General features: G+C 35.6%; 1 protein-coding gene and 1 non-coding gene across 2 annotated transcripts; one reads left to right on the forward strand and one right to left on the reverse strand.

The window, feature by feature from the left end:
* Positions 1 to 45,426: 45,426 nt before the first annotated feature.
* Positions 45,427 to 117,290, reverse strand: ETNK1 (ethanolamine kinase 1). Its single transcript, XM_012785471.3, has 8 exons — positions 116,866 to 117,290; positions 94,340 to 94,599; positions 73,255 to 73,395; positions 71,933 to 72,075; positions 62,643 to 62,726; positions 60,801 to 60,961; positions 51,683 to 51,756; positions 45,427 to 51,358 (listed from the first exon to the last, which is right to left on the reverse strand). The coding sequence occupies exons 1-8, from the start codon at positions 117,019 to 117,021 to the stop codon at positions 51,286 to 51,288; spliced, it is 1,092 nt and encodes a 363-aa protein (XP_012640925.2). The 5' UTR covers positions 117,022 to 117,290; the 3' UTR covers positions 45,427 to 51,285.
* LOC142873590 (U7 small nuclear RNA) lies at positions 53,828 to 53,891 on the forward strand. Its single transcript, XR_012921588.1, has one exon. It is a non-coding gene; the product is annotated as a U7 small nuclear RNA (small nuclear RNA).
* Positions 117,291 to 144,179: the final 26,889 nt, after the last annotated feature.

Raw genomic sequence — 144,179 nt, forward strand, 5'->3', positions numbered from 1 at the left:
TCAAGGTCAGGAGTTCAAAACCAGCCTGAGCAAGAGCGAGACCCTGTCTCTACTATAAAAATACAAAGAAATTAATTGGCCAACTGATATATAGAGAAAAAATTAGCCGGGCATGGTGGCGCATGCCTGTAGTCCCAGCTACTCGGGAGGCTGAGGCAGCAGGATTGCTTGAGCCCAGGAGTTTGAGGTTGCTGTGAGCTAGGCTGACGCCATGGCACTCACTCTAGCCTGGGCAACAAAGTGAGAATTTGTCTCAAAAAAAAATTAGAGGCATTGCTACTGTAGAAAACAAAAATGACCGTAGCTCAGAAGGCCTTCATGCCATTTATATGCACTTAAACTATAGCATAGTTGGTTGTGAAAAATAAATATGTCAGGTTAACACATAAGCACATATTGAGGGTCTAAAAAATCATCTTTTCTCTTTTAAGCAATACTGACACTCATTAGCACCTTTGAATATAATTTCATGCAATTTAATTTTTTTATTTATAAAACTGTTTCCAGGTGTGATTATTATTCATCCATCACAAGATGTATTTTTAAAAACAAAAAATGACAGCATTCACTTCCAAAATGTATGTACACTGGTAGAATACTCTAATTCAGGGGTCTTCAAACTACAGCCCACGGGCCACATGGGGCCTGCAGAGGACATTTATCCTGCCTGCCAGGTGTTTTTGCCCCCGCTTCCTGTCCTGCTTAGCAGCCAACTTGTCCCAGGCCCACAGTGCGCATGTGTGGAATGTGCGCCGCACTCTCCAACGGCCCTCCGACGGTCTGAGGGACAGTGAACTAACCCCCTGTTTAAAAAGTTTGGGGACCCCTGCTCCAATTATACAACAAAGTAATTTTGTTCACATAATTTATTCATATTAGGTTACACCCTCTAAAGAGGTTTGCGAAGTTAAAGAAAAATTAAAACTCCAAAGTCTAGGTATTTTCCATTAGTACTATTCACCATTTCCTTGTGGATTATGACTACGTCGCCTAAGGTGATGTTCAGCAATTCTTTCTCTCAAGTTCTCTTTATTAATCTGCATAACCAGAAACCCCGAGGACAGGGGGAAATGTCATCTTTGCAGGCTTATTGTTACCATAGCCAACTGTGGTGGCAGAGTATGAAAGAGTTAATTCAGAAGTACAGTCCTACAGAGAGTGGAGTAATAGACACTGGAGATGTGGGAAAGTGGGAGGGTAGAGGGAGATGAGGGATGAGAAGTGACTTAATGTGTACAATGTACACTATTCAGGTGATGACTACACTTAAAAGCCCAGATTTCACCAATAACACTGGACTTGTGCCCCCTAAATCTATAAAAATTACACAAATAAATAAATGAAATAAAAGTCACATACACACAGAAGAAGTAGGGTCTTAGAGTCAAGAAAACTCAGGAAAATTGGAGATAGATTTCAAGTGTTTGTGATTCCTGGCAACAAAAATATAACAAATCACCTCCAGGACTAAAGAATTCCAGGAAAGTATTCTACTTTAGGAAGAGATACTATTGTCATCATTTATTCATTGGTTTATTGAATCAATTTATGGAGCACCTTCTAGAGGGCAGGTAATGTACCGGTGGTGTGGATCCAAGAATGAGAAAGATGGGGCTTTGCTGCAGCCTGGTGGGCTGGGGGGAGACAGACACAAACATTTGCCTGTGCTGATTAAGATTGAATGTGGAGGATGAGCTTCTCCTGGGAATGATGGTGATTCACAAAAAACCATCCATCGGGCCTGCTTCGTAGGGAGATGGTCATGTTAAAGAACAACAAAGAGCGAAATGCCTGTTCTCAGGGCGCTACAGCAGCATCCTAAGCATCAGAGTCTGCCAGCAAAACCCTGTGGTTTCCAGCTTAAGAATCTCCCCCAACCCCGCCTGTGCATTCTGAATACTCAGTGATAATGGGATCTTTAAGAGACTCCCTGACTATGGGGCATGGTGACACTTTTCTGCCTACTGCATTGTTTATTTTCCCTTTCTCATAATTAAACCTTTTTCTAATCCTATAAGGTAATAATATTTGCAAATGGAGAACACCTGGCTATCCAATGTGATGAATTTTCCAGGCTTCTGGGAAAAGAGTTGTTCAAGCCAAAAGAAATTTAACACACCCCCAGAAGTAACTTGAGCCCTTCATAATAGGAAGACACAAGCACAGAGGTTAAATGTATATTCAACACAGAGAAACCACGAATATTGTGTCTCCGTATGTGTGTGTGTGTGTGTGTGTGTGTGTGTGTGTGTGTGTACGTGCAATCATAGAATTCTAAGCTTGTAGGGTGTGCTTTATATCTATATCATATGTTATCCAGATACCAGTTGTATATTATAAGCTGCATATGCAATACCATATGGACACCATAAAATATCACATGTGTTGTCAAGATAATTTTATATTTAGTGCATGATTAAAAATGTCCTATATTATATACCTATCTTTTCTGTGTGTACATAGATTTGTCTAACAAATTGCCTTCATTATCAAATTCAGATATAAATCAAAGTTAAAGTCTCTTTACTTAAATTTAATAAAAAGCAATATGGAAACGTGAATACAGTTTGTTTTTTCTTCACTAGATTTTTCTGCCATGCAGCATTTAACACTGGTGCAGCTGTCAATACCCATTCATCTGCTATCGGGCAGCTTTTTCCTTTCACTCACTGTGACATTTTTAAAGTGGCAAAAAAAAAAAAGCTTAAAACAGCATATTTGTCACTTTTTTCTTTATGGTGACCTTTTAAGCACTAGGGAAAATTACTCTATATGTACTAAACCCTTTAATCATTACACATACATTTCACAATAGTGCTTTCTATAGGGGTATCATTTAATTAAATTTAAGAAATTTACATTGTACAGGCTGCTGTTCATTTAATTATTCAAAAATTTAAACATAAGAAAACCTCATAGCTCTTAGCTATGGCAACCATGTAATGCAACTGTAATTTATATTAAGACTCATTCTTATAAGTGGAATTTCAGAAATAACTTGTACACACCCTCAGCTTCCAGCTTTTAAATTCTGATAAATAGCTACGTGAAGTACATTTCTTCAGTAACTAAAAGATATGTTTATGGTAAGGCATGACAGGGAAGATTTTGAGAAAGAAGATGTATGATAGATTCTCAATTCTATTTTGTATCCGCTGTGTGACTTCGAAGGGGTTGCTGAGTATCTCTGATTTGCAACTGGAATCTCATCATGTGCAAAGTAAGAGACTGATAGCCACCTCTCTCCATTACACTGTGATTGTGAGGAACCAATTAGCAAATATTTGCATATGTGCTCTGAAATCTACAAAAAATGAAGAGTAATATGACTTTTAATTCAAAAACACAAATATTCTGTTTTCTAGAAATGGTGGAGAAATTAAAAATTCTTATAACATGCCAGAAAGAAATCAAATGTTTAAAACAAAATAACATAACAACATTAGCAACACATTATTTAAAGTTACTGTCCTTTCTAAAACTAGAAACAGAAATATTGCTGCACCTGCCATAGAATGGCTTTAAAAATTGCAAAAGGTAATAATTCTGGAGTACCCATTTCGTCTCATTTTTATTCTCATCACTTTTGATATAATTGTCATGTCTTGAAAAATAACCAGGTCTTTTACCTACTACTGCTCTGCAGCCTGGCATAGTGGAAAGAGAATGGGTTTTATATCAGCAGCCCTAGGACAGAATTATCTACTTCACCATTTAGGAGTTGGTCACCAAGAATAACTCAGCCTCTCAAAGCTCCCTCATCTCTACAAAAGGGAACATAATATCTACTACAGAAGGTTCTTTTGTGGGTTACACATAGTCTATATTCAGTGTCTAGTATACAATAAGCTCTTGATAAATGGTATTTATTTCTGTTGTTCTGGCAAGAAATCTGTCACCACACTTTGCTGTGACAAAAACTCAGTGACCTTATAGATTCTGAAGTTCAGCAAGAATCCAGGCAAGAATCAAGACACAGGTGTCCTCATTTTCCAAGTAGTCTTCTTGGAGACCTTGGAGCCTTTGACATCCTGGTGAAGCAGAGGCTAGAAAGGTTGGCCCTCCCCTCAAGGTCAAGGATAATAGTATCTTTCTCTCCTCCCACCCAATCTTCTAATATAGACAGGGTAGGGTGGGAATGGGCTTGGTTGGTACCTGGTGGTAATAGGATTATTCTAATAGAATATATCAAACATCATAATAAAGATAAGTATAAAATATAAAGGATCACTTGAAACCATGCACTTCAGGGAGGTTTGGAACAGGAACTTGGGCTGGGTCATAAAGAATGAAGGAGACCCCACTGAATCAACACCCCAAGACGTATTCATATTAATAAGTCTTTCCCTATGAAGCCTACTCCATAATATCAGAAGAGGTGAATTTTCCACAAAATGCATAGAAATCAACATAGAGACATATCAACCATGAAAAAGCAAGGAAACATGGCACCCCCAGTAATAGACCCCAATCATAAGGAAATATATGAAATGCCAGAAAAGAGAATTCAAACTAATAATCTTCAGGAAACTATGCGAGATACCAGAGAATACACATAGACAATTCAGTAAAGTCAGGAAAATAATTCATGATTTGAATAAAAATTCAACAAAGAGATAGATATCATTAAAAAAAAGAACCAAACAGAAATCCTAGAGCTGAGGAATTCAATGAATGAAATAAAAAATACAAATACAAAACTTCAACAGCATACTAGAAGACCAAGCAGAAAAAAAGAATAAGGAATAAATGAAATTCTCCAGGCCAGGGGGAGTGAGGAGAAAGATTCTTTAACAAACAAAATAGGATGTTCAAACCTCAGAGAAATGAAATGGTATGGTCGTTTGGTCTCTGTCACTGAAGCGTTGCTTGAAAGCACATGGAGACTGGCAGTGATTGACCTATGGTGCCATTCTGAGAAGTCTAGGTTTTATCCTCTATTCAGCTAGAACCCAATGAACCTCTCAGCAAAAAAATAACATTCCCAGATTTGTGTTTTAGGAAAATCACTTTAAGATTTTCGTGGAGAATGGGTTGCAGTGAAAAAAGCTTGCATAATGAGGGATTAATTTATAGACTTTGGAATAATCTAGGCAAAGATGAGTTTGAGCCTGAAATGAAGTAGTATTGGTGTGAGAGAAGGGGACAACCAGGAGGTAAAATCAACAAGACCTAAATGAATAATATGAGGAGTGGGGAGGAGAGAGGAGTTGAGTATTATTCCTAACTTCCTGGCTGGTTTGAGTGGATGGTAAATAGATTAAACATAATAAAATGATATGTATTTCAATATGAAAATGCTTAAACACAATTACACCAAAAGACATAAGGAAGCAATCATACACTTGCACTTACTTGCAATAAATGTTGTATTTAACTGACACCTTTTGCTTATATTTGACATTTTAAAATAAAGGGTAAATAATTGTATTCCTACATTTTTAAAATCACCTTGAATGCACAATAGCCACCAATACTAGGTCATCTTCTTGGCAATAATATGCTTTTCCAAACTGGGGGATAACTCTTTTTTTTTTATTTTAGTGTATTATGGGGGTACAAGTGCTAAGGTTACATATATTGCCCATGCCCCCCTCCCCCTGGGGGATAACTCTTAAATATTGTGTTATGCTCAATAATATTCTCAACAAAACTGTATAATTTCCCTTCATTTTAAATGACAGCTGCATTCTTAGAGAATTTTGCATATGTTTAAATGGTACAAACTTACTTCATATTCATAGGTAAAATGGAGTCACATGCCAGGCTTAGAAAATTGTAAATGGAGCAGCACAATTCATAATTGCAAGGCTGTGGAAACAGCCCAAATGCCCATCAATTCAAGAATGGATTAATAAAATGTGGTATATGTATACCATGGAGTACTATTCAGCTCTAAGAAACAACGGTGATATAGCAAATCTTATATTTTCCTGGTTAGAGCTGGAACCCATACTACTAAGTGAAGTATCCCAAGAATGGAAAAACAAACACCACATATACTCACCAGCAAACTGGTATTAACTGAGCAGCACCTAAGAGGACACATAGGAACTACAGTAATTGGATATCAAGCAGGTGGGAGGGGAGAGGGGGGCGGGTATATACATACATAATGAGTGAGATGTGCACCATCAGAAGATGGTCACACTGGAAGCTCAGACTTGTGGGGGGGAGGGGGAGGGGCACTTTTTGAAACCTTAAAATTTGTACCCCCATAATATGCCGAAATAAAAAAAAGAAAGAAAGAAAATTGTAAATAGCTTTTTTCACCCACATGAAGGGCTGGTGGGACCATTTGAAGTTATAGAAAATATAGGACAATTCTTTGCATGAGACTGTCTTGTGTACCATGAGATTTTTAGCATCCCATCCTCCCCATATGCTATTGTAATAGCCAAGTCCTTTTGACACCTAAATCACTAGAATGACTAAAACTCTTCACATCAAATTTTCAAAATAGGCTGGGCGCAGTGGCTCACACCTGTAATCCTAGCACTCTGGGAAGCTGAGCTGGGAGGATTGCTCAAGGTCAGGAGTTCGAGACCAGCCTAAGCAAGAGTGAGACCCCGTCCCTACTAAAAATAGAAAGAAATTAATTGGCCAACTAAAAATATATAGAAAAAATTAGCCAGGCATGGTGGTGCATGCCTGTAGTCCCAGCTACTTAGGAGGCTGAGGCAGGTGGATCACTTGAGCCCTTGAGTTTGAGGTTGCTGTGAGCTAGGCTGATGCCACGGCACTCTAGCCCAGGTAACAGAGTGAGCCTCTGTCTCAAAAAAAAAAAAAAAAAAAATCTTCACATCAAATTTCCAAAACATTCCCAGAGAATGGTATCACTCTGACCTCACTGAGAACTAGTATGCTTGGGGAATGTTCCAGAAAAAACACCACAGTTTCCTTTCTTTCTCAGCAGCTGTGGGGACCACTTCAGCTCAGAAATTTAAAAAAAGAAATCAGCTTCTTTAAAAGGAATTTTGATCCTGCTAATGGAGAAATCTTTGGTGTGACACAAACTGTACAAAACGCATTGGTGGCCAATCAGAAAAGATGAAGATGAAAATGAAAATGGCAGTATCATATCCCTACTTCAGTTTGCAATAAAAGTCTCATCTCTGTCTGTGAGTGCTTGTGTTACCTTAGGTCATTTCATGAACTGTAACAGGCATTTCTTCATGTCCTGCAAGTCTTGGGGTAGAGCTGGGGGCATGATACGGAGAATGGCTACATCTTTACTTAATGGGTGAGTCTCGTCCATTGGTTTGTTGGAGCCAGTGTTGTGCTGAGCCAGCTCTCATGGGCTTTTGAGAGCCAATCTAAATTTTTAGGAATTTTGTGAGTCCTTTGACGATACATAGAGACCTAGAATTGGCAATGGTGATAATATTTAAACTATGGAAATTGGCGGACACTAAAAATCAGGGCTCTCGCCACTCTCCAGAGCCAGATGTTAAACGTTGACCGTTATACCACCAGGTGAAGCTCTCCTCCATCCTGTAGGGAAAAGAGAGGTTGTCACTGGGGAGGCATGTCACAAGCACCCTAAATCTTCCACGTCCTATTGGCCTCACAGAATGCTCATTATAGCCATCATGCTTGGTAATGGTACTATAGTCATGTTGTTATTTATGGACATGTCAATGCCATTTTTCTGTAGCATCCACACAAGTGTCTCATGAGTGGGCAGCCCCTGTGCCGGGCACTAATATATACAGCTAAAATGGTTCACCCTAAATAGACACATCTAGAAAATCCTAGCACCCCCATCTGTCAAGGAATGCATTTCAGTCCTCCCCTAATCTTAGGGTAGCTAAATTTTACTCAAAGCTCGGCTTGGACATAAACACTAATCCACTCACTTTTCAATCAGTCTGCAACCCCTGCAAGACCAAGCTTCGGGAAAAAGCCACAGTAGCCTCAAAAGCAATTGAAACTGACAAATCCCTGTGCTTCAGTTTCTGGGCCAAAAAGAGTTAAGAGTTTGTCAGCTTCAAGTCACTAGAGGCTTTAGAAGTCAGTCAAATCTGCCGACTCAACACATTTTGCTTTAAATAGAAAAGATGCCAACTGAAGCTGAATGGTAAAAGAGATTTCTAGGGAGTGGTAAAACGAAGGAGAAGGGAATATGTAGTAATAGTCACAATTTCTACTTCAAACAATCTGACAGCACTTTTATCAGATATTCTGTCTTCTTTCTCCACCATGCCCTCTCAGTTAAGTATCATTTTGGCCATTTTTACAAGTGGCAAAATTAGAATGGTCAGATGAATAAGCCACTTCCAGGCATTTGGGGAAATCAGAACTAAAATCCTGGTCTTAGGATATCTTCCTCTCAATCATTCTTCCTCTAGATATATGTTTCCCATTTGGTAACATGAAGATAACATAATTAAAACATCCCTTGAGCCATATCTATGCTTGTGCTTTTATGCACATGAGTCTGTTTTAAAAATAGTTGAAAACAGTCAAACATCCATTTAGTTCAATTGAATTCTAGCATTAAAAAAAATAAATGTAGTCTACAATAACTCCATATGCTATTGGCTCTTTATATCTTTTTTTTCCTTTTTTTATAGCTTTACTGAGGTATAATAGGCCTACGATAAACACAGAGAGTGTACAATGTGTTAAGTTTTGATATATGCATAAACCCATGGAATCATTATCTCATTCAAGATAGTGAATACTACCAGGGTAGTCGTCCTTCAGTATCTTTGGGGCACTGGTTTCCAGCAGCTACCGAGATATCAAAATCCTCAAATTCTCAAATCCCTGATATAAAATGGCATAGTATTTGCATATAACTTACGTACCTCCTCCTGTATACTTTAAATCATCTCTAGATTACTTATAAAACTTAATACAGGCCGGGCGCTGTGGCTCACGCCTGTAATCCTAGCTCTTGGGAGGCCGAGGCGGGCGGATTGCTCAAGGTCAGGAGTTCAAAACCAGCCTGAGCAAGAGCGAGACCCTGTCTCTACTATAAATAGAAAGAAATCAATTGGCCAACTGATATATATATATAAAAAATTAGCCGGGCATGGTGGCGCATGCCTGTAGTCCCAGCTACTCAGGAGGCTGAGGCAGTAGGATTGCTTGAGCCCAGGAGTTTGAGGTTGCTGTGAGCTAGGCTGACGCCACGGCACTCACTCTAGCCTGGACAACAAAGCGAGACTCTGTCTCAAAAAAATAAAATAAAATAAAATAAAATAAAATAAAATAAAATAAAATAAAATAAAATAAAAACTTAATACAATGTAAAAGCTATGTACACAATTGTTATACTGTAATTTTTAGGAAATAATGACAAGAAAAAAAAAGTCTATACACGTTCAGGACACACACAAATTTTTTTCAAATATTTTCAATCCGTGGTTGGTTGAATCCACTGATGCAGAACTCATGGATTTGGAGGGCCAACTATACATCCGTCACAGCCAAAATTTCCTCATGCCCTTTGTAATTTCTCTCACCTACCCCTTCCTACCCACCCCAACCATAGGCAACACCATCTGCTTTCTGTTGACAAAGCAAGTTTTCATTTTCAAAGTTTTATAGAAATGAATTTGTACACGGCCGGGCACAGTGGCTCACGCCTGTAATCCTAGCACTCTGGGAGGCCGAGGTAAGAGGATTGCTCAAGGTCAGGAGTTCAAAACCAGCCTGAGCAAGAGCAAGACCCCCATCTCTACTAAAAAATAGAAAGAAATTAATTGGCCAACTAAAAATATATATAGAAAAAATTAGCCGGGCATGGTGGCTCATGCCTGTAGCCCCAGCTACTGGGGAGGCTGAGGCAGAAGGATTGCTTGAGCCCAGGAGTTTGAGGTTGCTGTGAGCTAGGCTGACGCCATGGCACTCTAGCCTAGGCAACAAAGTGAAACTCTGTCTAAAAAAAAAAAAAAAAAAAAAAAACCCTCCAGGAGATTCGGATTTGGATGCAGACTGCAAAGCATCATTTAGAACCTAGTTGGCTGGATATGTTCTTTGAGCAGAGTCACCCACTCTTCTAGAGCTGCCTGCCCATCTCCGCCCTCTCATAGGATAGAGAAATAAACTTTTCTTGCTTGAGACTTTGTAATTTCATTCTCTTTGTTACAACAGCTTAACCGATCTCTAACTATACCTCCTTTGTGCCTCTTTGGATATGCTAACCTCGTATAGAGAAGATTCTCTTTTACGACATATTGTTTTATCTCAAAGGTAGTATCAAAATTATCACTTCACGTTGAGGGTTGTATTCGCTTACACTGAGGGTATGTCATAATAATAAGTAGTACCTATCTTAAATAAATTTTGATATTTTGATAAGTTGGATAAATAATAAAGTTACATAATACACTATATTCATAGAGATAATTTTATAGATGACCATATATCAGTCTTAAAAATTATGAAGCATGTATTTTCTGCCATTTTTGCTTTTTGCATAATTTCTTTCCTTTTTCTCTAACTTTGAAGAGAAAATATGGGATTTTTTTTCCTCTCCAAACTATCTACTTTTTCCAGTCCTCTCCCATCATGTAGGTACTTTAGTTGTCAATAGCAGCAAGAATTACCCTGAAGACTTATTCAAGGGAATTGAAAAGGTATGAACAGCCCTAGTTGCTAAAAGTAAGAAAAGCAATGCTTTAAATCATATTCACAGTTGATCATTCTTCAAATAGGAAAAAAGAGAAAGAATTATGACCTGGAAAAAATATTTTATTATTTTACATATAATATAATACATTATTATCTAATATAAAAATATATATTATTTTATATTTCTTATATAATCTGATGTATATGGCCCAAAATACATTGTCTATATGTGTGTGTTTTACATATATATGTATTTTAAACTTATGTACAGTAAATACATAAATAGTAAAAGTACAGTCCATTAACTCTTGGTGGAAATTTTTCAATGGTTCATCACGAAGCACTTCTTACAATGCTTGAATAAGCCTGTCAAACTTAACTTGAGTACTTCCTGGTGACAGGAAGATTCAAGTGTTCACAGCTCATTCACTATTCTACTTATTTACGAAGTATCTACTCTGTTGCAGACAGCCTCTTCAATTTTTGAACAGCTGTAATTGTTTAAAAGTTCTAACTCATATTGAGATGAAATCCTCCTGTAAGTAGCTTTAACACGCCACTGCAGAAACACACTGTGCTAAGGGCTGGGGATATAGACACAACTAACATCAGGCAGCTCACAATGTCCTGGGGTTGGGGACAGGAGGTCTGACAACAGAATTAATAAACGCCAATGTGCAGATGTACAAAGTGCGTTGAGAAACTGGAGAAGGAAACCTCCAGTTAACTCTGTTAAGGGAATGGTCAGAGAAGGCTTCAGAGAGAACATGGCCTTAGAGAGACTCCTAATAGATAACTAGGCATCAAAAGAGAAAGAACATTCCAGGTACCAGGAAGAGTATGGATACAAGCATGGAAGCATAAAAAAAGCATGGCATATGTAGGAAACCGTGAGTAGCTCAGTATGGCCAAAATTAAAGGTTGTGGAGGAGGAGATAATACTGGCAAAAACCCATAAGCAGCAGTTTAGGATAAGATTTGTATATCATGATAAAGGGCTCATACTTCACTCTCCAAGCAATGAAGAACCAGTAAAGAATGTTATGTGAGCGAGTGACATGATTCGTTTTCTGATTCAAGAAACTATTCTGACTGACATATAAAGAATGAATTACAGAAAGGAGAAAACATTAAGAAAGAACAGAGAGGAGATCTGTGAATAGCCTGTAAGTTTCTTCCCTATTTTTTCTCCTACCCTCTCTCTGTCCCCTACTCTTTCAATAAAAAAATGTGTCTAAGCCAAGGTAGCAGAAGTGAGGATATAGAGGAATCAAGGGACTTGAGAGAAAAAGAAATAAGATTGTCATCAGTACTTAGTGATCTATTAAATATAGGGAGCGAAGGAGGAGCCTCTAGCTCTGCATGCTGGAGCTTCCCAAAATTCTTCCCTATGGCGACCCTTCAGTCATTTGCAAATAATTTCCACATTCTTTCCTTCACCTCTCAAGCAAACCAATTCTCACCTCTTCAACCTAAGCACAGTAAAAATGCCTTTCCCCAGTCCTCCTATCCTCCAGTGTGGAATTAGGTATAGAAGGTGCCTTATCTAAAATTTCTCAACTCAACAACCTACTCAAAACTCAACAAACAGATAAACACATTCCTCATCAGCCTATAGGACTTCACACCAGCCAAAAGATCTCCCTCACAGTTCAGTTGTCAAGAAAATATATTAATGTTTCTAAATCAAGAACAAAAATAAAATCACTCAGAAATAAAATTTAACATTTCATATTTTTGGCACTTAAAATATTCTTCTATTTGTGCTATCCCAACATGAGCATATGACTTGCAAAATAAAGTAGCCATAAATCAGGCTACTCTAACACCCTCCTCACAGACATTTGTCAGGAAAAATAATTAGTATACTGACTAAGAGTACACTAATAAAGCAGTGTATTTCATTTCATTTGGTTCTCATTCAAAAACTGCAATGAGTTCCAAAGAAAAAGACAAAGAGAATTAGAACTATCATTATCCTATACCCAGCTGTACTGGTGATGCACATTTCTTGATTCTGGCAAAACTCCTGGACTGAATCTTTATTTTTTAACCTATCGATCCTCTTCCATCAGTGACAGACTTGTTCGTCTATAAGAGATAGGTTTCCAAATTGGCCTGAGAGAGGCATGTGGGTTAGAAACAATATTGTCATTGGCCTAGTTTTGGCAGGATTGGTGGAAAGTCAGACAACTGTTATGTTCTGGAGTTGTGGGCTAATAGTGCCCTCTGTTTTCCATTTTTGCTCCCATCAACAGAATTACCAGATGGCCAAGAAGCCACTAGAACAGAAGTAATGTTCTAATACAGTGGAAAAAAGACCAATCCAGTAAATACTCTAACATCTATCTAGTAGTGACTTAAAATAGCAGTCTAAATGTTCTGAAGATGAAGGGAAAAAACAGAAAATGTAGCAGAAACATTTGAAGACTCACCCCTTTTACCTGAATGCCTGGTCTTTTTAGAACAATAAATTTACCACAGATTCCAACACTCTCAAAATACCCCACCCATCCACCCAAATGCCAAACTTTATAGCCCAGTCGACCACAATCGACCAAGAGATTTATACAACTCCTCCTAAAACTTCCCAGAGATTCTCAGTCAGTAGATCTAGGGTGGAGCAAGGGAATCTATAATTTTAAAAAATCTCTCCAGATGATTCTTGTGGTCACATTAGAGAAATCTTTTAAAGAAACCAGGGTCTATCTGGAGGAGGGATTTTCAAATGAGGTGTTGGGCATAGAGTAATCAATTGGGTAACTTTTTACATACATCCTCTACTCCTAACCCCAAGTTTCTTGCACACTTCCTAGGGGATAGGAAGTCTGGTACCCAGAATGAGTACGAGTAGAGAACCAACTCTCTTTGGAATGAAGAGTCAGGGAACCACCTATAGGAAAAACAAAACAAAACAAAAACAAAAACAAAAACCCTCCCTCTGGGTGATGCAAGGTTGCGTGGAGGGTACAAAGTGTGTTGCTTCGAGATGTATGCATGGAATGCCCTCGCTTTACCACAGTGCAATATACCAATGTAAAAATATTTCACTTATACCCCATGAGTATCTACAAACAAAAAATAATAGGAAACAAATCCTCCCTCTCTGATAGTGTGAACATGTAGAACCAGTTGGGTGCAATTATAAAACAACTGTCTTCTTCACCACCCACCTCAATCTTGGTTCGTTCAATGAGGCAAGTTCTTCCTCTGCTCCTGGAAGAAATGAAGGTGAAACTGGTTTTTCCTAGCATTCCCAGATATTAAGGTCATTTTATCTGAAACAGAGTTTCACATTACAATAAAAAGTCCAGTCAAAATTATAGAGTTTACAGTTAAAATTTCCCTTTATACCCTGTTGGGGATCTGTTCTCCCAGTTTGGGCCAGCACTTTCAACCTCGTCTCAGTTTCCTCTCTTTCTTCTCCTCCTCCTCCTCCTCCTTCTCTTCCTCCTCCACCTTCTCCTCCTCCTCCTCCACCTCACTCAATCACCTTCTTGTCCTCCACACAAGATCGAAGGTGGGACTGGGGCCCGGAGTTGGCAAGGGAGAGAAGTAAGATTACAAAGAGAAGGTCTTGCCTGACCAACACTGATGCAATCTGACATGGGTTCCCTCTGTCCAGCTGATGTACAAAGCCAACTCTTGCTCATGAGGTGCATTGGTGTTCTTTGAAGACCTCCTGTTATCACTGGAAACCTCTTCTGAAGAACCAGGTGGATTTATTTCCTCTAGTTGGTGGCTCACAATTCTTCCCACAGCTCCTCACTTCCAGCACGCATCTTCAGCCTTTTCTAATGAAGACTCCTTGCCCTCCCTACACCAGGCTCTTAGGATTTGAAGCAGTTCAAGAGCAAGATTCCCTCTTACATGTGGCCTATATTTAATCTATGAAGAAAATTCACATAGCATTTCCTGTCCCATCAACAAAGCAGGAAGCTTTAGCCAGAGCCTCTTATTTTTAGGTGCTTCAAGTATGTGTCAAATATCAGCCCATTTGTCTCCCAAACAATAGGGAACCATATCAAGGTCTCCAGTGCATCCTTTTGAAGCCCATTTTACCTGACTTGAGGTGAGGAGGAAGCCCCTCCTCTACTCTAGCCCCATAAGGGGAGCGTATGGGCAGCATATTAAAAACTCTAAAACATCCTTCCTTTAATCTCCAGCCAACATCTCTTTATCTCCCCAATCTCTTTCTTAGATTGAAGGCGGAAGGTCTGCAAAATCAGTTAATAGCTACCATCTTCTCAAAATGGTATGTGGTGCATCTATTAGCTTGAGCCTTAGATGAAACAGGGATTTAAAGAGTCTCATTTTATATTTTAGTGGCCAAAATCCTAGTCCTTTGGACTGCCACAGTGAGAAGAAGGTCAATGGATTTCCATTAGAGGATCTGAACATGCCCTGTGTTCAGTTGGCTCTTTGACATTCAAAGTCTGGGCAGACTGGCAGGTCCCATTTGCCAAGGAGCAATTACTTCTGTGGTAATTAGGTCTGGAATCATGTTGCCTGTTTGAATCAAAAGCAGTTATCTGCACAAGACAACATTCAACCAGTGCAGACACGGAAGAGTAAATAAACAACCCATGTTTCTTCAACCAGGCACAGCACTGAATTTCATAGCAGTTAAAGATTCTAAGGGTATTAAAGATTACAGGACTGTAATCACAACAATACTAAAGAGACTTGTTAATTAAAGCCAAAATCTGGAAACATAAGCTGAAGTTATTACTATTTATATTATAATAGAAAAGGAACAGAGGGGCAAACAGGGGAAAAGAGAAGGAATCTTTTTTTTTTTTTTCCTGTCTCCTTTTTTTTTTTTTTTTTTTGAGACAGAGTCTCACTCTTGCCCAGGCTAGAGTGAGTGAGTGCCATGGCATCAGCCTAGCTCACAGCAACCTCAAACTCCTGGGCTCAAGCGATCCTCCATGCCCGGCTAATTTTTTTTCTATACAGTTTTAGTTGACCAATTAATTTCTTTCTATTTTTAGTAGAGACAAGGTCTGGCTCTTGCTCAGGCTGGTTTCAAACTCCTGACCTTGAGCGATCTGCTCGCCTCGTCCTCCCAGAGTGCTATAGGATTACAGGCATGAGCCACTGCACCTGGCCACAAGAAGGAATCTTAAAGGGTAAACTGGAAAGCAAAATCATAAAAATTTAGCTATATCAAGGATTCTAAAACTCAATTCATTTAAAATCTTTATTTTACATAAAACGATAACAATAGTAATAAGCAACCCTAGTCAGTATTCACTGTTTTAAGCACCTTATATATGTTATTTCATGTCATCATCACATGGCTACAGAAGATTAGAATCGTGTTCTCGGTCCTCACTCACTCCCTTTCTCTGTTATGCAACCTTATACTGCACTGCAGTGGGCAGAATACATCTCTCCACCCCATTGTGGTCAGACCTGACCATGTGACTGGCTTTGACCAGGGGGATATAGCACATGTAACTCAAATAGAGGAGTTAAATCTGTTTTCTAATTTTGTAAATTGTGTAATTTGATGTGTCATCTTGCATTCTTGAGATTGGTGCTGGCCCAAGGAGAATGAGGAAACATATGGAGTAGACATAAATTCAACCTGGAGCCTGGAATCAAGCTAACCAGTGAGAATCCTGAAGCAGATATGCCTCAACAAACTTTCGGGCCCACGAGCTAGGAAAATTAATGCTTGAGAAGTTTGGTCTATGATATTATTTTAGCAACAGCTGAATAATACAGAGGCCTACACAGAGAGAAAAGATTTCTACTTATCATCAAGATTGAAATAAATTTCAAAATAATCATATTCTCTTTGTAGCGATCTTTCACCTTCTTTGTTAAGTACATTCCTAGGTATTTTATTTTCTTTGTAGTTATTGAAAATGGTATTGACTCTTTGATTGGCCTCTCGCCTTGACTGCTATTTGGTGAATAGGAATGCTACAGCTTTGTGTACATTGATTTTGTACCCTGAGACTTTGCTGTATTTATTTATCAATTCCAGGAGTCTCTTAGTGAATCTTTGGGGGTTTCTAGATACAAGATAATTGAGACTACTTATTTGTCTCAATTTAGATACCTCAGCTCTAACCTGTGCTTACTACTAGAAATTAAAGATTTTTAAAAATTTGAAAATATTGCAGGGGTACAAATATTTTGGGTTACATGGATCACTTTTATAATGTTTGAGTCATGGTTATAAGTGTGCCCATTACCCAGATTGTGTTCATTGTACCTGTTAGGTAGGTTTTCACCCATCCCCTCCTCCCGCCTTGCCCCTGCTTGATTTCTGTTGAGTTTCACTTCCCTCTTTGCACATGTGTGCTCATTGGTTAGTTCCCATTTAATAAGAAGTATATGATGTTTATTTTTCCATTCTTGGAATACTTCTCTTAGGATAATGGTCTCCAGTTCCATCCAAATTGTTACAAAAGGCATTAAATCATCCTTATTCATGGATGAGTGGTATTCCATGTTATACATATACCACATTTTGTTAATCCACTCATGAATTGATAGGCACTTGGGTTGATTCTACATCTCAGCAATTGTGAATTGTGCTGCAATAAGCATTCAAGTACAGGTGTTTTTTTGATGAAATGACTTCTTTTTTTTTTAATTTTATACAATATATATATTTTTTTATTTCGGCATATTATGGGGGTACAGATTTTAAGGTTTCAATAAATGCCCATTTCCCCCTCTCCCCCCCCCCAAGTCTGAGTCTCCATCATGACCATCCCCCAGATGGTGCACATCTCACTCATTATGTATGTATATACCCGCCCCCCTCCCCCCTCCCACCTGCCCAATATCCTATTACTGTAGTACCTATGTGACCACTTAGGTGCTGTTCAGTTAATACCAATTTGCTGGTGAGTATATGTGGTTTTCCTTTGCGTAAAGCCAGTAGAAGGATTGCTGGGTCAAAGGGTAGGTTCCTTGAAATATCTCCATATCATTTTCCATAGAGGCTGCACTAATTTATAGTCCCATGAGCAATGTAGAACCGTTTCTTTCTCTCTGCATCCAAACCAATATCTATTGTTTTTGGACTTTTTAATAAAAGCCATTCTAGCTATGGTAAGGTGATATTTCATTGTGGTTTTAATTTGCATTTCCCTGATGATTAATGACATTGAGCATTTTGTCATATGTTTATTGGCCATTTGTCTATCTTCTTTTGAAAAGCTTCTGTTCATGTCTTTTGCCCACTTTTTGATGGGGCTGTTTGATTTTCTTTCTTGCTGATTTGCTTGAGTTCTTTGTAGATTCTGGTTATTAGCCCTTTATAGGATGTATAGCTTGTGAATATTTTCTCCCATTCTGTAGGTGGTCTATTTTCTCTGTTGATTTTTTCCTTGGCTGTGAAAAAGCTTTTTAATTTAATCAAGTCCCATTAATTTATTTTTGTTGTTGCTCTGATTGTCATTGAGGACTTCTTCATAAATTATTTGCCTAGGCTGATGTCTAGAAGAGGTTTTCCGATATTTTCTTCTACTATTCTTATGGTTTCATGCCTTACATTTAAGTCTTTTATACATCTTGATTAATTTTTGTGAATGGTAAGAGATATAGATCCTGTTTCATTCTTCTGCATGTGGCTATCCAATTCTTCCAGCACCATTTATTGAATAGGGCTTCTTTTCCTCAGGGTATATTGCTGTCTGTGTTGTCAAAGATCAGTGGGCTGTATGTGGATGGTTTTATATCTGAGTTTTCTGTTTTGTTCTATTGGTCTATGTCTCTATTTTTGTACCAATACCAGGCTGTTTTGGTTGCTATAATCTTGTAGTATAGTTTGAAGTCTGATAGGTAATGTGATGCCTCCAGAATTGTTCTTTTTGCTTAAGATTGCTTTGGCTATTTGGGCTCTTTTCTGGTTCCAAATAAAGCATAGAATTATTTTTTCTAGGTCTGTGAAATATGATGTTGGTATTTTGATGATTTCATTGAATCTGTAAATCACTTTGGGTAGGATGGACATTTTAACAATGTTGATTCTACCGATCCATGAGCATTATGTGTTTTTCCATTTGTTTATAACATCTGTAAGTTCTTTCCTCAGTGTTTTATAGTTTTATAGAGATCTTTCACTACCTTGGTTAATTATATTCCTAGGTATTTTATTTTCTTTGTAGCTATTGTGAATGCTATTAAGTCTTTGATTTGACTCTCACCTTAACTTTTATTGATGTATAGGAATGCTACTGATTTGTGTATACCAATTTTGTACCCTGAGACTTTGCTTTATTTGTTTATCAATTCCAGGTGTCTCTTGGTGGAATCTTTGGAGTTTTCTAGATATAAAATCATATCATCAGCAAAAAACAATAGTTTGACCTCCTCTTTCCCAATTTGGATATCCTTAATTTCTTTCTCTTGTCTGATTGCTCTGGCTAGGACTTCTAGTATTATGTTGAATAGAAGTGGTGACAATGGGCATCCTCGTCTTGTGGGAATGCTTTCAACTTTTCCCCATTCAATATGATGTTGGCTGTGGTTTTATCATATATGGCTTTTATAATTTTGAGATATATTCCTTCTATGCTTAGTTTGTTGAGTATTTTTATCATTAAAGGGTATTGAATTTTGTTGAATGCTTTTTCATATAATCATCTATTGAGATGATTATATGATCTTTATTTTTGCTTCTGTTTATGTGGAGAATCACATTTATTGATTTACATATCTTGAACCATCCTTGCATCCCTGGAATGAAGCACACTTGGTCATGGTGGATTATTTTTTTGATGTGCTGTTGAATTCAGTTTGCTAGTATTTTATTGAGGATTTCTGCATGTATAGTCATAAAGGATATTAGTTCATAGTTCTCTTTTTTGTTGTTGTTGTCTTCTTTCCTGGCTTTGGTATCAGGTAATATTAGCTTCATAAAATGAGTTTAGGAGGATTCCTTCCTTTTTGATGTTATAGAATAATTTCTCCAGTATGGGCACCAACTCTTCTTTGTAGGTCTGATAAAATTTGGCTGTGAATTCATCTGGTTCAAGGCTTTTTTATGTTGGAAGATTTCTTTTTATTGTTGCTTCAATCTCATTACTCATTATTGGTCTTTTTTAGGAGTTCTATTTCTTCCTGATTGAGTCTTGGGAGATTGTGTGATTCCAGGAATTTGTCCATTTCCTCTACATTTTTGAGTTTATGTGCATAGATATTTTCATACTATTCACAAATTACATTATGTATTTCTGTGATAGCAGTTGTAATATCTCCTTTTTCATTTCTGATTGAGCTTAATATAGTCCTTTCTCTTCTGTTTCTGGTTAATCTAGAAAGAGATCTATCAATTTTGCTTATCTTTTCAAAGAACCAACTTTTTGTTTCATTGATTTTCTGTATTATTTTCTTGTTTTCAATTCATTTAGTTCTGCTCTGACCTTAGTTATTTCTTCTCTTCTGATAGCTTTGGTTTTGGTTTGCTCTTCTTTTCTAGTTCCTTGAGACATGTCATTAGATTGTTAATTTGTGATCTTTCTGTCTTTTTGTTGTAGGAACTTAAGGCTATGAATTTTCCCTTTAGGACTGCTTTTGCTGAATCCCATAGATTTTGATACCTTGTGTTCCCTTTGTCATTCAGTTTGAGGAATCTTTTGATTTCCATCCTAATTTCATCATTAATCCAATGATGTTCAGTAACAGGTTGTTTGATTTCTATAACTTAGTGTAAAATTGTGTGTTTCTCTTCTGTTGATTTCTAATTCTATTCCACTGTGATCTGAGAAGATATGTAGCATGATTTCTATTTTTTTTTAATTTGTTAAGACATGTTTTGTGACCTAAGATATGATGGATCTTGGAGAATGTTCCATGTGCTGATGAAAGAATGTATATTCAGTAGTTTTGGGGTAAAATGTTCTGTAGGTATCTGTTATGTCCATTTCTTCTAGAGTACTATTTAAGTCCAGTGTTCCTCTATTTATAATATTTTCTGTTTGGATGATCTGTCCAGTTCTGTCAGTGGGGTGTTGAAGTCCCCAGCAATTAAGATACTGCTGTTTCCTCTCTTTGTTTAGATCTAGTAGTGCTTGATTTATGAATCTTGGCACTAGAAGTTAAGAATTTTATTTGGAAAAGGGCTATATAAGAAACTCAAAGAAATCTTGAATTACTGAAAGAACTAAAAATTTACATACACTCCCTTTTTTGTTATTTGTTTTGTCTGAGATGTAAAAACAAACAAACGGACATTTATAGCTTAACTCAAGTAATATATCATCTTCAGGATGAACAACATTAAGCAGATTGGCAAGGGGTTTTCATGCAAAATGGATCATCACCTTCCAGTACTAAAAGCATGTAAAAACAGTGGCATTAATCAATAGGTATTTATTGAGTGCTTATGCAATATTAGCCTGAGGAAAACAGTGGCAGCTGGGAGTGGGGTCTTGAGGAGTGGCTAAAAATAAAAGTATGAGCAAAATACCTTCCCCTGAGAAAGTTTACTGCCATTCTAACAGAAACTAATAGTTTCAAATGCATTGTTTCAAACTTCAAAGCACTTAGAATCACATGAGAACTCATAATTTCTTTCCAAAATAAATATCAAATTTGCTAAAAAATAAAAACATCTACTCTCCCTCAAAATAAAACCTACAAAAAAACATCAATTCAATAGTTAAAAATTTAAAGTATTAACTTTAAATGAGAAACAAGACAAAAACAATTAATATAATCACTTATCTTCACATTATATAGGATATTAAAGCCAGTGAAATAAGAAAGAAAAAATAAGAAAAAGCATGAGAATTGAAAAAGAAAAAACAATTATTATTCACAGAATATATGATTGTATATATAAAAACTCAAAAGAATATATAAAGTATTAGAACTATGAAAATATTTTTATAAGATAACTGAATACAAGATTATTAGTGTGAGGATCAATATAAAAATACAATTGTACTTTTATATACAAGGAATATACCTATAGAATATATAACTTTTTAAAATACCACTTTAAAAACCAATAGTAGAAAAAAACGTGTGAACAAATTTAACAAACGCTTTGCAAGATTCCTATGAAGAAAATATAACACTTTACTGGAAGATATGAAAGATGACTTAAATAAACTAGAAACATACCATGTTCATGGACACTATGAACATGTAGACATTGTAACAATGTCAATCATGCTCAACTAATTACAGTCCAATAAAGTTTTTATGAGACATTAAAAGCAAACTTTTAAAAATCACATGTAGATTAATAGGTAGATAGAGAGATGGATGGTTATATGACAAAGAAATATAACAAAGTGTTAATTATAGAATCTAGGTGGTGGGGTCATGGGTACTTGTTTACTGTAAAAAAAAAATTCTTTCAACATTATTTCTGAATTTTCTTAATTAAATGTTGAGGGAAAATCATATGGAAAAGCCAAGAGCTAAGCATAGCCCAGATGCTCCTGAAAAAGAAGAATCAAGTGTTTTACCCCATGGAAATACTTTGAGTAAAAGTTATAATAATTAAGACAATGTGATATTGATGTAGAAACAAACAAATGAAACAATGTCATATAATAGGGAGCAGACATTTATGAAAACCTGATTTATGTCAGGTATGACATTATAAAAAAAGATAAACTATTCAGTAAATACTGTGAGGAAATTGGTTATCTGATGGAAAAGAATAAAAATGTTAAAGACAAAATGTTTAGAAGAAATGTATGAGAATATCTTTTAAACATCTTTATAAAATGAAAAGTTTTTAGAAAATATGACAAAAAATATAACCCATAAAGGAAAAGACTAATCAATTTTATTTCATTAAAATTAAAAACTGCAGTTCAACAAAAGATGGCATTAAGAGAGTAAAAGATTGTTCCACAATCTGGAAGGAGTTCTTTTCTTTTCATGTAACCAAGAACAGATTAATATCCATATTTTTAAAATACTCTTATAAATGCTTGAGAAAAAGACAAATAACCTTACAGAAAACACAGACAAAAGACACAAACAGGCATTTCACAGGAGGTGAAGCATAAATAGACCATAAATCTGTTAAAACATGTTCAAATCATTGGTTGGAGGTGAAATGCAAATTAAAAACACAATAATATTCTGTTTCATGCAGACTGGATCGGAAAACATTTATAACTTTCACACCATCATACGTTGGTGAGAATGTGGAGTATCAGGAATGCTTTTAGAGTAATTATTGGAAGTGTAAATTGGTACAACCATTTTGGAAAACAATATGACATTACCTAATAAAATAAATTTTGCAAATCCTTTTATGACTCAGCAAATCCATTCCTAAGCTTACATGCTAAAAAACCTCTTGCTTATGACAAATGTACATGAATTTCATAGCAGCATTGTTTGAGATAATAAAAACTTAAAAACAATCCAAATTTCTATTACAGTAGAATAGATAAAATAGTGGTTTATTTATATAATTGAATATTATATAACTGAAAATATATGAAGTATGACCACATATATCTAAAAAACATAATGTTGAGTGAACAAGGTACAAAAAATATATAGTAAAACCACTTGCAAAATGTTCATAACAGATAAGGTTAAATAATATACTATTTAGGAGGCTTATAGAAACTAAAAAGATAAAACATTATTATTATAAAATTTATGGGAGTAGAGAGATGAGGATACAATTTGTAATAAGCATACAGGATTAAAGATAATGACCTATTTTTTAATTGGGTGATACATGTATGAATGTTCATTTTATTAATATTTTTAGAACTGAATGCATACATACTACTTTATATTTGATATAATTTACAAATTAAAAAATTTAAGGCAAGTACAGAAGCATGAAGGGAAGTAAAAATCTAAAAGGCCTATCGAAGTGGAAGGAATAAGCAAACTCCTTTTTTAGTGGCCCTCAACTTTAAAAGAAATAAGCTAAAACAAAGGTGGCACTGGTTTACACTGCACTTTAGTAAATTTGCTAAACCTTCTATAAAGTATAATCTAGGAGCTTAAAAACCACGCAGGACTTCATGAAGACTTCTCTCCCAAAAATGTATAAATTATGGCTAAGTATATCTTTCTGCCCAGGAAAAAAGCCAGGAAATAGCAAGGGAGTAAAAATTATGACCAAATATCGTTTTTTCCTCACTCCCTTACTTTTTTCTTGTCTTGTTTTTCTTACTTTCTTCCTCCTTCCCGTCCTTCCATCCTTTTTCTTCCCTTCCATTTTTCTTCTCTCACTCCTTCCTTCCATCCTTTCTCTCTATCCTTCTGTATTAGCTTCCTATTACTGCATAACAAATTACAAAAACTTAATAGCTTAAAACAAAGCAAAACAAATTTATTATTTCACAATTTCTGTGGGTCAGAAACCCAGGAACAGATTAACTGAGTCTTCTGCTCGGGGTCTCACAAAACTACAAGCAAAGTGTCAGCTAGGAGTCTGATCTCATCTGTGACTCAGTATTCTTTCCCAAACTCATTCAGGGTGTTGGCAAAGTTTAGTTCCTTGTGGCTATAGGTGTGAGCTTCCAATGTTCTTGCTAGGTGTTGTCTCGGGGTAACTCTCAACTCCTGGAGCTTCCCTAAGGTCCTAGGTACCTGGCCCTCCTACAGCCTGCAGCTTACTTCTTCAAAGCCAGCAGGAGAATCTCTCTCATGTTTTAACTCATTAACTGTCATGTGAGTTGTATTTAACTCATGCTAGTTTTGAGCCCAGGGCCTCATGCAGAATATATAATGTCCACAAAATGGCACCATTGTTTCATCAGTACCTATTTCCTTATCTGAAACTAAAGCAACCTGAAACCTTTCAAGCAGACAATCAATCTTGAAGAGACAGTCACCAGGAAGACATTCTTCATTGCTACAGAAATGCCACATTCTCAAAAGCATTTCAAATCAGCTAATGATATAAGTTTTTTCAATGATTGTCATACAAAATGTTTTTTGACCAATAATCCACAAGTTTTGGCTTCTTGCTAAGGCCCATCCAAAACAATGCTCTCCAAAATAACAAATTTTTCATTAAATTAGAAAGGATTATTTTGTTTTCAAAGTTTTTATTCTATTTTTGTAATAAAACACTGTGGCCCCAAGGGGAAAGAATTTTTTTTTTCTAGTACAGTAGTCAATGTGTTAAATCTAACTTCATTTAAGAGTTCACTTGATTAGGTCAGGCCCTCCTAGGATAATCTCATCCTTATGGTTAACACAGATTCAACTGATTAGGAACCTCAATTACAGCCAGAAATCACAAATTATTTTAAATGCCTGCATCATAGAGTGACAGGTGGCATTGAACAGGAGAAAGCTAGAGAAATAAAGGCTGAGTCACAGATAATTTTGCAAACCACATATGGACTGTGGCCTTCATCCTTGCCACAGTTAGAAGCCATTGAAGGACTGAAGGTTTCTAAGAACAAAAATGGTAGAATCAAATGGTCAGATCTGGATTTTAGAAAGATGGCTCTAAGGGGCAGTAAGAAAGAGAAAGAGAGTGATTCACAAATAAGTATTTGTGAGATGAAAAGGGAGCATATGGCAAAAATAACTCTAGAAGCTATCCCCAAAATACTATGGCATGTTCTCAGAAATTCTTTAGTTTGAAAAACAATTACTGGACATCTATTCTATGCTCAGAAGGAAAATTTATAACCAGAAAAAAAGACACATGTCTCCCCTGATCTAGCCCACTACAAATGTACAAACATGGCTTTTGATAAAAATAGTTGAGAGAGAGCAAAAGTCAAAATGCCAAAGAGGATAACATTCCAGTTTAGCACACCAACCAAAATCTATACCACATCTTCACCCATAGTTTCCCGGTCAGATAAAAATGCCATTCCTAAACTTCCTTGAAGTCATAGGACACTTGGTCGTTTACAAAGCCCTTGTGTCCACAGAATAAATTGCTCAGGAGAAGAAGGAACTTCCAGAGAGTGAGGTTGAGCAAAACTTTTCACATGGATCCTCTGTGTTATTTTTAGTAGTACAGTAAGAGCCAGAAGAGGTCAGAACAGAGGAGTGACCTGTGGTGCCCAGTTGGGTTTGCTGGAAAATGTCTCCCAATGAAGGAAAACAGAAAATAGCCCTGCAGAGAGGAGGGGCAAATCCTAGTAATGAAATTATCTTTACATGAGGTGTTTGATTACTTCTCACTCAAGCTGTCAAAGGGTTTAGGGGTTATCTTGTGATTGGAGCATCCCACGTGTATAATAGATTGCTAACTTCATCTCTTAAGTGACTTGTAAATCTTGAACCTTTTCAGGGATTAATTACTCACTAAATTCATTTATCAAAATTAAAACTAGGTTTTCAGAACACTGCCCTCCAAATCCCAAGAAACTATGAAAGATTAACCTTTTGCCCATCTTTCCAGGCTGAACTACAGTGGGTAGCCTCAACACAAGTGATTAATAAGGGGTATCTAAGGTCTGGGGGAGATACTGACAGACATTTCCCTCATAAGATGGCATAAGTCAGCTACTAATCAACCCGAGAAAACAGAGACCCTGGTACCCTTCATAAATAATGAAATATTTTCAATTAATATTTAGAACCACCATGGGAATTCTGTTTTGCACTAATACCAGAGGTTTTCACAAGTGTATCAGACCCCCTCAATGTTGCAAAAGATCATTTACTAACTCTGCCTTTTTAAATCATACTAGAAGTGCCAATAGCAGCAGCAGAACAAAACCTCAAATCCAGAGTGAATTAGTCATAGCTTTTCTGCGATGCTGTTTTGTAAAAAGGACTTTAGCTGACATTTCTTATCCTGGGAACCCCTGCATCATTTGAGTTGTTTGCAGTCTATATGCAGTCTGTATGCAGTCTATATGCAGTCTGTATGCAGTCTATATGCAGTCTGTATGCAGTCTGTATGCAGTCTATATGCAGTCTGTATGCAGTCTGTATGCGGTTTATATGCAGTCTATATGCAGTCTATGTGTTCTGTATGCAGTCTATATGCAGTCTGTATGCAATCTATATGCAGTCCGTATGCAGTCTATATGTGCTCTGTATGCAGTCTATATGCAGTCTGTATGCAGTCTATATGCAGTCTATATGCGCTGTGTATGCAATCTATATGCAGTCTGTATGCAATCTATATGCTCGTCATAGAGAAACAGACTCCTCTCTATCTTCTTTCTGCCTTGTCTATTTACAGCTTGTGGTGCTATCGTGAGGCCTTGGAGGCATTTCATCCAAATATCCGCATTCACACAAAATGTTCCAACACCTTCCCAGTACAATCCTTGACATTTTCTCTTTCCTCCCTGAGTGGCACATACTGTGAACCTGCTTCTTCTTACATCTGAAATGGCAGCTGGGCTGGTTAATGGTCCCTCAGATTCTCTACCTCCATTTCTCCTCTAAAACAAACTCCTTGCCTCAGTTCCTACCAGGTCTGATGATGCCCTAAAGAAGGTGCCACCAAGACTTCGCTACCCACTGAAGGGTACGTGTTAGACCCAGATGGAGGTGTAAAATGGCATGTGCCCTATCACAGTATTCCCAGATTCCCTTAATTATACTTTATGGAATTATTCCCTTTTGAATTCTCTCAACCAGTGGTGAGCAATCTTTTCTTTTTCCCTTGGGGGCTACTAGCTTCCAGTACAATCATTTAACTTGGGATCATAAGAATACAGGCCATACTAATTCCATTCATTTTACAAGCATCTGGGAAGGCTAGCATTACTGAGCATTATGGGTACCATGCACTATATGAAACAATTTATATGCATAATTTCCACCAGTCTTTACAACAATTCTGTGAGATATGTTCAATTACCAATATTTATTTAAACAAGAGGAGACCAAGCCACTGGGAATGTCAGTAATGTGCCCAAAGCTAGTGTGTGGTAAGACCAGGAGTCAGCCCTTGGTCTGTCTGACCCCAAAGCCTGGGCCGTTCTCCTTCATGACTGCCTTCTCCTTCACCAGCCCAGTGGTAGGTCCTAGAGTCACATGGATGCAAAACCTGATATTTCTGTTCCACCCACACCTGGGCCTTAAATTGCAAGAAAAACATGTTAAATGCTATTGCAGAACTAAGAACAGAGTGGTGGTCCAGCATGGAGGATGGGGACAGCTAACGCAGCCTAGAGGATTGCAGAAATCCTCCCCGCAGGAGTGACATTCGAGCCGTGGACATGATGGAGAGTATTCAAAGCAGAGCAGGCAACGTACTAAATCTCAGTGTTAGAAAAGGGCACGTACCAGAAAAGGCAAGAAGCCTGACATGATGGCAGTAGAGTCTGGGAGAGTGGAGGGTGGAAGAGGAGGAGAGTGACAGAAGATGGAAAAGGTTAAGTTAGGCCCTACTTGCAATGCTTAGAAGTCCAGATATTATTTTTCAGGCAAAGGAGCCCCTCGCTTCTGAGCAAAAGTATTGCATTAGTAAGGCTCACTTTTGGGGAGTTTGTGTGTGTGTGTGTGTGTGTGTTTTTAGGAACACTAGCCAAATGGAAGTGTGGGGAATGGAGAGCACTAGAAAGAAAGACCAGGAGCAGAGGCACCTGTTTGGAAGCCAGGACAAAAGTGACAACAAGACAGCAGAGGGCCTGGGGCAGAACAGCAGCAGTGCAAGTGGGAAGGAAGGGACAGGCAAGATACGTGTCGAAATATCTCCACACCACTTACCACGATCTTCTATATCATACATTTGCTTATTGATTTATGTTCTGTCTCCCACTAGATTGTAAGTTCGACAAGAGCAGGGATTTTGGCTGAATCCCTGGTGCCAAGGACACTGCCTCATAGAACCTCAATAAACATATTTAAAAGAAATGAAGTCAACTCAAAGGAATTTAGGGACTGATTAAATTTAATAGATGAGAAAGTGAGATGCCTGAGGGACGACTACAGTATCTAGCCTGGGAAACTGAATGGACGGTGACGGAGGTCAAGAATACAAGACAGGCCGGGCGCGGTGGCTCACGCCTGTAATCCTAGCACTTTGGGAGGCCGAGGCGGGTGGATTGCTCAAGGTCAGGAGTTCGAAACCAGCCTGAGCGAGACCTCGTCTCTACCAAAAATAGAAAGAAATTAATTGACCAACTAAAAATATATATACAAAAAATTGGCCGGGCATGGTGGCGCATGCCTGTAGTCCCAGCTACTCGGGAGGCTGAGGCAGGAGGATTGCTTGAGCCCAGGAGTTTGAGGTTGCTGTGAGCGAGGCTGGCGCCATGGCACTCACTCTAGCCTGGGCAACAAAGTGAGACTCTGTCTCAAAAAAAAAAAAAAAAAAAAGAATACAAGACAGAACAGTTTTGAGGGATCTATAGGATTCCAGATTGACACATGTTGCAGAAAGGTTGACGTTTGGGACTGAAGCATGAGAGGGAAGACTGGTTTCAGAGACGCTGGCATCATCAATGCAGTGTCAGAGGTGGTGCTGAAGCCATGGACGTGAGTGAAACCAGGCAGGGCCTACAAGGAGAACAGCCGTGGGGAAGTGGGCGAGGGAAACCACAAGCAAACACAAAATTTAAGAGATAGGAGAAGCCAACAAAAGAAACAAGGAAGAGAAGGTGGGAAAGCTAAGAGAACTGGGAGAGAATGGTGCTCCTGGGAACACAAGAGAAGAGTCCTGAAAAGCAGAGCAGGATAAACTTGCACTGTAAGGGATAAATTCGCATTTGTATTTGGAAATTAGACGATCATTAGAATCTTTATAAAGAATATTCTAGGGGCGCAGAGAACATTTAGCTGAGGGCTAAATGCAAATTGTTGAAACTTACACAGGAAGTAGAAATAAGACTATCACCAGCTCTCCGCCTACTTTGTGCAAACTAGAAAAAGGTACCCCTTGCTGGCAGAGACAGCAGAGCACACCAAGTGGCAGTAGAGTGCCACCTCCCCTGAGCCCAGTACCTTCAGGCGGGGCACGACCTGCCCAACATCACGCCCTGGTCCTTGCTAAGAATTACGCTAGGAGTTTAGAATAGTGCGACCGGAATGCAAGGACCAGTGGAGAACTCAACCTAAGATACAGGAGAAAAAATAGCAAAAGGAGTACAGTGCAAGAGGAAATGGAAAAAAAAAAAAAATACACCTGGGAGTTTAAGGAACATGGTAAATGTTTGAAACAGAGGAAAATAAAATGTATTAGAGGAAAGAAAACCGATGACCCGATCCATATTGATAGTTCACCTGAGGCTGGAGACTGATGCTACAATCCACAGCTATATCATTTTTTTTCCTGCAATGTTCAGGAGCCCAGCAATAGGAACAAAGAAATTAAGTGGTTAGCTTCATCTTAACTTTTAAAAAAAAAAAATTTACCAAATGCTTCACCACCCTTTTTAAAAGTTGACAGCAATTAGGAAAATCCAGCCTGTGGGAAACTGCAGAAAAAAAGCTTAATTCCCTCAACAAATAACCTGCAAGTTGGAAAAAAAAAAAAAAGAGAGAGAGAGAGGAGAAAGTGGGAAACTATAGAATAAAAAATATGAAGAGAAAAATCAAGCAATCACAATACGTGGACTTTATTTGAATACTGATTCAATGGACAAATTATAAAGTAATTTTTCATTGATGTGAAAGGGCAATTTGAAATTTGAATATTAGCTAGATTTTGTAACATTAAGGGAGAATTGTGGATATTTTTAAGAACAATAAACCGGCATTGTGGTTATGTTTAAGAGTCCTCATGAATGAAAAATATATACAGATATATTTACAGATGAACCTGTTACAGAACTGGGATTTGCTTCCAAATAATGCGGGAAGCAGGAAAGTGAGTGTGATCCACGTGACATAAGAGAGGCCATGAACTGAAAACTTTGAAGCTGGGTGATTAGTGCGTAGCATTCATTCTACTATTCTGTGCATTTTCCTGTAAGTTTCAATCTTTCCGTAATAAATTTTGTTTAATTTAGTGACAAAACTAAATTCTACTCAGTGAATAATGGAAAATTTACATTAGTACTAATGATGGCCGGTTAAGGTGACAAGAAATGAAAGAGAGAAAAATAATTTAAAAGAAGGATACATAAATCTAAAAAAGACTGAAAAATTCAAAAGACTAAAACATAGAGAGCTAAAGGCATAAACATAAACAGAAAAAGAGGAGGCAACCAGAGCAAAAGCAAAGCAGATTCCAAGACAGACTTGTGAAATTACATTACCACCTTGTGGTCTTTTAGGATATTGCCCCTAAATCCTCAAACGATGATGTTTTTTCACACCTATAGGCATTTGTGGGGATAGCATGCCTAGACTTGGACCAGGTATAACTCAGTTAAAGGCCATACCTAAGCTGTAGTCTGGAGATTTCTTATTTGTGATATAAACTCTTTTGATTCTTCTAGTATTTTCAGACTCTGCTTCCACTCATCATCACAAGGTCTCAAGATTTACCAAGCCTTGTTGTCCCAAGTTTCCCATTTTCTATACTCTGGGTTAGCTCCTTAATTTGGTATTTTGGGACTTTATGAAAAAAAAAAAAAAAGTCCTTATTCACCTTGTGCAAATCCTTAGTGGTTTCTTGCCTTTGGTTTTATCATATGTTTTTCACCATTATATCTCCAGCCTGACAGATCTTAATTTCCAACTCCTTTATTTCCTTGAGCATACTACTTTAACCTTTCTCTTACCTTCTCCAACTCCATAGACGTTATTTTTCTTACAACATGTGAAAAAGCAGAATAATCTCTTCATGTAGTACAGCACCACCAGGCAGGGAAGGATTGAAACGTGGAACCAAAGGGAATCAATTTGTGGATAAAATAGCCCACCATTCAGCCAGATGACCCAAGCCAGAACATTCTACCTCTCTCATACTCAGCAGCCCACATGGCCCAAATACTGTTACTAAATCACCCCATATTATCTTTTAAATTCACCCTCCTGTGCATCCACTCTCCTCTTGCGGGTGCTCTAGCTGTCCTTGTCTCTGGTGCAGACCGATGCACTAGACTCCTAGCAAGCTCCCTGCTTCCAGTCCATAGCCCCCACCCCCACCCCCTCATGGACCCTCCACACGGTATGCAGTGACTTCTCCAAGATGCACATCTGGTCATGTGACTCTCCGCCTAATGTCTTCCAGCACTCCTTAACACCCACAGGAAAGAATTCGAAATGCTGACAGCCAGCCTCTTCATAACGTAACCCCTGCTGCTTTCTCGATTTCTTCCCTGCTGGTCCCCTGACTTACGGGCTCTGCTCCAGTCAAACCAGGCTACCTGCGGCTCCAGCGAGGTCACTGCAGGCTCCACACTTGCTTGTCTTGGTGCAGGCTGTTCTCCCTGTCTGAAAACCCACTTTTATGCCTAGTTAACTCCTAATCTTGGTTTGCCTTAATTCAGACTTATCACTCATGGCTGGCCTCACTCTCCAACTGAGTGTTCGTTCCCACAGCACTGTGACACTAACTCCCTGTCTTGCAATAATGTGTTTACCAGTCTCTCTCTAACCCCTGCCTCCAGCTCCCTTAAACTCAAATGTACAGCAGACTGGAACGTGCACTATGTATTTCAGCATTCCCAGAAGCTAGCATAGTGCCCGGCAAGGTGTGTGCATGTGATAGATTGGTTGCCTTCTGCTCTCCAGCTATTTGCTGGGCTCTGATCTCTGATAGACCGGGTGGCCAGAAGAAAAAGAGATACCATTGGGGCTTATTATATTGGGCAAGTATTTTTTTTTTAATGATAATTAGCCAGTGTTAGCAAAGATTCTCTCTTAAACTTCAGGTAAGAGTCAAAATTTGTTCAAGTCTCCTAGAAGTAAATACAACAAAATATATCCAAAATACGCGTATCATTACACCCAGAATTCCATTTGTAGGTGTTGAAATGGACAATGGGCACAAAGATTTTGATATAAGAATGTTTGTCACTACTGGTTTAATATGGTTTAAAAAAAAAAACTAGAAACCTAAAATATTCAGAACAGGAGTTTACCAAAGTAAATTGTGGTATAACTGATAATGGAATTCTAGGCAGCCATTAAAAATGAAATTGAAGGTTATTCTTCTGAAAAGCAAAAAAAAAAAAAAAAAAAGATGCTGGTATAAAAAAACTGTGGTCAATTTTAGTGTGCGTGTGTGTTTGTGTGTGTGTGTTCATTTCTATCATGGACTAATGCAATAGACTTATGTAAATGCATACACTCATACACAAACATAGATGCCCACGCAAAACAAAAGGCTGGAAAATATATATACTGAAATGAAAATAGGGTTATAAGTAATTTAATTTCTGACTTCTCTTTAGTTTCTGATTTTTCTCCAGTGAAGTGGTATTGCCTTTATAACAATAAGGAGGGGAAATTAGAGGTTTCAGTTTTTAGGAAAAGTGGAAGAAGAAAGGAAAGGAAGCTGAATCCCTGAAGCCATCAAGAAAGAAGAACAAGGGAAGCTGGCCTGAATTTAAAAGGGTGTCTGAATCTTAATAACAGAAAGACCTGTGGGGTTTTACAGAAGGTTAAGCCAATTGGTCGGATGTGACTTAGTGTCAAGTACTCAGATCAATATGTACTTGAGGTCAGTGTCGGTGAATGGAAATGATTTGGAGAGGACGGAGGTGGGGGACAGAGGTGATACCTGTCAATATTCTGGGTCATACGATTCACATAACCTTTTCTCCTTTGTTGCCACCCCCCACCCCCACCACTTGGCCTCTATGCTTACTATAGGGACCTGGAGAATACTAAAGACTTCCCTTACTCATGGAGAATAGGAAGGATATCTGTGAACATAGTACCAGAAGACTGTCTGTGCCATGTGCCTGTCTACTCTATCTGGCTCTGCGTCATTGCCCTGGGGCTTCCCTCCCCTAACCAGAAGACAGATTGACTCTTTCCAAGTGTTTAGAAATGTATCTGAGTTCATATTTCATCAAAAATTTTCCGTTGATTGATTTACGAAGAAAATCTTCAATACAAAGAATCTCTGATCTCGTTAGAATGAATATATATAAAATATATAAAATATTTGTGCGGAGAATTCTTTTGTTCAGACAAAAAGGACCCCACTAAAACCATAACAGACGAAAGAGGAAGTTGAAGGTGAACAAAATGAGATAGCAAGAGTATGCTAATTTTTCATGAACTTCAGGTATGAAGCGGAAATGGGAAGGGTGCAGGTAAAGGAAAATATTTACTTATTGTTATTTTGTTTCTTTGTTTTAAGGTAAGAAGAGACTTTAGCATTCTCATATCTTATGAGAAAAGTTATTAACAGGGAGCTATTTGACAAGAAAAAGAAGACACAACAAAGGGAGGGCCCAGTATTGAATTGGATAAAAAGCATCTCTGCTTCTGCAGTTGGAGAAAAATAGGTGATGAAGAGGATGGATAATATTTGTAGTTTTGAAGATGGAATGTGGTAGAAACTTTTACTTGATTCTTTGTGAAACTGGAGGCAAGATCAACTGCTAGAGAGAGAGAGGTCAGGTAGTGGTTTTAGAGGCATCACATTTTTGGAAGAGCCACAGTACATATATATTCCTCTTTGGAGAGATACATTGTCACAGTCTCTCTGGGAAGCAGAGACTGAGACAGAGTTGAGAGGACAAAAGTTCATCAGGGAATAACACCTGGAAAGAGGAATTATGTCTTATAAGGTGCTTAGTGTTGCTTTCTATGGTTGGCTGGTCAGACCTTGAGAGGCAGTAGATCAGACTTAGTAGGTAGGAATTTATGCTACTGAGCCCAGACTTAGTCTACACCTCTGCTAACGTGGCCACTTCATTCATGTGCCCATCAGGTTAGTCCTGGGGTGGCCACTGATAAAGCCACTGATAAAGCTAATGTCAAATGGCCATGCCATTTTGTCTACTTATTGTTCAGTGCCCCTTCCATGGTGGATTCTATTTGAGGTGTGTTAATGTACGATAGATCTTTAAGCTTTGTGCCACTCCCATATGTCCAACTATATGTCCCTATCCGAGATCTTGTCACTGATATTCAAATCTTTGTTCCTTCTGTCTCTGACCAGCTCAATGCTGCCCATGAGTTCTTATATAGTGTAATCTCCTTCCATACAAAGAAGATAACCTCATATAACACCCAAAACTCTCTTCACTGAGAATATTTTCCTTCAATATTACATCCACCTTACATGCATACAAAGTCAACCTATTTATAAACCAAGCTCAGGCCTTCTCTTTTTTTTTTCAGCTCGTCATGTAGGACCTCCCATCTGACCATAGGTGTGATTTGGGGGAGGGGCGATGGTGCAAATATGATGGACAGCATGAGGAGGTGGCTTAGCTGCTCATTCAGCCTGCTTGTATCTCCTGTTCCTGTTCATATTTAGTCTCAGACGTCCTATTTCCAACTTAAAATGAATTGCTACCTGACTTTATAACCTGACAGAACCAACAGGATCCAGATCGTGATGGCCAGTTCAAGAGATATGATTATTTGGGGTCCCATGATCAATTGTTCCATCTCTTGATTATTTGGGGTCCAGTAGCATACCAACAGCTATTTTTCAAAAGACAATTAGAATGGAAAAACAAGCACCACATATATTCACCAGCAAACTGGTATTAACTGAGTAGCACCTAAGTGGACACATAGGTACTACAGTAATAGGGTATTGGGCAGGGGGGAGGGGGATGGGGGCAGGTATATACAAACATAATGGGTGCGATGTGCACCATCTGGGGGATGGATGGTCATGCTGGAAACTCAGACTTGTCGGGAGAGGGGGGGAAAGGGCATTTATTGAAACCTTAAAATCTGTACCCCCATAATATGCTGAAATAAAAAAAAAATGAAGATGAAATGAACGCATTTTCAGATCATCAAACATTAGGGGAAAGTAGAAATAGTTACTTAATGCATAATGATTTTAGAACAAAATGATTTGGCTTATTAGAAAATAATTCCATTCTCATCTACTTTCATTACTACTACTGTTAATTAAAGAAGAGCTTGCTCAATTAAAAAAAAAAAAAAAGACAATTAAACCTATGCTGCAGATGGCCAGACTGCTCCAAAACCTCAAGGTACCTGATTTGAGATTCCTTCACTAGGAAAAACTCTGTATTGCATCTTTTTCCACCAGTGACATCTCCAACACCATAGGGTCTACCAACCATATAGCCCATGTGGCAGAGCTACTTACACCACAGGCTAGACTTATTACAGAGATTTTATCAGCTCCAAGCCCCACTCAAAGCTGGCAGTCTTCCTTATCATCTACTATATGGACTGAAGCAGTATTCCTAGGGGTAGAGTATGTTGCCTCTGGAATTGAAAGAGACCTACTGGACACTCTGGTTTCTTCTTTGTAGTCAAAGACGCACAGTACAACATTTTGTCATTTACTTTGGAGGGGATGTCCCAGAATGACCCTTACAACTGACCCCTAATTATTTAATTCATGGGTTCCTGAATCTTCTTAGGGATTATCACATCTGTGTTTTGCCAAAGCTTCTAGCATGTTAACTACCTCTTGTCATTGATGTAATGAATCAATATGTTTTGTGGGATGTCCAGATGGTCTAGATCTACTTGGATTACATATGGCAGAGCATGATGAAGTTAACAAAGCCTTGGAATAAAGTTGTAAATGTCTATTGTCATCCCTTCCATGTGGATGAATACAGTTTTGATCCTGTATTCAACAACTGGGATAGGAAAGTGTATATGTCCAACACATGGCTGCATGCCATGTACCTAAGTTTGCATTAATCTTCCCCAATGAGGGTACCACATCAGTGTGGCAGCTATAATCAAGGTCACTACTTAGTGAAGCTTGTGGGAGTCTATATTCTTTCTTCAGGATCCATCCCCTTTCTGCAGGGGCCAAACCAACAAATTAAATAGAGATACAAGCAGGTCTATCACCTCTGCATCCTTTAGATCTTTAAGATTGCAACTAATTTCCACCATCCTCTTCAGGATGCAATACCGTTTTTGATTATTTTATTGGCTTGAAAGGAGGCAGTGTCAGAGGTTTCCATGTGGTCTTCCTCACTGTGATTTCTGTAACCCCTTTGGCCAAGGACCTAATATGGGTCACTCCAACATCCAACTTTATCAATCCCAACTATTCATTTAAAGACTGAAAAATATGACCACCAAGGTTTGTGTATCCAGTGAACCCAATATAGCCAGAATTTGACCAGGACTCCACTTAAAGCCTGAGCCCCAAACACCCCCCAGCTCTAACTACACGGTGGGGGGTGGGTGGGAATGATAATACTTCTATCTCTAGTTATCAATGCCAACTTGGACCCTATGTCCGATGGACCTCAAAATTCCCAGATGTTCCTCTTTCTCTAGCATACAGACTCAATGGCTGTAGGTCCCTTTGAAAAGGGGGTTTTATTTGCTATGGTATTGCAGTGAACTTCCACCTGAGGACCTGACCAACTCTTTTGTAAATTGATTCCAGGCTTGAAAATGGGCTCATTTCTGAAAATTGGACAAGAGAGTGTGGCTTTTATTAGTAAGTCTACCTCAGCCTTCTGCTCATCCATTCTTGCTTTTGTTTACATATATATGTATGCTCATCTCTTTTGCCCCAAGGGATGCTGTGTATTATTAACCACCTTCACCTAAGGGCTCAAACCTTAGTTGTGCATGGCTTTGAGCAAATGATTTTTGTGGAGCCCTGTCTATATAATTTGGTTTAAAATCTGTTAAAAAAAATTCATGAACCCATGTACAGTGATTTATCAATGAAGATTTAGAATAATGAGAAGAGGTAATTACATATTATTTTCCTGTCCAATCAGTGCATGTGAAGATTCTTTGTAGTGTCCAGAAACCATCTTTTTGTGTTTAGGTCCAGGAATGATCTCTTAATATTCTGTATTCTCAAATGCACCATTGCTCATTAACTTTGTAAACTGGCACCACAAGAAAAAGGTCGTAACACTGTTATTAATCACAGTGCCATTGCTCTTCAGACTCCATTCATTAGCACTGAAACAACAAAGACCTTCTTGCTTTTGGCCTGCAGTTCCTTCATACCATTAATGCTGATTACATCATCACTTATTATCCTGCATCATCTTTTGTAGTTTCCATGAATACTGGCTTCCGATGACTCTTTTCAAAGTTGTTGCTATGCTTGATTGATGAGAACCGCAAACTCAAGTCTTACCCAGAATATGCAAGAAAATGTAAACAATAACTTGTTTTTTAGTCAACTTAATCATTGGAGTTTTATAGCAAAAATGTAGAATAACATATCTTCCAACCATGTATTCTTGAACTCTTTAGGCTGCATTCACTGCATTCCTATAATGTGATCTCTTTTAACATTGACTGTTACCACTGTCTCCCACACACTACCACTAGCAAGGAGGGTAGTGAGGGACCCATGGGTGGAGGGACTGTTGGGTAGAGTGAAAAGAATAGTCTTATTTGCACATGAAATGTCTGTCCTTCATCTGGCATGGCTTAAGTGTGACCCATGTCAACCTGAGGCAAAAGAGGACATCAATGAGAAGGAGCCATTGGCATCACAGACCAACAGTCTCAAAAGCCCTCAAAAGAGATAGGTGCAATCACCCCTGTAGAACTGCCTGAGTCTGAAAAGGGAGAATAACCACCCTGAAAGCAGACAAGAGGGCACACAGAGTAAAGGACGCCTGAAACCATATAACTGCCACTGAGTGCTGTCAACAGAGGCAGTACCATGGCCAAAACATACATAGATGAGAAACACCACATGGGCCCACATGTGGTTCAATCCCAAGAGTCAGCAGAAGACCACTTGTAGTGCAGAGCCCTGAACCTATTCTGTGTCCAACATGAGAAGAGTCATTCCAAAATCAGCATGTCAGAACAATTCAGGCAGTCAAGTCTTGAATGATCCATTGATGTGCTGGAGCTAAGTACCAGCTCATGACAGCCAATAGTCAGCATCTATCTATCCCTAACTCTGGATTCAGTGACATCATATTAGTATTTTGAAATTGGTAACAATGAGAGTATTTATAATACACCTGGGAATTGGCAAATGCTACATGTTTTTTGTATGAAACAGCTTGTTGACAAACATTTGCCAGCACACCACTGATATGATCCCATGAACTAAATACTGTGCTGACCAGGAGACACTTACCCCGCTGGCCTCCTGGAACTGGGGCATGGCCACAGGGCTCCAGAACAACCCCATGAGCATGAGTTCCTGAGCTTGTTGGGGCATCTATCTGGGTGATTCCACATGCAGGGTAGGGGGTCAGAGGTCTCTCCATGGGGAGAAATAAGAACTGGAACACATAAAGGCCCTGAACTAGGCTTGGGGCATCCCACTTGGAGGGAGACTTTTTAAATTACCAGGAAGGTACTCCAAAGCATGGGGACCATGACAGGGCCTCTGCTTGCTCACATCTAATGATGATAATAATCTCCGTAATTCTCAACTGGTCAGGCTCCCTAGGCTGTCGCTCCAGCTGGTTTGTTTTGATATACATGACCCCTGGTTTCTGGCAGTGAAGCACCGCCATCTGACCTCCACACTGCAGTGCACTGTCATCCCCATTGCTATCAATGAGACAAGTTCTGGGAGACAAATTCTCCCACCATCAGCCCTGGCTTACAGAGGAGTGTATCTGAACTTGGCTGGTGGCCCCTTCACCAGCGAATTCTTTATGGTCTTGGTGAATGATGCGTCCTCGGTAAAACATGATCTGATGAGTCTTCTGGCCTCGTATAATATATGCAATATTGTATGTCCAGCATGTCCACTTTTCCAACCCTTTATGTAATATCCTTTTCTAATGTATGTGCTGGCAACTCAGGCATCTCAACCTCAATCATGTGGGGCCATCCTTTTTTTTTTTTTTTTGCCAGTGTCTAGGAACCACCCTGGTAGTAAGTTTGCATCATCCCCTAGAGCCCTTCCTAGGATGTAAAATTGTATATCCCAAGAGAATGCCCTCAAGTCAATAAACTCACTGTAAGTTACCAAAGAGACTAGTTCTATTATAGTTTTCAATTGTTTGTTAACTGACTTTAGCTGTTCATTATCCATCTATAGGGTGTCAATGCAATTTAATAACAACAATCCAGTTCAATTATCTTTGTATTTATCATTCCCCCTGTTCATTCCAAACTCCTGAATAACTGCACTGCACCAATGGATTTCAATCCACCAGTACACTATCCAGTTCACTATCAGTGAAAGCATAGTCATGCATCACTTAATGACAGGGATGAGCTCTAAGAAATGTGTCATTAAGCAATTTAATCATTGTGTGAACCTCATAGAGTGTACTTTTATAAACCTAGAGGTACAGCCTCCAACATACCTGGGCTATATGGTGTAGCCGTAGCCTATTGCCCTTAGGCTACAAACCTGTACAGCATGTTACTGTACTGAATGCCATAGCAACTGTAACGCAATGGTATTTATGCATTTAAACATATCTAAACATAAAAAGATACAGTAAAAATATATCAAAGATAAAAAATGATAAACCTGTATGGGTCACTTATCATGAATGGAGCTTATAGGATTGGAAGTTGCTCTGAGTGAGTGAGTGGTGAGCAAATGTGAAGGCCTAGGACATGACTGCACTACTGTAGACTATAAACACTGGATACTTTGCTACACTAAATTTATACAAAAAAAATTTCTTTCTTCAATAAATTAGGCCGGGCACGGTGGCTCACGCCTGTAATCCTAGCACTCTGGGAGGCCGAAGTGGGTGTAGCGCTTTAAGTCAGGAGTTCAAAACCAGCCTGAGCAAGAGCGAGATCCCGTCTCTACTATAAATAGAAAGAAATTAATTAGACAATTAATATATATAGAAAATATTATCCAGCCATGGTGGCGCATGCCTATAGTCCCAGCTACTCAGGAGGCTAAGGCAATAGGATTGCTTGAGCCCAGGAGTTTGAGGTGGCTGTGAGCTAGGCTGATGCCTCCGCACTCACTCTAGCCTGGGCAACAAAGGGAGACTCTGGCTCAAAAATAAATAAATAAATAATAATAATAATAAATTAACCTTAGCTTACTATAACTTTTTTACTTTATAAACTTTTTAATTTTTTAAACTTTTTTACTCTTTTGTAATGACACCTTAAAACGCAAACACATTGTACAGCTGTACAAAAATATTTTCTTTATGTACTTATTCTGTAAGCTTTTTTCTATTTTTCATTTTTTTACTTTTAAAAATTTTTGTTACACCCGAATTTTACCACACTTACAAAGAAGAACTAGTACCTATCTTGCAGAAACTATTCCACAACATCGAGAAGAACGGAAACCTCCCAGACACCTTTTATGAAGCAAATATTACTCTGATACCAAAACCAGGAAAGGATGCAACAAAAAAAGAAAATTACAGACCAATATCCCTAATGAATATAGATGCAAAAATTTTCAACAAAATCTTAGCTAACCGAATCCATTTTTATATTAAATCTTTTCAACAGTATTTTACCTACTGTATCTTAGCATTTTAGAACTAGAAGAGACTCTAGAAGTAATCTTATCTACTTTGATCATGAGATCAAACTTTTCTCAAATTTTTCTCTTTACAAATGAGAAAATGAAGCCAACAGTACCCATGGTCATAACTGGGAGTTCTTGCCACTCAAACAGAACCTTCCACTATGCAAGACTATCTCTAATTTCTGTCTTCAAAGAGACACTCTTGAGTTGACAGGGAAAAACAGCAGAAACTAACCTCCATTCAACCTTTACAAAGACTGGTGCAATTAGCAGCACCCCTTTCATTTGTATTGCCATGGTAAATGAGCAGATGTCAATAGAGTATCAGGTAATGTAAGGCAAAGAATTCTGCTCCTCTGAGGAAGGAAACTCACTGGCAAATGTGGTCAAATGGTTACATTTTCTTTCTTGTTAATGATTTTTCTGTTTTAGAATATTTTGAAGCTGGAAGTTAAAAATCTTTTTTAGCAGCATTGCTTTAGGTTGTTAGGGATGTCACCAAGACAGCATTTTACAAGGCACCTACACAGCCTTCTGTTTCCATGTGGAAAAAAAAAAAACTGCAAGAAGCACAATAACATTTTAAATTCTTTCCAAGTGTTACAAAACTAGGAAAAAAGAGAACAGTTTTAGTTAGCTTCTTAAAATGTGGTGAGAAGATTAAAATGGCAACCCCTTTATCAACTAATTACTAAGTACATAGTTTAAATAATTTTTCACCTATTAAGATTCACAAGATGGTTGAGAAAACAACTAGAGAAATTGCGGTAGAAAACTAGGATGTTTGATTCATGATCTAGTATTGAATTAAAATAATACAGTAAAAATATCTGATATGTCAAAGAAGAGTTTTAGGTTGATTCCCCTTTTGTGATATTCTGGGTGAGTGAAGGGGCCAGAGGAGATAACTCAATGTAACTGCCAAATCTTAATGACAGCTACTTTAAAAAATAAAGTTCTAGTGTAAGTCAATAATGCTTGGCTTGGGTTTTATTGACTTTTACACAGTATTACAAGAAAAACAATTATGGGCTTTGGCTGAAACACATCTAGAGAGAAAAAAAGATCTTTTACTGCTTGTCTCAATGTTATGGACACACTTTTTAAGACTATATACTGGTGGGACTGCAAAAGCTGCTGGGATGCTAAGATTCTAAGAATACTGAATTCCAGTCAGCTCTGTAAAATCAATGGCAGTTTACAAAGTATTTACATACTTCCCTCAACAGAGCTCAACTAAACCACTTAAAACTAACTCATGTAGAAAGAAACTGTGGTAAAAAAAGTGGATGTCTAACTTCCAAAGTAATGAGGTGCAGGTGCTCCAATGTAGCAGCTTTGGGGGTGGATTAACTCAGGATAAGTTACTCTGCACAACTATTTCAAGTTTTTACCTTTCTCTAAGATCAAACCCTGTCTTACCTTTTTTTTTTTTTTTTGCTTGATTGGAAATATTTCCTAACTATTCAATACTTTTATCCATTTATTTAACAAACATATACTGAAGTTGATTATGTATCCAGTACTACGTAAGGTTCAGAGACTATAAAAATAAATATAGCTCATGTAGTTAAGGAGCATGATGTCTACTCAGTGAGACAATTTCATAAACAGAAAATTATGAGAAGTTTGTTGATAAGAAGTGTTCCCAGGCCGGGCGCGGTGGCTCACGCCTGTAATCCTAGCCCTCTGAGAGGCTGAGGCAGGAGGATTGCTCAAGGTCAGGAGTTTGAAACCAGCCTGAGCAAGAGCGAGACCCTGTCTCTACTAAAAATAGAAAAAAAGTAATTGGCCAACTAAAAATATATAGAAAATTATTAGCCAGGCATGGTGGCACATGCCTGTAGTCTCAGCTACTTGGGAGGCTGAGGCAGAAGGATTGCTTGAGGCCAGGAGTTTGAGGTTGCTGTGAGCTAGGCTGACGCCATAGCACTCTAGCCTGCAACAGAGTGAGACTCTGTCTCAAAAAAAAAAAAAAAAACCAACCCAAGCAGGATAGTAAATACAAAGCAAGTTACACTGAAGTACATCAAAATCAAAGTGCTGAAAATTAAAAAAAAAAAAACAAACTTTAAAGCAGTCACAAAAAAAAAAAAACACACTATACACAGAGTAACATTCATCTGAATGACCAACTGCTCATCAGAAACAATGGAGATCAGAACAATGTTTTTAGAAAATACAAGTATTGATAGGTAAAGGAGATTTGTGTGCAGTTACTCTCAAATAATTCACAAAAAGAATACACAGAAAGAAAATGATAATGTGAAGGAAGTAAAGTATTTATTAGAGGACATAGAAAAAAGATATATGGGAATTCATTGAACTACTCTTGTGACTTTTCTGTATGTTTGAAATGACTTCAATATAAAAAATTATAAAACAGATGAATATAGATACATGTGTTATTCTACACACAAATATTTTCTAACTGTCCAATGATGGAATCTAGAAGTAGCAACTCAGTAGCAAGGAACACACCTGGTACCCCAATCTTGGTTCCTAAATACCATTCCCTAGTAAATAGGGAAAAAAAATCAGTGCTCCTTGAAGAAATAGTTGAAGGTTGAAGTAGGGAAGGTACAAGATGAGCCTGGAACACCTCATGTTGTCAGAATAGGAAGTGCTCAAAAAATGATGTAGGCATGTTGAAAAGATACAGAAGCCAACTTAAAGGAGTTCCCAATTGCCAAACTCAAAACAACTTGAGCAACAAAATTACTGTAATGGATTATAGGCCAGAGAATTAAATATCTGAGTCCTTACTAATATAACTAACTAAATAAATAAATGTTTAAAAAAAGGTACAGCTCAGCCTTACAGTAAAATTCCAGTTTATAAATGTGGAAGAAAAGAGGGAAATAGAAAATCAATGTTAGGAAGACATAATAATTATTGCAGGCAAATCCCACCAATGGTTGGTAAGATTCTTGGCAAGAGATTTGCATAGTTTCAGAGTATCCCCCCCCCCAGGATATTTATTAATTAAAAGGAGGAAACTGGGAGGAACCTGGCACATACTGTTTAACTACTAATTTGCATAATAACGTCTTATACACCCTCATATGTCAAACTGAAAGGGCATACTGATTTTACAGTATTCTTAATATACACATGTGTACACAAGCATAGTAAGGAGAAAGGGAAAAACAAATACAAAATGGGAGTGGCAAGGAAAAACTCTGCAGTTGAACTAGAAACTGGAGGTATCAGTATGAACTTAACAATTTCTAAAATAATATTTATTATATATATATTTATATATAAATGTGTGTGTAGCCTTCTTTCTCTGCCAGCAAAAAGGACCTAGGACCTGTGATATCTCAGGAGCAATGAGCATATCTAGTTCTCAAATCTTTATTTCTAAATACCACTCCTTTTAAAAGGAACTAGGTTCCTCCAGGAGAAATGGCTGAGACAGAGAACGTACAAAATGAGTCTGAAATGTCTTTTTTGCTAGAAAGTAAAGTTCAAAAAGTGTTGGGGGGTATATCAAAAGGACACAAGAACCAGATTTTTCATTTGGCTCCCCCAAGCCAAATCTTAGATAATTTTAACATCAATATAAATACAGTTAACAGATAATCCTCTGAATAAAACAGAAATCTATGAGTCTATACTTAATTTTTTTTTAATCTGGCAAAATAGAGCTGTTAATTTAAATGACATTTGTAGGTAACACTTTATCAAGCAAGGCAATGATTTGAAAGGCAGACATAATTAAAATACAATCACATGGATGGTAGATGATAGATAACAACAAGAGGATGATTCCTTACAGTAAAATGCTGAGAAATGTGGAACATGTAGTGAAATTGAAAAATCATCATTTTGCAGCTATCATAACAAAAATTGGTTTGGGCAAGAATTATCAAGGGAGGGGAAAAGAAGATGTTTGTTAAGGAGCAAAATACTTCCATAATCTTAAAATACTTTTTCACACATTGCCTATTAGTTGCAAGTGAAAAAATAACTATACAGTGAGGACATACAGCAATACTTTAACCAAAGTACTGACTATTTTTGTTATGGAGAACTGATCTTCATGGTAAATAAATATCACCTGAAAGCAGAGATCTTATTTATCTTTGTATCTCCACCATCCATCTCAGTATCTGATAATTTTAAAGAATTTGTTGGTTGAATGGATACTACCTTCCTAAATTGTAAGATGCTAGGTCCTAGATAATGTCTTTATTCGTCTGTTTCCCATCTCCAACTCCAAGAATAGTGAAGACACAAAGTATAGTAGTTAAAAGAAAAATGAATTTTTACACTAGGTATACAGTATTTGTTCCTAAGTTATGTAATATTCCATATACTCGCCTCAACCAAATTTTCAAAAGTAAACATTTTCAAAACATTTTAACAGTATATTATAAAACCAGAAAAATTAGAATCTAAAGAATCATTCCAAATATATATTTAAATACTAACTTTGAAAAATCTTATATCTCCAGATATTCTACAAAAGGAAAACCTCGAAAATAAGTTGAATAATAAAATTTATGGATACACTGAGGTTAGAACCCAACTTTATTGTTACAATCAATTTTTATTTACAGAATATAAATCTCTTCAAAAAGATACATTCCTTCATTTAATCAATGGTAAAAAGCCTTATTAAACAGAAATAAAGCCCAAACATCACTTATATTTGAACAGAAATACAAACAGCTTCATTAAAAGTTTATGAACACATAACAAAAATGTATTTTTACTTAAGCAGTTACATGAATGACGCTGTTTTTAATTTTCTTCACTGGCAACCCCATTTTATCCACAGAACAAATTTTACTTAAATTAACAGCAGTAAAAATGTAAAAATTAAATTTTAAACATGAAAATATGAAACAAAAAAAACAGGAAGTATCTTCATTACCAAACAGATTAACAAATTCTCAGACACTCAGATACTTTCTGAGGCATATCAAAACACCTACATCAAAAGTTGCATTCATTTGAGAGGTATCAATATATTTTCAGTGCTGAGACTATCTGTAGCACTTACAGTATATACAAAGCAGCATCATACTACTATGGTTCACATTTGATAAACACAAATTTAAGCTTTATGCCACAATTTCCCAATTCAACATACAGCTAACGCAATGACAGTTACTCATTTCATTTTCTTCTTCTGAAAGTCAATAAGAACATTACTATTTAAACACATGGAATAATGCCATGTCTTCTTCCTTATAATCACAGTTTAGTTTAAAAATTAAATACTTGATATCATGGAAGCCTGACCTAGCTGTACAAAAGCTCTGAAATAGAGTACAGTCAAAAACTTTCCTCTTTGCAGATGCCATTAATTTATAGTCACTTTAGTACAGATAAATACAGGAAACTACTTCCGATTACTGGACAATAAAAATTTCAATGTGTCACTACCTGTAAGTAAGTAGCAAGCACACCACAACCACAACCATGGTAAGTTAACACTCTCATCTCCTCCACTGCCTTTTGGGGGTCTTTTCCAGGCCACAGGAGCTAGTTTACGTAGATACCATTGGGTTTCAACCTATCTCTGAAAGTTTCTTCATTATAAGTTTTGAAATTTAACTAATGGAATGCCTGCAATTCCAATCAGCCAGTTCTTTTCTTATTCTTCACTAATTAGTTCAAATACAATATGTAATGTTTCCAATTTTTATAAACATAGGTGTTGTATTAAAATGATTAATGATATTCTAAATACCATTAATGGGTAATAAGTTAACAAAAATCAAACTAAGAGTATTTTAGAGAGTAATTTTTTCATAACTAGAAAAGCATATGGTAGCGTGGCCAAGCAGTCTAAGGTGCTGGATTAAGAAAAACTACAGGATTCATAATGAACACAGATATGATATTTTAACCCTGCTATTTTATAACATCAGTAGTATAGTAAATGCATAAAGTACAGAAAAGAGAAAGAAAATTTCAGGAGAGAAACCTACTAAAAACTTGAATTTTAGATGCCTCAAACACAAGAGTTTACGGTGACTATAAGCACTATCGTCATTTTTTCCATGCCAATAGTTCAGATCCATTCCATTTCAAATTATAATCCATAGTTCATTCCATTTCAAATTATAATCCAGAAATGAAAATTTTCAGCATAAAAACTCTGTTCAGAAAAATCTAATTCATTTATGTAATATATCTTCTTAATTTCAGCTTTCAAATATTTAAGTAATACAAACCCAAGTATTTTCTTTTATAGCAACATATTTATAGATTGAGCTTCAAAGATGGAGGAAAATTCATTTAAAATAATTGATACACTTTTCTGTCCAAAGATATCACACCCAAGACATGACACTGTAATCACACAAGTGGGTATGAAAAAGAGAAATAAAAAGATGGCTCAATATAACTAATGTCTTCTTTTGAAAAAGAATCAAAAACAGATTGCCTTAATACATAACTAAATTCCCAGTAAAAGGACATTCTAAAATCTAATGAACTAAAGAAAAAAAGAACAAATCAATTTTGAAATAAAGATAAAGCTGCTTTACCACATACTTACAACTCTTTTTCCTCTGTGCATAATTACTAGCGTTTGCCTTCTGTGTAAAATAGGGCAAGTTGCTGCCCAAAACAAAACTCTCCTAGCATAGAGCACTGTTAACTTCATCTATCAACTGAATGACTGATTAGTATTAAAAGCCTAAGTTTATATCACTTTGGAATGCAGTATAAAATGCTTACTAAAAGCAATTTAAAGAAGAAAATAAAACTGATAGTATTTTCATTTATAATATGAAGAAAACAATTCATAAAATGGTATCAAAGGCTTCTGTATTATGTAAAAAAGAAGTACCTGTATCACCGGAAAAGTGAAGGTCTTTAATTTTTGACAGCGTGGGGGAAACTTTTTTTCTTTCAATCTGTAAACTTTAGTAACATACTTATGATGTTAAATATTTTTAGTTCAGCAAAAACTAAAAATAGTTGCCATTAAAAGATTACTTCTGTCTTTTACAATCTTATAATGAACAACTTTAAATTTAGAAAAGTCATCTGAGATATGCTTAAGATGAAGTAAGAGCTATTATTTGTCATATCTTTTGTATATATGGGATTTAGATTCACATCGAGATATATAAAATTTCAAGGTCTTTTTGGTAGAAAAATGTTAACAACTCTGAAAATAGGAAAAGGTAACACTTTAGTTTGCAACCATTAAATTATACCTTTAATTTCCTTTAGCATAGAATCATGACTCAAAGAATGGAGCTCTTATTAATGTAACAGTGTATAAATTCAATGTTTCCAGTAATATTACCTCACAAAAACTAATGGCTAACTAAAAATGAAGAAAAGTTTTATTAGGCACTGAGAGGCTAAATAAATAAGTACTCACATTAACCAAAGCTGATAAACCCTATTTCCAGTTCCTGTGATCTCACTGTGCAGCCAGAACTGTTGGCTATTTCCAGTCTAAAACCAACAAGCTGGATCATTTCCTTACAGAAAAATTTCTACAAAAGGGAAGAGAATGCAAAACAATACACAATCTCATATGCAAGATACAATTCACACTAATTTACAAATTTTTATTTACACTGTTTTATATACATTCCAGGCAGACCTAGTTGATGAGTTTTGTGCTCATACTGATCTCAGATGATCATGTGAACAATATGATTTACTACCACATCTCTTTGATTTTCCAGAAAATGGTGGCAGCACGGGGTTAGGAGGAAAAAAATCATCACTGGTCAGGTAAGATCATATAAGTATGAAAGGAACAAAAGGAAAGAAATTGTGGAATTTTGCTTGTTAAAGCATCCAGGCCACTATGGTCTACTGACTAACACTGAATATACATGAATGCCACTTCTAACAGCCATTTTAATATTTACAAAATGAGTTCTACCAGTTGAGTTATTAGGTAAGGCATTCAAGTTCCTTAGCTTAACACGAAAAAGGCAACAGATATCTCAGCAAGCCACAGGACAAATTTTAGAGGGCTGATTTTACAGTGCTGTTGAGATTTACCTTTCTTTAGAATCCCATAATTGATCATTAAAAAGGGAAGCAATTTTGAATCCTATTGCTAACCTACATGAAGATCCCAAAAACCTATACAGGAAGTAGGAGTATCACAACACTCAAAATCTAGCAAAGAGTGGGGGCCACAGATTAAATATCTTACTTTGTTCCCAAGATCCACTGCATACTTCTAGGGCTAAGTATGCACCACCTACTGGACACTTTTCTAGTAACAAGAGCACTTAGCTTATAGCAGATTTCTTCATAGGCCAATTACTAAATGCATGCAGCTTTTATTCCTGGTTACATTCACTTCTATATACCCTCTCTAAAACACGATAGCGTCAAAGCTGGCAGCTATGCACAGTCTACCAACAATGGTTCGGTGAATCTCTATTCAAAATAGTTTGAAGAATATGGAGTAAGGTAGAAGAATTATATTCTCTCCTCCCATAGTTCTACAGATATATACTGTTGCACTTTAGAAGGCAGAAAGCAAAAAAAAAAAAAAAAATTCATGAGTATTATGTATTCTTCATCGTTCTATGAAAATGTTCAACCATAGATGAAAATTCCACCAAAAATAAGTTTCCAAGTTCACTCTAACATTATAAAAAGCTACTAATTGTTTAATTGGTTCCATTCATTTAATCAACTAGGCAAACTATTGATCTTACAGTAATATAGTTTATAAACACAAAAGTGAACATTTATAACATTGGGGAGGTAGAAACTAAATCTTGGTCTAACACTGTTATAGATACAAACACATTTTAAGATTCTACTTATGTAACTAGAATTTACCATTTGAAATGGCCTTTAAATGTTTCTACTTACTTTATTAGCTTTAACTATCTTGAGATAATCCAAGTATTTTAAAGCACTTGTCTGAGAATAAAAGTCATTTGGAATAATACATCAGACTCCCCAGAAGATTTTTTAGAGAATAAATTTGTGGCTGCATATTTTGAATATGCAGATCCAGTAAGTCAACTTTGTACATGGGCACTTATGTGACCAAAGTGCAAAGCTTATCAGACTAATTTTCTAAGTTAACCATGACTGCTCAACTACACACAACAGACTTCAAACCTTGAAACCTACTAATCTACCCCAAAGATCTAATTTCTTTCCATATAATAATTGCCTCCCTCTCACCCCTAAACAAAATTAAAAATACACTTCAAAATAGGAAAAATCAAAACAAACAGAAGCCCTTCTACCATGGCTATTTCTGCTTAATTCACATTTGTCACATTTTAAGTGTACAAGATCAATGTCCTACATGTTCCTTATTCTTTTAATTGCCTCAACGTATTACTCTGAACTTCTATGTATCAAGTAATTATTTGCTATCACTCTTTAGACATGGAACCAACCTAAAACATAAAATTAAACCATAAGGAATGAGTCTGGACAGGTAAAAAAAAAAAGAATTAAATCTAAATGATATTTTTGTATTTCCAAGTATGATAAATTTTGTATTTTTTTCAAAAATTAACAATACTAGTGACCATTTAATAATCAAAAACATAGACTATCTCAGTAAGTAAAACAAAATTTTTGGTTAGAAACAATTTGATATAGTAAAATTTTAAAAACTAAAACTAGTTAACTATAGTGACCATATTTAGCATTTCAAACATTATTTAATACAGGTTTTGGTAGCATTAATTCATACTTATTCCAAGATTATACGGTAAATATTTATATTTATACTGCCAGACTATGTAGAGAGAGGGGGATTTAATTCTACGTCATATTCCCCCAAAAAGAAATGCTTTCTAATATTCAGTTCAACAAGATGTACCACCAACAGAGACAGTAGATGTATTTCACCCAGCTAAACAGATATTTTTATATGAACATCCTAAGTTATCTACATCAGTCAACAACTAGCATTTTGAGAGTAAATGATTCATTTTACTTACAGTGCATCAAGATAAAAAGGTTACACTGAACTAGAATGTTTACTAAAATTAATCCTGTTAAAGTAAAACATTTAAAAATTTCTCTGGAACATTTTCGTTGCTTACACTCAAAAATCAGGTGAAAGCAGTCACAGAATCACGTTGAATTTATAATAAATAATTCACATATAACAGAGATTAAATTATCAAAGAAAGGCTTAAACTGACATCTTTATACCTTTTGCAGATTTAACAAGTTTCTAACCCGCCACATACTGATAGCAATAGGTATATTTCTTGACATCACTCAGTCTATTTAAAAAACAGATCGATTGTTTAGAGGCATAATTTGTAAAGCAAGATAACCAATTAAATAACAGAATTTTAACAAATATTGGCTTTTTGGAGTTTCTTAAGAAAAGATTCACAAGTACTGCTCAGCTACTTGTGAATAATGAAATCTCTTCTTTACTCAGGCACTTTTAACGCAGTAACCTCAGGCTTCATTTTAAAGTATTGGTTAAAACGAACAATTGCATACCTAGTGACAAAAGAGAATAACAAAAATATTAGTCAAAGCTGAAAAACTTAATCCTTCCTTTATTTCCACTCACTCTGCTGGTTTCTTAAAAGTTGATTTTTAAGGGATGTATTTTTAGTTTATTGCACCACCTACTGGACACTTTTCTAGTAACAAGAGCACTTAGCTTATAGCAGATTTCTTCATAGGCCAATTACTAAATGCATGCAGCTTTTATAATATAATGTTTGACTAAAAACAACAGCAATGTTCCCTATAAGTTCTAAATGTTAATCCAAAAAAAAGTAAAGACAAATGTAATGTATATAATAAAATTTAACTTACCCAAGGAAATCAAACTCAATAGTGGAGTATTTGGCTTGAATCAAAGCCCATAATCCCCAAAAGAAATGAGAAGCCTTAAAAGAAGGAAAGAAAATCAAGAATTATGATGCTTTTCTTTACAAATGTCAATTTGTTAATTCTATCCTCTTCATCAACTCCATACACACTACTTTCTTGCTGCTCTCTTCATATAAAATATCTAAAACTCAGATCAAACTGAAATGTACAGTTACTACATGGCTCCAGATCACTTTTGTCCACACCAGAGAGCTATGGTAAATTATAAGCACTTAAAAATGGAGTCCCAGTTCCAGTGACCTGCTTTGTATAAAGAAGAGTTTAGCATCAGCACTCATAGGTATTGGCTAAGTGTTTTTCATGATTATGACTACTAACAGGCTTTCCTGTAACACATTATCAAAGGCCTTTGTTTTCTGACATAAAAATATAAGCGAAAAAGTGAATCTCAATCTCAGAAATAATATATTTAAAATGTAAAAAATGTTCTAGGAGTGACAAACATCTGAAAATAATTTTGTTGGTAACCAACCACATCATAAAGTAATACAACTTTACTTATGTCACAAAAATATAAGTCTTGGGACTTAAAGGGAAATTACTATGTAATTAGCAACCATAAAATAATTGTATGTGCTTTACAATCTACTTAACGGGAATTCTTTTCTTTTTTTTTTTTTTTTTTTGAGACAGTCTCGCTTTGTTGCCCAGGCTAGAGTGAGTGCCATGGCGTCAGCCTAGCTCACAGCAACGTCAAACTCCTGGGCTCAAGCAATCCTCCTGCCTCAGCCTCCCGAGTAGCTGGGACTACAGGCATGTGCCACCATGCCCGGCTAATTTTTTCTATATATATATTAGTTGGCCAATTAATTTCTTTCTATTTATAGTAGAGATGGGGTCTCGCTCTTGCTCAGGTTGGTCTTGAACTCCTGAGCTCAAACGATCTGCCCCCGCCTCGGCCTCCCAGAGAGCTAGGATTACAGGCGTGAGCCACCTCGCCCGGCCTACTTAACAGGAATTCTGATACCATTAATAAGTTTTCACTTCCCAAGAAATACTATTATAATTAGAAATATTGTCAATATAAAAAACAGTCTTAAAGGTAAGGTTTTTGTTTCAGTTAAATTCACTATAGAAATAGCAACAAAAGGTCTCTAAGAAAAAAGTACTCAATAGCTGTGACCTTAGCATTTTTAAAAAGCTAATTTGGTAGGTGAAGTAACACAGTGTACTAGAAAGAATTCTTAATATGAATTACAAGGTGCAGAAGTTCAAGTCCAGGCTCTATCACTAACTCCCTTTGTAATCTTTAATAAGTCACAAATTTTTAGTGTCACATCTATCATTTGTAAGATGGGAATAGTATTAGACGTTCAGTATTCTATGCTGAATATTTTTTCAAGATTAATGAAAATAATATATGTAAAAACAATTTCAATCTAAATATCTCTATTTTAAAAGTATGTTGCTATAAAGATCTCTACTTAAAAATACTACTGCACTTTGTTTTTGTCTTCCCCAAAAATATCACTGGGCCAGGCACGGTGGCTCACACCTGTAATCCCAGCACTCTGGGAGGCCGAGGTGGGTGGATCGTTTGAGCTCAGGAGTTCCAGACCAGCCTGAGCAAGAGACAGGCGCCATCTCTACTAAAAATAGAAAGAAATTACTTGGACAGCTAAAAATATGTAGAAAAAATTAGCCAGGCATGGTGGCGCATGCCTGTAGTTCCAGCTACTTGGGAGGCTGAGGCAGAAGGATTGTTTGAGCCCAGGAGTTTGAGGTTACTATGAGCTAAGCTGACGCCACGGCACTCTAGCCCAGGCAACAAAGTGAGACTCTGTCTCAAAAAAATAAATAAATAATTTTATACACACACACACACACACACACACACACACACACACACACACATCACTAACAGCTACTCTGGAGGCTGAGGTGGAAGGATGACTTGAGCTGAAGGAGTTCAAGGTCAGCCTGGGCAACATAGCAAGATTCTATCTCTTTAAAAGAAAAAAGAAAAATCACTAACAGGATATATAACTTCCTATGAAACAATATAGTAAAGACTGGATAGGTAAAGTCACATGCATGAAGCATAATGGTTTAAAAAAAATTGGCTTCTAGTGTTACAGCTCCTTTAGAGAATTTGTCCAGCAGGTTTTCCAGTCCTTACCAAAATACCCCACACACAGAGAAAATTTTAAAATAAACAAAAAACTGGGCTCTACAGTATGGATTTGAGCAACTTAACGTGTCTTTGTTTCCTCATCTGTAAAAATATATTAATAGGTAATAATAGTATCTACACATCACATATACCAAGTATTCAATACAATATTAGTTATTGGTATTATATGAAATTGGAATGATAAAAATAATAAAGAGTTTCAAAAATGGTCTTCTTTCTACCTAAGAAAGCAGCTTAGGTATTGAGAAATAAATTATGAGATTAGATGATTTTGTTCTTTTGAAAGTCTAAATCAGAAATTCTTAAAAGTAGTCCATGAACCCAGAGGTGGTTTCTGAAGCCCAAAACTATTTTCATAATAATACAAATAAGTCACCTCCAGTTTTTACTACGTTAACATATACATTGATGGTTCAAAAGCAATGGTGGGTGAAGCTACTGGTTCCTTAATGGAAGCCAAGGCAGTGGCAGCAACTATACTAGTATAATAATGGTCTTATTCTTCACCATCACCACACTCAAGAGTAAAAGCTAGTCTTACTAAAGAATGTCCTTTATGAAGCTATTAAAACTATTAATTTTATCAAATTTCTACCCTTGAGTACATGTTGTTATAATATTCTGTGGGACAAAAATAGGAAGTCTAATGTATACAATGGTTATCTCAAGAAAAGCATTTAGGTAATTGAGCTGTGAGTTGAATTAGCACATTTTTAATGGAATACCATTTTTACTCGGAAAAATGACTGATATACAAACTAGATTTATCAGACTTGGGTATTTGGCAGACATTTTCTTAAATATAAAAAAGATAACTTGTCATTTCAATGAAAATAACTGACAATATTTGTTGCCAATGATAAAATTCAAGTTTTCACCCTAAAATTAGAACTTGAGAAAAGTTGTATTTGATTCTGTGAGCTTAACAGCTTCTCAGTATAGTACTATAAGCTTTTCTGATGACACTGGTGGTGATATGAAATCTTTTGGTATCATATAGAGATGTGTCAACATTTGGGATATCTACACTACTCAATAAATCAGTATTTTCCAAATAACTAATAATGTTAAAATTATAAAATCAGGTACAGGCAATCATTCAAAGTATAAGATAAGCCAATATATTTTAATGTAATAGAGTAAAAAGTTAATTGGTATGTTTAGATTATACATTGCAACTAACCTTTAAGAAACTACCACTTGTTGAGTTTTGGTATAGTATCAAAAAAGAATATCCACAATTATCTGAAAAAGCAAAATACTTCTCTTTTCCAACATATGTGTGTGAAACTAATTTTTTCATGTATTTCAACCAAAACAATATATTGCAACAGTTGGAATGCAGAAGCAGATATGAGAATCCAGCTATCTTCTATTAAGCCAGACATTAAAGAAATTAGTAAAAGTGAAAATAATGCCATTCTCCTCAATAAATTGTTTTTTGTTTTGGAAAACAGTTATTCTTTTCATTCTAAAATATGGTGTTTATGTCAACATGTAATGAGATTATTTTAAATATATATATAATAAACATTTTGAGTTTTGTTTTAATTTCTAATATGATAAATATTGATAACTAACTCACATAAACAAAAGCTCATAGAGGTCTCAAAACTTTTTTAAAAAAGTATAAAGGGAAGATGGAAAACTTTGAGAACCACTAGTCTAAATCACCTTTACATATTTTAAGTGATACAAACTCATCTATGGATGATACTCTAATCTCTTCCTCCTACTAAGTTTGTTCTATAGTAGAAAAGACTAAGAAATTAGGGGCCACTGTGCCTTTTAAATACACATCAACCAAGCTCTTCTCGCCATTTTCTTTATTTCTGTTTTGTTTTGTTTTGTTTTGTTGTGTGTGTGTGTGAGAGAGAGAGAGAGAGAGAGAGAGAGAGAGAGAGAGAGAGAGAGAGAGAGAGAGAGAGAGAGAGAGAGAGACAGGGCCTTGCTCTGTTACCCAGGATAGAGTACTGTGGCATCATCATAGCCCACAGCAACCTCAAACTTCCAGGCTCAAGTAAGCCTCCTTCCTCAGCCTCTTGAGTAGTTGGGATTATAGGCATGTGCCACCACAGCCAGCTAAGTTTTCTATTTTTTATGGAGATGGGGTCTTGTTATGTTGCTCAGGCTGGTCTCAAACTCTTGATTTCAAGTGATCCTCCCACCTCAGCTTCCTAGAGTGCTAGGATTACAGGTGTGAGCCACTGCACCAGGCCTCTTCTCACCATTTCCAAGCAGAGTTGGTAAATGTATTTCTCAATCAATATTTATTCATATAGTGATATAAATTAACTAAGTGATTCTACACCAGAGAAGGATTATACATAAAACCTCACAAAAATCTCATTTTGGTAGGCAAAAATTTTTATAGGGTGAAAAGTGAAACATTTATTTATAACAATAGACTCTAAATAGATGAAGAGGAAAGGCAAGAAACAGCCCATTCATCATTTGCATTCCCAAAAAGGACAAGTAAGTCCAACTAAAATAATACATTCTGTGATTTACTTATACTATTTCTCTCACATTTGGAAGTTAGAGATATAAAAGCCTCTCTGTTAAAGGGCATTTTAATTTCTGGGCTACTCACCCCTGTTGCAAAGAAAAATTCAAAGCATCATATAAGTGAAACAAATAAATAAATCCCCAAACTGTTTTCAGAAAAATCCCTATGTAACTCTTAATATTTTACCAAAAAAGAACTCTAAATCTTCATACAACATGTCTAAATACTCCTCAAACCTTAACAAACCCAGTAGCAAAGAGCAAGACCCATCTCTATAAAAAAATAGAAAAAAATTAGCTGGGTGTGGTGGTGTGAGCCTATAGTACCAGCAACTCAAGAGGCTGAGGCAGTAGGATTACTTGAGCCCACGAGTTTGAGGTTGCAGTAAGCCATGATGATGCCACTGCACTCTACCCAGGACAACAGAGCGAGACCCTGTTTCCAAAAAAAAAAATTTAAAAATCCAAAACACTTAGTTTGCTACATGAATGATACGTTTTGGTGTAATAAGAACTTGGAAGTATATTCCCCCCTCCTTTTGAGAATGTGACATCATATCAGACCCCATATGTGAGAAATTGGGGTGAACTCCCCCTCTTCTCAGAAATGTTAAGTCACACCTTTTCAGAACCCATATACAAGTTACTGACCTCAACTAGTGGACTTCAAAGTACATATAAACTTAAGAGTTTGACATATTGAGAGCTTAGGCCATGACAGACTGCATTCTGTCATCCATTTTTTCAAACAGAAGAGTTCAGGCCTCAACAGGCCTTGGAGCTTTGAAGCCTCGCTCAACATGACCAGCACCACCCACTAGTGTTGAGGGACCTTAGGTGTCTTCATTCATCTACACTGTGTTGGTCAAGCCAGTTTCTCCCAAGAGACTGCTCATAAAAAGAGAGGCTTAATCTTTAATTAGACTTTATGTTCCACAGAGGCTGTTTCCATTGTAATTGAACTAGACTTTAATAATTTTGGAACTTACTTGCTATTTGGTTAAGGTACCTCCATTTATCAAGTGTATTCCCTGTGAGATTAGTTCAAATTATTCTTCCCTTCTTTAAGCACATGAATCTAAGGGAAAAATTTTTCTTTGTATGGCAATAATCTGTGTGAATTGCGAAGCCACACTTTGACCATCTCGTTATTTTCACCATACAACAGAATTGTATCACAAAAATCAATGAAAGAAAATTTAAAAACCAGTGGTAAATACTATCAAATGCTCTGGACAGATCAAGTAAGATAAGAACTAAAAAGTTTAAATTGGACTTAGCAGTTATGTCATTATTGGTAAGCGTTACCTGATATTTTTTTATAGCAGCAAGGGAAAAGACAGACTGCAATGATCTGAGAAGTGCATGAAAGATGATAAAGACTGAGGGTTTGCTGATATTTCACCCTGCATTCCCAATTATTTATTCATTCAAACACTTCAGATGTAGCAGCACATGCCGTGATTCCCCGAAAATAAGACCTACCCATAAAATAAGCCCTAGCAGGATTTATAAGCATTTGTGCAATATAAGCCCTACTCCGAAAATAAGACCTACTGATAGGCGAGGCTACGCATCGAATCTGCACAACCCATGCATTTCGTTGCGGAGTGGTAAAGACGATGAGCAGCCCTTCTCATCTGCCCCATCGTGACAGCTACTATCCCAGAGGTGACCAGAAAGGTGTGGGCAGCCCCACCCCACCAACAAGGTCAGCTCCCCCTGTCAGGTCCCGGCCATCCTGTGTGTGCTGCAAGCTGAGGCTTTGAGGGGAAAATAACACATCCCCTGAAAATAAGCCCTAGGGTGTCTTCTTCAGGAAAAATAAATATAAGACCCTGTCTTATTTTCGGGGAAACACGGTACTTAATATTATCGGGTGGGATGAAATTAAGAGTTGGTAAGAGCAGAAAGTAAACTTCCCACCTAAAAAAAAAGCTACAAAAAGGCCGGGCGCGGTGGCTCACGCCTGTAATCCTAGCTCTCTGGGAGGCCGAGGCGGGCGGATTGCTCGAGGTCAGGAGTTCGAAACCAGCCTGAGCAAGAGCGAGACCCCATCTCTACTATAAATAGAAAGAAATTAATTGGCCAACTAATATATATAGAAAAAATTAGCCGGGCATGGTGGCGCATGCCTGTAGTCCCAGCCACTTGGGAGGCTGAGGCAGAAGGATTGCTTGAGCCCAGGAGTTTGAGGTTGCTGTGAGCGAGGCTGACGCCACGGCACTCACTCTAGCCTAGGCAACAAAGCGAGACTCTGTCTCAAAAAAAAAAAAAAAAAAAAAGCTACAAAAAGTCTTGAAAAAGGAAGATAGAGCTAACAAAAGGAAAATTGGTAATCTTGGTGAGGGGGACTGGCGAATCCATGTGTGGGTAGTCTGCTAAATTCTGACATATTCTTTCTATTCTGAAGATAGCAAGAGGTCCTGATGCAAGAAATTTACACATCTTAGAAGAGAAAAGGCAAGAAAAGCACACTACAAAGGATCATCAGAATTTTGACAAAACAAAAAGAATTCAGACAAAAACTGGCTTAATAAACAAAGGATTTTTAATGGTTTCTTAACGAGGAAGAACTAAAAATTGGTATCAGAACTGAAGTGTATAATAAACTTACAATATACCCTTATGCAGAAACTAAGCATAATGTAAATTTAGAGGACATGCTAAATTATTTAGGAATATTATCAAAAAGGTCTTAAAGTTTTATGTCTCTATCAACTGTCCCTTATCCTTTTTCTATCTGACTTTCTATTGAATTTATGACATTTTATTAATATGAATATATTTATTACATATTTCATGGATATTCTTTTATTTTAAATCAGATTAAGTAAGTTTCCTTCCAATTCCAATTTGCTAAGAAACTTTCCATTGAAATGGGTGTTAAATTTTATCACAAAAAAGTTATTTTGTGATTTTATTTGCCATTTTATTTGCCATTCTAAATTATAAGCACTTTGAAAGAATGCATTGTTTTATTCCTTTTTTAAGCTACCCATCTACCTGACCTAGAGTAGCAATAAGTACTTAATATCTAATTAATGAATATTTATAAACGACTTGGTGATCAAACCAGAAACAACTATTGTTTCATACCACGTACAGATACAAACACAGTATCCAGAAAAAACTGTTAAAACATCAAAAGTTCGCACAGGAATCCAAGTCAGCTCTCTAAGAGCAAACAGTGCAACTGTTAACTAACAATCAAGGAAGTGTATGGTTTTATGTGGAAATTAATAAATCAATGCCTAAAGAACACGAGAAATTAAATAGGTATATGAAAGATACAAATTACAGCAATAATAATATTCCTCTTGTTAATGCAAAAACTGGCTAAATGATTCTGAAGTTCATTAAATGACCTAATGAGAAAGAAAATCCTTCAATTTCTCTACTTTAAGACCACGTTTAAATAGAATAAATAGAAACAGCAGGCATCCTAGGACCAGCTGGATAGCATGCCATTAATTGAACCAACAGTTCTACCAAAAATAGATATGAGAACAGCAGGTAAAGTCACATTTCAGCACACTCTATTACTTGAGATGTATTCTCAGTGACTCTGGGGATATGCTGCTCTCAAGACTATGAAAACAGTACACTTGTGAGCCACCATTAGGGTCTACTTATAAAGACAACATAGCAAATATTCCCCATGTCAATTGTATAAAAAATATGTTAAAACTAAAAAGTAGCAGCTAAAATAACTTTACCTATTATTCAATTTAATTGTCTAACACCTTAGTCAAAAGCTCATTCCAGTGCATCACGTTATTTTCAAAAGATAATTTAAATGAGATAGTTTCTTTAAAAAAATGCACATAAAGAGAAGTGAGTCTTAAAAATAAAAATAATAATAAACCATTAAAGCACCAAAGAAGCTGGAAGTAAATGCTTATGACAAGAAAGTAAAGAAGACAAAATATTGAATAAGCCATAAAAAACATAATTCTACTGGTCCTTCCAAGTTATTTTTATCATGATAACATTAGGATGTAATGATTAAATCTATGTGGAAAACCTCATTTCCCGTGAATCAGTCTTTGATTATATGTTTTTTTAATGTAAAGAACAAGGATACAGGAAATTGTTTCACACATTAATTCTAATCTTAACTACAATTCAGTCATTATTAAATAAGTAATTGTTGAATATCTACCAATGTCCAGATACTATTCTAAGGGTTGGGGATATAATAGTGGATGAAACAAAATTTTTGTCCTCAAAAGCAATGTAATAGAGTAACGTAAACTATAAGTAATCATGATTTTTCATTATTTTGAACAAAAATTCACAAAACTTAAAATGGGAAGTTGTTTTATAAGGTGATGAAAATTTAGAAACTTCTTAAATTATCCTAAGAATCTTTCACATTTTTACATTTAAACTTACCAATGCAAACTGATTGACTTGAATGAAGAGTATTTCTACCTCCTTTTCAGTAACTTCAGTCCCAAAGCCCTTATACTCTTTGTAGGCTTCAAGGTAAGAACGCAGCCACTGACTTTGTAGTTCTCTATCTGGATAGAGACTATAGTCCACATCACTCACACCTTTGGGGGAAAAAAATACACTGCAGATTTTAAAAACATACTATTCTGCATACCTTAATAATCTTTACCATCAACATTTTTTTCATTAAAAAATTAATCATTCTGTATTTCAGCTTAAATTCTAAGGCACATTACTATTGATCCCCATAATCAATTCTCATTCCTTCAATTTTTCCTCAAAAAAATATCTACATCAGCAGCTCTAAATCTGCATTTTAATAAGCACCTCAAGAAATTCTTAAACACACTCACATTTAGAGCATTACCTAAAACTGTGCCTCTAAAACTTTTTTTTGACTATGACTCATAGCAAGAAATACATTTTTACTGAGATCTTATATATACATAATTTTCACAAAACAGTATTTATCCCAACTATATCTTCCAACTCTGATATTTTCTATTTCTATTCTTTTCCATTCCTTGCTTTAAAAAAAAAAAAAAAAAACGTCATTACCCCACGAATTTGATTTCATAATCCACAGTTTGAAAAACCTAGAAGTCAAAGTTCATACTATTCTGCCTAGCATTGAAGGTTCTTCATAAGTTGGTCTAAATCTACCCCACTAGTCTTACAACCTTCTGTTCTTCCACATGTATTTTATATCTTGCGAAAATAAGTAACTCATCTTGAACTTTGTTCCCCTTTCCTGCAGTACCCTTCCTTCTCTTCTACTTGTATATCCAAATCCTACCTAACTTTGAAATTTTGGCTCACTTGAGTTTCCTTTCATATTCACAGCAGTGACCATCTACATTACTAACATATCTCATTACATGCACAGCTGGTTTTCCCTCCTGTAGATGAGATATATAAAAGTACATATAGCACATGTGTGGGGCTATGGTATATATTTATAATAATAAGCTTCATGGAAAATAATAATAGGAAACACTAATTAAAACATTTTTTGACTTATTTTCTAGTCCGGTAATCTGAAGTATATAAAAATACTCCAACACATAAACTCATGCAAATACAAATTCAACAATGAAAAATTCCTATTAGGTCTAAACCATCCAGGAAAATTTTCTAATCTTTAGTTTTAGAACGTTTCATGTTTCCAAATACACTCATATGGATTTTAAATTAACTCCCCTTACATCTAAAAAATAAAAAAACTAGTGATTTTAGATTGATTATAGACTAATAGGGCTAAAAATGACCAAGTTTTCAATATTCACAGCCAATGACACACACAAAAATTCTTGAGCTTTCTAGTGACCCAAAATTCCAAAAGCCTGAGTTTACAATGGAAGCAGCAAAGGCTTTTAAATCATAAAAAATTAGGTTCAAATTTTAGTTCTTTGTATTTTACTGTGCCTTTGGTGAATTACTTTCCATATCTGTAAACTAGGAATATTACCTGTGAGCTGAGGAGGAAAAAGAGATGAGATTTATGAAGCACCTTGCACTATGACAGATCTCAACAGAAGCCCCAATCATTCTTTTTCTCCTATGCATTATTTGCTGAGGGCAATTAAGGAATAAATTTTGGTCATCTCCTCTTTCTTCCAATAATTAACAAAAACAAAGAAAAAAGATCAGCAAGAAGGAAAAAATGTTGCTTCAGCTGATCTTCTTTAAAGAAAGAAAGAAGAAAAAAAAAAAAAAACCTCCAAAAATGTCATTTCAAAGTCAAATAAGTCACTCCATTAGTTAAGCCTTGGATTTTTTTACCTGCAAATTCATTGAAATGATTTCCAATATCATATGCCAGGTAGTTGTATCCAGAATATTCATAATCAATGAACTGTACATCACCTATGTGAGACACAAAAACAAAGACATTAAGAAATCACATACAAGATCAGAAAATCCCTATGCTATTTATAATTAAATAGCTTCCAATATTTTGTCTCATTGTACGTGCTTGGTTACATGCACTTCTGAGACGATACAGGGTAAGGCTGTGAATTTTATGGCAATGAGCTTTACAAAATTCAAATTATTGCTTTTGATCAACAGCTTCTTTGTGAACACTAATGTCCACTTTATTAAAGAAAAATGAAGGTATCGTCATTCTCAAATACAAACAAAAGCAAAATATGTCTCTCACCACAAGGGGGCATCAGTTACTTAAAAATTTAAGTGTAATTAGAAATGAAAACACTTATTGTTTGAAATTGTTAATAATCTATGTAATTTTTACAAAAACCTAATCTGTACTACACCAACAGTAAACTGACAAGCTTATCTACATGTGGAAATCAAATAAAAACTTTTAAAGACTTGAATTCCATAAATCTTGCAGTTATGCTATATAATACTATTTGCTGATCAACTTAATACCACTATTAGTTGCTATCACATTTTTACATTTTCCTTAAGTGCTCCATAACTAAAATTCCGTATCTGAGTAACATTAAGGTAGTGGTTTTATCTCTTAAAAACAGCAAAGGTATGGTTTCTTTTAACATTTATAAATTTGAGAAGTGTTTATATAAGTTAAATAGATTCCTATTCTAAATTATTACTACATACACATATGTATGTCATTATAATTCTCCAAAGGTAATCCTGTTCTCCCTATCCAAGAGATATACTCTTACTTGGGAACTTTTAATTTTTGAGTTCTGAATATTATGAAGGGTTTGGCTCAACAAAGATATAGGTTTTTACACAGACAAGAGAAAAAGTAAGAAAAATCAGAGAAAAAAGAGAGACAGATGTTTAAAAAAAAAAATCAACATAGGTCACTGTCTACACCAGGGATCACAAACTCAAAGGCTTACAGGGGCATGGAGTTAAAACAGATACATGAACTGAGATGGCTGTAAGAATAGTTTCTCAACTGCTTGTATTGAAAAAATGTGTAACACCTGTGTAGTTAACACTGACTTTTAAACATCAAGCTGAAGGAAAAAAAACAAACTCCTGGTCAATGGACATTGGCATTTCCCAAAACAGCTTCTGAACTATAATGTCTTGATATAAATTTGTAAGTTTAATTTGGGGAAGTATGTTAATAGTATTCAAACACAAAGAAAAATAAAATTATATGACAAAAAATGTCATGGCAAATGTGTTTCACATAAAAGCAAAATCTTTTCAAAAATATAATTGTATTTAATATATAATTCTAAACTTGTATAAATAACAGCCAAGTTTAGAGTAAAATAAATGAAAGTTTACAGTAAAATAAATGAGAATGATCAAAGTATCACATCCCAGTTTTCAAAATCAATGCATATTAGAAGAAATGTAAGTTTTAAATGTTGGTGACAATAAATCACAGCAATTCAACTACCACAATTATCATATTCTTGAATTCATAGGACACTATTCCAAAGAGTCTTACAGTTAACCAAATCACTATATTAAACTGCAGAATAGGAAGTAGAAACATGTTTTAAAATTCTTTTTATAAGAATCATAGGGAGTGAGAGAGTGAAGACCACCATCATGACTAAAACACTCGCAGCCATGAAAATAAAACATGAAAAAAATCTCATTTTCAAAATTAATGACTAGCAGAACTGCAAATGTCATATGAAAAGTACATACTAAATAGTAAACACTCTGATCTAAATGATTAAAAGGGGAAAATATATATATATATATATATATATAATGCATAGGAAAAAAAGATGAATGGAAATAAAGCAAAACAAAATGTTTCCACTGGTTTTATTACAGGTGATAGACAAGTGACTTTTTTCCTTTTATTTTTCTGTTGTTTTAAAAATTCTTTACAATAACTGTTACTTTTTGGAAGAAAAATGTCATTCTAAAAGAAATAAGATGAATTATCTACACAAAGCTGTCCATAAGAGACCAAGCATGACTTAGGAGATACCTACCCACCAGCCCTCAGAAAATCAGGATACAAGAATATTTACCAAGTTGTACAACTGAGCCAACCTAAACGTTTTAATATAATTTTTTAATTGCAGCTGTTGATTGCTTTAGCTCTTAAAACACAAATTCTTGTAGAGCTCATATTAACTGTTACATGCCAATAAAAATACACAGCCTAGTCCTGAAGTTTACTTTTGCCACATAAATAAAAGCTTCAATTTCAATTTTCAGAACTATATTTAGAATTTGGCAAATATAGTTAAAACTGCAGGTAAACATGCCTGCTTGTAAAGTAAATACAATTTAATTAAAACATAGCTCATTTTAACAAAAGTTAAAATATGTTTCAGTATGAATATTTTAGCAATGACTTTTTGTAGTAGCATTAATTCATTAAAACTAGCCTTTATTTTTAAATGCTATGTTGAGTTATAAATAATGAAATTTAAAAAATAAGAAAATGAAGCTAACAAGATACAGATGAGGCTGTTACCAGGCTCCGTGCATGTGAACAAGTGATGCGATAAACCTCCAGTCAGTGCGTTTAAGAAGCACGGGGTGCGCCGCCACATGGCAGCAACAATGGCATACCTAATCTGTAGCAGATGAAGAAAATTTGGCAAACTCACATTGTACAAGACACAAAGCTTAAAAGGAAAAAAATTTAAAAAAAAAAATCTGCATTAACTATTCTTTTTCAAACTATTGCAAACAAAGTGGAACTCAACCTTAAATTTAATCTTCTGCAACAAAGTAAAATTAAAGAGGCCTATTTCCTTCCCTTATTCAGGGTGCCAGAAAAATCAAATTACTGGAAAACGCCTTCCTAGCAACAGAAAATATACTATCTTTTTTTCTTTGATAAATTTAATTTCTGATCTCTAAAATTTCCCATTTTTTAGAGGAATGGCCACATCACTATTAATAATTAACTAGCTCAAATGACATGACCATCTCGTTAATTCTTTAAGACATAAATTTTTAATTGCAGTTTCAAGAATGGAAAGACAACGAGAATACTCCCTAAAATTTTATAGGTATGTGCATTTTCTAAGGATTCGGTAATTCTCAATTTTCCAAATTCTCAAGGAGTCCCTGACTTCTAAAAAGTAAAGAACCACTACTTTAACAAATAAGACTGTTATTTGTCTGTATATAATCAGCACAATGACAAACACATATTGGATAAAGTATATGATTAATGGATAAGACTATAATGTGAATTTCCAAAAGCTAAATTTTATTTTTTATTACTATATTTCTTATATATCTTCACCACAGTAATTAAATATACACACTACTGGGTTAAACCATTCAAATCTCAATATACTGAAAATAGTCTACCAATTTTAAAAGTACTTTGAATGCAAAAAATAATAATTTATTACCTAAAGCTACATAGTTATCACATGATACATATGTCTAGACAATTCCTTTATTTTGTTGTTGCTAGGAAAAAGGTATAAAAATAAAAAGCAAAATAGTCAATATGAGAACCTGAAGATCTTTGCAACTCACTTCCCTTGTTTTGTATTATTAGGCAAGTGGAAAGAGAACAATAAGAAAAGTAACCATAATCATACTAATGTTAGCAAATGTTTTCTCCCTTATACAGAAAAAAGGCCAGAAAGTATTATGGTCTGGGAAACGTTCCCTTCATTCCTCACTCTGGTGTCCAGTAGTTATCTGTGAACACCTTCACCATAGCACTCATCATTCTAAATTTAAGTAACTGTTTAGGGATCTGACTCTTCCAATGCTACATGGCCTTCTGGAGGGGCAGTAGGGTCCCTTTCATATTTCATCATGCAATCCACAAAGCAATACCTAGCACACAAAAAGTACTCAAATGCTAGTGGAATAAATGGAGGTTTTGCAGAGAATGCTGAGACACAATAACAACACGTTTGCGGGGGGAGGAGGGAACAAAGCAAGCATGAAATACCAAAAAAAAAGAAGTGTGGCATTTCTGACATTCTTATGATTGAACACACAAATAAGCCTGAATGCATGAGTTGAAAAACAAACAAAAAACCTAGTAACTATTTTAGGTCATTCCTCCTTAATAGTTCAGGTTTTTACAGTCCATTTAAGTTTTTTATTATCTGACTTAGGGATATTTTATTTTCTGTTAATTGGTGGTCCAAAATACAAATTAAAACAGAGTTAAAGATTATCCTTCATTAAAAAAAACCTCACTCTGGAAAATACAGGTTACCAAATACAAAATAAATTTGTATTTATTTAAATTTTAATGTAAAACCAATCTAAAAATATTCTTCTAAATCATTAAAACATAACTAAGACAACCACAACTATAACAATGCCATCTCATAATTATAACACAGTTGATAAGATTTGCAGTCAAGTGACTAAGAATTAGTCACACACCCACTTTCTATTCATAGTGTGTAAAACTCTAAAATAAAAACCTGGTTTACTCCTTATTCCCAGAAAAAGCTTTCCTTTTCTTCAATTCATCGTATTTCCTTAAAGAGCTATAACTTAGCTTCTTGTATTTTGTTGACAGAAAAACTAAACAGTGATTGCCATTACTGAAATTTAAAGTTCTATGTTAGATATTTTTGTGAGATTTTATGAAGAAATGTGGGACAAGGAGAGAAACAAAATAACCACCAAAAGTCATCAGACCAATAAACATTCTGACAGAGCATCAAGACATGAGAGAGCAATCTCAAAAGCTTTAGCAATTACTTGACATGTCAGTAGTTAAAGAATTAGTTGAAATATTAGATTTGAAATCTGTTAGTAAGTAGTATTACAATTTGTTCTACTTAGTATAAAGTCTAATGATTGATTAATTTAAAAGATGAATGGTAAGTCTTACCGTTTTGGAGCAAGAACCACTGCTTTTGATTTTCTTATTTCTTACTATGTATCAAATTCTATTGTCATATCATTTACGTATTCTTTTCTTACCTTTTAAGGATGTCATTTCCTGAAGAATAGGAATGGGCCGCTGTTTACCAATCACCTAATTCCTGGCACTAACTTTTCAAAAATCTTGACAGCTAGCATCAACTTCAGAAAGGAAGCTCACTCTTCTCTCATATTCCTGAGTCCTGTCAACTGACATCGTGAGAGCAAGTAGAGGCAGTATTTCTTCCTGTGATGCCTACCAGTTCCTGTAACATTCACATGTGAAAATGCCTACAAGCTGCAGGGTGCTCATAGTCTTTGTGTGCATGTATGTATGAATATGTATGTATGTATACACATATACATACCCACAGATACATTTTTAATTATAAATTAATCATTCAAATTATCACAAATTAGAAACTGTAGGTTGCGCTTAAAGACAGACTAAATTGTCATCTCATACCCATGAGCCCTCACTAATACTTATAGGACATAGTTAACCTTTCTGACCTACAGTAACCATTTTTCATTCTATTCAAACAGATACATTGTAAAATGCCTGCCATAAATATAATACAGGGGTTGGCAAACTATGTATATTCAGGCCAAATCCACCCCACCATCTGTTTGTGGAAAGTTTAATTAGAACACAGCCACACTCACTGATTTATGTATTGTGTATGGTTGTGTTCATGCTACAACACAGGGTTGAAGAATTGCAATGAAGACTATAGTATGGCCCACAAAGCCTAAAAGATGTTCTATCTAGCCCCTTATAAAAAAAGTTTGCCAATCCCTACCTTAGTATAATAGCTACAACTGAGAGCTGCTAATTACTTGGTCCAGTACTACATATTTTATATGCATGATCTAAAATCTTGTCAGCAACTATCTGAAGTAGATATTACCTCTAAGTTACAAAAAAAGCAAACTAGAGTTCTAAACATATCAATAGTACAAGAACTGCTTCAGAATCTGTTACATACACATATTTCTAAGCCTATCTTGTTCTTGTTCAGTTGGTCTTTATGGAGCCCAGCAATCTGCAGTTATTTTTTCCAAGTACCCTAGATGTTTCTGATGCAAAGTCAAGAATCAAATATAAGGCCAGTGTGGTGGCGTGTGTTTGTGATCCCAGCTACTCAAGAGGCTGAGGTGGAGGCATCACTTGAGCCCAGGAGTTCAAGACCAGCCTGGGCAACATAGTTGAGACCATCTCAATAAAAAAAATAAAACAAAATCAAATATAATCACGTGTAAAGAGATAAAAAGACTTGTCAACAGCACTTACTTCTTACTTCTATAACTGATTGTGTGGGGATTTGAACCCAAGTGTACTTGGTTCCAAAATCTATTTCTGTTTCTGACTTCTCTTGGGTATAACTAAGCTTTAAATATATCTGCTTTTAAGGGTTACTTAGAGATTTTCTAGTTAAAAAAATATAAAATCTAAGTTATTATGGTTTAAAAATATATGCAGAAATGTCAAGATGATCTAGTATAAATTTATGAAGTTTGCTTAGAATTTGTACATCTGAAAAATTAAGGGTCTGAAACATACTACTACAGATACTGAGCTTGATGATATCAAGGCCAGGTACACAGTAGTGAAGTCCTGAGATCAAGTCACATGACTGACTTAAATAACAAATCAAACATGTTTATGAATATAATATGCAGCTTACTCATTTATTATACGTGGAAATTATCTCAATCTTAAAAGACTCAACTTGGTTTTTATATGCTATAACAAAATAACTAGTTAAGAAGGTAAATAACTTTACAGTCATATATCTAGTTTTAATTAACCTTTTAAAATCACTATTATAAGTAAAATATTAATGCTATGCTACAGTCCCAAATTTATCATTTTTTGCATAGTAAATTTACTAAATCTTGCCTATTAAATTTACCAAATTTATAGAATTTACATTTTTAGGTATGAGACATGGTATGTTCCACTTATAACTTAAGATTCAAATATGTCATAGTTATATTACCTCAAAACCATTAGCTCCTAATTTTGAAACATAATACTAAAGACTAAAGTAAGCTTCCTCCTACAATTTAATGAGTTTTAGATTTTTATCTGAACATTCTAGTGATATTTTTCTTAATGCTTATATTTCAACTAATCACAGAGGAATTTTTTTTAAATAAATGCCACAGGGTATAAACTAGCCTTCTTAATAAACATTATAAAACCATTGATAAGGTGAGGGAAAAACTAGAACATTTCTATAACTAACACACATACATAACCACAAAGACAAGAAGAAACAAATGATACAAAACATATTTCTAAGAAAAAGGTCAAACTCTAAAAAATATATCAAAATAGTTACATCTGTGGAGCTGTAAAATTTGTTTTTCTGTGTAGGAAAGAAAAATTAAACACAGAAGTATGATTCAGGTAACTCTTGGCTAAAAAAAACAAATGACAACCTTGAACTCAAAGTCAAACTGAAGCATTTTATTTGAACTATGGGAACTTTTCATATGACTGATCTTTATGTAGGAACTTTTCATACAGCTGATCAATAATTTAGAAATAGGCAACTGTTTAAATAAAAGAGTAAAACTGTATTTTATAATACCAAAGACAAAGTAATCTGATTTTTTTGGTCCCTTATTTTTAGTTTTATAAACAAGTTTGTTCTATGAAATGAATATGCAAAAGAAACTTGTAAAAATAAAAGTATGAAAGTTTAAAATTATATCCAAAGAAAAGAATAGATTCTCTTTGATTAACTTGCAGTTAAAAATAAAGCTGAGTGTCCACTTCAAATGTAAGATGAAGTCCCTCACTTGAAATTCCATTATATAAAATGTGTTATTAGGTCTTGCACTGAACTTAAAAGCTAAAATACATTGCTATAATGCATAGTTAATGCTCGTCTCACAAATGGCATTGAGATTTGGTTACTAGTATATAATGTAGTACATATATACTATGGTAATTATACATAATAAATGGATAACAATATATTAAAGGACACTGTCAAGTACTTAATGTTTTAGGGTATACCTGAAGTTTAAAAAAAAATGATACCACCCAAAAATTCCAGGACAATTCAAAATAAAGATGTTAGTTAGCTCAGTATATTTTTGAAAAATAAAATCTCTAATCCACAATAAAATATCAAATATAAAAAATCTCAATCATGGTTTTAAAAATATGTGCTTAAGCCTACCACCCTTGACAGTGGTCCTTTGGTTGGTTTTCTTTAGCTATAATTCAGCTATAAATGTTAACAACCATTATATTAGAATAGTTCCAACTTACATTCTAAAAAGGGTCATAAACAGTAATTTAATATAATTATGACCATGTTAATGAGAATTCTTTGGCTATAGCATATTCACAACAGCACACTTTTGATTCAAAATCTGGTCTTCCAACTATAATGACTATCTTCAAAAGCAGGTTTCCTATAATGTAATAGCTTCATAGTTTCAAACATACTTTTTAAATTAAAACTAATCCTTCAACCAAAATTATATTTTTAGATTTCAATTTAACACTGAAAGGCATCTATCATTTAGCAACCAAACCTCAAACCACTTTACCTAATGACATAATACAACCAAGTGTTTCTTAAATACAAAAACAGAATTTGAATACAGAGCAAGATAAGAACACTCACAAACATTCCATCAAAAAGTATCACTGTCTACCTCAAAAAATGTTAAAACTATTAACCAAAGCTTCCTGATTATTACTTTAGTAGATATAAATTTGAACAACTACAAATAATATTTCCTCCATCTGTGCCTCTCTCCTTAGAATCAAACTATCTAATCAACATAGTCAACAAGTAATGGGAAACGTGGAGATACATTTATTTCTAATATCACTGTCCTTTCCAAAACTGAGAAAATTTTTCTGTATTTATAAAGTGGTGCGGTGGCAATTTGTTGATTTTCCATAACCTCCATTATAAGCAGGTATACTTTCAAACCAAGAATAATCAAATAGATTTTATAGTTAAACTTATAAACAAAATCAATTCATCATTTTATATTTAAAAATACAACAGGAACGACAAACTATTTCTAAAACACCCATTCTAAAAATCATATTTTATACAAATATACAGACTATATATTCCTAACTTACCACAGTTACCATGACTTTAAAGCCTAAAAGAAAATCTTTAAAGGCTTCATGCATGTTTTTAATCCCTGCATTTGAATTAAATTTATTTTTATTAATGCAAAGATAAAAGGATCATTAAGAACATAAAATAAATCAACTTTACTTACTGCTATGGTCAAATACCTACCTTGTTTCTCATTGTAGATTATATTCTTACACAATAGGTCATTATGGCAAAGCACAACAGGTGAGCCCAGGTTAGAAAGAATCTCTTTCATCCAAGTCATCTCTTCCTGAAGAATCTGAGGGCTTGGGATATCACTTAGGAACCTTTTCGTTTTAAAAGAAAAATTAAATCTTGTTCATCTTAATGATTTTTTCAAGTCTGATTAAGGATTAAAATACATTTTGAATAAGTTCTTTCCATTTAATTGTACATACTCCCCAATTAAAACAACAGACCAATTATTCCAAAAGTTAGGATAAAGAAAACCTGTCTAATCTTGCTTCACCCTCTTCATCCACCTAAATATTTTTAAATAGGTTTCCCCCAAATCTTCCAATAAAACGGCTACTTCAAAAGAGAATTCTCTATTTTTATACTGTAGCTTCCTGAATATCCAGCAAACTAGACACACTTCCAGAAGTTTGCCCATACTCATCATAGGTGTATAATATTCATATCTAATTTGAAGTCTGACAAACCATCTGCAAATACACACACATACACAGAGTGAATCAAATTAATTTTTGAAATAATCAAATTCAATAGCTATTTTTCCCAATGAATTATTTAAAAAAAGAAAAAGAAAAAATATATGTTGGTCATGCTCGCCTCTATTGTTCTTAAAACAAAGACTTCCTAAATACAAAGATGTAGCCTTCACATGTTTTAGATATAAAGGGCAAAATAAAATTTTTAAATTTTGTATTATTATATAAAAATATGATCATAAAATTTAGATTCTAAATACTAACCTATAAATTTTTATATAGAAAATAATGAAATATCATAGTTTAAACTTCGGGGAGTCAGTTTTATAAAAGCTGGTAAGACTTTGGTAAGTGAATTTTCAACCTCATTATCTGGGATTCCAAACTTTTTCATACTTCAATATTACTCACTATCCCAATGTAGATCCCTAGGTCTTTCAAAAACAGCTTTGAATAAAAAGAATTTAAAAAAAAAAGTCTCTCTGGCCAACTCATAGTATGCAAAAATGTACCCATTTATACTGATCTTTATATTATGATTATTTACAAATAAATGTTCTATATTTATTTCTTTCTCCCCTACTTCCACCCCCCTTGCTGTTGTAGGGGTTTTTGTTGGACAGGGGCGCTGATGGAGATAGAGGTAGTTATTTCTGCAGAGTTATCTAGAGTCAAAAAATCAAAACTTATTTTACTCTAATCCAAAGAGATAAACCAAACCCAATTTTACACACAAACCTTGTTTACCTTTGAAACTCTATTATAAAGCAAAGCAATGTAAAACATAAATTTTACCTTTTATTAATGTCTTCATCTGCAAATCCTGTGGGAATGAGAGAGAAATATTTTCCCATCTTTAGCCATAGATTAGATTTGGGAATCCAGCCATTGTGTGCATGGATAGCATGAATTTTAGCAAGCTGACGAGCTATTAACCTGTTGAAAACAAAATAGCATGAAAAGAAAAAGTTTAAGTATCATAAAGTTCATGTCTACTGACAAAGATTCAAAACAGCATAAAAAGAAGTTAAGCATCATAAAGTTCACATCTATTGACAAAGATTCTTCATTTGACCAAACTTTAGTCAAGCTCCTGAACCTTCTTATAGGCCTATCTGTGCATTTCCTTGTAAAATCCAGTTTTAGCAAGACCCTGCTAGGTCAGTTTAGCAAGAACACCCCATCCTCAATATTTGATCACCTAGATATTTGATCAGATTCCTTATCCTCCACTTTCACCCAGGCAATGTCTGATCACCGTAGCATGTCTTCAGCAAGAATCCTGTTAGGTCGATTTAGCCAGAATCCCTCAACTCATGATTCTATGAGTAGTTTTCCATCCATGAACCCCCACCCTGCTCTGTGGCTATAAATTCCCACTTGCCCATGCTGTATTTGGAGTAGAGCCTAATCTCTTTTCTCCCAATGCAAATTCCTACTGCCATGGTGCCTATACCTATCACGATGGTTCTGAATAAAGTTGGCCTTATAAAGCTTTAACAAGTATCACTGAATAATTTTTTCTTTAACAGTTATGGTGCCGTGACTCATAGAATTAGATTCATCACTGGACTCCTGGACTCTAAGTTGCCCCTTTGAAACCCTTGTCTTCACTTCTAACTGACTGAACCCCTGCTCCAGACAAACACCCAATGAATGAAGCTAACAAGGACTGATTTTGATTTGCAAGATTGAGTATTCTTAAATCTCTGAAACTAGGTTAGAGTCCCAGGCTTCTTTTGAAAGGTATCTCCTAGGCTGGAAGTCCTTCTTCCTGACTCTCCTCTGTGAGGCCCCTCTGTTCTCTCTTACTAGATTCTGCTTCTCCCACGGAACTTCTTTGTCACCTGAACCTCTTTCTTAAACCCTTGCTGATTATATGCCAACAACTCTGTCCACCTCATTCTTGTTGACATGATTTTGCTGAAGAACTTCAAAAAACTTATAGAGCCCTAGAAATTATGATGTAACTGTTGTGGGATGCAGCTAGGGCATGGAGATATTTAAAAGCCTCCTAGATAACTTTAACATGCAAAAACATTTGAGAACCACTCAACTAAGACACACAGGGAAACTAGCATTATATTTATCCTTCACCAACTGGTGATTAAATACGCAGCTTTATTAGATTTTACACTATCGTGAGTATTCTTATCTACCTAGTTTCTAGTGGAAAAAAGAAAGAGTGCTGATTTTTCTTTGGAGAAACTTCCATCCCCTTTACTTTTAGTTCATATGGTTCACAGAGAGCTGATGTCAATCCTAACTATATCCTATCTACACCACTACTTTCGGAATGAGTGAACATGTGAACCAGAGTTGCCCAGAGCATTCCATTGTTCAGGACACAGTGATTGGTTCAGGGCACATTAACCGAGCTAAGCCAAAGAGACTTGATCCTAGGTTCATTATTAATTAACTAGATTTGTTGATGCTAGGCTGGTTGAAGCTATTAAGAGGATCATTTCCCCCCTGAGGTGGCTCAACTGGTTAGATTATTAATTAATAATCTAACTGGTTAGATTATTAAGCCTGCTGATTATTATAATGCCCACTCTTAAAGAAAATTTGTCAGAAAAAGAAGCTAAGAGAATAAAACAGAATAAAGTGATATTCCTAATAACATTGTTGGAACCTCTAACCCACCTGTTTTAACTCAGTATAATCAGTTATATGTATCAACAAATTTCTTCTCCTTTAAGTCAGCATAAATTTTCAAATTATCATCCTCAATCAACAGTATCAGTCTCATCCTTATTCTGACTAATATATTACCAAAATATTAAAATTTGTAATCTTTTTATGTGCATGTACTTTGGTTCATACCCCTCAAACAAATGAATAAACATTTATTTACATAAATTAATTATTGACTGACCTTCCCCAATACCAGATACGTCTACACGATATAGAAAAATGAAATTTATTATTATGCCAGTCTCATACATGCATAGAAAGCTAAACCCAAACGAACTTACAGTACTTAAGCACCAGCTAATTCATGAAAAAGCCAGGCAGTGATAAAATCAAAACAAAGAGCCCAAATACATACAGACACACACACACACACACACACACACACGCTCACACACACACATTAAGCCAGTAAAAATTTTTTTTAGAACTTGAGGGGGGGGAAACAAGCGGCTTGAAGAAAGGCACAATTTGTGCTACATAAAATTCAAGGGGCAATCTATGTCAACAGAATATAATGTCCCACAAATGTTTACTGAAAAAAATGAGACAGGTATTACAGGGTTACATCAGAATATGTATTTAACGCCAACAAATTTATTGGCTGTGATTTTTAAAAATAAATGAATAGGCTGGGTGCAATGGCTCACACCTGTAATCCTAGCACTTGGGGAGGTTAAGATGGGAGTATTGCTTGAGGCTACAAGTTCAAGATTAGCCTGAACAATAAATAGAAAGACCCTGTCTCTACCCAAAAAAAGAAGAAGAAAATCCTAGCCAGGCATGGTGGCTCACACCTGAAATCCCAGCTACTCGGGAAACTGAGGCAGAAGATCTCCTAAGCCTAGGAGTTTGAGGTTGCAATGAGCTATGATGATATCACTGTACCCCACCCTGGGCAGCAGTGTTAGACCCTGTCTCCAAAAATAATAAGAATGTAATTTTAATAATTTTACATCAGGGATTATAGAAAACCCTGATTTGCAAATTACAAAAAGTAATCTTAGAAGTTGTCTAATTATCCAGCTGACAGGGACTGGGATGAAAAATCTATAGTAAATACTTAAAAATTTAATAAAAAAGTAGAGCCACAACTCCAAGGGGCATTTACGAATCAATGGAATCTGTTAAACATGAATAGCTGGAGAAGAAAAAGTATCAACTAATTTTGAGTGTCCTGTCTTTCCTGGCAGAAGGTGACAAAGCCAGGATTTGAAAAAGCCCAGCACTCTCCACTATAGAATATCCCCATAACGCTGCACAAAATTAGCTGGGTTTCCATTCTGATTTTGCCATTGAACCTGCAATCTGAACTTAAGCAAATCATTTAATTTTTCTGGTTCTTGGGTTTCTTACAAGGAAAATAAAATAACTGGCCTATTACATAGTTTTGAAGCTCTCCTTCAAATCTAATATCATATGTCCCTGAATATCAGGGAGAAAATGTACATATAAATTTAATCTATTTAACTTTTAAGTTCAATAACGACACGAACTTCATATTCATATCCACACACAAAAATCCTATAGAATAACTTTCTATTTCATACCAATATCCTATGAGTTACAAAATAGAAAGATTAAATGCACAAAAACCATGGAGTGACAAAAGAAAAATCTTTCAAATGATCGTGATTTTTATCAAAAATCTATCAAATACAATTATTCCTTTGAACAAATTTCAAATATTATACATGGAATTATGAGAATTACTTTTATATAAAATTTTAAAAACATTTTCTGCATAAGGTGATATATGCCTACTCTAATGTAAGCAAACCAAAATATCTGTTAATGATCATCATAATATAGCATAATTAATATTTGCAAAAATAAATATATCAAAACTTAAAAGAGGCTAGGCATGGTGGTGGTGGTACATAATTGAAGTCTCAGCTACTTGGGAGGCTAAGGCAGGAGGATCACTTGAACCCAGGAGTTCAAGGCCACCCTGAACAGCATAGCAAGACCTTAAATTTAAAAATTTTAAAAATTTAAAAAAAAAACTATTGATTGTGAAGAGAACTTTCAGAAATGCCTATGTCAAGAAAGAGTCTACAGGCCGGGTGTGGTGGCTCACACCTATAATCCTAATACTCTGGGAGGCCCAGGCAGGAGGATCACTCAAGGTCAGGAGTTCAAAACCAGCCTGAGCAAGAGCAAGACCCTATCTCTACCAAAATAGAAAGAAATTAATTGGACAACTAAAAATATATATAGAAAAATATATATAGAAAAAATTAGCCAGGCATGGTGGCGCATGCCTGTAGTCCCAGCTACTCAGGAGGCTGTGGCAGAAGATTTGCTTAAGTCCAGGAGTTTGAGGTTGCTGTGAGCTAGGTTGATGCCATGGCACTCTAGCCTGGGCAACACAAATCAGACTCTGTCTTAAAAAAAAAAAAGGAAGAGTCTACAGAAAATGTAACTTTCATCTTACAGAAACAATGCTTTGTTGATCTTCTGACAGTGAAGATGTGGCAGTATACAGCTAAAGCTTCTTCTGCATTCTGTAATGCACTGATTACTTTTTACAAAAGAAAATCCAAGTTACACTTGCCAGGCATGGTGGCATGAGCCTGTAGTCCCAGCTGTTTGAGAGGCTGAGGCAGGAGGGTCACTTGAGCCCAGGAGTTCAAGTCTACCCTGGGCTACACATTGCAACACTCTATCTTTTAAAAAAATCAAATTAAAACTAATGTTTAATATCTTCTATAAGTAAATTAGAGATATATTTGGCCCATCTACAGATACATTCTTAAAGTAAAATTAGAAAGGTAAAGGGCAAAGTTAATATCAAATAATAATATCATGTTTATATAACAGGTAAAAATATATCACAGTATTATTAAAATGCTATGTAGCATTTTCCTATATAATTCAAAATAGAATTGCAGCAAAATAATATTAATAATAACAGTTGAGAATGCTTTATCACTATGATTGACAAATACTACCACTCAGTTATCCTTCAACGGGCAAAGACCATGTTTCATTATCTATTCTAGCACTCAGAACTTAGGAGGCCGGGCACCGTGGCTCACACCTGTAATCCTAGCACTATGGGAGGCCGAGGCAGGCAGATAGCTCAAGGTCAGGAGTTCAAACCCAGCCTGAGCAAGAGCGAGACCCCCGTCTCTACTATAAATAGAAAGAAATTAATTGGCCAACTAATATATATAGAAAAAAATTAGCCAGGCATGGTGGCACATGCCTGTAGTCCCAGCTACTCAGGAGGGTGAGGCAGTAGGATCGCTTGAGCCCAGGAGTTTGAAGTTGCTGTGAGCTAGGCTGATGCCACAGCACTCACTCTAGCCTGGGCAACAAAGCAAGACTCTGTCTCAAAAAAAAAAAAATAAATAAATAAGAACTTATGAGGAGGTACTTAACAGATATTTGATAAGTTAGAATGAATTATCTTAGTGGGAAACTCAGAGTACATTTAGAAATTGACCATAAAGCTGATAATACTCTTACCGTAAGATTCTTAAGATTCTTTCACTATTAGGTTTTATTGTCAGGTGGATTAAAATCTATTATGGATTTTTTTAAATCACATGTAATAAAAATTATTAACAAAATTAATGTTTTCCTATACAAAACCAAAATAAGCATACATTTGAATTACTGCCTATTCTTTGATAAGAAAGTTATATCTTGTTTAAACCTCTTCCCAAAGTCTAAAATTCAAGCCAATTTCTATAGGTCTCAGAACTACTGGTCTTTTATCTCTTCTGCAGCAAAATTAACACATAAAACATCTTAGTCTTTTCAGTTGTTATAACAAAAATACCATAAATTGGGTGGCTTATAAATTGCAGAAATTTCTTTCTTACAGTTCCGGAGGCTGGGAAGTCTAAGATCAAAACACCAGTTGATTCGGTGTCTGGTGAGGGCTGTTCCTCATAAGTACCACCTTACTGCTGTATCTTCACATAGCAGAAAGGGCAAACGAGCTCCGTTGGGCCTCTGCCATTCTTGAGAGCTCCTCCCCTATTGCTAATGACCTCCAAAAGTCCCCACTTCATAATATCATCATGCTAGGATTACCGTGTTTCCCCAAAAATAAGACCTACCCATAAAATAAGCCCTAGCAGGATTTATAAGCGTGTGCGTAATATAAGCCCTACCCCGAAAATAAGACCTACTGATGGGCATGGCTACGCAGCGTATCTGCACAACCCATGCACTTCATCACGGAGTGGTAGAGAAGATGAGCAGTCTTTCTCATCTGCCCCATTGTGACAGCTACTACCCCATAGGTGACCAGAAAGGTGCCGAAAGCCCCACCAAGGTCGGCTCCCCGTCAGGTCCAGGGCAGCCATCTTGTGCGGGCTGAAAGCTGAGGCTTTGAGGGGAAAATAACACATCCCCTGAAAATAAGCCCTAGGGTGCCTTCTTCAGGAAAAATAAATATAAGACCCTGTCTTATTTTCGGGAAAACATGGTAGGTTTCAACAAAAGAATATTGAGGAGACACAAAGATGCAGACCACAGCAGAAAAATTTATTTACAATACAAATCTCCTCATGTAAATAACAAGTATAGTTCAATTGTAACCATATTCCCTATATACTTAAAAACTAGACTTTGCTAAGAGATTTAAAAAAGTAAATGCATCCTACTTACAGGTTCCATACTCATCTAAAATTTTTGATAAATTGGCTTGAACAAAACATGCAAGTTTTGAATGGCTTTAAGAAAAATAGTTTTTACTAAAAACAGAATTCAACAAAGTTGCAGAATACAAAATAAACACTGAAAAATCAGTTGCATTTCTACACTAATAATGAACAATCCAAAAAGAATTTTAAGAAAACAATTCCATTTGCAATAGCATCAAAAGGAATAAAATACTCAGGAATAAATTTAACCAAGGAGGTAAAAGACTTATACAGCAAAAACACAATGCTTCTGAAAACAATTAAATACACAAATAAATGAAAGACATCCCATGTTTATGGGAATGAAAAACTTAATATTGTTAAGATCTCAATAGAACCATAAGTGATCTCCACATTCAACATAATCCCTACAAAAATCCTAAAGCCATCTTCACAGACACAGAAAAATCCTTCCTAAAATTCATGTGGAATCTCAAGGAATCGCAAATAGCTTAACTAACACTGAACAAAAAGTAAAGTTGGAAGTCTTAAACTTCCTGACTTCAAAACTTAGAAATCAGAAAGCTACAGTAATCACAACAGTGTGACACAAAATCAGACATACAGACAAATGGAATGAAACCAAGAACCCAGAAATAAACTCATGCATACAAGTCAAATGGTATTCAACAAGGGTGCCATGATCATTCAATGGGGAAAGGACAACAATGGGAAAAGAACACCAGTGGGGAAAGGACAATAAATGCTGCTAGGAAAACTAGATATCCACATGCAAAAAAATGAAATTGGACCCTTTCCTTATACCATACACAAATATTAAGTCAAAAGGAATTAAAGATCTAAATGTAAGAGCTGGCTGGGTACAGTGGCTCACGCCTATAATCCTAGCACTCTGGGAGGCCGAGGCGGGCAGATTGCTCGAGGTCAGGAGTTCGAAACCAGCCTGAGCAAGAGCGAGACTCTGTCTCTACTATAAATAGAAGTAAATTAATTGGCCAACTAATATATATAGAAAAAATTAGCCAGGCATGGCGGCGCATGCCTGTAGTCCCAGCTACTCGGGAGGCTGAGGCAGTAGGATGGCTTGAGCCCAGGAGTTTGAGGTTGCTGTGAGCTAGGCTGATGCCACGGCACTCACTCTAGCCTAGGCAGCAAAGCGAGACTCTGTCTCAAAAAAAAAACAACAAAAAAACAAAAATAAATGTAAGAGCTAAAACTATAAAAACTCTTAAAAGAAAGAATAGGGGGAAAAGTTTCATGACACTGGACACTTGGCAATTATTTCTTAGATATGACACCAAAGCATAGACAATAAAAGTAAAAAACTATGCATCAAAAAATATAATCAACAAAGGTAAAAAAGCAAATCAAGAATGAGAGAAAATATTTGCAATTTATATATTAATATCCAGAAAATATAATGAACTCCTACAATCAATAAAAAACTAATCATATGAGAAAATAGGCAAAGGACTTGAATAGACATTTCTCCAAAAAGATAAACAAATGGTCGATAAGCATATGAAAAATATTCAACATCACTAATGATTAGGGAAATGCAAATCAAAAGCACAATGTGATACCACCTCATTCCCATCAGGATGGCTATCAAAAAACCCACAATATAACAATTTTTGTTGGCAAGAATGTGGAAAAAGTGGAGCCCTTGGGCACTGTTGGTGGGAATATAAAATGGTACAGCTACTACGGCAAACAGTATGGTGGTTCAGCAAAAAATTAAAAATAGAATTATCACATGATCCAGCAATTCCACATCTGGTTATTTATCCAAAAGAACTGAAAGCAGGGGGCCCAGCGCGGTGGCTCATACTTATAATCCTAGCACTCTGGGAGGCCAAGGGGGCAGATCGCTAAAGGACAGGAGTCCAAAACCAGCCTGAGCAAGAGCGAGACCCCGTCTCTACTATAAATAGAAAGAAATTCATTGGCCAACTAAAAATACATAGAAAAAATTAGCCGGGCATGGTGGCACATGCCTGTAGTCCCAGCTACTCGGGAGGCTGAGGCAGAAGGATTGCTTGAGCCCAGGAGCTAGGCTGATGCCAGGGCACTCTAGCCTGGGCAAAAGAGTGAGACTCTTGTCTCCAAAAACAAAAGAATTGAAAGCAGGATCTCAAAGAGATATATTTGCACACCCACATTCATAGCAACATTATTCACAATAGCCAAAAAGTGGAAACAGCCCAAGTGTCCATCCATAGATGAATAAACAAATGTGGCACATAAATAAACTGGAATATTATTAAGAATTAAGGAAATTCTGACACATGCTACATGGATGAAACTTGAGGACACCATGCTAAGTGAAATAAGCAAGTCACAAGAACACAAATACTGGATGACTCCACTTACATGATGTACTCAGAGTAGCTAAATTTCATGGGGATAGAAAATAGATGATGGATGCCAGAGGCTATAGGAAGGGGTAGAAGGAGAATTGTTGTTTAACACAAATTGTTTTAGTTTTGCAAGATGAAAAAATTCCTGGAAATTAGTTGTACAACCATGTCAATGTATTTAACACTACTGGGCTGTACACTTAAAAAAATTATTAAGATGATAAATTTTATGATATGTATATCGACCACAATTAAAATTAAAATTTTGTTTAATAACACAAGACAGACACTAGTAAATAAAAAAAATAAAAAAAAAAATTTTGTTTAATAAAATAATAGTGTTCCTGAAAAAAGAACAGTTCTTAAAAAGACCTGATTAGAGCACTTCAATTACTTTTTATTAGTAAATTTTATATACAATGGAAAAAAGCTATTTTTATATTTGTTATTTAATTTAAAAGTTTATTCATTTTTATAGGTTTCTACTTTTTATAATATATTTACTAACACAAAATATTAGCAAATCAAATCCAATCATGTATAAAAAAGAATTATACACCCTGACCAAGTGAGATTACCCCAGGAATGCAAGGCTGGTTCAACATTTCAAAATCAATTAATGTAATCCATTACATTAACAGATTAAGGAAGAAAAATCATACAAACCTATCAATAAATGCAGAAAAATCATTTCACAAAACCCAACACCTATTAATCATAAAAAAAACTCAGTAAGCTAGGAATAGAGGGAGAATGTCCTCAACTTAACAAACAGTATCTACCAAAAAACTTCAACTAATATTCTACTTAATAGTGAGAAACTTGAATCTTTCCCACAAAGATCAGGAATAAGGCAAGAACATCACCTTTCACCACTCCTTCTCAACACTGTACTGAAAGTCCTAGATAATGCAATAAGACAAGAAAGGGAAATAAGAGCTATACTGACTGGGGAGGAAAAACTGAAACTGTCTTTAATTGCTAATAACATGATTGTCAATCCAGAATATCCAAAAGAAGTAACCAAAAAACCTCCTGGAATAAGTGACTATAGCAAACTTGCAGGATACAAGTTTAGTACACAGAAGTCAATCACTTTCCTATATACCAATAATGTAGAAGTGAAATTTGAAAATAAAACACAATACCTTTTGCATTAGCACCCCCAAAAATGAAATACTGAGATATAAATCTAACAAAATATGTAAAAGATCTATATGAGGAGGATGACAAAACTCTGATGAAAGGAATCAAATAACTAAATAAATGAAGAAATATTCCATGTTCATGGATAAGAAGACAAGTGTCAAGATGTCGGTTCTTCCTAACTTGATCTACAGAGTCAATGCAAACTCAATCAAAATCCTAACAAGTTATTTTGTGGATACTGACAAACTGATTCTAAAGTTTATATGGACATTGTACCTCATAAGGATAAACAATTACTTGTCAATTCAAATACGTTAATAAAAAAAATTGTAAACGAATTTTATAGGAAGAGGCAAAAGACCCAGAATAACCAACACAACAGTGAAGGAGAAGAACAAAGTTGGAGGACTGACACTACCCATCTTCAAGACTTACTATAAAGCTACAGTAATCAAGAGAGTGTGGTATATGCCAAAGAACAGACAAACAGATCAAGGGACAGGACAGAAAGCCCCAATATAGACATAAACATAGTCAACTAATCTTTGACAAAAGAGCAAAGGCAATACAATGGAGAAAAGATAGTCTTTTCAACAAATGGTGATGAACAACTGGACATTCACATGCAAAAAATTAATTTAGACAGACCTTACACTCTTCACAAAAATTATCTCAAAATGGATCACATACCTAATTGTAAAATAAAAAAATTTTAAACTCTGAGAGATAACACAGGAGAAAATCTAAATGACTCTGGGTTTGATGATGATTTCTTAGACCAAAGGCATGATCCATGAAAGAAAAAAATCTATAAGCTGGACTTCATTAAAATTAAAAGTTTCTGCTCTGTGAAAGACACTATCAAGATAATGAAAAGAAGCCAAAGACTAGAAAAAAAGAAATACTTGCAAAACACATACCCAAAAAATGTTATCCAAAATATGCAAATAACTCTTAAAACTCAGCAATAAAAAAACAATCAACCCAACTAAAAAAATGAACCAAGGACCTTAAAACACACTTCACCAAAGAAAATATACAGATGGCAAATAAGCACATGAAAAGATACTCCCCATTATACACCATCAGGAAAATGCAAATTAAAATGATGAGATACCACTATGCATCTATGAGAGCGGCCAAAATCAAAAACACTGACAACAGCAATTCTCACTCATTGCTGGTGGGAATGTAAAAAAGCACAGCCACTTTGGGAAACAATTTAGTGGTTTATTACAAAACTACACATACTCTAACCATATGATCTAGCAATCACACTCCTTAGCATTTACCCAAAGGAGCTGAAAATTTATGTTCACACAAAAAAACTTCACAGAGATGTTTACAGAAGCTTTGTTCATAATTGCTAAAAGTTGGAAACAACCAAGATATCCTTCAGTAGGTGCATGGATAAACTTGATATCCAAGCAATGAAATATTATGCAGCACACTAAAAAAGAAATCAACTGGCTGGGCATGGTGGCTAGCATCTATAATCTTAGCACTCTGAGAGGCCAAGGTGGGATGATCGCTTGAGCTTAGGATTAGACACCAGCCTGAGCAAGAGCGAGACCCTCGTCTCTATGAAAAAATAGAAAAATCAGCCAGGCGTGGTGGCATGCACCTGCAGTCCCAGCTACTCAGGAGGCTGAGACAGGAGGATTGAAGCTTGAGCCCAGGAGTTTGAGGATACAATAAGCTATGATAATGCCACTGCACTTTACCTGGGGCTCTGTCTTCACATTAAAAAAAAAGAAAGAAAGAAAGAAATCAGCCATTAAGCCATGAAAAGATATGGAGGAAATTTAAATGTATATTACTAAGTCAAAGAAGCTAATCTAAAAAGCCTACATATTGTATGATTCCAACTATATGAAATGGAGAAAAGGCAAAACTACAGAAGCAGTGAAAAGATCAGTGATTGCCATGGGTTAAGGGGAAAGGGGGGATGAACAGGCAGAACACAGAATTTTCAGGGCAGTGAAAATACTCTGTATTCAAACTCATAGAATGTACAGCACCAAGAGTAAACCCTAATGTAAACTATTGATTTTGGGTGATAATAATGCATCAATGTAGGTTAATGAATTGTAACAAATGTACCACTCTCATGGGGGATATTGACAATGGGAGAGGCCATCTATGTGTGGGGTCATGGGAAATCTCTGTACCTTCTTCTCAATTTTGTTGTAAACCTAAAACTGCTCTTAAAAAATAAGAATCTTTAAAAGGAAAATCTCTTCATTAAGGTAACAGCATTGTTTAATAAACCATTAATTTATGTTTTATATATAAGATAATAAAAAGTACTTAAAGATTTCTGATTCACTGTCACAGAATTATCCTTCTACCTAGTCTCAATAAGTGAGGTTTTACTACAGTAACATCAAGGCAAATACTGCTTTAAAATCCCATACTCATTGAAGTCGAATGTTTGAAAATCTCAGTGCTTCAGAGAATTCCTCAAATGTCCACTAATACTAACTGCTCCCCTCTTAGAAGCTTTTTAAAATTAAAGATATCGTAACAATAAAAAAATTATTGAAATTGAAGAATAATCCCTAATCCTACCATTCCAATAGTATTTCATTTTTACATACCCCTTTTGAGCTTTCACATAAGCAAATTATTGTCCTATCGTAGCCACAGCTAAGCAGTTTTTACACTCATATTTTCCTCTTAGCCTTGCATCAGACATTTTGCATGAATTAGACTATATTCAAAATTATCATTTCAATAGTATCATATACTCGTTTGTGTTGATGTACCTTAATTGTACATGAATATGGGAGATCTCTAATTGTTGCTGCCAGGAACACAGCATATTATCTTCTTTTATGGATTATTATATATTATTCTATTGACTTCCAAGAGGGAACATTACCAATTTTTCATCCAACACAGTGTGCCAGTTCCACTACACCCTCAGCATGCTTTTTGATAAATATGCAACGATTAATTTGAAACTACATTTCTTCTACTATGTCTGTCACTAGGTGATTCTTAATTAAACTTCAGCTAGGATTCCCAAAACAAGGGGCAAGTTTTTGAGAAATACCTGATGAGAAATCTGAGAAAATTACTAAACACCTTTGATTTTTTAAAAATTTCTGAAGCTCTCAGCAACACCTGATTACTTTTAAAAAGTTCAAATAAAACACGTCATAATAAATTTCCATAAGTGAAATTACCAGTTAAGCATTAACTTAGTGCAACTCATTAACTTAGTGTAACTCATTGTCTTTATCTGCAACATTCCCTTCAACTCCTCCACCCTTTGCCTTGTTCTTTAAATTTCAGTTCAAATGTAATCTCAATGAAACACTGCCAAATTTCCCAAGTATACCCACAATCAACAACACTACCTTTCTGAAAACCTTTTCTGTGCTTTGTATACTATTTAGCTTATTTTTTCGCCTAAGATTACTGTCTGTCATAAATCATGAATTACTAGGACAGCAGGAACTGTTTGAATTCTTCTTCCTCCCTCAGACTAGATCAAACATAAACATATGCCTTTTATATTCAAAGCACATACTCTTGATCACAATCATAATACAGGCATATAACTATGGCTCATTGAGCCTAAACAAAAGAGTACTGTGGACTTTCATCTAAAGCTCAATCAACATTTACTGAAACTGTGATCAATCAGTCCAGATCAGTGGCTGTTTATTAGGCTGAACTAACAATCAACCATTTCTTCAAAGTTCATGACTATATTCAAACACTAAAGGTCATAACAATGGATGAAAATGTGACATCCAACTAACCCCGAATTGGGAATAAGCCCCTATTAATTAATAAATCAAAAATTATTTTGTATCATAGATAAATAAAAATAATTTTATAGAAGGAGAAAAGCTAAATAAGCATGTCATCCCAAGTTTATATCTCTAATCTCTTCTTGGGGCTCCAGAGCCATCATTTATTCACTTGGTTACTTGATATTTAAAAGGTATGTCACTATTTGATAACAATAAAACCATGTTCCTATTTAAAATCATTTATGATTCAGATATTTTATTAATTCAAAGTTGCCTTTCCCTCAACTGGCTTTTCTTTTTGTATTTTGTTTTATTTTATTTTTTTATTTTTGAGACAAGAGACTCACTCTGTTGCCCAGGCTACAGTGCTGTGGTGTCAGCCTAGTTCACAGCAACCTCAAACTCCTGGACTCAAGCAATTCTCCTGCCTCAGCCTCCTGAGTAGCTGGGACTACAGGCATTCGCCACCATGCCCAGCTAATTTTATATATATATATATATATATATATATATATATGGGCAATTAATTTCTTTCTATTTATAATAGAGATGAGGTCTCGCTCTTGCTCAGGCTGTTTTCCAACTTCTGACCTTGAGCGATCTGCCCGCCTCAGCCTCCTAGAGTACTAGGATTACAGGACTGAGCCACCATGCCGGCCGTATTTTGTTTTATAACGATTAACAAAATGTGCTCAGCTGAACACGTAAATATGCCATAAAAAATTATAATACAGGGGGGATGAGGGGCAACGGCAATATACATAACTTTAACATTTGTACCCCCATAATATGCTGAAATGAAAAAAAATTATAATATAATTTGAAATATATTTAATAGCAAATAAAGAGCAAATATTACCACTCATAATGTCAACTAATCATATCCTATCACACACCTTACTGTCATCTTTTATTGTTTCCTTTCTCAGCCTATACTTTGCTTCTTCTTTTCAAAATTGTACAGCAATTCAATATATCTTATTGATATATTGTTAGCCAACTTATTGTAAGCCAATTGTCATAAAATTTAATTGAAAGTATTGATGCTTGATTTCTAACAGTGTATATTCTTTTTATGAAGTGTGTATATGAGTTCATTAGTATCAACTTACACATATTCTAAATGAGTACTAAAAGTACAGAAAAGGGAACAATTACTACAAACATATTTATACAGCAGCATCCAGAAAAATTAAAGAAATAAAAAAAGAAAAAACCTAAAATATAAAAACTGAAAATTTAAATATTGAAAAAAACATATTTATGGCATCAATAACAAGTCAGTTTTAACAAACCTTTGGTGTTCCTGATTAAAAATTAAAATTATTCTATTTTTTTCTACTTGAGGTTACCTAAAAAAAAATCAACTATGAAAAGCTTTCCTGTTAAAAAGAAATCACATTGGCCGGGTGCGGTGGCTCACGCCTGTAATCCCAGCACTCTCGGAGGCCAAGGCAGGCGGACTGCTCAAGGTCAGGAGTTCGAAACCAGCCTGAGCGAGACCCCGATTCTACTAAAAATAGAAAGAAATTAATTGACCAACTAAAAATATATATACAAAAAATTAGCTGGGTATGGTGGTGCGTGACTGTAGTCCCAGCTACTCGGGAGGCTGAGGCAGTAGGATCGCTTGAGCCCAGGAGTTTGAGGTTGCTGTGAGCTAGGCTGATGCCACGGCACTCACTCTAGCCTGAGCAACAACGTGAGACTCTGTCTCAAAAAAAAAAAAAGAAAAGAAAAGAAAAAAAGAAGTCCTATAGTAGGCTTAATAACAATTATATAAAATGGTGAGAAATCAATATATAGAAAAAAGTCTACATTCACTTTCTTGCTTTTACTTCGTATCTACAAATTTTCACTTTTTATAAGTAGTATAACAAAGATCTATTTTTCTTTACATTTTTATTTTCTTTTCTCAATGAGAAAGCAAAACAGTTCAATTACTCATTATTAGTATTCTTTGAGAATGCATTTTTACTAGCCATGTGATCACAGGCAAATTAACTTTTTACACCTTAGTTTTCTCATCTATTGAAGTGGGATTATAATATTACCTATCTTTTATAGCTATTATAGGTTGAATTTATCAACATATGTAAGGTGTTTAGAACAGTTCCCAGCTTATTTTAAGAGCTATATCAGTATTTGTGACCATCATAATCATTTTACTATGTCATTTCTCAAATATTTCACATGTAAAATCCTTACAATTATTAACAGAATTAAAACATACTAATATTTTTAGTACTAGTAAAAAAAATAAAATCTTAAATTTTTAATATAAAATGGTCTCTTCAACATAGTTAAAAACACAAAAAAGACAAAATAAATCTGGACCATACAGAGTAAAGAGGTAGTGTAATTGCTTGGATAGGAAAGATTCTGAAGTTTCATCCCGGTTCAGCAGAAAAGAGTCCCAAAACTAGTTAGTATTCTCAGTTATGAACAAGGGGGGAGGGTTAGTGGCAATAAATATTTGCTGTGCCACATCCATATGCTGCTTTCCCATACCTTAAGGAACACAATATACCAAAGTAAGTAGTACCTAAAAGCAAAAAAAGTCTGTTTGAATTTTAAAATTCAAAAAATATGCTTCTAAAAGCATAATAAAGCAAATGGATTAGTAATATCCATGACAATTTGCCTAAGTAATATTTAATAGCTTTTTAGTTCATGTCCAATTTGTTAAAAGCTCTGTAGAAGTCTGATAAAGGGTGAAACGTCTTCTGAGAAAAGTAATTATCATTATCATAAAAACTAACTCATATTGCTTAACAGGTATTAGTCTAAGCTTTTTACATATATTAACAAATTTAATCCTACAACAACTGTAGAAGTAGGTGTTATTATCATGCCCATTTTTAAGATGAGGAAATTAAGACACAAAAATTTAAGTTTTATACCCAAATTCACACACCTCATAAAGCTGAGACAATCTGGCTTCATAATGTACTCTTAGCGAAAGAGCTATCCTGCATAATACAGAATTTCAATGTGGCACTTTCCACAACCATCAGTGAAAAAGAAAAAAAAAAGAAAAATGGCCCAGGTATCCAGTTTCCATCATGTGACTATACAGTAAAAGGAGATAAGAATAAGAATCACGTGAGTCTGAACTTCTGACTGGCAGATGGTACCCACTGCCACCAATTTAACTGTAAGTTTAATTGGGTATATTAAAGAGAGCTCAGGAACATCGATGTACAGCATAGGAAAGTATGGGATTTACAAAGTCCATAAAATTGTTACAAAGAAAATAAAATATCTAGGAATATATTAACTGAGGAGGTGAAAGATCTCTATAAGAAGAACTACAAAACTCTGAGGAATCGCAGTGGATACAAACAAATGGAAAAACATATCATGCCATGGAAAGGCAGAAGCAACATTGTTAACATGTCCATACTACCCAAAGTGCTTTACAAATTTCAACGCAATCCCTATTAACTTACCAAAGTCATATTTCATAGACTTCACAGATATTTCACAGAAAATATTATAATTCTACGCTTCATTTGGAATCGGAAAAGAGTCCAAATAGCCAAAGCGATCTTAAGCAAAAAGAACAAATCTGGAGGCATCACATTAGCAGACTTCAAACTATACTACAAGCCTATAGCAACTAAAACATCATGGTACTGGTACAAAAGACATAGAACAGAGAAAAGAACGGAGAACCCAGACATAAAACCAGCTACCTACAACCAACCAATCTTTGACAATACAGACAACAATGTACACCAGGGAAAAGATGCTCTATTCAAAAAATGGTGTTGGGAAAATTGGGACAGTCACATGCAGAAGAATGAAACAGGATCCCTACCTTTCACTACTCACAAAGATTAATTCAAGAGGGATAAAAGACTTAGATCTAAAGCATGAAAACATACAAATTCTAGATGAAAATGTAGGAAAAACTCTTCTAGATATTAGTCTAGGAAAAGAATTTATGATAAAGACCCCAATGTCAATCATGGCAACAACAAAAATTAATAAATGGCATGTGATTAAACTAAAAAGCTCTGCATAGCTAAGGAAATCAAGAAAGCAAATAGACAACCTACAGAATGGGAGAAAATATTCACAAACTACACATTCAATAAAAGCTAATAACCAGAATTTACAAAGGGAGAGGGGAGGAGGGGAGAAGAATAAACCAACTTAATGGGTACTATAAACACCATTTGGGCGACGGGCACACCTGTAGCCAGGACTCAAGCATTACAAAAACAATCCACATAACCTAAAACATTTCATAGCCCCTTAATATCTTAAAATAAAAATAAATAAATAAAATGTAAATTTAAAAATTACTAAACCAGTAAAAATGGTATTAGCCTTAAGCAACTTTTCTCTTAAATCTTTTGGACACTTTTTCTTTTGATTATCTCTAGGCAAGAACTTTAATAAATTGAATACTATTATTGACATCAAAAACTAGTGTAATATATACAAAATTATCATTTTATATCAAGAGAAAGTTTCTCATGTTGGCAACAGCATAAGTCCTGCCAACTTCTAAGTGGCTGATATATATTCACCCCTATAACCCCTGGGACTTTGGTGAACATGATTCTTTCTCAGTATAAGAATCATTCTTTCTCATGATTCTCTTTCCCTGAGAAAACATACATATGGAAAGAGGAAGAGAGAGTATCCAAAAGGAAGGGAGTGAGAGGCTGGGAATCTTGTTCAGAAAGCAATCCCAGGGGTCCTTGTGCTCAGGGCTTAGAACTTTAGGGGAATAACTGACCAGTACTTAGGCTGCTTTCTGTCACAGTGCTTATCAAGCACAGCTGCACTGTAGCTTCCATTGCCTGGATCTTGGTGGCACTGTTCCAGTTCAACCATTTCATCTCAGCCTGGTGCACCTTGCCAGTCCTCTAGGACAGGGGCTCCACTGACCAGGGGGTACTGCAGTACAGGTAGTGGTCGACATGCATGTAGTCATCCAGGTGCTTCATGACCAGCTGCTGCTGCTACTACTACCATCACTACTCTTCTCACTGCCTCTTGGTCTCTGCAAAGTACTCTAGGAGCTCCCCAATGATTTCCATACTGCTCATGGTACATTCCACCTCCCCATATGATTCAGTTTCTATCTCCTCCTCTTTAGACAAAGCTTGGTCTTCTCTTGCAGATGCCTTGATCCTATTGCTATCATGTAGATGCTGCACACACCTTCTATAATTTGAGTAACTTCAGTGGGAGTCCTGGGAGGCCACACGATACCCAATGAGGGACTTCATAACATAAGAGCTTTGGGAAGAGTACAGGAGGGAAGTACCATGGAGTACTGAAATAGGATTCCAAGGCTTTCCTGTAGGTGCTCTGGTGGCTTCACATTCACACACACACAAGCCATTAGTTGATGATAATGTTGCATTATCTTGCATCTACTGGATGAGAACACCAAGACTCAGTGGCTTTTTGTGTTGATGCCTTTGCTGCCATCTCTGATCATGAAAGTCCAAATGGGCATTAAATCTATGCATCTTGCAGATCCTGGTCACTGGGTGAGCAGGGGCCTATTTTTCAGTGGGAAGACAGGGGTACATGGGAAAGGCCTGAGGATACTGACTTTTTTTTTTTGAGACAAGATCTCACTGTCACCCAGCTGGAGTGCAGTGGAGTAATCACAGCTTACTTCAGCCTCAAAGTCCTGGGTTCTAGCAATCCTCCTGCAGCAGCCTCCTGAGTAGCTGGGACTACAAATGTGCACCACCACACCCAGCTGATTTTTCTATTGTTTGTAAAGATGGGGTCCCCCTCTTGCTCAGGCTGGTCTCAAACTCCTGGCTTCAAGCAATCCCCCTGCCTCAGCCTCCCAAAGTGCCAGCATTACAGGCATGAGTACCTGGCCTTGGATGCTAAGTTTTAAAACTAATTCTTTTCTTTCTTCTTTAGTTGTAAGAAAACTCCTGTGATGCTTCTCTAGCATCCTTATAGAACATATTTTTGTATCTGAATCTAACTCCAGCTTTTTCTTTGGTTTAATTTATGAATCTATTCATTTTTAATCCTGTTATATACGTATTTCTCAACTACTGTAAACAAGATTGAAGGTTTACAATATATGCAACCCTAAAGATGACAAAAAAAATCTGACACAAAAGCTCAAACAAATTTATTAATCAGGGCCCTTCAACACATCTATAAAGTATATTCACGTAAAAGAAGAGAATATACCTGATTTCTAAATAGTAGGGTTTGAACAGATTTCTATGCCAAAATATTTTAAAGCATTATTTGATACAGGCATACAATAGGTAAGTAATACCAGTACATTCCATTTTTATGTGTGTTTACTTAACAATTCTAAATGTATAATCCAAAGATTCAGAGACTAGTAGAGACCTTAAACCCTTTCAGGAGGTTTGTAAAGTTCAAACCATTTTCAGAAGATATTATTTACCTTTCTCACTCTTTCTTGTTCTCTCATGCATGTCCAGTATAATTTTCAAGAGGCTACATGATATGTGACAAGGTCATCACACTGATAGCTAATGGGATGTGTACTTGATTTCTTGTGTTCCAAAAAAATTGGTTTTGATATATAATATGGTAAGTATTGATAAATATAAATAAAATATTAAAGCAAAAGCTCTTTGGGTGCTCAATAACTAACTACAAAGAGTTGTAAAAAGGTCCTGAGACCAAAATAGTGAAGAACTGCTGGTTTAACCTATGAATTAATTTGCTGTTTTCAAATCAAGCCTATTTTCTAGTTTTCAAGAACAGAAAAAAAATTTTTAAAGTTGGCAATTCCAGAAAAATGATCAAGCATATATAAGTCATTATTCTTTAGAGACATATATATTGTCTCTATATTCTTTAGAGACATATATATTGTCTCAACATAATATAATGAATTAAATAATAAACAACTTAAAAAAACAAAGATATGTTAACAGAATTAATAGAAACCTAATAAGCAAGAACTCTGAAAATATGCACAATTAAGTAATAAGCAACTGGCAATAAGAAAATGTACAACATTTCAATTCAAACATTACTTTAAAAAATTAAGGGGAAACCTTGACTCTGCAGCAAGTTAATCCCAATGCCTGTCATAATCCTTTCTACTGCAAAAAGTCAGCAATGAGAACTACAGATTTAAAGGAATTTCTTTTTCTCTTTAGGAAACAAAATAAAATCCTAACTAAAGAAAGTTTCTAAGTTAACCGAATAGTTGTTCAAAGAATATTGCCTTTTCTTTCTTTTCCGTAGAACTTATGGAACTTAATATTCTTATTTTTCAGAAGAAAAAAAATTTGGTTAAATGTACCTGAAAATGGCAGGGTTGCAGACATGCTTTGGATCCAATGCTTCTCCTTGTATAAACTCATAGCACAGTCCATTATTGAAGGTACAGTAGAGTTGTGGTGCACAGCCATGAGCCTGCAACACTCGAAAACTCTTTACTTCCTCATCTCGATCGACTAACAACTCAGTCTTATTGCCATAAATTCTCACCAGGACTACATCCTCCATGGTATTACCCACATAACAGCCAATAAGTTTATTTGTGATTCCATCTGTGAAGAGCTGCCAGAAAAAGAAAGAAATGGGGGGAAAAGCAATTATATATTTTTAAGGAATGGGAGAGAATTTAAAAATAATGAGTTAAATACTAATTAAAAGAAAATACCTGCTTCTTAACATAAAAGAACCTTTGGATACCATTTTGTCTAACATGTCTAAAACTTTAATTCTAGATTTAAACAAAAAGGAATGCTAAAAAAGGAATATTTAACATGTTGCCCTTAATTACTGTAACATCATGATCCCAAAGTATTAATTATTCACTGTCTTCATTATGTCTAAATAACTTTTTTGATACCTGTTACATCTCACAGTCTGTCTTATACTGCAGTCATTGCATGTGTGTGTGTGTGTATGTATACACAGATGTCTATCCTATGTCTATATGTGTGTGTATACACACAGATAATCTCTCTCATGTCCAAAAGACTGATAAATCTCTAAGGATAGGAACATTGCCCTCTTTTCAGTATGATACATTACATATAAAAGTCCTTAATAATGTTCACAGGTTTAAATATACAAATATAATCTATCATAATTTACATTATGATAAATCCCCAATTTATAAAAAACTCAATTTTAAATATTAGCTTTAAAGATTATTTAACATGCATTAAGCACTGTGTTAAGCACTCAAGGCATAATAATTTAAACTTGATTCTATGTCTAAAAAAAGGAAGTGCAACCTTAAATAGAGGAAGATAAAAAGTAGCTATTTCCATGGTATTTTCTAAATGGGACTTTTGGGACTTTTCAAGAGCATTCAGTCAAGTACTTCAAATACTTTTTTAGATCTCAGCTCAGAAGGTATATTTAAAAAGCAAACGGGTGATTAGCAATACTAGTTCTCAAAGTCTATTCAAAAATTGTACTTGTATTTTCTCCATACTACTTTGACACTAAAACTAACTCTATTTACCCAATTATAATTCAGAGTTTTTAGAGGCTCTCAAGTGGGATAAAGGAAGAAAAGAAAAAGTGAAAGCAAGAGTTAAGAACATTTTTTTCAAGACAACTGGGTAAGAACAAGAAAGGACACAAGATAAGTTTTAAAGCGATGTATGTACATTTAACAAATGCCTGAGGAAAAAAGTAAACATTTCTATTTTAACTGGATTCTTGTGACAATAAATGATACAAGAAAAGCTTTAGATCTTCACATGAAGATTTGGAAGAAAGTATTCACAAAAATGAATATGTACCCAACAAGTGTTTATATAATGGTTTTTATTATTAAATATATACAGAGCTTAGCTATTAACCTGTTATCAGTTCACCTAATGCAGGCAAAACTGCATAAGCTAATGTAAAGAGAGTTGTTTTGAATATATATGTTTTTTAGGTATGCATAGACATACAAGCATTGCTTTCCACCTAGATTTCAAAAAGACTATATATGAAAGAAGACATTGCCAAGAAGTGTATGTACTTAAACTAAATGCTAATCATCATTTTATTAAACTCTGTGTTGAAAAGCATGTCATTTCTTATTGCAATGCCATATCAACTCATAAATGCTATTCTGTAACTTCTTCACATGTCATATATAGATATACTGATTCAATTACTATAATAAAGATGGAGAAACTACTTAACATTCTGAAATGCTTATAATGAATGACACTTTCGACTCCTCAAATTCCGGAAATCAGCATGTCCATTTTCTCTACCTTCACAGCAAATAGTAGGTACTTAAACATTACGACCCATATATTAATCTCTTCTTTATATAGCTTATAAAAAGTGTATTCTTTCATTATTGCCTATAACAATAAATTCCTAACTGAACATGCTACATGGTACATTTATGTGTACTTACAAAAACAAATATATAAAGATACAAGCACTTAGATGGCTAGAGAAAGATTACTGTATATGGGTTACTGACCACTACATAAACATTTATAAAGATAACACAAGGTCACAACTCCAATGACCCTAACCGTTAACTTTCTGAATAGTACAATAACCTCATACTTGGTAATGAAATGACAGTAAAATAAATCTCTAAAATAAAAAAAGAAATATATGAATACTATAACTCTATATTTATAAAAATATTTTATGTACAAATAAGGATTAAAATGTCTACAAAGTTATTTAATAAAATACTATGCAGTTTAAATCTTGTTTCTTATTTTCTTATTTCTCCATAAGTAGTTTAAACTTTTTTCTTCTGGCTTATGTATGTTCCTTCACTTGTTTTCTTCTGCAATGAACCTTGTTTACTTGTGAAAAAACTAGTGAGAAAGAGAAATACAGTCCAACAGGTAGGCACTGACCTGGCACTCACAGCTAGGCCCTGAACATAGGCTGTACAGAAGCAGAACATAAAACAATTTCACAGAACATCACCATCAAACAGATGAGGCCACTTGTGACCATAAAAGATCAAGACAAAGACAAAAATCACTCTGTAATCATGTTTAAATGCAGATAAAACTATAAACTTTGTCCAAACCACAAAATTACCAAACATCCCCAAACATCCCCCTATCCTGGCTAATATGAGTGACTGCTACTGCTTCTCCAGTCACAGCTTTGACCCTACTTCATTCCTCCAGCTTTCTAGGTAAGACTAAGATACAAGTCATAGACTTGTCCCATTTCCTTCCTGACAACACCGAATCCAGAGGAAAACCCTGCTACCTTGAACCCTCCTCCAAATCACCAGACAAATCATCCCTTGCTGTGATAAAACTTGCTGAGCTATAGATGTGTTTGTTTTGGTCTCTAGCTAAAGAACAATGACTTCAGTTTAAAGATGCATGGATAATGCTTCCTACCCTAGAATGGTCTCCCACCTCATACATATACCACAAGTAACTCAATGTGCTGAGCCATCCAAAATATACTATTAAAACATATTAGACATAATCTAGATATGTATGCTATACTAAATATATACTTAAAATATAAAATTCTACCTCAGTCAAGGTGGGATAAAATGTAAATCTTATGGCATTCCTTTTAAGGGGGTTTATGCTGCAGTTTGTCAAGTATTTCAGATAGTATTTTAGAGGATGAGCTACAGAACCAGACTACTTGAGTTTTCAATCCCAGTTATGCTACCCACAAACTGGGCAACTTTAAGGCAAGTCCATTAACCTCTATGTGCCTCAATCTTCTCATATATAAGATTAGTATATTAGAATCAACATTGTAGCCTTGTTATGAAGATAATGAGTTGTACATAAAAACACTTAAAATAGTGCTTAAAACAAAATAAGCTCTATATATTTAAATTTTAACACCAAACAGCAAAATAATTCATGATGAAATCATAAGACTAAAAAGAAGACAAAATCCATGTTAAAACAATATTTAAAAACAACAGTTCCACTATAGATGCAAGAAAAATGTTCTTGCACTTTCTGTCTGCCTGATCATGGCAGCCAAGATTGAATAGAGGAATATAGGAAAAACACATGGAGAATTTTCACAACTCAGGAATAGCCTTGTAAATAGTGAAGAACCTGTTTTACCCCAAAGAACCTAAAATCGAAGTTTACTTTAGAAGTGTTGGGAAATGTCCCTTGCCACCCTCACCTGGTTGGTTACACTTGTAAAAGCTTAAAGGTTACAACTAATGAAAAGCCAGTGACTTCTGGGACCATTTGGACATGAAATCCAGTGATTTAGCTATCTGGACTTTGCCCTGGTGACTTTAAAGTCCATAATGTCCAAAACCTAAGGCAGATACTAATCAGGTTATTAGTGTCCCCTGGTGACTGGAGAAAGCAAATTCAAATACGTGTTGGAAACCCTAAACTTGACAGTTTTAAGTCTTGATTGCTGATGTTAAAATGTAGGAAGAAGAGCCAGTCTCTGATCTAGAAGGCCAGTTGCCCTCTGAAACATACTAACACGAATTTTCGGGCAGTGGTCAGTGCTGTGGAAACCAGGATAACCTGGTAAGTGGGAGAAAGTCTTGAGGTAACATCTAAGCTGAAATCTAGTTGGGGAGCTAGCTTAGCTCCAGAGTCTGAAAGGGCATATAAAAATAGCAATGTGAAGGATGGGGGGAAGGGGGGCCTGGTGTGACCTGGTCCCCCTCCCCCAACTTCTTTTGAAATTTTTCAGATCTATAGTAGAGTCCCTACTTCCTGGCAATGTTCTTTATAACTGCATTCCCCCAACATCCAGATCCAATCAAGGTTGATACACTGCATTTTATTATGTCTAGTTTTGAATAAGGAAGTGATCAACCCCAGCTTTCATGAAGTTTTATGATTCTAGGTAGTTATCTTTTAGGCGGCCACTTATTTTCTGTCTTTTTCTGGTTTTTCCTAGAGTTAGGTTAAGGCATTCTGGGCAAAAATAATAGGTAATGTATACTTCTGTACACATCAGAGGCAAATGACATTTTGTCTCATTGATTCTAAGTTTGACACAGGTATGTTTCTAGTGGCCTTGGGCTTTGTTATATACATGGAGAACAAATGAATTAAGGAAGAGGACTAATGTCTAGGAAGGGCTTCTCGATGTGACATTTGAATGCAGATTTGAAGGTGTGGAAGTAGTGTGGGTATCAGGACAGATTGTTCCAGACCAAGGGAACAGCAGATGCAGTCAAGTGTGTTTGACGTGTTCTGGGAACAATGTCGCCACTGTGCTGACCCAAGAAGGCAAAAGGGAAGAGTTGAGGTAGAGAAGTTTGAGTGCACACGGGAAGAGGACCAAATCACACAGGAAACTATAGGAGGACTTTACGCAGAAGAGTTAGTTATGTTATCTGACAACTTTTCAAAGGATCACTTTAGCTGCTGGGTAGCAGGGTAAAAGTATATAAAGTATGTAAGCAAGGTGGTAGTGGATTAGTCTATGGTGGTAGTAGAAGTGGTGAAATGAAGGTAGAGACATCACAATATGCCAATGAGTTGAATAACAAGTGAGGATAAATATAAGGTTGATGACAAGAACTTTAGCCTTCATATGGTATTCATATGGACTTAAATCTCATATGGAGTTGAATCCACTGAGATAGAAAGACTATGAAGACTGGAAATCAAGAGTTTGGTTTTGAGGCCAGTAGCAGTGGCTCATGCTTGTAAACCTAGCACTTTGGGAGACCAAGAAGGGAGGATCTTTGTTTCGGATGGATTAAAAAAAAACACAATAATTCCAATATGTTTCTCTAAAAGAGAAATATCTTAAATCCAGATAGTAAAATGTTGAATTTCACCGATTCTGGGCAAATTCTCTTTTCACACCTAAGAAAAGTAAAAAGCCTTCAATTTAGTCAAAAATGCCATTCAACATTCTCAAGTTAGTACTACCCTGTATGTGTATTGGGTTTTTAATGACTAATTATATTCTGTTAAACTTTAATCCCTAAAATGCATACAACTAAAGTTAGTGAATTTAGCTCCTAATCATTTCTAATCTTTTTAAATATTAACAGCTTTTAAATACTAGGTAAATAAATAATAGATTCTAAATTTGTTTTCTCCTTTACCTCATCACATGGTTTTAAAAAACAACACATATAAGTTAAAAATAGGATTTAAACTCACCCTTTAACAAATTCCAACAATCGAAGATTTCTTTAAAATTGTTTTCATTGTTTAATATTAATGATATCACTCTACTCCAAAAATTGGCAATTAAACATTTATCCTGCATTTTCTATGAACTATATTTTATAATATCCAAACACCCCTAATTAATGAGAAAAAGTTATCTACAAAAGAATTCCAACTGATGAATGTGGAAGAAACAACAGAACGAGAAAATCAATATATCACAACCCCCAATAAAACAACTACTCTGGCAACAATTTTCAATGAATAAAACCATTAGATGAAAGATTGATGGGGAATTTTATAATGGTAGAAGTCACCTGTGACCGCATGAACTCACGACCAGACATGTCATGCATCTCCTGATGTGAGATATACAATGCCAACCATGACTTGGAATCTAATCAAGCTTCTAGATCTTTTTGTTTTTAGGAAAATATAGGGGTTCAAGAAACACTGCAAAGAAGTACAACAAAAAACATAAAATGTAAGTCTGTCTACATAAATGACTCACCAATAGTCAATGGCATGACATTCTATTAACAGTTTAAAGAGGTTTAAGAAACATAACAACCAATGCATGGACCTAGTTTGTATCCAGATTGAAGCAAAAAAGTATGAAAATATTTTTTGAGGTGACTGGAAAAAATTCAATTGTGGACTGGTTATTAAACTATACCTAGAAATTTACTGCTAATTTTGTTTGGTATGACAATAGTGTTGTGATTATTTAAGAAAATATATATATATTTTTACAAATACATACTGAAATAACTGAAAATAATGACTTGAAATATGCAATTTGCTTCAAAGTACTTCAAAGGGGTTTAAAAAAACACAAATGAAGCAAATGTGGATTCTGGATAATAGATATATGAATACTCATTTCATTTTCTGTACTTTGAGTATATTAGAAAATTGTATATATTTTTTTTTCTTTTCTTTTCTTTTTTTTCTTTTTATTTTTTTCTTTTTTAAGACAAGGTCTTGTTCTGTCACCCAGGCTACAGTGCTAGGGCATGATCATATCTCACTGCAGCTTTGAACTCATGGACTAAAGTAAGCCCCCTCTGCCTCAGCCTCCTGAGCAGGGAAACTACAGTTACAAACCACCATTCCTGGCTCATTTTTCTTAATTTTTGGGAGACAGGGTCTGGACATGTCACCCAAGCTGGTCTCAAACTCCTAGCCTCAAGTGATCCTCCCTCCTCTGCCTCCTGAGTCACTGGTATAACACACACATTATCTACTGCACCCACCAGAAAATTGTATTTTTTAACTTGCATGATACAACTAATTAAAGCATCAGTGAGGAACTTTCTAGAGCTTCTATTAGAGAATTACATAATACAATATACCACAAGTATGTAAGATTCATTTGTTAGCAGATTCCAAAACAGATTAATGATAAAACTTAAAGATAGGTTAAAAAAAGGGAAGGGTAAATTAAAAGGTCCAAGAGCTAGGAGACTGAAAAATAGATTAAGTAGTCACGTATACCACCCACTTCTAGAGGCCAACTTCTTTCTCTTTCCCTTCTCAGGCAAGTTTGTTGAAAGAGAATTTTGTATTCAGTATTTCCACTTCCAAAGTTACTATCTCTCCTTTGTAATTTTTATTTTTATCAAGCAATACTTGTGGCACATGGTTTAAAAAGTTAACTAGTACTAAAAGTTTAATAAGAAGGAACAGTAGCTCCCCCCCAAAAAACACTGCTTTTCAATTCTCATGCTATATAATTCCTTTTTTTAAAATACCATTCTTAAACTGTTTTGTAAAAAGTCTACACATTGCCTAAGGGCTTCTTATAAGACTGAGCCTTTCTATATCATCTCCTGCTACACACATGCACATGTAGGTATATTAAATGTTTTATCAATTTTCAATTACACTATTATGAATATATCCTTCCAAACCCCAACATGAAGTGTACTATAAATTTCCTTTCCCAGATGATTTGTTTCCTCTTTAACTAATAACGTTCTTATTTTCTCATTTGCTTACTATTTTATATACCTATTTGTATTCCCAATATTGGGCTGTAAAGGCCTGAAGCAATAGGAATAGGAATTCAAATGAGCAAAGCTCTGCTACCTCCCCAACATGCACAGAGACATTTGTACACACACTACACTACCATCATCTCACCTTCATCTATTTTACATATTGAACTTTGGCACAAGCTTTTATTTGAATAAAGGGTTCTAGCCCTAGGGAAAAGGTTGAAAATCATTGATCTAAATCATTTATTGGGCCACTTTCATTCCTGGCCAAGGAGGAGTGACAGGCACAGGATTTACTTTCCTACTTAAAACAACTTCCCCATCCCCCAAAAATCCCGGATGAAATAATAATTTTCAAGACACTGGGCTTTAGACAACAGAAAATAGCGATCCCCAAGAGATAGGAAACCAAAAAAAGTGAGCTCTACAACTGTCCCAGCTTAATGCCTTGAAAGAATTTTCAAGCTCCAGCACAGGCGAGGAAAGCTCAGAGGGAGCTGTGTGGACTTTCTGAGTTGACATAAAATGAGAATCAGAGGAAATCAAGACAGAATATGCAGGACAAGAGTACTGAAGCAGAAAGAGAGGCAGAGAGATACAGATACCAGAGACATGCAAATGGCCCCACTGAGTATTCAAAAGAGTACTGACTGGGACATATATGTGAGGAAACTACCTGTGAGGAAATTATCCAAAGCTGAAGAAAGCCATCCAAAAGGATTAAAGGAAAACAGAACCTAACATGCACACAGGGCTGGAAATGGTCCCTGTTTCTAACAGCCACACAGGAAAACCTCATAATTCATGGGTTAATGGATTGAGTACACAAATTGATCTTCTATCAGTAATGAGTAAAAATTAGTCAAAATGATGCACTGGTCCCACCTAATAAATCTTAAAAGCAAAATCTGAACAATTCAAACTATTTCAAATAACCACAAAACTATCCAGTGCCTAACAGAGTAAAATTCACTGTTTTATTTTATTTATTTTATACATACCTATTTGTACTTCCTATATTGAAGTATAAAATAAATAAAATTAAATACAAATATGAACATGATGATTAAAAATTATCAAAATGGTTCCACATTGCTTAAAAGGATGAAGTCCATTTCATCTCACTCCGGGGTTAAAAAAAAAAAAAAAAAGAAGAAGAAGAAAGATTTTAAAATTTTAAAAAGAAGCTTTTTTTCTTTAAAAAAAAAAAAAAAAAGCAAAGGATGAAGTCCAAGTTCATTATGGCATACAAGTTCCCTGACATCTCTCTAGCAATCCACCCAATAAACTTTTCCTTCTTTTTCTTCATCTCACTAACTTCCATAATAACTTCCTTGAAAATTGTAGCATTGGAGTTATCTCTTCTGAAACACAGTCCCTAATCTCATACAAAGCATAAATATTTCTTAGTGCCTGTTAGTATCCTATCCATAGCATTTACTAAAATGTGCTATAATTGCTTAACTATAACTTGCTACTCCATATTACACTGTGAGTTCCTCTGAGACTTGAAAAATATCAAAAGAAAACAAAGGGGCCAAATGAAAAAAAAAAAAAAATACTAAGATGGCAGAGAGAAAAACCCAACTATCTAAGTAGTTACATTAAATGTAAAAGAACTCAGTAAATAATCCAATTAAAAGACTAAGTATGAAAGAAACAACTACACTCATCCCTCAGCATCGACAGGGGGCTGGTTCCAGGACTCCAAGTACCAAAATCCACAGATCCTCGAGTCCATTATATAAAATGGTACAGCATTTTCATATAACATATGCATATTCTCCCATATAGTTTAAAACATCTCTAGATTACTTATAATACCTAATACAATTTAAATGCTATATAGTTGTTAAATTGTATTGTTTAGGAAATGACATGAAAAAAGGTCTGTACATGTTCAGAAGAGATACAACCAACCATCCATTTTTTCTTTTTTTTTTTAAATATTTTCAGTCCGCAGTTGGTTGAATCTATGGAGGCAGAACCCTCCGATACAGCCAGCCAACTGTGCTGCTTACAAGAGACATGCAACCAAAAGCTGATGTAGATGTCCTAATCGGACAAAATAGATCATAATGAAATATTCCTAGAGATAAAGGACATTTTATAATAACAAAGGGATTGATCCACCAAAAAGATACAACTCTAAATTTGTACGCATCTAATAACATAACTTCAAAATACACATAGAAAAACTGACAGAATTAAACAAACTTCATATTAATCATTAGCAACTTGAACACATCATTCAAGACCTGATTTTTTAAAAGCTGACAAAAATCATTATGTGATAAGAGATCCAAACAACAAAATTAAAAATCCAACTTAAGTGACATACCCAAAACACCCAGATCCAACAACAAAACATACCTTCTTTTTGAGGCCACAGATAAAACGTTACCAAAAGTGACTATAGGCTTGATTATAAAGCAACCCCAAATAATTATCAAAGGATCAAAATCAGCCAGAGTTATCTTCTCAAACTACAGTGGATATGAGCTAGACATCAATAGCACACACTTTACCTGATAAAAATAGTCAAGATGATAAGTTTTATGTTTTTAGCACAATTTTTTTAAATTAAAAATTCATCCAACTCATTGAAAATGAATCAAACACACCTAAATAATCTGTGAGGCAAAGAAAAAAACCACAATGAGAATCAGAAAACATTTTGAACTGAGTAATAATAAACACATATTGCCGAGCAAGTAGCACCTGTCACCTACTATCATCAGGAGAGGTCTGAGAACTTCTGTTCATTGTATCTTGGTATCATAGTCATGAAAGAAAACACAATGCACAGTCAAGCACTGTACAGAACACGCTTTATCACATAGAGTAAGGGAAAGAGCAAAATCAACTTCAGTAGTGGGCATCAGTCCCCGTGGCCAGTGGGTTCCTCCCAGCAGCTGATGCAAACAAATGGCCGGCACACACCAAATGGCCTGCAGTTGTGCTGCTGCAAAATAACCCAAGCCCTCCCCACAAAGGAAATATAGTAGTTAGGTTGGCCACATGGCATATGACACACATGCTTAAGCAGAACAAAGGAGTATACACTGAGTCTGAAACAGGAAAGGATATTGCCACGTTAGATAAAAGTCTAGCACAGGCTGTAAGGACCCTATCTCTTAGTAAGGAAGCATTCCAGGCCCAAGGCCCATTCTTACGTGGTAGGAGGGGGACTGCCTTTCCCAAGAACATATCAAAACTTATGGGTGTTTCCAGGACATGTAATAAATAAATATATTAGCAAGTTAAAAAGGCAAAAAAAAATTAGTGATCTAAGCTTCTAGCTCAAGAAGCTAGAAATATATGACTATAATGAACCCATAATAATTTAAAATAAAAAAGTTAAAAAAAAAAAGGAGCAGCTAGAAATTTAACAGCCTATTAACCTTTGAGGGAAAAAAGGATTAGAAAGGAAATAATAAAGGACAAAATCATCAATTGAACAGAAAAACTCGGGAATCAAAAATTATTCTTTGAAGAGATCAATAAAGCTGATAACTTCTGAGCACAATTTATCAACACAAATTATCAATAAAGAAAAGTACTTTGCTACAGATCCTACACAGTATTATTAAAAACTCTTCCAAAAATAGAAAAAGAAGAAACACCTCCCAACTTGGCAGCAAAACTTGTCAAAGACATTACAAGAAAGGAAAATTATAGACCAATCTCTCATGAATATAGTTGCAATATTAGCAACTGATACAATGATATATAAAAAGGAGAACATATCACAACCAAACAGGGTTTACTCCAGGAATGCAAAAGTTATTTAACATTCAATTTTTTTTAAATCAAAATTATTCATCTCAATAATAGAAAAAAGAAAAGTCACATAATCATAATGAGATGCAGAAACAACATTCAATACTCATTCAAAATGAAAATACTTACAAAACTAAGAATAAAAAGTAACTCCCTTAATCTGACAGAGTAATAACCAAAGTATACCTAGAGAAAATATACCTAACAATAAATTATTGTAAATGTTCTCCCTAAGACTGGGAACAAGACAAGGCTGCCCACTGTCACCTTTCACCTTTTATTTCAATAGTGTGCTGGAGGTCCTAGCCAGTGTACTAAGACAGACAGACAGCAAAGCAAGCAAGCAAGCAAGTATTATTTGCAGATTGTATATAGAGAAAATGCAAAGAGAAATCTCCATAAAAACCATTGGAATAAATATGTGAAAAAGTCAATATACAACAATCAATTGTATTTCTGTATACCAACAACAAATGAGAACAATTTTTAAAATGATACCCTGTACAGGAATACTCAAAAGCATCAATACCTAGGGACAAATCATATAAAACATGTAAACTCTCTACAGAAAACTTTAAACGTTTGAGAGAAGTTAAAGACCTCAATAAATGAGATATACATGTTTACGGACTTTAAGACTCAATATTGTTAAAGAATTCACTTCTCCCCAAATTTATCTATTGATGCCACAAAATACTAATCAAAATGCCATCCAGTTTCTTTTGTAGGAATTGAGAAGTTTAGTCTACAACTTATATGGCAATTTAAAAAGCCAAGAATAGTCAGGCAATCTTAAACAACAAAGCTGGAGTACTATACCATGGACTATAGTAACTATAACAGATACCAGGACCTATAGCAACAAATTAAGAGGAATCAAGACAGGGTGGTACTGTCACAGCAACAGACAAAATGATCAACAGAACAGAAAAGAATTCATAAACAGACCCACAAGGTGACACTGCAATGTTTAAAAGATGGTCTTTTCAATATGATAATCAACTGATAGCCATATGGGAAAAAAATGAATCATAATCCCCCTCCACCTCACACCATACATAACAATCAGTTCCAGATGGTTTGTCAATCAAAGCATAAAAGATGAAATAATAAAGCTTCTGGAAGAAAACACAGGGGAATATCTTCATAACTTTGGCATAGGAAAAGATCTCTTGTTCAAAACACAAAACATGCTATCCATAAAGGTAAACATTGAAAAGTTTGTCTTGATTATTTACCAAAAGACACTATTAAGGGTGAAAATGCAAACTACAAAATAGGAGAAAATGTTTATAATACATTTCTAAAAAAGGACTCATAGAATATATACAAAACAGTTACAAATCACTAACAAAAAAATTAGACAATCCAACAGAAAAAAAATCAGAAAAAGAATTGAGCAGGCATCTCAAAATAGAAGACACCCAAATAACCAACACACATAGAAAAAAAGATACACTCGTTATCAGGGGAATGCAAATTAAACTTGGAATAAGATGCCCTCCCAGAATAAGAAAAATAAAGACAAACAATACCAATTATTGGGGAAGATACAGCACAGCTGAAACTCTTATACTGCTGTTAGGAATATAAACTGAGACACTTTGGAAAACTCAAAGTATCTACTAAAGCTGGAAATATACATACCAGATAACTCAGAAAGTCTACTTCTAGGTATTTACTTAACAGATCTGGATATCCATATTTGCAAAAAGATAAATACAAGTATGTTTGTAGCAGCATAATTTGTGTTAGCCAAAAAGTAAAAACACAGACCAGGGTTGGTGAGGGAAAGAAAAGAAAAAAATTTAAATTAAATTAAAATTTTTTAAAAATAAAAATAAAGTAAAAACAATCCAAGTGTTCATAAATAATAGAAAATAAATAAACTGATTTATACAATTTATTTACAATGTATAGTCAGCTATGAGAAAGAACTATGACTATATACACATGAATAAATTTCTCAATATCTGGGCATACATCAACTCCCCCACACAAAAAACTGTACATTCCATACGATGCCATTAAAAAAAGAGGAGAAACTAATTAATTATAAGAGGGATGAATAATGACTGCAAGAGAGCACAAGAGTATTCTGGGCCAGGTGAGGTGGCTCATGCCTGTAATCCTAGCACTCTGGGAGGCCAAGGCAGGAGAATCGCTCAAGGTCAGGAGTTCAAAACCAGCCTGAGCAAGAGCGAGACCCTATCTCTACTATAAATAGAAAGAAATTAATTGGCCAACTAAAAAATATAGACAGAGAAAAGATTAGCTGGGCATGGTGGTGCATGCCTGCAGTCCAGACTACTTGGGAGGCTGAGGCAGAAGAATAGCTTGAGCCCAGGAGTTGCTGTGAGCTAGGTTGATGCCATGGCACTCTAGCCTGAGTAACACAGTGAGATTCTGTCTCAAAAAAAATAAAAAATAAAATAAAATAAAAAAGAATATTCTGGGGTGCTAGTCATGATGTATTTTCTGATTTGGATACCTGTTAAGTGGGTGTGGCCACTTCGTAGGAAAATTCATCAGGTTCTACACTTATGATTCGTGTACTTTTGATTATGTATGTCACACATCAACAAACTTATTTTTTTTAAAGTATTAATTTGATATTCATATCACAAACAATATACTTCTACTTAAATCTTTTCAATAACTTCCACTTTCAGTAACCCTAGAGAAAATTTCCCAAAGCTACTTGGTTTTTAAAACTGAAAAGAAATACTGTGGAACTTTGGCTTTAATTTCTATATTACTATTTTAAAGAGGGGATATATATATAAAACAAAATAAAATTTCTCAGTCTATTAATGCATTCTCAACAGAGACAATAATCACTGCCAAAGGGGCAAAATTTCATTATTGAGGGGCAAAAAAGATCTTAGATATTTCAATAGTTTGTAGCTCTCCAAAGCTACTACCTGATAAAATCTTATTCTTTAGTATTTAATTTGTCCTGTTCGATAGAAATTAGCTAATTTTAATTAAATTTAAATATTTTTCTTAGAGATTAGAAAAGAGAGTTGAAAATGGCCTAGAATGTAGAAAATATTTACTAAATGTTTGTTTATGTACAGACTGATAAAAAATACTTTGTAAATTACCAGTTTGTAGGATAAGGAAACCATGGCCTAAATAAGATCTCATCTTTATCCAAAGTCACACAGTAGTAAGACAGGTTAAAAACCTGGAGTCTTTACTCTTAATCTGTTTCAGGGGTATCAAGACCATCTTCAAATTTATGGATCACTAAAACAATCCTAGACTCATTATAATATGGCTAAAGCATTATCTGAGGAAAAGAATAAGGAAGGGGCAGTGGATGATAAATCCCTGATGCCTAAGTAGGTTGCCAAATCACCCATGGTATGAAACAGCAGGCATGCTGCCATCTGTTAACAAGACATAAAAGTGACTGAAACTTAGAAATGATAGAGCCAACCCCAGAACAGTTGGGTCACTATACACACAATAAAGTGCAAAATAATGAGAAAAGTAATCCACGATTCCCTGGCTACTGTTAGCCATACTGCCCAAAGGAAAAGACAGTACTGGGGTGGATCCTGATGTTATACTGACCCAGACCCTAGATTCCAGATGGTCCAATCCAACCTCTGGCTCCTAACCCTAGAATCATCCTAAAAGAGACAGATCATGCTGGAAGACCAGACAGTTCCCTGTTCACCAAGATAATTCAGGTACAGGCAAACACAATCAGGAAACTATTGAAACCAGGAGATAAAAGTGTAAAGGAGTTATCTCATTTCTTCAATGAATACAATGATTTTGTGGAACATTCTGGGGAATCAGTATTTTGTGGATCAAAAGGTTCCCTTAGGAAACTTTATTAAGATGGATCATAAGAATAGTTAAGTAAGAAGCAGTCTCCATGGTTTGAAGATAATGGCATGTGTGGGCTAATGTAGGACCCACGGTTCACTATTGAACAGTCCTGAATGGCTGTGACTAACCCCAACAGACAGCAACCTAATCCCAACAGGACTGCCAGCCCGATGGAATGAATAAAATTTGCCGGCTATACTAATCCAGGTGCTGATGTGAAGATATTTTGTAGTCCACTATTAATACAATCAGTTGACTTTAAAGAGATCATTTTCTATAATGTGGGTGGGCCTCAATGAATCAGTTGAAGGACTGTAAAAACAAAGCAAAAGCAGTTTTCCTAGAGAATAAATTCTGCTCCAAGACTACAATATCAACTCCTGCCTCAGAGTTTCCATCCTACTAGCTGTCCTACAAATTTCAATCTTGCGGACACCACAATCACATGAGCCAATTTCATATATAAACACACACACACATACACACACATGTGTATATGTGCATACATGATTTTGTTTCTCTAGAGAACCCTGACACACAGTTTGTAACCTTTAAATTCCACTAAGAATCTGCCTATGGATATACTTAAAAAATTTATCCACAATGTATGTACAAATGTGATCCACTGTAATACTGTTTATTTAATAGCCAAAAAATAGAAACAACTTCAATGATATTTTTAAAAATTAGATTTATATTGCCTTGAGAGAATATTTAAGATATATTATTTAAAAAGCAAGATATAGGCCGAGCACAGTGGCTCACGCCTGTAATCCTAGCACTCTAGGAACCTGAGGCAGGCGGATTGCTCAAGGTAAGGAGTTCAAAACCAGCCTGAGCAAGAGCGAAACCCCGTCTCTACTATAAATAGAAAGAAAATAATTGGCCAACTAATATATATATAGAAAAAATTAGCCAGGCATGGTGGCGCATGCCTGTAGTGTAGTCCCAGCTACTTGGGAGGCTGAAGCAGAAGGATAGCTTGAGCCCAGGAGTTTGAGGTTGCTGTGAACTAGGCTGACGCCACGGCACTCTCGCCAGGGCAACAGAGTGAGACTCTGTCTCAAAAAAATGAAATGAAATGAAATGAAATGAAATGAAATGAAATGAAATGAAATGAAATGAAATGAAATGAAATGAAATAAAATATATAGGAGGATATGCATTGGTTATATACAAATACTATGCCATTTTATATCAGGGACTAGAGCATCCTCAGATTTTGCTGTCAGCAAGGTCCTGGAACAAATCTGAGGATACCAAGAAACAACTGTATTTTATTAATGGCATATATAATTTGTATTTTTAAAACAAATTAAAAGGTTTAGTTAGAGTATGGGCCTAATTTTCTTCTTTATAATCCTTAGAATTTAAAATCTGATGTCATTTTAAAATAATTAAATCACATGATGTTTAATATGATTATCAAATATGTTTGTGGCTATCAAAAATTATAGTCAATACCATATAAACATGGAAAAATGTTTATGAAAGGCTAATAAAAAAGGAATACAAAATTGTACATAAGAGCCGGGCGTGGTGGCTCATGCCTGTAATCCTAGCACGCTGAGAGGCCTAGGCAAGCGGATCGTTTGAGCTCAGGAGGTCAAGATCAGCCTGAGCAAGACCAAGACCCCGTCTCTACTAAAAATAGAAAGAAATTAGCTGGACAACTAAAAATATATAGAAAATATTAGCTGGGCATGGTGGCGCATGCCTGTAGTCCCAGCTACTCAGGAGGCTGACGCAGGATTGCTTGGGTACAGGAGTTTGAGATTGCTGTGAGCTAGGATGATGCCACAGCACTCTAGCCCAGGCAAAAGAGACTGTCTCAAAAAATAAAAAAAAATAAATAAATAAAATTGTACATAGGATTGCAACCATGTAAAATATGTTTAGGAGAAGTAGAAGGTAATTAACAAAAATAAAACAGTTGTGAATAGAATAGAATATGAATGATGGGAAATGGGTATTTTCTATTCAAAGTTTCAATATTGTGGCTAGGTACTATGGCTCATGCCTATAATCCTAGTACTTTAGGAGGCTGAGGTAGGAGGATCATTTGAGACCAAAAGTTCAAGACCAGCCTGGGCAATATAGTGAGACCCCATCTCACATTTTGTCCCTTATTTCCATCTACAAAAAATTTTTAAAAATTAGCCAGGTGTGGTAGCATGCGCCTCACATCCCAACTATCTGGGAGACTGAGGCAGGAGGATTGCTTGAGTCCAAGAGCTCGAAGCTGCAGTGAGCTTTGACTGCACCACTGCACTCCAGCCTGGACAAAAGAGTGAGACCCTGTCTCTAAAATAAAATTTAAAAATAAGTTTCAATATTGTGATATATCTTTTTAGTAAACTATTTTGTGTTTATGTAGTCTTTTGTAAAAAGACATTCATGCCTTTAGCATATTATTTTCTCAGAGTATGTATTTTTCAAAAAGGATTAATTCTAAACATTCTATTTTAATTAGAAAACTTAAATCTGCTATTGTGATTACCACTAGGGGGAGGGAAAGGTTAGGACTAGAAAAGGGAAAACATACTCTAGATTGCTGGAGATATTTTCTTTCTCTGGGCGGGGGTTATACAAGTATATGTTTTATAACAATTTATGTTATGTTTATCTTTTTAAAAATAGAAAAGAAAATTACTTATTAAATTAAAACACCAAAAGAGACACACTTAAAAGAGCAACTGTATAGACCTGGTTTTTGATTCTTTATTTAAAACAAATAATATAAAATATTAAATATCAATATTAAAATAAAAGGGGCTGTGTTATTTTTAATAGACTATTCAGGTAACTACCTCTAACACAGTTAGAAAGAGGAAGGAAAACTGCTGTGTAGCTATACAACCTGACACGAGATTAGTTTCCAAGATAGTGTATGTGTGCTTAAAAAATAAATTGAAGAAATTTCAAAAACAAGCATCCAAAAACATGTAGAAACTTGTAGTACAGTAGAAAGTATACTTTTAAAATGTTCCTGTATAATTTTTACATGTGAACAAAATATGAATGTTCATTCCAAAAACACTATACTGTTATAATTTTTTTATGTGTTTTCCCCATCAGGGAATTTCAAAGAGCAGATATTTGGTTTTTGACTCAGGTATCCAATATATGGTAGATGCTCAGCAGCAATAATAATTACCATGAGAGATAGAATTTATTTCATCCTCACAATAACCCTTTAGGGTAGGAACTATTATTGAATTCATTTTACAGCTGAGGATACTGAGTCTTAGGAAGGTTAAGTAACTTGACTAGGGTAACAAAACTAGTAAAGTACAGAGCCTGGACTCAAACCCAGCACTGTGCTCATGCTTCATGCTCTTGAGCACTATAATACATTGTTACTGAAAAACTAAGTTTATGTAAGGTACCATATAGCAAGCAATCTCATTGAGACCCTATAATAAGAATAGATACATTTGTTTTATAATATTACATAATACCTATGGATTTACTACCCTACCTATCAAGCCTTTGCCATTACCTACTACAGGTCCTAAGTTATTGAAAAATTCACACAGTGACAAGTTAATGAGAAAAATAACATTGCTCAACACTGCAAACAGAAAGACCCTGAGATAATGTACTAGAATATTCCAAACATCAGCTCTTTTAGAAGGAAAAACAATTTTAAGAGTCTCTTGAGAATTATTGTTGGACCTGAGATCTGACTTGATTCCTTATTCCTTTATAAAATGACTATCCAAAGAAATGTAGTTAAATAAAAAATCCCAATCTTCAAATAAACTAGGAAGAGAGTTGTTACACGACCGAGGTCACTATCTTAAAGGAAAACTGAAACAATCCCTTTTTTCTAAAATAGTGTCACTTATGGAAAAAGTAATTCAAATTGTGTTCAAAGGAACTTAAACCCAAATCTTTTTATTAGCCAAAGCTTTTATTTTTAAGAAATTAATTTTAGACTGAAATGGGTTTTCTGTCTTAATCATAATATACAAACATAACCTTTTCTTGGTCAAAGAGCAATAATTCATAAGATAGGTTCTGCCATTTACAAACCACAAATTCAGTTTCATTAACTATAAAAATTCACTAACAGTACTTGTCTACATCTACCTCACAGGATAGTTGGGAGAATATATGTGAGAGTGCTTTATAAACAGTAACGTATTATGAAATACAAAGTACTGTGGCTGGTATTGTTGTTTTAAATCTACTAAATAATATAACCCAAAAAACTCACTACTCTTTTTATACTTTTTCCTTTTAATCTTATAAGGACAGGAACCCTATTCAAGTTGAGATATATTATTCCAAGTGCCCATAAGTTTTGAGCAAAGACTGGGCCCTCTATCATTTTGACTGTATCAAAGTCTTTTTTGCTTGTTTCTGGATTTTCCAATATGTTCCGGATAGCTCAGCTTGCAGGAATAATCACCAGGTAAGATAAGCATTACTATAGTAAGCTTCTAAAGTATATTTAAAACATACTTTAAACACATAAAAGTATTAGGAAAAAAATCTTTGAAAAAAACAAGCTATATTACTGATACCCAGCTGTCCTAAAATCACATTATAATCTGTTGACTATATGATACATACTTCCCCTTCTGAAATGTGATGTATGATTTTTATCTTTAAACTTTAAAGGAACTAAAATAAAATCTCAAAAGAAAATATTCCCATTGAGATTTATGAAAGAAATCCTAAAGCATCACAAAAATGGAGTCTGTAATAACCTAGAATGTGAGGATTCAGATCTATCGCGTTTAGAAATGAACCACCATCATCAGTTCAGCTTCGTAGATGCCCCAGCTTCTGGACCAAAAGCTTTGTTTGCACGTGGAGGGAATGTATTTCTAACTAATCATGATCCTTAGGGCAAAGTTAAATGGTAGCATTTACCTTCACTTACAAGTAAGTGTATTAGAAGTTTGGATTATAAACCCAAACATCTTAAAGTTAAAAGTTGCTACATAGAAGATTCAATCCCAAATAGTTACTTTCCAACAATCAAAAACAGTTCGATGCCACTACATTTTGTCCTTTTTACCTATATCCTGGCTTTACTTCACTGAGTTTCACCTAAAAAAGAGATAGTACCTACCTAATATGGTTGTTTGGGTGACTAAATGATAAAAAAAAAAAAAATACAGATCACCTAACACCACAGCTTGGCATATACTACCCCACGGTGGCTATTTCACAGACAAATACATCAAAGGAAATTTCAGTCCTTAAAGCTTCAAATTTTAAAGTCACTGCTTAAAAAGTAACATGATTTGCCAGCACTAGAGTTTACCAGTAAGTAGCACTGTCTTTAATTAATATGTTTAATGTATAATTGATGCCAAAAAACAAATTATTTTAATAAATTTTAGAACCTTCTATAATAAACTACAAATGAATTAATAAACAAGTACTGAGTTTTAACTTGGAAGACATTTCCTTTATTAAAGAAAATATATCAATTTTTTGGCTGGGCACGGTGGCTCACACCCGTAATCCTAGCATGTTCGGAGGCCGAGGTGGGCAGATTGTTCAATGTCAGGAGTTCGAAACCAGCCTAAGCAAGAGTGAGACCCCCGTCTCTACTAAAAATAGAAAAGAAATTAATTGGCCAACTAAAAATATATAGAAAAAATTAGCTGGGCATGGTGGCACATGCCTGTAGTCCCAGCTACTCAGGAGGCTGACGCAGAAAGATTGCTTGAGCCCAGGAGTTTGAGATTGCTGTGAGCTAGGCTGATGTCACAGCACTCTAGCCCAAGCAACAGAGTGAGACTCTGTCTCAAAAAAATTAAAAAGTTATAAAAAAGGAAATATATCAATTTTTTAAATTATGCATGAAGATCATTTTGGATTCACTATTTCCTATACACTTAGCTAATACTTCCTTAGCATTTTTTTTTGCATGAAATTTTTTGTCTAAAAACTTTCTTTTCCAAAATATATGGGTCCTTTTAATCTGCTCAAAACTCTTCTAAGCAATAAAAACTGAAACTAATACTCATGAAAACCCCAGTGTCAGGAACTTTTCTGGGCTCTAGGCACTGTTCATGTTTTATTCATCTCTGTATAGGTGGCTAGCTAGGTTAGCAAAGAATTTAGCAAAGAATTAAATAGATAAACATTGCTAATTAAATTAGTCATCAATGAGGCAGATGATTAGGCTAATTCAAATTAATGTTCTTACATCATTGCTCATATTTGAAACAAATCTCAAATATCCAGCCCTTTAAAAGTACTGACTTTGTTTTTTGTTTGCAAGGGAAAAGGAGAAAAGGAGGTTCGTTTTCCCATATAGTTCCTGAAACTATATACTGCAAAACCTAACAACAAATTAGTATTCAAAACGTCACATACATGAAATCATAACTTCCAAGTTTTTAGAAAACTCTTAGACTCTCAGGGATTTTTCTACCAATTTTTTGTCTATCTATGAATACAGTGGCTCAAGAAAAAGAAATATTCACAAGCCACTGCTCATTCTAACATCGGATATTAATTTTACTAAGACGACTATAACAATTCAGAAATTATCGATTCAAATAAAACAATGTGTGTAGTGCTAAGAACCCGATCATAGCAATGCATGGTCATGGTCATTACTTTGGAATACAGTATTCTGGCCAATCCGAGAATCAGGGAAGATAAAACGCAGCAGGGTGAGGCATGGATGGGAATACAACACCGGGGGAGGGGAGAGAAAGGAAAAGATCAGAGAGGATTAATTACTGCATTATTTGTGGAAGGGAAGGGAGATTACTTGCGCCAGCAGGCGAGGACCCCTAGGAAGGGGAGTGAAAACGGTTCATTTTGCAGTTAGCAAGTCTGGGGAGGAGGAGGAGGGGCAACTATCAACGGGGACTGTTCCCAGTCACTTACGTAGCCCCCTTCTAAAAAGAGAAAACTGCCCTCAGGTCAATCTCAATAAGCAACTGTGAAGCAAGGGGGAGTGACCTTCCTAGGTGTGACAGAAGAAATAGAGGGTCACCTCTCAAAGGACTGAGGGAAGCCACGGTTCCCCTAGGTCCTCCCCGGGCAAGGGGGAATAGAGGGGATTGTGGTAAAGGAGCCTCATGGCCGCAGCCGGGATGTGAGGAGACCTAGGGCTGAGGGGTGGGCGTTACCTGCAGGGTCACCTCCTGGGGGTCCCAGTGGGGCCGCAGGTGTTGCAGGAGGCTCAGGGCCCCCTCCCGGCAGCGCTGTTCCTCCTGATCCTGAACCGTGACGTCCAGCTTGGGCACCTCCGGGGAGCCGGGCGGGACGTGGATGTAATTGGCCATGGCCCAGGCGACGGCAGAGACTACCACCACGACGACGGCAACGGCGACCACGAGAACGGCGGGCGCCGACAGGCTGCTGGACCCTTCCGTCCCGGGGCGCCCTCGCGGGAGGGCTGGGGGCGCTCGGACGGGCGGGCGAGCGGCAGGAGAAGGGCTGGAGGCGGCACCACAGCCGACCCGGTCTGGACAGCAGCTGAATTGAGCCTGGGCCGCTCACGGGGAAAATTCCTCTTGTAGGCACTGGACCGCGGGCGGCCGCGGAGCATGCCGGGACTGGCCTGACGCTGGCGTCACGCGCGGGGCGGGGCCTCCGCCGGCGTCAGCGGCCTGGACTGGGTTCCCAGCCTCCCGGCACAATAGGCCCGCTGTTCCGCGGCGGGATCGTGTGCCGCGCTTTATTACACGTTCAGCCCTGTGAGCTGCCAGTCTGAGTAGCGCAGGCTTCCTTCTCGGGTATGAACCTGAGCCTTGCCAGGGCTCCCAAAGGCTTTAAAGCTCTAGTTCGCCTGATCAGGAAGGTTGTGGGGCTCTCTGGGCTTGGGTTACGGTGGAATTTTTCTGGGTAGCCAGGGACAGGTTCTGAAATAACCCCAGGGTCGTTCTGTGAACTCGGCCTGGGTCTGGCAGACTGGATTAACCTGGTCCCCTTGATCTTGGCGCTGCTGGGCACTGGCGACCATGTACTAGTTGGATTAGCAACTAAATTCCCGTTAGCTGTGTAACGTGTGCACAGCACTCAGGACATACTTAAAGTTACTTGAGGAAAACAGCTACAGCACTTCAAGAGTTGTCTGTAGTCAGATATTTGACCATGCTGACAGTTATTGAAAGCCAGAAGAACAGGTTACAGTCTGGAATGAAGATGAAAGGGAAGGAAAGGAAGATAGTTTTGCGGCTCAGCAGCTCATTGACTGTGCCAAGGTTACCCAAGTGGCCCCTTGAGGGCTCACCACTGCTATCTCGAAACTTTCCTTCTCCATGCCTTATGGCAGCCATTTCCCTTATAAAGTGAAAACTGGGAAATGGGTAATCCACGAGTAATTTATTGGGCCCTCCTAATTTTCCTTTTTGGTGGAGGAAAATGGGCTAGGATTTGACCTTTGTATCTTCCCTGCAGCACCTAGTACATGGTGAATACATTTGTTGATGGTACATTAAATCCTCAACTGGATTCAGTTTAATTAACATTCAAAATGTTTAATTACCTCATTAGCAGAAGTGTACATTCTGATTAGGCAGAAACAACTTACCTTTGTAAGTCACAAAATAAATACTTAATAGAAAACAGTAAACATCCTAAACTAAAAAGGGGGGTGGAAGGAAGTGGATTCAATTCTGCAAACTTAGGCATATTTTTTTAAATCATGTACTACAAGAAACATTAGATTATAAGTTCCTTCCAATTTGGGGAGAGATAATATGCTTTCACATTTTAGATAGCATCTTATATTTTTATATAAATTTGTATGTATTTTTTGTTGAACAGTTGACATTTTAAGAATTTTAAAACTATATTGTGTAACTGTAAAATAATTTAGCAAATTAGGAGAATTTATTTTGGAAACTGAACTAGTTTGTAATTTTAAATGAGTGCATTAACAGATAGAAAAAAATAACTATTAAGTACTTAAGAATAAAAGTAACAAAAAAGTATAAGATCTTTATGAATAAAACTATACCAATGGAGAAATGAACCACATTCATAAATAAAGGATAATTCTTATAAGAACCACAATTCTCTCTGCACTAATAAATACATATAAAGAAATTCCAGTTAAAATTGTAACAGTGTTTTTCATAGAATTTGTTGAAATGACATTGAAATTCATACCAAAGTTTAAGGTCCAAGAAAAGCTGCTTTAATTTGGAGGGTAAGGGTGGTAGATAATGTTGGAGAAGAAGTTGGGAGTCCCATGCTGCCAAGATTTACTATATATTGGTTTAAGAATGGGCTAATAGACCGACCATTAGAACATAATAAAGAACCCAGAACAAAGCCTATACACACATGAGAACTTTGTATATGACAAAAGTAGCATTAAAAATTAGTGAGAAAGTTTGAACTTGTCAATAAACAGTACTGGAACAAATGCTTCTGTATGGGAAAAAAAATGCTCCCTCCTCATGCATAAAAATCAATTCTGGGAAAATTAAAAACCTAAATGTTAAAAGCAAAACTGTAAAAATGTGCAAGAAACATTAGTTCTTAACAACTTGATATATAGATTCAATGCAATTCTAATCAAAATCCCAGAAAGTTATGTTGTGGATATCAACAAGCCAATTCTAATGTTGACATGCAAAGGCAAAAGACCCAAAATAGCCAACACAATGGTGAAGAAGAAGAAAGTCAGAAAACAGGCAGTATCTGACTTCAAAACTTGCTATATAAAGCTACAGCAATCGGGATAGTGTAGAATTGTCAAATGAATAGATAAATAGATCAATGAAACAGAATAGAGAGTCCAGAAATAGATCTAAACAAATATAGTCAACTGATATTTAACAAATGAACAAAGGCAATTCAATGGAAAGAGGATAGCCTGTTCAATAAATGATGCTGGAACAACTTGATATACATGTGCAAAAAAAAAAAAAAAAGAAAGAAAGAATCTGGACATAGATCTTGTCCCCTTCACAAGAAGACTTAAAATGGATCATAGACATAATGTAAAACACGAAGCTATAAAACTCTTAGAAGGTACCATATTAGAAAATTTAGGTGACTTTGGCTTTGACAGTGACTTTTTAGATGCAACACCAAAAGCACAATCAATGAAAGAAAAATTGATAAGTTGTACTTCATTAAAATGACAAATTTTTGCTCTGCAGAAGGCACTGTTAAACAAATGAAAGATAAACCAGGGAAAGATAAGACTGGGAAAGATTTTTATAAAGCATGTTGAACAAAAGACTTATATTCAAAATATGCAAAGATCTCTTAAAACTCAAGAATAGGGAAACAAACTCTATTTAAAAATGGGCAAAGGATCAGAACAGATACCTTATAAAGAAGATGTACTTGTCCTTAACTACTGCCCTGATAAAAAAATAAATAAAATTTTTAAAAAGATGTACATATGACAGAAAAGCATATGAAAACATTTTCAACATCATATGTCATTAGCAATTGCAATTTTATACAATAATGAAATACCACTATACATCTATTAGAATTGCTAAAATTCAAAATACCAATAACCAAAGGCTGATGAAGATGTGGAGAAACAAGAGCTCTTATTCATCATTAATAGAATGCAAAATTGTATATAGCAACTTTGGAAGACAGTCTGGCAGACTTTTACAGAGCTAAACATTTTACCATATAATCCAGCAATCATGCTTCTTGGTATTCACCCAAATGGGCTGAAAACTTACATGCACGCAGAAACCTTCACACAAATATTTATAGCAGCTTTATACATAACTGTCAAAAACTGGAAGCAACCAAGATGTCCTTCAATAGGTGAAAGGATAAAATTCATGTATGCTACATACACACAATGGAACATTATTCAGTGATACAGAGGAATGAGGGGTCAAGTCACAACAATTCATTGACATTCTGGAAAAGGCAAAACTATAGAGAACCAGTGGTTGCCAGGAGATCAGGTAAAGGGAGGGAGGAATAGAGCATAGGGGATTTTTTAGGGCAGTGAAACTACTCTATTTGATACTATAATGGTGGGTACATGACATGAACTTTTCAAAACCGATAGAACTCTACAACATGAAGGGTGAACCTTAATATGAACTATGAACTTTAGTTCATAGTTGTATTTTTGGCAAACAAAGTATAACATAAAGTATAAGGCACGTACTATGAAGGAAAATGATTGATGAATTTGAAAATATTAAAATTTAAAACTCTATGACCAAAGATACCATAAGGTTAAATGATAAGTCATTAGAAGAGAGAAGATATTTGCAATGTGTGTGATCAAAAAAGTATTTGTACTCAGAATACTACTAATCAATAAGAAAGTCAAACCACCCAATAGAATAATGGGCAAAGAATACCAGTTCTCAGAAGAGGAAATGCAAATAGCCAATAAGCTTTTGAAAATGTATTAATACCTCCCTAACTAATAATCAAGGCAATGTAAATTAATCATGAGATATCATCTCTCACCTATTAGATTGGAAAAAATGTTGAAGTCTAATACTGCCAAGTATACATTACTTATGGAGAAGTAAATTTGTTTAAAAAAAAAAAAAAACTGTGGGAGGCCGGGCACGGTGGCTCACGCCTGTAATCCTAGCACTCTGGGAAGCCGAGGCGGGTGGATTGCTCGAGGTCAGGAGTTCGAAACCAGCCTGAGCAAGAGTGAGACCCCTGTCTCTACTAAAAATAGAAAGAAACTCATTGGCCAACTAATCTATATAGAAAAAATTTAGCCGGGCATGGTGGCGCATGCCTGTAGTCCCAGCTACTTGGAAGGCTGAGGCAGCAGGATTGCTTGAGCCCAAGAGTTTGAGGTTGCTGTGAGCGAGGCCGACACCATGACACTCACTCTAGCCTGGGCAACAGAGTGAGACCCTGTCTCAAAAAAAAAAAAAAAAAAAAAAAAACCTGTGGGGAATAATTTTGTAATTTTTAAAAAAGTTAAAGGTAGGCATCCTTTACTACACAGAAATTTCAATTCCAAGTATATACAACAATCCCACATGTACAGGAGACAGTGTGTATAAAAATGTTCACGGCAATGTTGTTCCTAATAGTTAAAAACTGGCAACAATCTAACTGTCCCACAATATGGAAATGATCAGTGACTAGATGGATGGATGGATAGATCAATCGATCAGCAGATGATGAGAAGAAAGAAAGAAAAGGCAGGCAGGCAGTAAGGAAAGAAGGAGAGAGAGAGAAGGAAAGAAGGAAATCCTATAACAGAATAAAGATGGTAGATGGAACATATTCATTTACTTATGCACACATGCAGGAGACAATGGGGGCCCTAAAGTCAAAAATCAAGCAGTAGTTCTGGGAATCCACCAACACTTCTAGTTAATTTCTTTGTCTCTTCTCTCCACCTGTTTTTACCTCTCTTCTGCTTTGAATTGTCTGGTTTTGCTTCCTCATGATTTCTGCTTACTGATTTCTCTTTGTGTATCTTCCTACCATTCAGATCTTATTCAAAAGCTGATCCCAAGGGTCCTTTCTATTGCCTCCTTTATCACAACAAACTATTTTATTTTTTACATATAATTTATCACAATGTGAGTTATCTTGAAATCACTGTATTTACTTTTTTAGGGTCCATCTTTTGTTGGACTAGAATGTTAGCCCCAGAAGAGCAGAATCACAGTTAATCTTGTCTATTGCCACATTTACACTACCTAGAATAGTGCCTATAACATAAAGAAATACTCAATAAATAAATGCTTAGGCCCACCTAGTTAACCCTGAAACTATGCCAGTCTCACATACAAATAGCCCTCAGCTAGGGGTTGTATTAACTGATCATCACCACAGAGTACTCTCTTGCCCATTAGTTATCTTTGGGTTTGGAAAAACTCTTAGCTGCAGGGTGTCAGTAAAATTGTCCAGCATCTGTAACACATGTCTAGAGGATATAAGATAGTTATATAACATTAATACGAAGTATCCAGTACATTTTAATCCCCTTCCTGTATTTAGCATGACATTGAGACCCTCCAATACCTGGAATGGCCTGCCTCCTATTTCTGCTTCTTTAAATCCCACTCATTTTTCAAAGCTTAGCTCTCTAGCAATCTTCTTCATGGAGCTTATCTGGATTTTTCAAGTCCATATTGACTCTCCTTTTATACGTCTGTTAAAACACCTAAAAAATTCTGCCTTGTGACACCCACGTTGTGGTTTTAAGTTACAATGATTATGCCACATACAAAAATCTGGAAAAATCATTTCTAACTTGTTACATAATGAGTATTTTGTATGAAAGAATGAAAGGATCTCTGAATATAAATTCAGAGGCTGCTGTGTGTCCTAAGTGTTTTAATTACACTGGGGTTATATTTAGTTACCAGAGTAACAATGTAAAGAATTTGCAGAAGAAAATATTCTGTGAAACAAGATTACAGAGACATATTTAACAGCTAGATCTACCAAATTGAAAACATTTAAAATGGAATCACTCTCATACACCTGACAGAAAATCAGTGTCACTGGACAGTGAACTGAAAATTCAGGAATTCAAACCATCTGTGATACCAGGCATTCAGAGACATACATACACTGTCCCTCCCCCCCCAAAAGAAAACAGAGTGACTAAGTGCTTAGATTTTCAGAGATGGTACATCAAAATAAGGCTGTACCTGTTCTAGATATCATAACTTTAAGATAGTCTAAGGGGGCTGGGCAAGGTGGCTCACGCCTGTAATCCCAACACTCTGGGAGGCCAAGGCAGGCAGATTACTCAAGATCAGTTCGAAAACAGCCTGAACAAGAGTGTGACCTCGGTTCTACTAAAAATAGAAAGAAATTAATTGGCCAATTAAAAATATATAGAAAAAATTAGCCAGGCATGGTGGCGCATGCCTGTAGTCCCAGCTACTCGAGGGGTTGAGGCAGTAGGATCGCTTCAGCCCAGGAGTTTGATGTTGCTGTGAGCTAGGCTGATGCCACAGCACTCTCTTCAGGGCAACAGAGTGAGACTCTGTCTCAGAAAAAAAAAAAAAAAAGCCTAAGGGAACTGGTCATCTCTAAAACTGCTGCAACAACCACATTAATCATCTAAGAAAGGCTGTGCTGTTCATATTTGTGCTCAGTTACATGACATAATAAATATTTAACTCTATACATCATGTCTATTAGTTATATTGTTCTATCTTGTTCCTTTTTCGTATTTCTAGAATCAGATTGTAACCCTATTTCAGACATAAGATTCCCTCTTGAGATTAGGAATTCTATAATTTTCCACTTTATATCCTCAACAGTCTTAAGACAGCGTCTTCCATATAATAAATTACAAGTATGGGTTTAATTGAACAAAGAAACATATCAAACTGTCCTTAATTTTCATCTACTAAAGTATGTAAGCGAAAAAACTTTTTAAAGATTGTTATGTGAATAATGAAAGGAGTGTATCTTACCAAATGTTAGATCACATCTTAAAGCCATAAAGTGTTTGGCTAGTATAGGAATCAACAGATCAATAAAAAAAAGAAAGATTCCAAGTATATGTATTTATGATGTAGTAAAGGTAGTACTTTAAATCAGTGGGGAAAAGTGGATTATTCAAAAATAATGGTAGCTGGTGCAGTGGCATGCATCTAGAATCTCACTTAGGAGTCTAAGAAAGAAGGATTGTTTAAGACCAGGAGTTCGAAGCTGCAGTGCACTATGATTGCATCTGTGAATAGCCACTGCACTGTGGCCTGGGCAACATGGCAAGATCCTTTCCCTAAAATTTTTTTTTATAAAAATAGTAATGTTGAGATTATTTTTTACAGATTTCCATAAAGTTGGGTTAGCAGTCCTCATTACTGTTATATAATTGGTAGTAATTAAAAACTCACAAATGTTGATCAATATTTCATCATAGTTCTCTCTATATATATGTATATATATCAGTGGCAAATATATCACTTTAAAGGTGAAAAAAAAACACATATTTAGTTTACCTTAATCCTAGGGGGTTTTAAAATTCATTTTCCCCAGGACTTAGCTGATGATTGGCATTTAATAGGCACTTAATTATTTGCTGAATGATAAAATAGGCACCAGACTAAATATGTTCTGCATTATAGTTTAAAACAATTTTTTCAGACTTCAAAGTATCCTGAATTGAATAATCAGCCTTTATTGTTTTACTAGAATGCAATTCCAACTTTTATCCAAATGTATCTAATCACTTTAACACCAACTTCTAGTTAAACCCTTTTTTTTTTTTTTTTTTGAGACAGAGTCTTACTCTGTTGCCCAGGCCAGAGTGCCATGGCGTCAGCCTAACTCACAACAACATCAAACTCCTGGGCTCAAGCAGTCCTCTTGCCTTAGCCTCCCGAGTAGCTGGGACTACAGGCATGCGCCACCATGCCCAGCTAATTTTTTCTGCCCAGCCAATTAATTTCTTTCTATTTTTAGTAGATGGGGGGGGGGGGGTCCTCACTCTTGCCCAGGCTGGCTTTGAACTCATGACCTTGGGTGATCCTCCCGCCTCGGCATCCCAGAGTGCTAGGATAACAGGTGTGAGCCACCGCGCCCAGCCTCTAGTTAAACTTATGGTAACTTTTTGCCTATTTGGTCCTCCATAAGGAATATTTGAAATAATATTTTGAAGAAAGAATTTCAGAGAAATTATGTGTACACACAAAGTAGAAAAGGCTAATGCCTATTCCTTGTGTGCCTATAGCATATGAAAAACACCAAGGGCCTCGTTCCCCAGCTTCAGATTCTTCTAGGCATTGCTTCAGAGGACACAATGTTGCTTTCTTGCTCTTTAAGACTTGAGAGGTAATGAAGGGGATTAAAAGCATTTGAGCTTTGTACTTACACAGTTCTGTTGTAGAATTCAAGGAATTTATTTCATCTTTTTGACCTCAGTTTCCTTATCTCCAAAACAGTGATAATAACAGAGATGCAGAGAAGATTTAAATAGATGATTGCCAAGGCTTTGGAACAATGCCTGGTCCTAGTAAGGGCTCAGATATGTTTATCTGAATTATAGCTTTGGGGTCTGCCTAAAATGCTTCTCTCTTTCTTCCTTAGGCTACTTTTATTAGAGGCTAGAGGAAACTATTCTGAGGGAAAAGTAAAGAGAATATTAAGGACCTACTTTCTCTCATCCTTTGTAATCTACTAAGTCTGCTCATGTTACTCTCCTTTTCTTCCTGTTGTATGTTTTAAAGCTGCTCTGAGTAACATGACCTGGAAAGAGAGCACAATAGCAAGGAATAAGGAGTGACATAGTGACTGGTGGCTCAGAGATAATGTCTGCATGTCACCTAAAGCCAGAACAGATGCAGGGAGACCGGCTGGTATGGATTGGAGAATTGATGGATGTGAAAACTTTGATGATTGCTAAAAAGATAAATGAAATACTAGATTTTTAATGAAGATGGGCAGAATGTAGTGCTATTAATTGTAAACTGGCAAGATAAACCAGGATGCCTAGGCAACCACTAGATAACAGATTGTCAAGCAATTCAATAATAACCATCCAGAAGAGGTTAAAATACAGTGAAGTGAAATCCTGATGGCTTTAAAAGAGTAAAGCCTACTATTAATTAATTAATTAATGACGGTGTTAGGACATTAGTGACAAAAAGGAAACGTTGGATTTGATCTGTTTGAACTTTGGTAAGATGCAATTCTTTCCTCTTGTCAACTCAGTAAAACCATATGGTCTAGAATCCGGTATTGTAAGTTAGAGAGAAAAGTGACTGGAAATCTTATCCAAATGATTAACAATACCAGTGCTGCTGAAATTTACTAAATAGGGATATTTAAGAATTGGCCCAATTAATTTTTTTTTTTTGAGACAGAGACTCACTCTGTTGCCCAGGCTAGAGTGAGTGCCGTGGCGTCAGCCCAGCTCACAGCAACCTCAAACTCCTGGGCTTAAGCGATCCTTCTGCCTCAGCCTCCTGAGTAGCTGGGACTATAGGCATGCGCCATCATGCCCAGCTAATTTTTTCTATAAATTGTAGTTGGCCAATTAATTTCTTTCTAGTTTTTTTTGTTTTTTTTTTTAGTAGAGACAGGGTCTCGCTCTTGCTCAGGCTGGTTTGGAACTCCTGACCTTGAGCCATCTGCCAACTTCGGCCTCCCAGAGTGCTAGGATTACAGGCATGAGCCATCGCGTGCCCAGCTCGAATTTTTTAATATACTTTTATGTGACAAAAATTAGAAATTTTACAAAAACCAGTAGGAGTTTCTACTCATCCCACATCTCTGAGTCATTGCTCAGAAACAGCAATTGCCAAACTGAGATACAACCTATTGACCCAAAACCATATGTCTGAAACAAATATGTAAGAGGTGGCCAATACACAGACCCTCAGATGGAAAAAAATAAAAAATAAGATAAAGGAGAAAAAGGAGAAGAGGCAGAGTGGCAGAAAAATCTAAATACTATAAAGTGTCCTAATTAACTTTAAAAGTAATAAAAAAAACTTATATTTAGATAGATACAAATTAATTCTTTTAATATTAATTATATCTTGAATTGATCACAAAGTAATAAATGTTAAAAACAGAACACATCAATCTCAGAGAACGTCCCATGTACTAATGAAAAGAATGTATATTCAGTAGTTTTGGGGTAAAATGTTCTGTAAATGTCGTTAGTCCGATTTGTTCTAGAGTCCTGTTTAAATCCAGTATTTCTTTATTTTATTCTTGGATGATCTCTCCAGTTCTGAGTGGGATGTTGAAGTCCCCAGCAATTATGATGCTGCTGTGTATCTCTTTGCTTAGATCTGATAGGGTTTGCGTTATGAATCTGGGCACTTCTGTGTTCGGTGCATAAATATTTAGGATTGTTATGTCTTGTTGAATTGCTCCCTTTATCATTACATGATGATCATCTTTGTCTTCCTTTAGTATCATTGATTTAAAGTCAATTTTATCTGATATGAGAATGGCTATACCTGCTTCCTTTTGGTTTCCATTTGCATGGAATATTTTTTTCTAACACTTCATCTTGGGTCTAAATGAGTCCGTGTGGGTTAGATATGATCGCTGGAGACAGCAGATATTTGGCTTATACTTTTTCATCCATTCAGCCAGCCTGTGTCTCTTGAGTGGGGCATTCAAACCATTCACGTTGATTGATAGAATTGATATGTGGTATGCCGTTCTGTTCATCCTGTTGAGTAATACCTTATTGCTTTGTTTTCCCTCTTGTGCTATTGTTTTTTATGGGCTCTGACCTTTAGCTTTTGGGTGGTTGTACACTATAGGGTGTCTTTTGTGCTGATCCATGTATAACGCAGTTCTGAGTATTTCTTGCAGGGCAGGTCTGGTCTTGACAAATTCCCTCAGTGTTTGCTTGAAACAGTAGGAAGATTCCTCAAAGAACTGAAAGTGTACCTACCATTTGATACAGCAATCTCTCTACTGGCTATTTACCCAAAAGAAGTCATTTAATCAAAAAGACATTTGCACTTAAATGTTTATTACAGCACAATTCACAATTGCAAAGATGTGGAATCAACCCAAGTACACATCAATTCATGAAGGAATTAACAAAACATGATATATCTATACCATAGAATACTTCTCAGCCATGAAGAAGGATGAATTAAGGCCCTTTGCAACAATTTGAATGGAACTGGAGACCATTATCCTAAGTGAAGTATCTAAAGAATGGAAAAACAAATATCACATGTACTTGCTATTAAATTGGACCTAACTGATGAGCACACTTGTGCACATAGGGAAGTAAAACTCAGTGGAAATCAAGGAGGGGGAGGGTGGGGAAAGGAATGGGCAAAAACCCACCTAACAGGTGAACATGATCTGGATGATAGGCACACTTATAATCTTGACTCAAGCATAACAAATGCAATCTATGTAATCAAAAACATCTGTACCACCGTAATAATTTTTTTTTGAGACAGAGTCTCACTCTGCTGCCCAGGCTAGAGTGCTGTGGCGTCAGCCTAGCTCACAGCAACCTCAAACTCCTGGGCTCAAGTGATCCTTCTGCCTCAGCCTCCCGAGTAGCTGGGACTACAGGCATGCGCCACCATGTCTGGTTAATTTTTTTTCTATTTTTAGTTGTTTGGCTAATTTCTTTCTATTTATATAGTACAGACAGGGTCTCGGTCTTGCTCAGGTTGGTTTTGAACTCCTGACCTTGAGCGATCCTCCCACCTTGGCCTCCCAGAGTGCTAGGATTACAGGCATGAACCACCCTTAACCACACTTCACAACTCATAGGAAACCAAAATCATTAACCTGAGGGTAGAAAGACCCAGTATTAAGAAGCAAATGAATATTTTTCTAAATAAAAACTGAGTCCAACAGCAAATTAAAAAGACATTAACAAAATTTTGAAAATAATTGATAAGAAAACTATATATACAAGATGGGATGCTGCTAAACTGGAAGTTACATTTATAGGTAAAGTCATGACTTTAGGTGTTTTATCATCAAAATAGGAAAAGAGAAAATAAACATTGTGATTATCATTTAAAATATACCCCAGGCGGGATGCCAAGGCAAGCGGATTGCTCGAGGTCAGGAGTTCAAAACCAGCCTGAGCAAGAGCGAGACCCCGTCTCTACTATAAATAGAAAGAAATTAATTAGCCAACTAATATATATAGAAAAAATTAGCTGGGCATTGTGGTGCATGCCTGTAGTCCCAGCTACTTGGGGGGCTGAGACAGTAGGATTGCTTGAGCCTAGGAGTTTGAGGTTGCTGTGAGCTAGGCTGACGCCACGGCACTCACTCTAGCCTGGGCAACAGAGTGAGACCCTGTCTCAAAAATAAATAAATAAATAAAATAAAATATACCCTACGGAGGAAAAATGGGGAAAGCATACTCCCTATAAAACCAAGGTCTAATTCAGCTCAGCCAAAACTGCCTTAGTTATAATAGAATATGCAAATGTAAATGGGATTCTGATGTGCCACCAGTAACTAGTTTGGTGGAAAATACTTTTTTTAAAAAAGATTGTATTGGCAATTGCAGCAAAAAGAATAAGTTACTCAGGAATAAAGATGTACAGGAACTTTTTCTTCTAAGGTACATGCTCATTTTTTTAAATATAAAATATTAACATGTATAAAAAAACTGTATTTTTTTCTACTCCACAATAATTATAAATAACGTTTGTGGGACTGCAAACTAGTTCAACCTCTGTGGAAAGCAATATGGAGATACCTCAAAGCGATACAAGTAGATCTACCATTTGATCCAGCAATCCCATTACTGGGCATCTACCCAAAAGATCAAAAGTCACTTTATGAAAAGTGCACTCGAATGTTTATAGCAGCACAATTCACAATTGCAAAGCTGTGGAAACAACCCAAGTGCCCATTAATTCATGAGTGGATTAATAAAATGTGGTATATGTATACCATGGAATACTACTCAGCCTTAAGAAACAATGGTGATACAGCACCTCTTGTATATTCCTGAATAGAGCTGGAACCCATTCTACTAAGTGAAGTATTTCAAGAATGGAAAAACAACCACCACATGTACTCACCAGCAAATTGGTATTAACGGATCAACACCTAAGTGGACATATAGGAGTAACATTTATTGGGTGTCAGGAGGAAGGGAGGGAGGAAGAGGGGATGGGTAAATACAACCACAACGAGTAAGATGTGCAATGTTTGGGGGATGGACATGCTTGAAACTCTTACTTGAGGGGGGAGGGGGCATGGGCAATATGTAACCTTAACACTTGTACCCCCATAATACGCTAAAATAAAAAAAAATTAAAGCCGGGCGCGGTGGCTCACGCCTGTAATCCTAGCACTCTGGAAGGCCGAGGCGGGTGGATTGCTCGAGGTCAGGAGTTCGAAACCAGCCTGAACAAGAGCAAGACCCCGTCTCTACTATAAAAATAGAAAGAAATTAATTGGCCAACTAATATATATATATATATAGAAAAAATTTGCCGGGCATGGTGGCGCATGCCTGTAGTCCCAGCTACTCGGGAGGCTGAGGCAGGAGGATTGCTTGAGCCCAGGAGTTTGAGGTTGCTGTGAGCTAGGCTGATGCCACGGCACTCACTCTAGCCTGGGAAACAAAGTGAGACTCTGTCTCAAAAAAAAAAAAAAAATTAAAATAATAAAAAGTCATTTTAAAGTAAGCCAAAAATATAATTGCATAAAAATATACAAGAAAAAGAAAATAACTGGCCTTATATATAATAAATATGATTAAGCTTACAGTAATTAAAATAATATGACAGGGGTGAAAGAATGAATACTACCTATAAAAAAGGTATATGTAATTGTATATAATAATTTAGTATATAATAAAGGCAGTATTTTAAATAAAAAAATAACCTTTGCTCCACATGATTTGATTAAAAATAATTTAATCAGAATGGTGATTAGTCAAAATGAAAAAATGGTCAAAACATATCCCCAGTAACTAACATTCACACATGCTGCCACATTTAGCAATTTCTCAATCTCAGTGCATCTTTAGTAATTTTTGTCTGTTTTCAGAATTTTTAGATTGTTTACTTAAGTATCTTCAGCTAATTCTACAGGTCTGACTTATTTGTATTGAAATTTGAAAATAGCCTAAATACTAAAGGAGCACCCTAAGAAACTTGTGATATTCCCCCAGGCACCATAGACTTATGATATCCATAAATTAAAATATAGACACAAAATGTATCCATTGCAATGAAAAGCAAAAAAAAAGGTGATCAAACAATATATGGAATGTGCCTTCAAGTTAAAATTTTAAAAATTATACAATATATATATACACACAGAATGGAATTTAGGAAAGTAGATATTGTTTAACAGAGACCATATCTTTTACTGTAAATTGACAAATTACAATTGTCTATTTTTATTAAGTACAAAGTGATATTATGTTATATGTGCACAATGTGGAATGATTAAATCAAGATAATTAATATAGCCATCACTTCAAATATGTGTGTATATATATATATATATAGTAGTAAGAACATTTGAAATTTACTCTCTCAGCAATTTAAAAATATACAATATATTATTATGAACTATTGTTACCAGGTTGTGCAATAGATCTCAAAAAACATATTTCTTGGCCGGGAGAGGTGGCTCACCCTGTAATCCTAACACTCTGGGAGGCCGAGATGGAAGGATCGCCCAAGGTCAGAAATTCAAGACCAGCCTGAGCAAGAGTGAGACCCCGTCTCTACTAAAAATAGAAAGAAATTAATTGGCCAGCTAAAAATATATAGAAAAACTTAGCTGGGCATGGTGGCGCAGGCCTGTAGTCCCAGTTACTCAGGAGGCTGAGGCAGAAGGATCTCCTGTGCACAGGAGTCTGAGGTTGCTGTGAGCTAAGCTGATGCCACAGCACTCTAGCCCGGACAACAGAGTGTGACTCTGTCTCAAAAAAAAAAAAATTCTCCTACCTACCAGAAACTTTGTGCTCTTTCACCAACATCTCCCCATTCCTACCACCCCCAGCCTATGGTTACCACCATTCTACTTTCTACTTCTATTGGTTTGTTTTAGAGTCCACATATAAGAGTGTTCATGTGGTATTGTCTTTCTGTGCTTGGTTTGTTTGACTCAGCATAACGTCTTCCAAGCTCATCCATGTTGTCGAAAATGACAGAATCTCCTTCTTTGTTAATGCGGAATAGTATTCCATTGTTTATACAAAACCACATTTTCTTTTTCCATTCATCTGTTAATGGACACTTAGATTGATTCCATAACTTGGCTATTATGAATAATGCAGATATCTCTTCAATATACAGATTTCATTTTCTTTGGATAGGTACCAAAAACGGGATTGCTGGTCACATGGTAATTCTATTTTTAGTTTTTTGAGGAAACTCCATACAATTTTCCATAATGGCTGTACTAAATTACATTGCCACCAACAACATAATAGCTTCCCTTTCTCTACATCCTTCAGAATACTTGTTTTGTCTTTTTTATCATAGCCTGACAAATGTGAGGTAATATTTCACTGTGGTTTTAATTTGCATTTCCCTAATGATTAGTGATGTTGAAATTTTTTTATATATTTATCGGCCATTTGTGTGTCTTCTTTTTGAGAAATGTCTATTCAAGTCTTGTGCCATTTTTCAACTGGATTATTTGTTTTCTTCTTACTGAGTTGTTTGAGTACTTTATATATATTGGATATTAACCCCTTATCAGATGTGAGGTTTACCAATATTTTCTTCTAATTTGTAGGTTGTCTCTTCACTTTGAACTGTTTCCTTTGCTATATAGGAGCTTTGTAGTTTGATGTAATCCCCTTTGTCTATTTTGGTGGTCAAATCCAATAAATCATTGTCTAGAACAATGTTGTATAATTTTTCTCTGTTTCCTCTAGTAATTTTATAGTTTCGGGTCTTATGTTTGAGTCTTTAATCCATTTTGAGTTGATTTTTTTATATGGTGTGAGATAAGGGTTCAACTTCATTCTTCTGCATTGGGATATCCAATTTTCCCAATACTCTTTACTGAAGAGATTGTTCCTTTTCCCATTGAGTATGCTTGACACCTTTGTCAAAATCAATTGAATGTAAATGCTGGGTTCATTTCTGGGCTCTCTATTCTATTCCATTGATTAATGTGTCTGTTTTTATGCCAGTACCATGCTATTTAAATTATTATAACTTTGTAATATAGTTTGAAATCAGGTAGTGTGGTCCCTACAGCTTTGTTCTTTTTACTCAAGATTGTCTTGGCCATTCAGGGTTATTTGTGATTCCTATAAATTTTAGGGTTTTTTCCAATTTCTGTGAAAAATGACATTGAAATTTTGATAGGGATTGCATTGAACCTGTTGATCACTTTGGGTAGCATGAATATTTTAACAATTTTAAGTTTTCCAATCCATGGATAGGAAATATCTTTCCATTTATTTGTGGTTTTTTTCAATTTCTTTCAGTAATATTTTAAAATTTTCAGTATATAAGTCTTTCACTTCCTTGGTTAAATTTATTCAAAAGTATTTTAATTTTGTTTTTGTAACTTTTGTCAATGATATCATTTTCTTGATTTCTTTTTTTGGATAGTTCATTGCTGATATGTAGAAATGCTACTGATTTTTGTGTATTGATTTTGTGTCCTGCAATTTTTCTGTATTTGTTTATTAGTTATAAGAGATTTTTGGAGGAGTCTTTAGGGTTTTCTATAAATGAGATCATCTCATCAGCAAACAGTGACAATTTTACTTATTCCTTTGCTATTTGAATGTCTTTTATTTCTTTCTCTTGCCTAATTGTTCTGGCAAGGATTTCTAGTAGTATATTGAACAGAAGTAGCCAAAGTTGGAATCCTTGTGTTGTTCATGTTCTTACAGGAAAAATTTTCAACTTCACACCAGTGAGAAAGATGTTACCCTGTGGGCTTGTCATATATGGTGTTTATTGTGTTAAAATACATTCCTTCTATACCTAATTTGGTGACAGTTTTTATGATGAAAGGATGTTGAATTTTATCAAATACTTTGCCTATATCTGATGAGATAATTATATATGTTTTATCCTACGTTTTGTTAATGTGAGCTATCACATTTATTGATATGCATATTTTAAACCATCATTACTTGTTGGTCTGTTCAGATTATCCATTCCTTCAAGATTCAGTCTTGGTAAGTTGTATGTGTCTAGGAGTTTATCCATTTCTTCTAGGTTATTCAGTTTGTTGGCATATAATTTTTCATAATAATCTCTTATTATCCTTTTTATTTCTGTGCTATCAATTGTCATGTCCCCTTTTTCATTTCTGATTTTATTTGAGTCTTCTCCCTTTTTCTCTTAGTCTAGCTAGGCATTTGTCATTTTGTTTATCATTTCAAAAACCAACTCTTAGTTTCTTTGATATTTTTCTATTTTTTTCCAGTCTCTATTTCATTTATTTATGCTCTGATCATTATTATATCCTTCCTTCTGCTTACTTTGGACTCAGTTTATTCTTCTTTTTCTAGTTCCTTGGGGTGTAACATTAGATGGTTTATTTGAGATCATTCTTCTTTTTTAATACCAGCATTTATTGCTATAAATTTCCCTCTTAGAAATGCTTTTGCTGCATTCCATAAGTTTTGGTATATTGTATATCCATTTTCATGTAACTCAAGATTATTTTTGATTTCCCTTTTAATTTTTTCTTTGACCAGTTGGCTATTCAGGAGCATGTTATTCAATTTTCACGTATTCCTGAATTTTCCAAGATTTCTCCTGTTACTGATTTCTACTTTCATGCCACCATAACCAGAGAAGTTACTTGATATGTTTCAGTCCCTTTAAATTTTTTCAGACCTGTTTTATGGCCTTATGATCTAACCTGGAGAGCTGCCTCTGATCTAGCTGGGTCACAGGATATATTCCCTGGCTGGGCAGTACTATTATTTGGGTCTTGCAATTGGGCAGGGCTGCAAGCCAAGGTTAGGCAAGATAAATGGGACCAGAGGCTATGTTCTGTAGAATTACATGGTTGAGCCTTGTCTCCTAAGCCTGGTGGGGTTTAGGAGTGGGTTCTTACTTCACCTACTTAGCAAAAAAAAAAAAAAAAAGGAGTGAGTTCTGAAACTGGGTGGGATTGCTGGCTAGCTAGGGACTCAGATTGAACCTTCCTTCATGTTTCTGGGAGTGACAAGCTTAGTGTTGCAGGTGCACTATGCCATTGGTATCTCTGATTGGATGCCACAGCTGTCAGAAATACGAAGCTACCACCAAGACAAGCATCTGGTCACTGTGAGTTTTGCTTCCTCCTATTGTTTCTATCTGACCCCAGGCAATGTAGTTATACTGTTACCGCCAGTGATCCCCATGGGCTGAGACTGGAGTGGACTTCCTGCAAAGCATCTCAGAATGCTAGGGAAGACGGATGTTTGCCTCTGGTTCTCTTTTCCCACTGTAAATCTCGTGGGCCAAGGGGTAAAGTTAAATTAGCAATGATCACTCACACTCAATTTTCATATTTTACAATGTAAAAACTATTACTAACTACCTGATAAGGTTATTAACTAGATAAAACATGTAAATCACTCAGCATTGCAGCACATAGTGTCTACTCGATACATGTTTGCTATTGTTAATAGTACTGGTCAGTTTAAGTCAACCTGAACTGTTAATAACAATGGGGATCTTGAAATACTTAGCAACGTAGATAATTTAGATTAATTTTGCAGCAGTAAAAAGAAAATATTCTGTTTAGACTAACCAGGACCATGTTTTTAGCTTTCAATGTGGCACATCCAGATAAAATCCTTTTTTTTTTTTTTTTTTTTTTTTGGTGTGTGAGTAATGGTTTGACCTATATAACATAATTTCTGGGGCAGAGTAGTTAATCAGTAAATATTTCTTGATTGACCATTGTAAGGTTATAAAGAGGCTACCACATGCTACAAATTGTGAAATGTTTCTTATAAGTACACACAAGTATGTATCACTGAAAGCATTGGTTGATAAGGTAGACAATAAAAATCTTAATGGGTTCATGGACTTCCCATAAACAAATAACAAAGTCGGTCTGTAGTTCATTATACTTGTGCTGAAGAAGATCCTACCATACCTACCTGCCAAGAAGTCTAACTAGGAGTGAAAGGAAAGAGTTTTCCTTTCCATTTCAAATCCCTCGGGCCACAGGCTGGCTTGTTAACATTGGCGGGGGGAGAGCAGTTATGTGGACAGAAGTAGGTCAAACGAGGCTGAATTTTAAATAAATAAATATGACTGGAAATCCATGGGATTTTCCTGAGATATCATTAAGAGATTAGTCAGGGGCATTTGACAGAACAGAACTGAATTCATTTAGAAAAAGTTTATGTTTATACCCTACTGAGGAAGGACTGCTTATTAAACTAGTTATGTGTATTTTTCTGACAAAAAGTCTTTGAAAAACCTTTAGAGACTATGGCCATACCACTCCAAATGTGCCTGATCATGTCTGAAAAATTTTTAGAGCACTTAAAGCTTTCAAGAACCTTAGAACTAAGAAATAAGTAATGCTACTTAAGATATAAGATACTCAAGAAGAAAATAATTTGGAATATATGTAAACCACCTGATATAAACATTAGTAACAGTGTAACAAACAGTGTATCAAAGCTGTTATGTTATTTGTTTCACTTAATTTTATCATGCTATAAATATCACTTATGAATTGTGCTTAAATGTTTATAATAAAGACAGTAGAATACCTAAAGTATGTCCCTCTTTCCCTTTGTTTCCTGAAAAAAACTCATATTTTATTTCAAAACCAGTACAAATGTCACCTCTAGGGAAGCTATAAATAATATACTTCTATATCATATTATATTATAATTATCTGATTATATTTCTTTTTTCCCATACTAGATGTGTATTCTTTAAGGATAGGAACTACATTTTTTTTTGAGACAGAGTCTCACTCTGTTTCCCGGGTTAGAGTGCTGTGGCGTCAGCCTAGTTCACAGCAACCTCAAACTCCTGGGCTCAAGCAATCCTTCTGCCTCAGCCTCCCGAGTAGCTGGGACTACAGGCATGCGCCACCATGCCCAGCTAATTTTTCCTATATATGTTTTTAGTTGGCCAATTAATTTCTTTTCTATTTTTAGTAGAGCCGAGCTCTCATTCTTGCTCAGGCTGGTTTTGAACTCCTGACCTTGAGCGATTCTCCCACCTTGGCCTCCCAGATAGCTAGGATTACAGGCATGAACCTAGGCTGGCACTACATTTTATTTGTTTTTGTATTCCCTACCTAGCAAAATGCCTGACATATAGTAGACATTTAATAAGAGGTTGAATTAATTAATGAATAGATCATATATACAGTCATGCATCAATTAACAGTGGAGATACAGTCTGAGATATTCATTGTTAAGCAACTTTGTTGTTGTGCAAACATCATAGATTGTACTTATATAAACCTAGAGTATAGAGCCGACCACCCCATCTTGGCTATACAGTGATAGCCTATGGCTCCTAGGCTACAAACCCGTATAGCATGTTACTGTACTAAACACTGTAGGCAACTGTGACTCAACAGTAAGTACTTCGGTATCTAAATATAGGAATGGTACGGTAAAAGTATGGTATTATAATCTTATGGGACCACCGTCATATACGTGGTCTGTCTTTGACTAAAACTTTGTTATGTGGTGTATCACTGTATTTCACATCATTAAAAGTTGAAATCAAATTCTGAGTAACTAGCACATTTTGGGAAAGTCATTGATGTTTGGGACCGTGAAGTGCTGAATGTGTTAGGTTATTAAGACCTTTTTCCCCAAGGTTACAGGAGATTTACTGACAGAGCTGTTAATTGACTTTATTACTTACCCATTGCTGACACTGACATAGGTATTAAAAATTATGAAAAAATCTAAGTTGTATTGGCTTTTTAAAGATTACTCTGTTTACTTCAGGCTGTGACAAATTTATTACTGTGAAGTTAATGAACGGCTCTAAGAGATCTTAATTTCCCAGTAACGTGATAGTGAGGTGGATGGGGGAATATGACCTAAGGCTTGCAATCCTACACGAGTGTTTAACTTCTTCAAGTAACTCATTAACTATTTGTATTACTAATGCAAAGTGCAGGATGATTCTACAAAAACTAAATAGACAAATGCTTTTGGGAAAGGGAAATCTTTCAAGCTTTTATGGTGTTAGATACTCTACTGCTTGTGAGTTGTCTTATGTTAACTGAGATATTGCCTCAAATTTTTTGCTTAGTGTGTTACTTTTTAAGCTTCAAATGTGGTGCAGAGTTATAAAAAAAAGTTTTCACTTGAACTTTGTTTGATGACTCATTCCTCATAACAATGAAACTTTCAACTTGGCACACATTAAAATAAATATGTGCATGGAAATATCCTTCAAAGAGATAAATATAATAATGCAGTGATTAATTTAAAAAGCATTCCATTAAAGAGTACACTTAATATTGTTTTGTTATATTCTTACATGTGATAGTATACCTTTTAAATTTCAAACTAGAGTGACATTGGTATTAATATGGCTATTATCCTAGTTTTACAAACCTGGCTACAGGTATTTTCATATCTGTTGACTTGGATAAAGTGTCTAATGTAAGGATAAAATTTCTTCAAATAAGGATGTAATATTTTCAGAAATAGTACTAAAGGAAAACTAGCTTAGTAGCAATCTGGACGCTTATGTTTGTCTTTTGTTTCCTAGCACCTAAATGAGTCTGGCAATAAAGAACCTAAACTAATTATCTTACAATTTAAGAGTAGTTTAACTGAATAACAATTAAATTTTTTTCATTTTTGATACATAACCATGTTTTCCACACACAGATGATAGCCAAGAATAAAAAATGTTATTTCTCTTATTTTTTACTGATAATTGTAATTTAAAACATATCTTTGCTTAGGTTCCACTAAAAGAAATATCTCAATCAAGAAAAGCAATAGGCTGGGCGAGATGGCTCACACCTATAATCCTAGCACTCTGGGAGGCTGAGGTGGAAGGATTGCTTGAGGTCAGGAGTTCAAGACCAGTATGAGCAAGAGCGACACACCTTCTCTACTAAAAATAGAAAAATTAGCCAGGCATCATGGTGTGCACCTATAGTCCCAGCTGCTCTGGAGACTGAGGCAGAAGGATTGCTTGGGCCCTTGAGTTTAGGCTGCTAATGAGCTTATGATGATGCCACTGCACTCTAGCCCAGGCGACATAGTAAGGAGAGACTCTGCCTCTAAAAATAATAAAAAACAATTTAAAAAAAATAAAAAAGGAAAAAGAAATAAAAAAAAGAAGAAAAGAAAAAAAGAAAGAAAAGTAATAGTTTCACTGAATTCAGGTCAAATCAGACCTTTATAGGATTATTATTGCCTTATAATGTCATTAAAATCAATACAAAAGAATAAGACTTTTATTGAGGGTGTGGATAAATATAACCAGAAAATCTATGCTGATTATATTTGTGTCTCCTGGAAGCTAAAGTAGTATGTTAGTTACCAATATACAACTAACATGTATCAAACATTACTCTGTGCGAACCAATGTTCTATACACTTTATAAATATCATTAATTTTCACAACCACTCTATGAAAAGCCATGATGCAGTACATAGTTTTCTTCAAGAAAATCAAAACTGTTTACTGAAACTGAGCAATTTTAGGCAATTGTGTGAATTCATTCCTAAAATATATTTCCAACATAATGGACAATTATTTTCAGTGGTAGTTATACAAATGAGAATCACACCACACCTAAAATTTTGCTGTCAGTTCTGAGAATGAGTAAAGAGTGTGCCCAGATAAAGTTGGGCAAGTTAGTGAAGCATTCGAAAATGTTTTTGCTTGTGTGAAGGTTAAAGTCACTGTGGCTCTTTGGCATAGAGAAGAGACTACTCAGCTATCTTCATATATTTGAAGGGCACTTTGTACAGAGCAGATTAGATTTTATTTTTGTATTCCTTGGAGACACAAATAAGATATATGAAATGGGGCAAGGAGACTTCATCAGTCAATGATTTCCTTTGCACTGCTGAAAATGCTCCAGATTGTCATTATCAGAGTAGAGTTTGTTGTTGCTCTTTTAAAATTATTTCAAAATAAATATAAAACAGCTTTACAAAAAAAATGTAAGGAAAGAAAGCAGGAAGGCAGGCAGAAAGGAAAGAAAGTAGAAAAGAAAGATTGGGAGAAACATAAGAGATGATCTATTAAAAATTTCCTTAGGGCCGGCTGCAGTGGCTCATGCCTGTAATCCTAGCACTCTGGGAGGCCGAGGCGGGCGGATTGCTCGAGGTCAGGAGTTTGAAACCAGCTTGAGCAAGAGCGAGACCTCGACTCTACTATAAATAGAAAGAAATTAATTGGCCAACTAATATATATAGAAAAAATTAACCGAGCATGGTGGCACATGCCTGTAGTCCCAGCTACTTGGGAGGCTGAGACAGAAGGATTGCTTGAGCCCAGGAGTTGGAGCTTGCTGTGAGCTAGGCTGACGCCATGGCACTCACTCTAGCCTGGGCAACAAAGTGAGACTCTGTCTCAAAAAATAAAAGATTTCCTTAGGAAGTGAATACAAAGTAATTTAAGATAATAGTCCTAATTTCTTAAGAGAATAGGAAAGTTTATCCAATGTATAATCTGGGAAGCATACTGAAAACATTGAAAACAATCACATTAAAAAAGACCCAAAGAAATAAAATACCCAGTGTTAATTAAAGTATACATGATGGTTATTCTCATATATTTCTAGTGGGGAATATATATAAGCTGATACATTTAAACAAAAACTAATTTGAAAAACTAAAACATTTATAACTTTCACACTACAATTCTACTTCTGCAAATCTATCCTAGTGAAAAAAATCTTAAGAAAGAAACTATGAGCACAAATATGTTCTTTTTAATAGCAGAAAATTGGAAATAATATAAATCCAATTATAGAGGAATGGTACAGTAACTACAGTACATTTAATAGATAGAACCCTATGTTGTCATCAAAAAGATGCTTTCATGCATAGAAAAATGTTTGTAGATAATTGGAAATGCTTTCAAAGAAGTACAGTCCAAATAGCCAAAACAGTTTTAAAAGGAATTCTAATAATTTACTTGGCTGTCTTCTAAATTGTTAATAAATTCCTTTCATATACCCAAGTAACACTTCCCACATCTTTTTTTTTGCAAACCCACAGTATTCTGGAGCCTCTTGTTTACAAACCACATTTCAGTATTTTCTCTTCCCCCTTTTCTCAACTGCTTTCTCTTTCTCTCTACCCCTTTTCCACCAGTTATTTTTGTTGATTACTCCAGATCAATTTGGTTTTTCTCTTCCCCCTACCCCTTTCCAATGTTGAATTCTCATCACAAATGTCCATCACTACAGTCTGGGTCTGGCAAAGATGACACTCCTCTAGGGGAAAGTTGGCTGAGGCTGGAATGAAATAAACAAAGTTAGTGTCCTCTCTTGTGGTCGAGAGAGGGTCCTCTCCACATCAATAACTTTTTATCCTGTTTAGTTAACAACAAGCTAACAGAATTTAAGATGCCAAATATTGAAGCTTGGTATTCAAGTATTATTGTCAATTTGTTTTTTGTTTAAATGTATTATACATACTCCCACCAGAAATATATGCAAATACCCATAATATATTCCTTCATCAACAATGGGTATTTTATTTATTTTATTTTATTTTATTTTATTTTATTTTTATTTTTATTTTTTTTTGAGACAGAGTCTCGCTTGTTGCCCAGGCTACAGTGAGTGCCATGGCGTCAGCCTAGCTCACAGCAACCTCAAACTCCTGGGCTCAAGCAATCCTGCTGCCTCAGCCTCCCGAGTAGCTGGGACTACAGGCATGCGCCACCATGCCCGGCTAATTTTATATATATATTAGTTGGCCAATTAATTTCTTTCTATTTATAGTAGAGACGGGGTCTCGCTCTTGCTCAGGCTGGTTTCGAACTCCTGACCTCGAGCAATCCGCCCGCCTCAGCCTCCCAGAGTGCTAGGATTACAGGCGTGAGCCACCGCGCCCGGCTTTTATTTATTTTATTTTATTTTATTTTATTTATTTATTTTTTTGAGACAGAGTCTCACTCTGTTGCCCAGGCTAGAGTGCCATGGTATCAGCCTAGCTCACAGCAACCTCAAACTCCTAGGCTCAAGCGATCCTCCTGCCTCAGCCTCCCGAGTAGCTGGAGGACTACTAGTAGCTAGTAGGACTATAGGCATGCACCACCATGCCTGGCTAATATTTTCTATATATTTTTAATTGGCCAATTAATTTCTTTTCTCTTTTTAGTAGAGGTGGGTCTCACTCTTGCTCAGGCTGGTTTCCAATTCCTGACCTTGAGCGATCCTCCCGTCTTGGCCTCCCAGAGTGTTAGGATTACAGGCATGAGTCACCACACCCGGCCATGGGTATTTTATTTCTTAGTCTCCTTTATCATCTAAAGCTAAGAAAATTTATTTTTAAATACTGATAAATGCATAGTTATAATAATATTAACATAAGTGGTAGTGCTAACATGTAAAGGACTAGGAAGTTCTTCCAGATAGATTGCTGTATAAATGAAAATTTCTTTTGAAACTACATCCTAGGACACTGCCAATCCCTTGCTGAGTTAACAAGTAGGATTTACATATATCCTATTTACACTGAAGGCAAAAGTGATGAGAAGTAACCAGTTGTTAATGGGGGAATATGTCAAGAGGAAGGAAAACTGAAGTAAGGGCTCTAAGAATAGTTAAAATTGCTTCCTTGTTTTTGATTTTTAAAAAATTTCCATTTCTAAACATAACTGATATTACTAGAGCCCTGCTGCTCTCTCTGATTAAATGAGAAAAGATTAATTGCTATACTTTGCACCTCACCAGATACTTCCTGTAATATCCTGTTTCCTGTTAACTACTTAATCAATAATTTAATTAAAAATAAGTAGAATTATAAGTATGTAGGGATGAAGTCTCATGAACTTTTGGATCTGCTTTAAAATACTTTAGTGACAAAAAGAAATCAAACAAGGTTAGATAAAGCTAGTATGGCAAAATACTGATAATTTTTAATATGGGTTATGCATGTATGAAGGTTCATTATACTAATCTCTGTGCTTTGTGAATGTTTGAGACTTATCATAATAGGATTAAAATCAGTAGTGTGGTGAAGGCAATTTTAAGCTCTTAGTATTTTGTATGTTTTTCCATTTGTTTCTTTGTTTTGTTGAGACAGGATTTTGCTCTGTCACTCAGCCTAGAGTACAGTGGTGTCTTCATAGCTCACTGCAACCTCAAACTCCTGGGCTCAAGCAATTCTCCTGCCTCAGCCTCCCAAATAGCTGGGACTACACGTGTGTGCCACCATGCCCAGCTAATTATTCTATATTTTATAAAGATGAGGGTCTTCCTATGTTGCTCAGGCTAGTCACAAACTTTTGACCACAAGCAATCCTCCTGCCTCAGCCTCCCAAAATGCTAGAATTACAGGCTTGAGCCACAGCTACTGACCTTAAGCTCTCAGTTTTAAAGAATAAAGTTTCATATTCTATTGACAAAGTTTTATGTTACATCTTGATTTATCCAGAATAAATATAGATACAAATATAGGCCAATCTCTAACATCTAAAAAATTTCTAACTATTCATGGATGCAAAAAATATATGCATATTATATTAGATTCAAGACATTTTGACATTAGGCATACTTACAAAGTAAACCAACTTGCACTTCTCATCGCAAGCAAAGAATCCAACTGCTCCTTTGATCTCTATTTCTAATACTCTTCATTAGCTCTTTCTCATCTCCCACCCCACTTATCTTTTTTTTTTTTTTTTCTCTTTCCACACTTTATTTTTCAGGAAGGAGAGAAAAAGAACGTCATGTCTAACCTATGGTAGAGGGTTTTAGTTACAAATGGAGGTAAAATCCTGACTGATCAAGTTTCTATATCATTTAAATAGAGAAACTGGTAGGAAAACCAGGGGCTTCCTTCTCTGGGAAATCACAATATATGATTTCAAATATGTGCACCAGAGTGTACAGAAATTCAGATATAAACATAAAAGGATCAACTCTTTGGGTGCAGGGACCATGAACTTAGCATCAT

The sequence above is a fragment of the Microcebus murinus genome, chromosome 10, assembly GCF_040939455.1.
Source record: "Microcebus murinus isolate Inina chromosome 10, M.murinus_Inina_mat1.0, whole genome shotgun sequence".
NCBI classification, from domain to species: Eukaryota; Metazoa; Chordata; class Mammalia; order Primates; family Cheirogaleidae; genus Microcebus; species Microcebus murinus.

Bases quoted from the DNA above. Each gene is read 5' to 3' on its own strand.
- ETNK1 (XM_012785471.3), bottom strand. From the start codon at position 117,021: ATGGCCAATTACATCCACGTCCCGCCCGGCTCCCCGGAGGTGCCCAAG. The intron at 72,076-73,254 runs GTAAAATTTATG...TAAAACGAAAAG, and splicing joins GATGAAGACATTAATAAAAG to GTTCCTAAGTGATATCCCAA. The intron at 51,757-60,800 runs GTAAGTTTAAAT...CCTTCTTTTAAG, and splicing joins AAGTCAATCAGTTTGCATTG to GCTTCTCATTTCTTTTGGGG.